A 123,833-nucleotide genomic window follows, 5' to 3' on the forward strand; every position below is an offset into this window, starting at 1 on the left:
AAAAATATGCGAAAGCGTATTTCATTCTATTGAAATTTTGTTTACACACCGGCCACATTCCACGCTAATTCCAACTTTCAATAGGCTGCTATTGTTTAATTAATTTCAGAGTTTTCCATTCCTTTGGAGCTGCCCAAAGGAATGAGAAACTCTGAAATTAATTAAACAATAGAACTGAGGTTAGGGAGATAAATTCTTAGAAAATTTTATCTGTTATTCTTCAAACTAATACATAGGAGAATTTAATAAAAGTGTCAGGTGTGCAATAAATTTCACATTATTCTTCCCCTATATTCTTAGGTGTAATGGGGCCTTAACACATTTCATAACCAATTACACCAGCCGTATGTTAATTTGGGAATTGATTTTCTTTTTTTTGCTATATTTCTTTTGCAAAAATTTATCACCTTACAAAGTACTGACGTCATTCGTTGTGGCACCTTGCATGTTGCAATATGCAAAGAAGAAAAATAAACTTTAGTCTCGAGAGATGTCGAATCTGAAACGCAACAGAGTGTTATAAACACCTGTCTGCCGAAAAACAGAAGCAGCCAGCAAAGCAATTTTTTAGAAATATGATATCTTTTCTTCTATGAGAGCACATGTTATGACCTTCAATTTTTAATGCAAATGATGTGTTCTGCTTTCTAGGAAACCTAGGAAATTCACTATTTGTATCCCTAAACTTATTTTGGCTTCATGGTGATGTGTTCTGAAATCTAGGAAAAACATTTTGCCAACATATACTTGTAATATTTTTTCCTACGAAACATGTGATCTGAAATTTTCTATGCATAAATTTTCTCCGATTATACCCCTGTCTCATTAAAAGATGTGTTCTGAAAACTTTCTAGAAAACAAATGCACGTTAAAGGTACCCTGAGTATCAGAGGTTTTTAAAGAATATCTAATCACTGTAGAAAGAATCAAAGATGAAGAGCAAATAATTATTACCTTATTAATGTCTAGCAGACTGTATCAGTATGCGGTTTACTATTTACGAATTCCCCAGAAACCTCCAAGTGTAATTGAAGTGAGTTTCTTTCGAAAGAAATCTTTTACATGATCCCCAAATGTATAACAGTAATTACTAAACTATTACTTTAATTGAATCGAAATAATAGACAGACTTTATGTTATGATTCTCTATCACTGACTCTTTTTAAAAAGCATTGATGATATTTTTTAGTTGTTTTTTCAACGACGGGAATAAAAATATCAACTTTGAACTTCATCCAAGATCTTGGATGGTCGTCATGGCTACTTTTGTCTTCGTTGATTGCGCGCTGAATAGAATCTCGATTCGTCGGCACAGCGTCGATATATGATTTCGACCTGTGCTTTTCACGGTACGTTAAAGGATCATGATTATCCCCCTGTCTCGTCAGAACACCTTAGCATTTCTAGCTGGTCAATTTATGAAACCTTAATCAGAACAGATCTAAATTTCTAGATGAAACATGAAAAAACTTTCAGAACGCCTTGGAAAAAAAGGTTGCCTCACTGGCTGCTTTCGGAAAAATAGAGATGAAAAATAGACCGATATATCTGTTTGACAGCTTTTTCAGCCGTGCCTTCACACCCGTGTCATTCAAATTACTTAATTACCCCCTTAAAATTATCCAAGCTTTCTTACACTTTTTTCACTAAATTAACAGAATCAGGGGTGGGGGAGTTTATAACAATATCTATATAATATGCCATCTAATCCTACAGTAGGTCATACTGAGATAAATTGAAATTCTATATCATTAGGCAGAGAATTTTTCCCTTAATTCAAAATTTTACGTCAAATCATTTCATTATTTGTTACTTATCTTTAAGTAATTGTGCCTTTCGGAAAGGACGACGGTTAAACTAACTTTTCTCACCGTTTATATTCTTATACCAATTTAAATACCTGATTACTTAATCCAATGTCCTTGTTTAATTAAACATCAATTATCAAGCTAAAAGTTCCAAATGGCTGTAGAATAAATGAAATTAAAAATCAAAGCCACCCGTAGCATTTCTTTAGTTGTTAATCCTAGGAAACTAAAAAACTAAAAAGGTGTCTATGGGATTTAATTTCTTACTGTTTTGGCTTTTCCTCAATTTATGATAACTAAAAAAATTGCAGTTAAGTTTACAATTTTCTATATTATTTCACAAAATTCATTGATGTAGCCAATTTGACTAGGTCGTGGGGTAGCCGTGTATTTCACAGACCAGAGCAAAAAAATTATGAAGAATCTAAATGGTAATTCTAATTGCATCCAGGTGGTAAAATTTGCTGAAAAAAATGTTCAAATTATTCATTTATGATGCATAAGACATCAAAGATTTAACTTATTTATCAAACGTAATTAAAGGAAATTCCGATGAAATTACCTTAATCCTAAGGTTACCATAGGTGAAAATGTAATTAACCTTCGAGAAGACATAACTTGACCTCCGCTTTTTATATGGACCGCATTGTTATGGACCTCAATATGGACCACCGTCAAAAATGGCAAATTGCATTCACAGCACCAAGCGGTCGAATTGTATCAGGGTTACTACATATACATATTAAAATTCATTATTTTATGACTTTAAATCAACCATTTAATCAATTTAAAATTAACTCGTTTTAACGCTATTCAAAAACTAAAAAGACTCCCTGTGTTTAAAGAATTTTGAATTTTTGGGTATGTATACACCCCTGTGTCAGTGACCCAGTCAGATCCACCCCGGTGGTTAACCTGGTGGAAAAATTACCAGAAATAACGTTGTTACTAAAAGAGGTAACGAGCGGTAACGAGTGGTAACGAGTGGTAACGATGTGGTAACGAGTGGTAACGAGGTGGTAACGAGTGGTAACGAGGTGGTAACGAGTGGTAACGATGTGGTAACGAGGTAACGAGTGGTAACCAGTTGAAAACGGTGGCCCTAAGTCAACCCAAATTTGAATTTCTCGATTCTGGTGTTTTTGCAACAGATGCTGATGGCTCTTGAGGTTCTGCAGCAGGACCTGGCAGATCTGGTGAATGTGCAGTAAAAATTGGACATTTAAGCGAATGTTATGGTGGAGTTGATGGATCTGGTGAATTTGATGGTAAAGCTGGTTGGTTGGGTGAATGAAATGGTGGAATTGATGGTTCTGGTGAATGTGAATCAAAGATTGATGGTTCTGGAGGTTCTGCATCAGGAATTGGTGATTCTGGTGAATGTGCATCAGAAGTTGGTGGTTCTGGTGAATGTTATGGTGGAGTTGATGATTCTGGTGAATAAAATGCTGGTGTTGATGGATCTGATGAATCCAATGGTGGAGTTAGTGGTTTTGGTGAATGTGCAGCAGGATTTGGTGGTTCTGGTGAATGTACAGTAGGAGTTGTTGATTCTGGTGAATGTGCAGCAGGAGTTGTTGATTCTGGTGAATGTGCAGCGGGAGCTGGTAATTCTGGTGAATGCAATGGTGGAGTTGGTGGTTCTAGTGAATGTACAGCAGGAGTTGGCGATTCTGGTGAATGTACAGCAGGAGTTGGTGATTCTGGTGAATGTGCAGCAGGAGTTGTTGGTTCTGGTGAATGTGCAGCAGGAGTTGGTGGTTTTGGTGAATGTGCAACATGAGTTGATGGTTCACGTGAATGTGATGGTAAAGTTGGTTATTTTAGTGAATGCAATGGTGGAGTTGATCGTTTTGGTGAATGTGCAGCAGGAGTTGGTGGTTCTGATTTGTGGGCCGCAGGAGTTTGTGGTTCTGGTGAATGTACAGCAGGAGTTGGTGGTTCTGGTGAATGTGTAGCAGGAGTTGATGGTTTTGGTGAATGTGCAGCAGGATTTGATGCTTGTGGTGAATGTGCAGCAGTAGTTGGTTATTCCGGTGAATGTGATGGTAAAGTTGGTTGTTTTGGTGAATACAATGGTGGAGTTGATGGTTTTGGTGAATGTGCATCAGGAGTTGATGCTTGTGGTGAATGCGATGGTAGAGTTGGTTGTTTTGGTGAATGCAATGGTGGAGTTGATGGTTCTGGTGAATGTAATGGTAAAGTTGGTTGTTTTGGTGAATGCAATGGTGGAGTTGGTGGTTCTGGTGAATGTGCAGCAGGAGTTGGTGGTTCTCATGAGTGTGATTGTAAAGTTGGTTGTTTTGGTGAATGTAATGGTGGAGTTGATGGTTTTGGTGAATGTGCAGCAGGAGTTGGTGATTCTGGTGAATGTACAGCAGGAGTTGGTGATTCTGGTGAATGTGCAGCAGGAGTTGGTGGTTTTGGTGAATGTGCAACATGAGTTGATGGTTCACGTGAATGTGATGGTAAAGTTGGTTATTTTAGTGAATGCAATGGGCCATCCATTTCACAAAAACGCCATTTTATGTTAGGGACGTATGTACTAAATGTCAAATCTAGTCCGATTTACACTGTTTTATAAGAACAATTTTATAAGAACAATGAGGTTCAAAATCGCCAAGAAATAATAACAATTTTAGAGTTAAGTTCAAGTTATGTTTTTTCCCTGGTCAAAAAGTTTCAAGTAGATTTTGCTTTTCAAAAGAATGCACAATCAATGTCAGTGTGTCAGCGGCAAATAGGTCAGCGGCAAAAAGGTCAGCGACAAATAGTCAGCGGCATAAAGGTCAGCGGAAAATACTTTGAGTAGAGTAATATTTTTAACGTATGAAGAGCGCTTAATAACTAATTGTGGTATAAAAAGGGAATTTCCCAGAAAAGGGAATTTCCCAGAAAAGGGAATTTCCTTAGATTATTCATTAACTCTCCAGGGATAAGAAAAAGACAAACTGAGATTTCAAGTTTAATTTAAATTTTTAACATTTCAAATTAACTCCGGAAAAATCTTTATGATGATGATAAAACAATAGAGAGACCATCAAGATAAGAATGCTACCGGGACACCATTTAAGCGGAAGTAAAATACTGAAAAATGCGCGCAAAATTATGAGATGTTTGTCCAACTATCCTTAGGCGTGAAGCTATGAATGCCATCCTCGGTCGCTTTAGGCTCCCTGCGGTGGCAATTACATGCGTAAGAAAAAACAACAAATGATTAACACTTCCGAATATGGTCAAATCTCTCCCATAAAATTGGAAAAGATGCATTAGTCAAAAGAATAAATTAAGCACTTAATGTCATGTCTTTATTAATTGTTTGCCCGATTCGAAAGAATGTTCTCCTTTAAATCTAAATTAAGTTGAATGGCGACTCTGCAACATAAAATATGTTGAAACTACTAAAACTATTGGGCCGCCTAAACGCTACTTAGGCTTTCTTGTTCCACATTAATTTTATTNTTTAGTAATTTATTTTGATTTATTTTATCCCTAAGGTAATCGGTACCGCATTGTTTCGGATAAACTAACAGAGAACTTATTATTTTCTTTAACTAAAGCAACAAATTATGATTATTGGAGCATTTAAGGAAAATCGCTTACACACTTTCTTTTCAAATTTAAAAGATCTCTCCTCTTACGTTCCTCTTTCTAAAAGGTACACAAACCTACCACGTGTAACAATGGTAATAACGAAGGAAATATCAGGTCGAATTGCATAACTACCCGGACAAAAATGGTGTAGAGAAGATATTTTGCGCAGCAGAGGTCCAGGAACATACAGGATCACCAAATCCAAGCCCCAGGAACACCCTCAAATTCATAAGGAATGGACATGGTACTTTTTAATAAGTTATTAATGAAGATACATCCATAACGTTCTTATTTCTAAGACTTACAACCTTTATCCTTTTAAATTCACGATGAAAACTCAAATACAGGCTGAAACTGTTTTTATTTACATTTTTGAGCCTTATTATTCTCATAAAAATGTTCGAATAGAATGCGTGTCTTTCTTAGAAAATTAGAAAATCAAAAATTAAAAATCAGAAATTGAAGGGATTTCGAATCATTACAGTATGTTGCCTACGTACTTTTTAGTCGGACAAAATCAGTACCATGTGTGTGTGTCAGTGACATGGAAAGATAACCGAGTCCCATTTGGACAGTGTGCTTCCCAAGAACAGGCTCTCATCTCAGATAAATGCAATATTTGATTTAAAAATCAAAAATCAAGAATTGGTTTGAAATTTGATTTTTAATTGGTGAGGGATAATTGAAAATCAATTTTCTTCTGAAATTTGATTTGATTTTAAATCAAAAATCAAATGATACTTTCGGGTCACGGATTATGGTACTGGAAATTTCAGTTCATTTCTGGCAATAAACAAAACAAAAATTGAAATTTGCAATCAAGATTCAATTTTCAATGTTTTAGCTCGAAAATTGAAAATTGAATATTGCCATCGAAATTCAATTTTTTGACCAAAAATGTCGTCAAAAATTGAATGAACGAAACATCCACACACGGCGTTTTCGCGCACTTTCTGAAAGTAAATTTTTTGTTCAATTAATCATAACTTTTGATTTAATGAATCGAATTTAATAAATGACCCATCAAAATTTAAGTTTATCTTTCTTCTTTCCAATGAAATAGGAATAGTTCTTTTAAAATTTTTTTGATTTCGAGAAAACTATTTTCAAAGAGAGAAACTTTTTTGTGGCGCACCTGGTACATTATTTTTAACTGTCCTGATCATTTCTCATCCAAGAGTTTCGGATCAAATCAAATCATGGAGGTATAAGGAAACAGAAGAGGTATGCTATTGTAACCAAGCTCGCCCTACGATTAAAAAAAGTTACGATGTATGCATGCCCCCCGGGGGGGGGTAGTTTTTAGGCAAAATGGGTGCCGGGTATGTGCGGGCCATAAGGGTACCTTTTCTCATTCCTCAAAGGTCTCTCAAAGGGGTACAAATTCAAAAGTTAGTCTCTGAAAGGGTCCCAAAATCACGAAAATAAAAAAATTCTCTCTCAAAGGGTCACGCGATTTCCAAAAATTTTGACCAAAATTTGGTGAAAATCAAACAAAAATTTGGAAAAAATGGACCAAAATTTAGGAAAAAGTCTCTCAAAGGGTCCCAAAATCGCCAAAGTGAAAGTTTTGTCTCTCAAAGGGTCGAGGTCGATTTTCGATTTTCGGCTCGGACATACCCGTCACCTCGCAAACCTAGTACCCCCCGGATGCATGCTCATAATCTCATATATCGTGCATTTTTAATGAGCTCTTTTATCCATACTCTCGGGTACCTAAATAGCCCCCCCCCCCGCTGATTAGTTTTCGAAATTTTCCCACCCAGGACATTTTATTCCAACCCTCCTGCTTCTATTTTTGGGAAATGTGTTTAAAGTTCCCTCTTTGTCCTAATCTGCTGTATTAGCCTCCTTTTTCAAAATTTCCACCCCCTGACCTTTTTTTCCAACCCCCCTCCCCCGCTTTTCAATTTTTGAGATTTTTCCAACCTCCCCCCCCCCCCCCCCCGGAGAGGTACCCATACACGTATTTTTTATTCGCCACCTCAAATTGCCTGACTGGATGTGCTTACTTTTTAGCAATTTTTAGCCTAAAATGTTCTTAAATGCGCTCTTAATTTTTCAGACTACATTAAATTGACAATATCATGCAAAATAAAGAACAATATTTGACTCTCGATTTTAGAAAATCCATCTCTAAGTTCGGTTAAAACTGCTTGAAAAGAGGAAAAAATCGTAGTTTCTTGTCATTTTTTTCCAAACTGAGGCTGGGCATGTTCTTACGATGTTCTTACGAATTTCAGCCTGAATGTTCTTATAAACTGGGTTCTAATAAAAAAAACGTGTAGGTGAAATCTTATTGGCTCATTTAAGCTTTAGAAATTAGATTAGACGAGATTCATTGTTTCTGACACCAGTGTAAGAAAATATTTGGACTAAAAAAATGCCTGTAAACTTGGCAATCCTTCATCAAATGATAAGATTTTTCGATCAATGTTTTCTTTAAGGTGAACTCTATTGCTTGATACTTTCCTCCAAAATTCTCCAGCGACTTTATTTCTACAAATTGAATCTGAAATCGTGTGTGCTTATAAAGAACTTTTCATTTTCTGGCTTGAGAAAATATCTTTTCAAAACAAAATTGAACGGATAACAAAATGGGACATAACCTTGTTTCGTGACCAAAGTTTTATCTAATTTTTTGTATATTAAAAGGCTAGAATCGTGGTAGGTTCTCCCCCCCCCCTGGGGGCTAGTAGGGTTAAAATGAATTCTAAAGTATTATCCCACTGCTGCTCCTACCCTTGGTTGCTAAACTGGTTGCAGACATTCCCAATATCATGGTTACTTTGTGAACCAAAGAGAGGGAAAGGTTAGTGTGGATCAAGCTAATCATATTCAAATAAAAAAAATTCCTATAGAAAAAATATTCATGATTAAAAGAAAAACCCATTCTTATTAAAAAAAGTCAGAAAGTTTTAAAGTTTTAAAAAATTAATAGAAAAAATAAATCAAGAAAAGCCTAGGAAATCTAATAGTAACTAATGGGCGAAATTAATTATATAAAGTTTCGTAAAAAATTCTTGCCAAAGAAGATCATAGAGTAACGACCTAAAGAAAATTAATTTTTTCCAAAACGGCCTTATATTTTATTGCTTAACACCACATGCTTACAAAAAAGATGCATTAAACTTGCCATTACAAATAAATAGCAATAAAAATTAGTTCTTGCTAAAGTGCGGCTTCTCGCCCGAATGTACGACAAGTATTTAAGTGCCGTGAAATTGACAACTAACAAATTAAAACATTAGCAATTAAAATTAACACTAATTTTTCTGCTTTTTCAAGGACACCACGGTTGGTTTTTTAATCAATTAAAGAATTATTAATGGATGAACTTTTTCGGATACACTACACTTTCATCGCGCCATCTTTTGAATAAAGGTGCCATGAACGCAATGATAGAAAATAAATTTAACTTTTCATTTCGCAAAAATCAGCTCTCACTTAAATTCTTTAATCGTGAAAAGAGTTTTCCGTTAAATTGGTTCCCCTATGTTATATCATCAAAGAAAATGAAAGCGATGTTGATTTTTCTAAATACACTCAAATTTCTCAAAAGAGCTTAACAAAAAGATCCGTGCACAACACGTAAATATTTGTTAACAATCGATGCGTGTAGAACAGTTATGAGCTAAAGTCATTTCCATGTCATATTTTGTATACTGAAGCTTTGGATCAAGCTTTCTCACTGCTTCTTCATAGATTATTCCGTCCCTAGATGCCATTTTTGCTAATTTCGTTTGTATCGTTGTTCCTCTTGCCCTCCATGGCATATCACCATATTTGGCGTTAAGTGGAACAAACCATGAGGGCCCATAATGCACAAACATTCTCTCTTTGGCATCTTTATGGCAAGCCATTTTAGAGGCCTGTAAATAACACGTGCATAGATCCTTATGTGTTGGCAGCGGTTTGGTGAAAGCCATTTGGTTGACCATCCAATCATTGAAAACCATATTAAGTTTAGGACAACCAGGTACATCCCAATGTGTTTCAGCTTTAACACTTCCTATTGACCGATCTCCGTAAGGTCTTGGTGTAAGTTGATTTCCAATAAGTTTGATGAATTTCTCTGGAGGATAATCTACATAGACATCCATATCACCGTCGTGTGAAAGATACGTGCCGTTTCTGATGACTCCAAGTCGATCCTGATCGCGCGAAATAAATGATGCCTGATTGGTCAAGCAAACTCCATAATTCTTGATGCTTTCTTGAGCAACGTGTCCATGGCTTGGTACCTTGTCCAAAAGAACAATTAGGGCGCACATAATTTGGTGGCGGTTTTTGTTCTTTCCAAGTCAGTTTGCGATGTGGAAGCTCTCCAAAGTCTGTTTGTGGTTGTGCATGCCAGAATCTATTACAGAATAAATACACAAATTTCCGATGTATCTAGAGAAATCCAAAATTCAAAATAAGAACAGTGCGCCTATGATCCCGAAGAATACGAGTTTTATGCTTGAAACGAAGCAAGATATGACGTAGCCTAGACATTACCAGTTCTTAACATTTTGGCCATCGAAGCCTGTTCTTCTATAGTTTGTGTAAATCAACAACACAAGAATATTTTGGTTGGAATAAGAGTTATAGGATATTACCTGGTGCATCCTTCCTTGTATTGTTTTGGTGGGATTGCAGATAAATTGACTTTCATTTGGTGATGTAAAAACAACGGGAACCAAGATAATTTTTCATATTTCTTGTGAACATAGGACGGATAAGGACAGTCTGCTTTTTCTTTCCAATTGTCTTTGTACCATTGGACAGGTTTCAGTTGACTGTAAATCGCTTGGTGATCTTTATTGGTATCAGCCAACCATATGCTTTCGGATAGTGGTGGATGATAAACTTCAATGTCTTCTATGTCGACAGGATCTTCTTCGGACACTGTAAATGTCCCATAATCTACAAATCAATAAGAAGTCCATTAAAACACCCCTGTGTCACAGACCCGCTGGGACCCCAGCCCACTGGAAAATCTAGCAAAACTTTCGTCCCCGGTAGGAAAATACCCTGGAATTTCAGCCTTCTTAACTTTAAAATAATGCAGACTTGCCAATTTTTATAATGCAAGATCATTCTGTACATTTGAGTGAATTTCAAAAACGTTAAATTTAAACATTTTAGGCTCAAAATTGTCAAAAAATAAGCACATTCATTCAGGCTCCGCCCAAATTACGACGTTCTAATAAAAAAAAACTGAAAATTTTACCACTTACTTGTATAAAGTGCGACGCAACATATACAGAGGATCAAAAGAATCACATTAAAGCTACAAAACGAAGAATGCAGGTTTTATTACAAGAACAAACTATATAAGACCATAAGGCTTTGATGAAAAAAAATATTAAGAACGTTTTAAGACTTTATGGACTCGGGGGGGGGGGACACTCAAGGTAAATGACCTACCCTACGTGAGGCCCTTTAGGGTATATTACCCAAGCTTCTCAAAGTGCACTGTAAGGGTCGAAATTTGCAAAGATGAGAAAAATTGCACTCCAAGGGTGTAAAATTTCGAAAATCTGACCATATTTTGCCTGAAAATGGTCAAAGAATTTCAAGAAATGCAACATAGAGGTCAATTTTTCGCTCAAATTTTGCAAAATTTTCTCTGCATTGTAAGGGTCTGATTTCAAAGGCCTAATTATTGTCGTTTTTAAATCGATTGACCCCCCTCCCCTCGGACTCTAAAACAACCCCATTTTTCTGGAAAATGAACAAAAACACTCTCAAAATGCTGGAAATAAAAGCATATAAAAAGTGTCTCACAGGGGGGTTGTACTTTTACGGTGTGACGGGATTGGCCCTATTTTAGTACGGTATTACGGGATTTTACGAAAAACGAAACGGGAAAACGGTATTTTAAAATCAGACGGTGACGGTATTTAGCGTTATTTTTTGTAATTATGTCGATATTTGAACCTCTACGAACCGGTGTTACGATGTTATAATTTTTTTCAATTTTTCGGGATCCCGGGATTCAGCAAAAAATGAAAACGGTATTTTGAACCCATACAAACCCCCCCTCCCTTACAGGGGTACGAAAAACCATAAATTAGAAATTGAGTCTGTGACAAGGTCCCACAATCACCAAATATGAAAAATGAACTAGCTTTAAAGCAAAGTTACTTGAAATTAAACGTCGTCTTACCGTTTTGTTACCATTGTTATAACTTTTTTTGAATTTTCTTATGATTTTCTGTTCTCTAAAAGATAAAATATGATTGCATATTTTTTGCTATCGGGCATTGGGTTTCGCTTTCTGTTTTGATTTATGAGTACCTCTACAGAATCTCCCTTCAACTTGATTTCATCAAATATTTCAATCTGGGAGGGATAAATTGGTTTCTAGGCTATATTTCAAGCCCTACTGGACCATGTTTGAACTTTTGGATCCTGAAATCCTAAGGTCCTAAGTGTTAATTCTAGCGTTAAAACTTAGAGTTAAAATTTTACCCGTCCAACCTAATTTAGAGCGCTTCCAAATTGTTTGTGGTTATAAAATTTCATGGAAAATTTCCCATTTGTGTCAAGTATTTTGGAACTGATTGTAGTATTATGTCTATATCTCCTCAATTCGATTAAGGTTCCTATGGTTCCCGTCAAACTACCCTTACAAGCAAGTTTCTATAGCTCGAATCTCCAATACTCTTCCTAAAAAGTTAAGAATATCTATGATAAAATAAAAAAACACCATTCTTATAAAAGAAAACCGTGTAACTCGACCAAATCTTGAGTAATGAAAACTCCACTGTAATACAACTGCCGTTTCGGTTTAAGATTCCTCCACTTATTCTGGGATATCAATACATTTTTTTCTCGAGATAGCCGGCAGGAAATTAGAAAGGTTTTTTTCTAAATATACGAAAAATCTGATATTGACTTGACCGAAGCTCATTTTTTCAACTACCTTGAGTTGTGGTTTTTTCCGCTAGAAATATTGTAGTGGAATCCTTAGCCTGGATATCCAGCCCGTAGACCTTTTTCTTAATTTTGATATTTCTTATGTTTATAATTTTAGAACTTTGTCTAGCCTGGATATCCAGGCTGTAAACTATTTCACAGTCTAGTTTTTGATATTTTATGTTCTGGTTTACAGCCTGGTCTCCCTTGCAGTCCGCTTGCTTGCGCTCACTTCACTAAAACCGTAAGGACCAATCTACACGGCGTTGAGAAATTCTAAAGAAAAAATAGGATAGTTCTCCAGTTGCTAGTGAAGATAGGGCTTTCTGTTACATGAAAAAGTGAAAAAGAAGAAAACAGAGGCAAGTTCATTTTCCAAGAAAACATGGTTCGTCATGATAATGCATGCAAACTTTTTTATGGACTTTGGTGTAATCTTTGGATGTTTTAAATAGTTTTAGATCTTGTAAGACTGCTTTTTATTAATTTCTGTTTTGCTGCCCTGGGTTGGCTAGGAAACATGGGTTTGCACTTTCATTCTCTAGGGAGACCAAGCTCTATAATTTTAGAACTTTGTATGTTAAGTTAAATTTTGTTTTTTCTAAAATTTTGAGCTAGGATATCCTAACCTGAGATCAGATTGTGAATGTTTTCTGCACACCACGCTGAAGCTCTAAAGGGATGTGTGAAAACAAACAATCTGACGAATATGCAATCTCGAAATCGTAAGGACCGCGTTCGTCTAAAAGGACTGGGAATGACAACAAAGTTGCGCGATCGTGTTTATAAATAGGGCGCCGTATCAGTCTTTATTTTTCCGGTGCACAACAAGATTCTTGTTGTAGAATTTTCCGCGGGAGGACTATTTTCCTCAGATGTATAATTTTCAAGCGCCTTTAGAGGTTTACCGTGCGAGTAAGAAAATTATGAACATCTGTTATCAGGTTAGGATATCCAGGCTAAACTTTGTCTGGCTGAGGTAAAATTTATTTTTTCTAAAATTTTGAGCTTGAATATCCAGGCTATGGAATCCTAATCTTGGAAGTGGAATCTTACACCCAAACGATGGAACTTCATAAAAAACATTAAATTGTAATTATTAAACCAGTATTTCGTCCATATTTACGTTTCGGAACACCTTATCTACAATCCACAATCACAAGCAAATACGATCTAATAAATAAGCGTGTTTTTATGAAAAGTAGAAATTTCAATATTACAGAAGAGGAATGTAAAGAGATGGAAAAACAGCTTCTTGAAAACAATGGAAAAACAGCTCGCTATTATACCATGTCTCTTGCCCTTAAGGGAGCTTATGTCGAGTTAATAGGTTTCTTTGTTGTCGCTATAAAAAATCTGCATAATAAGCGTATTGTGACAAAATTCTTTTGTTTCAAGCCTGATTATGCGCAAGCTTTAAGGGCTTATATTTTGGGTACACTTCTCCTATACGAAAAGGTACCTATATCTTCTTGCTCAGAATTTCCTAGCGATTCTACTGCCCGGGGGGTACTAGGTTTGCGAGGTGACGGGTATGTCCGAGCCGAAAATCGAAAATCGACCCTTTGAGAGACAAAATTTTGGTGATTTTGGGACCCTTTGAGAGACTTTTTCCTAAATTTTGGTCATTTTTTCCAAATTTTGGTTTGATTTTCACCATATTTTGGTCCAAATTTTTGGAAATCGTGACCCTTTGAGAGAGAAATTTTTGATTTTCGTGATTTTGGGACCCTTTCAGAGACTAACTTGATTTGTACCCCTTTGAGAGACTTTTGAGGAATGAGAAAAGGTACCCTTATGGCTCGCACATACCCGGCACCCATTTTGCCTAAGTACCCCCCCCGGGTTTACTGATATAAGTGCACAAAAAAAAAAAAAAAAGGAAAAACAAATTTTCATTTTTATCGTCAAATCATGTAGAAACCGTCCGATTTGTATGGCGAGCCATTTCTGGGCTTTCAAAAATGACCTAATCAATGTTTTTACAGTAGAATTTCCAATAGGAGTGACCGTTGAACGTTGAACTTTGAGTAATCAGAAAAGCTGTTTTTGAATCTCTTTACATTTCTCTGATTACAGCCATCAATTAAAGGTCAGTCAGTTTTAATAGGTCCTAAAATTGATGTAGTTGAAAGTTTTTTTATAAGAACTAATTTTATAAGAGCAAAAGTCTACCAAGAATATTTTAAGGTCCAATTTCTTTTCTTCGGAATTTTCACAAAATGGTGTAAAATAAGAACATTATTTCAACTATTTTTGGGCCTAAAACTGAAAAAGCGGAGTACATCCGAAGGCTTTAAAGAATATAGATGTTCTTATAAAAGATGCTTGATGGTGGTTAAAAAGACAATCACAATGTGATTTAAAGCCCCAAGAGGCTAGAGATGAATCTTTAACCTTTCTCAAACAAAAAAAACGAAGCCTTAGGATTTGCACCGTATTTAGAATGACGGGTTAAATCTTATCCTATTTTTGTTTTTAGGCGACATATTTTTACTTTCAATCTGCCATTTGTATTAAAACCATGCAGGTCACGTATTTTGGTTGGGAAATAAGTGGCTTCATTGCAATGATGTTTCTGGTTTAACCGTCTTGCATTCCAGTATCAGAAAGCAGCGTTCTTGTTAAATTTAATGATCGAGCGCAGCTAAAGATTTTCCGACCCTGGGTTAACTTGGTAAGTTCAATGATTGAGTGAAGATTTCCAGACCCTGGGTTGACAATAGCGAGTTTATGTATTCGAGATAAATCGAGGAGGACGGTATAAAGCAAAGTTGACATGTCTCCAAATCACCGTCCACTTTGCTCGACGACGGTAAAAACACCAAAACTGTCGTCTGTTTAAGTGAGCAAAAGCGATATAGAGCCATACATCAACTATCGAATTTGTTTTGTATCGATTTCACTTACCGTCGCCCTCGATATCCTCCGATACATAAACTCGGTAATAATCATCTAGGTAGACCAAGCTTTAAACCACCCCCTTCTCACAGCCCCACTGGAAAAATTGTCCCCGGTGGAAAAATTGGCCAAAATATCGTCTGGAAAATCTTACTCTAATTTTTGTCCCCGCTGAAAATAATCAGATAAACCAATCCTCACTGCAAATTATTATACTATTTTGTTTCATCCCCACTGAATTTTTGGACTCCTGAGGGCCTATAAATTAACTTTGTTCGTCGTCCGTCCGGCCTCCCGTCCGTCTGTTTACCACTTTTCCTCGAGATTGGTCATTAGTTTTTTGGATTTTTGCACAAAGAGCAAAATGGCAATGCCAAATGTGACGGAGCCTGATTTTCGAAAAAAAAAATTTTCCGGCCGAAAATGCCGGAAATACGCCAGAAAAACCGGTTTTTTGACATTTTCTCGAGATTTCATCATTAGTTTTTTCTGATTTTTTGCTTAAAGATGCGTATTAACAATGCCCAAAACATGGCCGAGTCCGATTTTTGAGAAAAAATTTTTCCCGGCCGAAAATGCCGGAAATCACCGTTTTTCTGGATTTTCATTAGACTTTTTCCTTATAATTGGTTGTTTTTTCATTCAAAAACATTATTAATAGCAATGCCCACCATCAAGCATGTTTCAATTTTCAATAAAATTGATTTTTGAAGTCGAAACTATTAAAAAGTTGCCGGAACAACCTACTTTCGCGCCGGAAAGACAGTATTTCTTCAATTTCTCAAGCTGTACTTTATATCTTTTTATGAAATTTTGCACACTGATGCAAAATGACAATACCTAAAATGTGACGGAGCCCGATTTTCGAAAAACATTTTTTTCCGGCCGAAAATGCCGGAAATATACCGGAAAAACTGGTTTTTTGACATTTTCTCGAATTTTCATCTTCCGGAAATCGCCGTTTTTGCAGATTTTCATTGGGCTTTTTCCTAACATTTCTTTGTTTTTTCTCAAAAAAAAAAACATCATTGATAGCAATTCCCACCATCAATCATGATTCGATGGTCAATAAAACAGATTTTTTTATAAGAAACAAACGACTAATTTTAATAGATCGTCACTATTTGTGTTCTGAATGATTGTTTAATGGTCACGCTCACGTAGATATTAATTATGTGTTAAATGCATAACCAGGTAGGTACATAAAAGTATCACTTGTCTTGCTCAAAAACAATGAAATTCAAATCCCAAGTCATGAGCAAAATGGGAATATCAATCCCCATTGGTCTGTTATTTTTACCCCCACTTGCTGAAAAAATGACACCGGGTCTGTGAGAAATTAAATTTACAACCAAGACTGGAAACTTAAAAACAATTTATTGGATCTCATAAAAATGTATATTTCTTTCTTTAAAATAACTTCTTATCTCGATTCTGAAGTGACCCAAAGTAACATTCCTCCCAAACGTTTATGTACAGTGGACTCTCCCTAATTCGACCTCCCATAATTTGAACCTTTCTATAATTCGATTTAAATTCTCATACCTCCTCATATTTGTCGCTCACACAAATTATATTTCTCGTTCAAATTCTAAATAGCGAGAAAAAACTGTATCATATCTACATCTATATGTTCGCTTTATGTTCGCTTTATCCATTGAAAAACTCTCTCTCATATTATCATATTATCATATTATCATAAGCTTAAGTAAGAATAAAGCGATGCACCATGATTACAAAGCACGGTATTGAAAAACGTATTATAAATCTGATTTGCAAGTTTCCATGGTTACCTTTTGTTCTATTTTAAATTGAAAAGAAGCGTGGTTTAGCTTTTGCTGTGAGTATTCGTAATTTTTGTAAATTTTTTTATACACGTTTTTTTTATATAAAGAACACGTTTATAAGGGACTTGGGGGACTTGAGGCTTAAAATGGTCCAAAAAACTAGGTATTGTTAAGGAACTGCTCAGGCTGAGAATAACACAAGTCAAGTCAAAGAGAGTTAAACTTGAATTTGCACACATTTACAAAGCCTAAACACAAAGAAACATGGGCCCCGTCAACGGGGAGACCGGGGGGTCCATGGCTCCCCCACTTTTTGGTAGACCATGTCATACGTTTTTAAGAGTTACTATTTTAAGCTGGTTTGAGACCAAATCAGACCACAAAAACTATTATTCTCCCCAATTAGATATCGTTTTAAGGTGTTTTGAGGGTGTAAAGTGTGAAAAATTTTCTTCGTCGCCCAACCATGGTGGGTGACATTTTTTTCTCCAAAATGTTGGCCCCCTCACTCAAAATGGCTCGCCGGGGCCCATGAGAAAACAAAATGTTGACGAAACAGCGTTCAATAAACGCCTCTTTTTGCATTTTAGTCCATTGTTTTATTTATACATAAGTTACATACTTAGCAATTCCCATCTTAGCTGGTTAGTAAATAAGGAGCTGGATAAGGAACTTTGACGTTGAAATTCTCTCGAAGCTCGGAGCCAAGTTAAGGTTCCTTATAAAAAGAAAAACGTGTATCTTATCAATTTCTTTTTAGCTATAGAAATGAGGCTCAGAAAACACGAGTTAAAAAACACAAGTTAAAAAAAAAGCAAGTTACATCAAATGTGACGTCGTCAGCGGGGAATAATGACGTCACAAGTAGATGAATAAACTCGTCAAATTATGGTACATCTTAATTTGGAAGTAAAATTTTCACGAAAATTTGAATATGGGGCGTGGAGGATACAACAATTTTCAGTGATTTACCCCCCCCCCCCCGGACAAAGTGAAAAATTACCCCCAGACAAGCCTCTTTGTTAAACTTTATTTTTCATACTCAATGATGCAAAAGAGAATTTTCAGCATGAGAATTTTTCATTTTTCTTCAAAAAAAAAAAGTTTTCCTGAATATCAAATGAAACTGCCAAGATGGAGACGATAAGAGGTTTTGCGTGATCAAACGAGAACGATATTCTAGTACTTAGATTCCAGGCTTCGAGGAAAATCTTTTATCGAAAATTAGGGTCCCTGGTACTATTTTGAAAATGAAAAAGCATAGAAACCGTCATTTTTACCTGACAAATTTCACTTGAACAAGGAGGGAAGGTCACGATTCTTAAATCTGAATCACCAAGTTTTAATAATAGGCCAAAAATAGGCACATTAAAATATCTAAATTCTAGCATTTTTGACCAACTTGGTTTTATGAAAATTTAACTCGTCAATTTTAGGTGCGCCATAATTAAGAGTTTAAAGTCTGTTCACGATAAGTGTGCACTCTTTTTTCTTTTACCTATAACTTTTGAAGGAATTCTTCAATCTTTATAAATTTGGTATCGTTGGAGAGATATTTTTGAGTGAAACAATTTGAAATAGAAAAGTCTTTGAAAAAATTCTAAAAACGAAGGTGAAAATGAAGAAGAAAAAAATGAAGATCTTGTAGAGAAGTGCTATAACTTTCATTTTCACTGGAGAGATTCTTTGATCTTAGGAGATCATCACTGTGAAGAAATTTCACTAAAATATTTATTCAATATAAAGTTATGATACAAAGTTAATAAGTGAGTGACCCCAAAAAACAGCAGAAAACAGCAGAAAACAGCGTTTTTAGACGTCAATCAGCTTATAACTTTGCTTGATATCTTTTGACTGAATGATTATTTTCGAGAAATTTTTTCACAGTGATGATGTTCGATAACCAAGGATTCACTTCAGTGAAAATAATAGTTATAGCACCTTTCTACAAGATCTTCATTTTTTTCTTCTTCATTTTCAACTTCATTTTTAGAATTTGTTTAAAGATTTTTTTATTTCAAATTGATCCACTCACTAATATCTTTCCAATGATATCAAATTTATAAAGATTGAAGAATTCCTTCAAAAGTTATAGGTAAATGAAAAAAGAGTGCACACTTATCGTGAATAGACTTTAGTACTAATTACTGTTATACATTTGGGGAATCATGTAGAAAATTTCTTCTCAATTACACTTGGAGGTTTCTGGGGAGTTTGTTCATAGTAAACATGTATACTGATACAGGTCGTGTTCAGACCAAGGTTTAAAGCAATCAGGTCTACATGTTTCTTTTATATTCCTTTTGTATCTGACGGCACGCTCCTCATTAGTTAAACCAAAGTTTAAAAAGGAATCACCCTCTGGTTTAAAAAAAAAGTTTTTACGATTTCGTTACAGTTTTCTGAATAGACGAAATCAGAATTCGCAAGTGAAAAGCATGCTCCTTTTGTAAATGAAGAAAAAAGAACGTGAAATTTATGACTTAGAGACGCTCGGAGCATCTCTAGCAGTAATGGCTTCAATGAACATGAATTAGTGTTTTGCAGAGGGATTCCCTGAAATATTTTTTGTTTCAAAGTATCTCAAGAGAGAAGATGACATGATTTCAAGTTAGGAAAGGAGATTCCTCGAGATCGCCAATCGATGATGACAAAAGAAAAGTGATTATAATTGAATTCCCATATCAACAAAGTACTACTTAAACCTTAAACTTAAACTTTCAGGTCTGAACACGACCACAGTCTGCTAGACATTAATATGGTAATATTTTGCTCTTCATCTTTGATTCTTTACAGTGATTAGATTGACACATGTGCAATAAAATTTCTATACGTGGTCATCAGAGGTTGATATGTTCTTTGAAAACTCAACCTCTGATACTCAGGGTACGGGGAGAAAAAAAATATGTGCAGATTTTACAGAAATCGTGGTGGTTAACGGAAAGAAATAGTAGCGGTAGAGTTCTGTACTTCGAATGTCATGAAAATTGTAAAGAAAGTTGATTCTTTTTAATCATAATGACTGTTGTAAAAACAATTATTGTGCTGGTATATATTTTCTTACATTTTGTTAAACACACACAACAACCTTCTACTCAGAATTCACACTCGATACTTTTTTCTGGACACCCTGTATTTGCTCTTCAACCAAATCTGATTCATTCTACAGTGATTAGATTGGCACATGAACGGATAAATTTCTATACTTATTCGTCAGTGGTTAAGATGATCTTTATCAACCTCTAATACTCACAGTACGGGAAAAAGTATAGGTGCAGATTTTACAGAAATCGTGGTGGTTAACGGAAAGAAATAGTAGCAGTAGAGTTCTGTATTTCGAATAAAGTTTTTTAACTCTTTGAAGATCGAATAAGAGAGAGTGAACAGTGTGATTTATATATTTTCAACCCGACGAATACTTGCTTAAAATTGAAGATTGTAGAACATTAAGTTGAGCTAGAATCATTTCCATATCGTATTTTGTATACTGGATGCTACCATCAAGATCTCTCACTGCTTTTTCGTAAATTATTCCATCTGGAGATGTTAACTTTTTAAGTTTAGGTTGGATGTTTTTGCCTCGTGCTGCCCAAGGAAAATCAAGAAATTTTGCATGGAGAGGGACAAACCAAGAAGGTCCATATTGTGCATACATTCTTTCTATCGCGTCTTTATGGCAAGCTAATTTGGCAGAGTTCATATAACAAGTACACAGGCTATCGTGTGTTGGTCGTGGTTTTTCTTGCACCATTTGATCAACCATCCATTCATTAAAAACCATGTGGATTTCAGGACAACCTTTCACGTGCCAATGTGTTTCAGCTATAACGCTTTCTAAGGATCCATCTATATGAGGACGAGGATTAAGTTTATTTTCTAGTAATCGAATCAGTTTTTCTTGTGGTACATCTACAAAGACATCGACGTCCCATTCATCAGCCATAGAGAGGTAGGAGCTACCTCTGATCACTCCAAGCTCGGACCCAGACCGTATGAAGTAAATTACACCTAACTTATCTAACACAGTCCATAACTCTTGATGTTTCTTTGAACATCGGGTCCAAGGTCTGCGTTTTTGTCCAAAAGAGCAATTAGGACGCACGTGGTTGGGTTTCTGTTCTTTCCATGTAAACTTGCGATGTGGAAGGTCGCCAAAATCTGCTTCTGCATGCGCGTGCCACCATCTACGAATAGAGAGACAAAGTAAGTTTGTCAGTCAAAGACGTCAAATGGTAGGCTCCGTACATACCATATGATATGTACTAGTTAGCGCATGACTTCGAGTGCAATACGAGAAATATTGAGTATTGCACGAGAAGTCATGTGATAACTAATTTATTATTATTCAGTCTTTTCCTATATTTTTTTGGGTCGGCAATAAGTTATAATATAGGGGATGCACATGGTGTGTAAAACTCCTGTCCGAGAGGTACCCCTGTCTTTGTGTTTTTGAGTTTTGAAACTTGGTTAGTAAGTTTTATTTTCCCAAAATTTGGCGTAACTCTCGGACGGGAATTTTATACACGATGCTCATCCCCCAGATGAGATGGAGTTTTTATAAGATACTTTAATAATTGGCCATTTGAAGTAATAAGATTGACGCGTTCTTTAGAAAAAGTAACAAAATTGTTTTATTACTGGTTAACGACCAACCAAATCAAGTAAGGGCTTGTAAAAACTCAATCACGTCCCTTATTGTCTACATATATTTAAATCAATTTCAGGGATGCGCCTATTGGTAAACACAGAGGGGAAGATCAATTCTCCACAACTGTTACATTTAGACGGTATTGTTGCGTCAATCATATTCAAGCTGACCAGATCTGAGCTACAAGTAAATGGTATACAGTATACAGTGTGTCACGAAATAAGCGGAGAAATCTTTATATTAATAGAGGTACTGTGTATGTCATTTTGTCTGTGTGTCACTTTCGTTTTCGCAAGCAATGTTTTTTTTCTCGATAAGTTTGTTTTGATTGATACAATCATGGTCTTAATATTTGAGAACAAAGGGAAAATCCTACGAAATCTTATAACCACAAACGATTTGGAAGCGCTCTAAATTAGGTTGGAAGGGTAGAGTTTTAACTCTGAGTTTTAACGCTAGACGTAAGACTGGAGCTTAGGATCTAAGGATCCAAAAGTTCAAGAATGGTCTAATAGGGCTCAGAATATAGCTTGGAAGTCTATATACCCTATAAATTTATCAATTAGCCCGGGGGGGGCATTCAGGCAAATTGACCGACGGGTATGTGCGGCGGTTAAGGGTATGTTTTTTTAAATATCATAAATGCACTGTAAGGGTGGACTTTTGATAAATGCACTGTATGGGTGGAAATTTCAGCAAATCTAGGAAAAATTTCCATTTTTTGATAGAAAATCTTGATTTCTTTCCTCTAAAAGAGTTTAAAATTTGAAAAAGAATGCACTGTAACGGTATGAATTTCACCGGTTTTTTTCTGCACTGTAAGGGTGCGATTCTAAAAGCCAATTTTTTCGCCGCACATACCGTCATTTGGTAAACCCACTGCCCCCGGGCAATTAGCTCAAAAGCGACTTTTTCGCCCGAAATCCAAAATTCGAAAAACGAGGAAATAAGCTAAATTCTCAATAGATATTAAGTTTAAAAGAATGAAAGCCATAAATTGTCACACGAATTATGAGGATTTAACTTTATGTTAAAAATTTGTCCGCTTTTTTCGGGAGACTCAGTAATAGTACCTGGTACAGCTTTTTTTGAGTCGTTTTGGTATGGTTCGAGATAGATCGACTTTCATTTGGTGATGCAAATATAATGAAAACCATGATTGACTTTCAAGCTTCCGAAACACATATGATGGATAAGGACAATCGCCTTTCCAATTGTCTTTGTACCATTGGACGGGTTTCAGCTGACTGTAAATTGCTTGTTGATCTTTATTGGTATCAGCCAACGATCTGTTTTCGGATAGTGGTGGATGATAAACTTCAATGTCTTCGATGTCGTCAGGATCTTCTTCGGACACTGTAAATGTCCCATAATCTACAAATCGATGATTGTGGTCTTTGTTGATGATTTTGTATAAGATGTGAAAATTGATATTTAAAATAGGCCTGGGGGCAGTGGGTTCATCGAGTGACGGTATGTGCGGCGAAACAGGTTTTAGAATCGCACCCTTTCTTACAGTTTGTTCCCCTCAAAATTTTCAACTCGATTTTTGGGCAAAAATTTGGATTTTCTGTCGGTCAATTTTCCTGACTGCGTCCCCCCCCCGGGAGAATAGGATGTTAAAGTCCCCTTCCCTTCGCGACTCTTGTTGTTGACTCTTTGAGAAGTTGTCTAAATCATCTGAGATACAGGCAATGGTGAATGGAAAGGGGTTTGAAAATTTATGACGGCGAGTACCTTATCGGTCAAAACTTATTTGGCCTTAATTATTAGTCGGACCTAATTTTAGTCACCTCGTCAAAATTTAGTCGCTAAGGGCAGACTAATAAATCAGTTTTGGCCATTTCTAAATTTTTAGTCGGCCCAAATTTTAGTCGGCCCAAATTTTTAGTTGGCCCTAATTTTAGTCACCAAGCCAAAATTTAGTCACTTAGGACCGACTAAGTTTTGGCCGATAAGATATTCCTTTTAGTCATAATTTTTAGAAGGAATTATGAATCTCCGTCATAAATGTTGCAGATACCCAAACTCTATGATTCTGATATCACTCACGTAAGGTTGAATCACATCCATCAGTAAAAGTGGTGCAAGTAGATCTGGGTACGAGATTGGCAGAGGCCCGTGCAAAACTTGTTACGGAAAATACTAGACTAACATTATTTGATGAAATCCTTTTTCGTTAACCTAGTAAGAGTTCTTTAAACTGTTAAGATAAAATGAAAAAGCTAAATAAAAATAAGGCGATGGAAAATATCCTCTTTTAATAGGGGGTCGGCCACATAGTACGTACGCACTAAAATGTCGAAAATTGAGTACCCCCCCTATACGCAAAGCATACGCTTTTGAGAAGACCGGCACTACTTACGTGTATAAAACATCAACAATCCTGAAGCCAGAACAATCAACAGTATCGCATTGAAGCTAGAAAGAAGAGAAAAAAACAAAAAAATAGACCTTTCGTTCAACAAATAACATAGACTAGCAAACTAGTCTGTTAATTAATAAGAAACATTTTTTATAGGAATATCGATGTTTTATAAGAAACACTTCTTATAAATATCGATGTTTTATAAGAAACATTTTTTATAAGAATATCGATCTTCCCAGTTAGGGTCAGGGTTGGAGCCCGAAACAATAGCATAATTATACTAATTATGCTATTAATGATGTAATCTTTACTATACGAGATTTTTCATTGACCGCCCTCCAAAAGTTGGTGAGAGGCTGCTGATTAACAAGGTTTTTAGCCCTTGTCGCTGGCAAAATTTGTTCTTACGCTTACCTAACTCCTACGCTTCACTTTCCCAGCGTGATACCGTTCCAGCCCGACTGTCGTGCCAGTCTACAAATAACATGAAGAGAGATTCGAATGCGGCTTCCTTAATATGCCTTGAGATTTTTTACAATCAACTTTTCAGAATTAGATTAATGCTTGAAAGGAAACTTTTTACCTGTTTTTATTTGAAAGCCGCGCCATTTAGATGCTAGGTTTCATTGAACTTTTTGTATCTAGAAAATATTAATAGAAATTGTCATGTTCTTCTCGAATGAATTTTTGTGGTCCGGGAGTCACCTACGCAGGAGAGAACGCTGGGCCTTAAAAATCCCCTATGGGCACTGTATGGGTCGTAAAACACATCAATTTCATCCCTCTAAGAGATAAAAAGGAAAAGTTCTGAAAAGCTCACGTCTCTCAAAAAGCTTATTTTTGGGAAAGTCTCTTAGATTTCTCAAATATTCAGCGTTTCTCCTCCGTTTTCACCTAAAACTTTCTGATTTTCAAATATTGGGTGGCAACCACCGACGTCTGACAAACCTATAGTATCTCCAGGGGTTTCAAGCTCCGTGTCTACATTCTAGGTGGTGCCAAGCTCTACGTTTTGTATTTTAGCTTTTCCAAAAAATTGATAGTCTCTAATTGATACCCCTACGTCAGCAAAACTTGTTTTTTAAATAACTCCAGTTTGGCTAAAGATAGAAACATGAAATTTCGAAGTTGCACATCATTAAAAGGATCATTTTGCAAAAAAATAATTTTTGAAATTTTGCTGACATCAGCACTTTTTTTCAAAATTTCGTATTTTGCTGATTTCTGCTAATGACATTAAAATTTCGAAAATTTTTTGCAAAATGATCCTTTCAATGATATTCAACGTTGGTCCAAATTTCATGTTTCTACCATTAGCCAAACTGGAGTTATTTAAAAAACAAGTTTTGCTGACGTCAGCATTTTTTAGTTTTTGCGGTTTTTCGCAAAAATAAGGGCGTAAACAATTAGGTAACACCCCTAAAAGGAAACTACATCATGGTATCCTTCGTAGCAAATCATTGCTTTGCTCATTTTCTGCCGGCTAATGGTCTTCAAAAATTATGTTAATTTTCAGGTTATTGAGACATGCCATAACTTACCTGAGGAGCTAGTAGTTAAGAATGTAATTGCAAAAAGGACGCTATGAACTTTAAAAAGATGTTAATAATATGTTGCATTACCTTCTTTTTTCGGAATAATTTCCTTAATTAATGCATCAAAAGCTATGGCTGTTTTTCTATGAAAAATTGGGATGAATAATTGGTCAAAAAGCACAATTTTCAAGATTTTGAGACAAATAAGCTTTTAGAAAAATTTTCCGAAAATCCTTTTTTAGTTCGGTAAAAGATATACTCATCTACCGCAAAAAATGTTCAAAATGTTTTTTCTTTGCCGAAAATAAGCCTTTCAAAATTGAGATATTCTTCGTCGCAAAAGTCTTCATTTTCTTTTTCATCAAATTTTTTCATTGCGATTCTTAAATTTTCAGACTCTGCAACAAGGATAATTGGCCTAACAGAAAATATATAACATCTATCATGTATATCATGTATAACACTTCTACTTAGAAGTTTATATTTTGTACATGGCAAATATTAATATTATGGTCAGAGCCCTTGAAGTAGAAAAACAAAGCACGTCAAAGTTAGTGAGCTATTACCCCTTGAATGTTTTTCCAGTTATCTTGAAAATGAAACATGTTACTTCAAAACTATAGTACCACTATATTATACACCCCTGTGTCACAGACCCACTGGGACCCTGGCCCCACTGGAAAATTTGGCAAAAATTTCGTCCCCGGTGGGAAATACCCTGGAATTTCAGCCCACTTAGGAAAATGACTTTGATTTCATCCCCATTCGAATTTCAATGTTTAAAAATTGCGCACTCCAAAACCACCCCCAGTGGATTTATACTTGATTGTATATAATAGATCACACGGTACCGAGTACAATATGGATTTTTAGTCAAATATAGAAAACACTGAACGAGAAAAATACATCCAAAATTGTACCAAATCAAATCATCTAGGAGGCCCCCCCAGCGGTTGGCGTGATGGCGTGATGGAGGGTTTTTCGTGGCGTGATGGCGTGAAATTTGGAAAAAAACGGCGTGATGGCGTGAAAATGAAGTGCCGGCGTGACCGTGAAATCGAGCTTTTTTAGGCGTGATGGCGTGAAATTTGCAGTTCAGCGTGATCGTGAAAATTATATTTACTATTTGAATCGTAATTCTATGTCCATTTTAGCCAATTTAGAGGGTTTAAAATTAAAAATTTTCTTGCTCGGCCCCAACTATGGTGGGCCTCCTTTAGATCTTATTTTAGAATATAAAAGAAACGGTGCAAACAGTTTTATTCATCTGCCTTTTATCCTTATATAACTTCCAATTGTCTTTAGCGGTTGCTAGCTAGTCTTCAAAATGAAGTCGAATGTTATGAGTAGGGTTGGAAATTTCTCGGTTGCGCTTCCTCCGGAACTAACATTTTCCTCTCTTTCTTATATACTTATTCCAAGGATACTTTAAAAGCTAAAGCTAAAGACATCAGGTCCTTTATTTCAGGAAAATATATATTTGTAGCAAAGCCTCAAAGAGAAAGAAGCAACAGGTTTGTTATGAAGTGTAACTTTGAGCAGATTGGCATCAAAGGAATCCTGTGATGTTTACAGTCAGGAGTAATACCTTAAACAAGGCGTATACCTTGTTCAAGTAAGAATTCCAAATTTCTATTGTTTGATACTTCCTATTTAGGAAGTAGTGGGAATATTTTCCAAACTAGGAAAAAGGGCACTCTCTCGTCTATACCATTGGAAAGAGCACGAGAAACTGAATTCCCATGGTGATTTTTAGAAAATTCCACAGCCGGAATTGATCACAATCTTCAATTTTAAAACAACCTTAAAGTCTAGTCTACATGAAACGAAATCGGCTTTTTTAAAGGGTGTAGAAAGAGCTTTACACAAAAAATACAAAACAATTTAAAATGGTACCCGACGTTTTTTCAAGAAATCTTTAAAAATACCTTGAACAAGGTACCCCTACCTTAAACAAGGTATATACATGTACCTTGTTTAAGGTACATCCTAAACAAGGTATACACCTTGTTTAAGATATTATTAACTATTCTTCTTTGCTTCCTGTCTTCTTCCACTGAATTTATGGTTCCAAACCTAGTTCCAAAGATAAAACAAAGATGAAAAAAGATTCCGTCTGTAGATTTTGATAATTTTTTCACTACTTGGTCAATCTAGGACTCCTCTTTCCTTTGTGCTAAAATTCAACATGCCCTTTTTCCTTAACACATTTAAAATCTATGTTTTTTGAGGAAATCTTAAAAAATACCTTGAACAAGGTACCCCTACCTTAAACAAGGTATATACATGTACCTTGTTTAAGGTACATCCTAAACAAGGTATACGCCTTGTTTAAGGTATTACTCCTGACTGGTTTAAACCATATTAATAATAATAATAATAATAATAATAATAATAATGATATATTTCTGGCATTTCCAAAATTTACATTTGGCTCTTCACCTGAAAATTCTGTATATAATATATGTGCAATGTCTAGAAAAAATAACCTGGTAGTATACTGAAGAAAAATTGGGGCCGTATGCGGACAAGCAGATAGGGACGAAGCGGTGGGCTAGTATACGAATAAAATGATTAGGATTAAGAAGTATGAGGGGTGAAATGTGAATAGTGATGGAGCTAGACTAAAACCTAAACAAATCCGAGTATCTGAGTATGCTAGCTGAGGCCATCGCAATGTGTGCTATTATAAAAAATTAACGAATATATTTAAAAAAAAAAAAATACTAACATAATGTTATAAGCTAGACTAGACTAAGGTTCAAGTACTATTGGTGGCTAGAGGTAAAGTAAGCGACAAAAAAGATCTAAAAACTCGGTGAGATAGAATCACGACAGAGCGTAAGATAGAATGAGTAAAACTTGCATAGATTGCAACACCGAAGGCTGTGTAAAAGTGTACTGGACCTTGCAAAACACGACCAGTATTTTGACATAAATAAGTGAGCTATCAACTATCTAAATTAAATTAATTGAAAATAATTAAATCAAATGGAAAAAAAAAAAACTTCATAGAACTAGAATATAATAAAGTCATATATATGCACTGAAGAAAATACAGACTAAGTAAACCTAAGAACAGATGGGCTAAATCTAAAAATCAGAATGGAGACTAGGGAACCACGGCTACGAGTAGGGATATTAGAAGAATTGAGTCAGAATTAATTTAAAACTAAAATGGCGCGTGAAACAAATCGAGAATTAGACTAAAACTAGGTATAAGAAATAATATAACATAGAAAGCACCAGCTAGGAAATAGCGAGTAGCGACGCAGGGACTACAGTTGGTAGAAGAGGTACTACTGCAAGCTCCTAGCTAGGGCTTTGTCGAAAAAAAATTATATTATTTTGGAAAAAAGAGAGTAAATGAGGGCGATTGTAGCCATACTAAATTGAAAATTTCTCCCGTCGGCGCAAACTATGGTTGCGCCTTTTGAACAGTGAGGAATTAAACAGAGATCTTGCAAGAAAAAATGAGTGGGCTCGTCAATGGAAGATGTCTTTTAATCCTGATCCCACAAAACAAGCTGTGGAAGTTTACTTTTCCAAAAGGCTCTTTCCAGCTAATGCTCCTGTTTTATCTTTCAATAATACTGACATAAGAACTAGTGAATGTCAAAAGCATCTAGGTCTTATCTTGGATTCCAAACTCTCATTAAGTCACCATTTAGACGAAAAAATAAAAAAGGCCAACAAAGGTATTGGCCTCATCAACAGGCTTCGCAAACATGTACCAAGAAAATCTCTGCTTACTTTATACAAATCTTACATTAGACCACATTTAGACTATGGGGATATTATATACGACCATCCTGGAAATTCGACTTTTGTTCGTAAGCTTGAATCCATCCAATATAATGCCTGCCTTGCTATAACAGCCTGCTTTCGTGGAACGTCTCAAGAAAAACTTTATTCTGAACTTGGTCTTGAGAGTCTTGCTGATCGTCGATTTAGTAGGAGAATGATCTTCTTCTACAAAATTTTAAACAATTTAGCCCCCTCTTATTTACGTAACTACTTACCAGCAAGACTTGCGGCACCGGGTAATCTAAGAACAAGAAATCCTATTTATCAACTTAATTTTCGAACTGAGCATTTCCAGAATTCTTTTTATCCATACTGCATAACACAGTGGAATATTCTGGCTGGTCGTATAAGAGATATGCCTTCAGTATCTACCTTCAAAAAAGCAATCCTCGAGTTTCTAAGGCCCAAACCTTCTCCTGTTTTTGGAGCTCGTGACAACCAGGGTGTGATCCTTCTCAATCGTCTTCGAGTGGGTTGGTCTAAAAAGCAGGGTAGCCAATGGGGTAGCCAATTGGGCTAGGTTATGGGGTACCTCTTTTTGCCTAAACTTTTGAAATCTGAAACCTGTTTTCATGTGGAAATAACTATTACAACATCTTGTTAATGATTCCATGTAATAAAATTTAAGATTCCTTTCGAACTTCAGCCACAATAGCCTTTTTTCCAAAGGTACTGAACTTTGTTACTTCTCAAGAGACCTGGCGCCATTTTGTCTTCCTTCTTGGCTTTGTTTGAAAATTTACAGACCCGAATAAAAAATATATACAAAACAGTTTCTGATATTTTAGATTTAGATTTTATTTATGTTTTTAATTGTTATTTCTGTGAAGCTGTAATTCGATGATAATAGCTTTGGAATGGCCTTTGGGCCATATGATCTCTAATCTTGTCATATCTTAACAATCCTTTGTTATTGAATCTATTGTTTAATTTAAATCATGTTTAGATGTTTCAAACAATTAATTCCTTTCAAAATTTTTAAATATAGCAGCTTATAATAGGTACAAAAAGTCTTTTGAAATAGCTCTATTATAATAATGAAGCTCTATTTCTTACTCCTCGTGCATTAACACGTGGTAATTTATATCTTTGTTTATCTTTGGAATCATACATGATCAATCTAAGTATCAATCAGATTCATACTCCCTGGTCAGTAAAATGTGGTTCTATGCATTCATTTTCGGTATTTCTATTCTGGTCTGTAAAATATTTAGGTACCCCATAACCTAGCCCAATTGGCTACCCCAATTGGCTACCCTGCTTTTTAGACCAACCCTCTTCGAGTAGGATTTAGTCACCTCAATGAACATAAATTTAGACACGGTTTTCGTGACACCTTAGATCCATTTTGTGCGTGTAGAACAAATTCCATCGAAAACTCTCAACACTTTCTTTTGCACTGCTCTATTTACTATCAGGCAAGACATCTTTTGTTCAACAAACTTCTGAACCAAGACATAAATATTTATCTACTAAGCCCTCCTAATCTCTTCAACCTTTTGTTGTTCGGTGATCCAGAATTACCTTTCAACATAAATAACATAATAATTAATATTTTCATTGAATTTATTCTCGACTCTGAAAGGTTTAGTGGTGCCTTATTTTAGTTTGATGATCTTCTTACACAGCTCTATAATATTTTTTAATATTTGTGTTTATCCTTTTAGTGATGGTTTTCCCTTTAAGTTTTTAATTTTATTCAATACACGTTTTTTTTTATATAAGGAACACGTTTATAAGGAACTCGAGGCTGAAAATGGTCCAAAAAATAAGGAATTGTTTAGGAACTGCTCAGGCTGAGAATAAAAAAACAAGTTTTAAGGAACAGTAAGAGATGGTTATCCAAACTTAGCAGCTATGTAAATAAGGAACTCGATAAGGAACTTTGAGGCTGAAATTCTCTGTAAAAATAAGGAACTCCAGGCTCAGAGCAAAGTTAAGGTTCCTTATAAAAAAAAAAACGTGTAGCTTAGTACCCTTGGCGATATCACTTAGTGCCTTGCGTGGGGATGAGCTATTTATTTTTTCTGTGTTTGTTTTTGTAAGTAGTATATGTTCGTAAGTGTAATGTAGCTTCTCAAATCATATAAAAAAAAAAAAAAAAAAAAAATGGTTGCGCCTCCTCGTTCCTCTTTTGAAAACTATTCACACTAATTAACAATTAATGCCCATGGGTCCCGTCAACGGGGGACCCAGGGGGCATGGCCCCTCATGTTTTTACCAAAAAAAGCTACTTTTAAAAGATTTCCATTATTTTTACATGAATTATTTTTCAAATTGAATTGAAATGAGTCCAAAAGTAGCATTTTGAACCCTTAAAAATTCAAAAATTTTCTCCAGCCCTCAAGCTGGGGCCCTTTGATGTGACCACTGACCTTTATATACCCTGGACCAAGCTTCTCAATCTCAGCCAAGCAAAATCTTTGATCGGAGTTTTTTGAAAATTGGTACCCTAATGTCGGCACTACTCGATAGCGGTGTAAATGCATCGAGAGCGCTAGGTCTACTTTTCCTCAAATACTTTTGATGATGTAGCGGCGTTAGACGTTAACTTTTAGCATTGCAATGGCTTCTCCTTGGGTACCAATTCTAAAAAAACTCCAATCAAAGATGGCAGATATTACTTTGTCCAGGGTTATATAAAGGTCAGTGGATGTGACCCACCAGTTGTCAAACAATTTTTGATATGCATAAGTCAAGATTATGTCATTTTTCCTATCGGAAACACCCGTAAAAACTGGAATTTGACCCCTGTGTTTTACTAGAAATAGAAAAACAGAGGTCAAATTCCTTCCAGATTTTTCGGGTGTTTCCGATAGCAAAAATGATATAATCGTGACTTACGCGTATGAGAATGCCGAAAAACTGATTGACGACCAAGCACATACCGGCATAACGGCATTTTATCCATACCAATGGGTATATAACGTGGTATAAAACTGCATTTATCCAGAGAATATGAGCGTGAAAACTAATTTTCTAGGCGTAATGACGTGAAATTGGCGTGATGGCGTGAATTTTGGGTCCGCTGGGGGGGCCTCATTTATAGAGCATTTTTTAACTGTAAATTGCTAATTATCCCCCAGTTAGGCTCAATTATTTCACAAAAGTGCAATTTTATGCTCCACAGGTGTGTATTTCTTGATAAATCTAGGTTGAATCTCTATGGTTGAATCTTGATTCTAGCCTAAGAATTTCCTCTTAAAATTTAAGAAATGATGAAATGGAAAAACGCCATTCTTATAAACAAAGCGTGTAAGTGAATTAATTAGAAGGACGCCAATAAGAACATTTTAGACTCGGAATTGTCAAAAAAATAATCACATGCAGGCTCAGCCCATACTAAAAAATACAAAAAACAAAAACATGTAACTTATTTCTGACTAACCCGGTATCACCTTAAAGGGCTACATACACTACGCTATATTTTGTGTCAGGCAATATATTACTGAGTGCCGGCAACATATTATATTGAAAATGTGTCTCTAACATAAAGTGTGGTACTTAGTTGGTGTGTCGACTTTGGACACTAATTGAACAAATGGAGGGGTATCTTTTTTAGTGGCTTATAGAGAAAGAATTAAAAATAAAACTCCAGCATAGCAGTTAGGGTGCACAATTTTGTAACAGTAATTGGAAAAATGCAAATTTTCGCAATATTTTTATTTTCTATTTTTCATTTTACTTCACTGTTGAGTGTGATATTTTCATTTGAATTTTCTCAAGCGAACTGGGGAAGACTATCGCCATTTGGGTAAATTTAAAGTGATTTTTAAACTGTCATAAATAAAAAAAAATTAAAATTAACTGAGTGCCACTCCCAGTAAAATATATTGCCATTAAAAATAAACGGGGATCTTTAAAAACTCACGCCAACTGGGTTCATTCTATTATCAGCTCTTGGCAACGTTTCAACAATAAAGGATTGTCTACAGAAAGAAAATCCTTTTTTTATAATTTTGTTTCTGTCAATTATGGTCCACAAATCATATTGGTGAATATTGTTCGCCAATATATTTTGTAGTCTAAAGAGCCCCTGATACATTCGTGTAACATAGGTGTTACTACAAAAATAACATGGGATTCACTCCTTCGGTTTGCTTAATTCATGTCTGAATTATCTGCTTAGCATGCTACAGACCCGGTGGAACAACCGTAACTGAAGGCTCAAAATGAGAAAATTCGCTTAGAATTTGAGAAACGAATCTCATTTGCGCAAAAGTGGGGAGGGTTGAGTCTCCCCAGTCTCCTCGCTCCCGCCGGGCCTATGCTAGACTAGAACACCACAGAATATTTATTGAATAATAAAGAACCGTGAAAATATCATACCTGATTTTAAGAAGGCTTAGTTAACAATTGGGTTTGTGTCGTCTTCAAGATTGTGAAACCTAAACCAGAAAGAAAATACAGACAGAATTATTATAAAAGTAGAATAAACAATATTTTAATAATTTTACGCTTATCTTTTTTTCTTTTTTTTTTATGCAGTGTAAGCAAATTGTAGGAAACACGTTGATTTGATGTCACTTTAAGTCTTAAAATAAAACTTTACTTCGATTTAAAGTCTTAAGTAAAAATTTAACTGTATGTAAGAATATTTTAAGCAATCTCGGTGCTAGGCAAGCGAGACATTAAACCTTCATTCACACTTTGTAAATCTTTAGTTTTAAAATTGTTAAAAAATGACTCCAAAATATAGTTGAAAGAATCATGAATTCTAAAACCTTTACCATAATTATGAGCTTGAAATTTAGGAAAGTTGGTGAGCCACTCTTAGGCCACAAAAACGAAAAAAAATCTTTTTGTAAATTAGATTTTTGAGTTTTCAAATGTTATAAAAAAAATTGGATTCTCGAAATTAATTAGTAAACCAATGAATATATAAGCATAGAAAACGGTGCGAGTTTTCTCCAGGCGGTCAAACCCTTTTGCTGAAGCCATCCTCAATATAAACGACTTCTTGTCACCAGTCTTATGGTGGTAGCGTTGGGGGTAAAGCATAAAAATCTCGGACATTTATATTTCTCTCCTCGATTAATTCTAAATATTTGATTTGTGTAAAGTTTTCGTTTTGATAGTTTTTGATATTCTCTGATGTAAAACTTTTTATGTCCTTTTTCAAAATAACGTGTCCTTAATAATCGTGAAATCATAGTATAAGAAAGCCGCGGCTGGAATATGTACCGCATTGTCTTTTCAGTTAATTGCTGTTCCATCTCTGTCTCCGAGCTTTATAAGAACATCAAGATTGTCAGTTTATTATTGGTAGATAGTTTTTGAAATTTTTCTCTTATTTTCCTTCACAAGAAGATTTTGTATTTCTAGATATCTTTGAATCTGTACCCAATGAAACACTTTAACTGATTTTGGACATATTTTAGGGGTATTTTGTGGAAACGATAGTTTTTCGCCAAAATTAAAATTATAAGAACTATATTTAAGATAACAACTTTCCTGTCAGTTTGAATGAAAAATTTTGAAGGTGCTGGCTTGAAATCTTCACAGAATTACCTTGATGTACTATTTCATTGATTTCTAGAAAGATTTCACTGAAATATTGTGAAGGCATTTCGAGGCACCTTATTAATTTTTGAGTTCTTTCAGCCAAGCCATTTTGTGCTTGTTTAAATTTCTTATTGTTGATCTTTCCTGCACAATGATATTATAATGCAAGTGTATTATCAAGGGCATATCATTAATGTCTAAAACGCACTGCGAAGTAATTATTAACGACAAACCAATAAAATTTACTATTAAATATGCTAAATTACTGATTTCTTGATCAACAAATAGTCATCAAATACGACAGAGATAGAACAACAGAAATTCAGATGTTATCATTCCAGCCGCGGCTTTCTTATACTATGGTGAAATCAACCAAACTACCAATCAACCATAGTTCAGTTTCTGTGTAACTAAGTAGTACTCTACTACAATCTCTTACTGTTCTCGTTCTTTGGTGTAATGTAGCTTCCTCCTTTTGGATCTTTGATTCTTGCGAAGCGAGTTCTTCTGGTTCACCTTCAGTGTGACGAAGGGAAGTTAGATCTTTTTTCAATAAATATCAAATAAGCGTAACATAAATAACGTCAAATAACTTAGTAACTATGGCATGTAATTAACGATAGTCTCTGTTCAAGTCCTTCTCCTTCAAGTTCTCCTTTTCAAGTCCCTGATTTCTTTCCTTTTCTCACTCATAATCTCTCGCCCTATTCAGAGGTCTGAGCTCGAGGGCCTGAGCCCCACTCTATTGACGTCTATTCATTTTTCAGTTCATTAACATCGTGTTGGCTCAGTCCCAACCTCCTTTGCATTATTCATTATATCGTTTACTATTCATCATCATCAACCTCACAGAAGTAAGGAATTTGGCTTTTGAATTTTAATACATCTCATTAACTTATCATAAGTTATAATAAGTTATAATTACATTACATAAACCTTTCTTTTAAAATCGAAGCATCAGTCTGTGTAATTAAATTCTTTTCAAGATAGGTTTACTTTATGATATTTATAATAAGTTATAATTACATTACATAAACCTTTCTTTTAAAATCGAAGCATCAGTCTGTGTAATTAAATTCTTTTCAAGATAGGTTTACTTTATGATATTTATAATAAGTTATAATTACATTACATAAACCTTTCTTTTAAAATCGAAGCATCAGTCTGTGTAATTAAATTCTTTTCAAGATAGGTTTACTTTATGATAAGTTAATGAGAGGTATTAAAATTCGCAGAGACAATAGATTCCGTTTTAGACTCCCCCACTCTGTTCTAACAAACTCGTTGTTCGTAAGCTTTCATAAGAAACATCAAGTTTTAGTTGAAGCTTAAATATTCCTTTCTACTTTTAATTTTTATTTTACTCAAATCTGTAAATTTCGACAGCTCAACCATTCCAGGCTGTATGGCTTGTTCTTAATTTGTTCTTATTTTTGGTAAAGATAAGCCTCATTATTCTTATAAAAAAGAAAACGAACCTACAAAAACGGAAAATATGAAAGACTAAAAAAGAGCCATCAAATGCAATGAAAGGGAGTTTAATTCTGAGGACTTTCCATTCGGCATAAGAATATGTACATACAAGTATGTTAAATGAAAAGCTAATACATTTAGGGTCCATCTAAGTTGATTTATGCCTAGCATGGATGAAACGAAAGAGTCAAAAAGGCGATGGGAAAGCTAATCATGTTATTCATTAAGTAATGTTTTCTTAGGAAACAACCCGGTTTTTGCTTTTTTGTCAAGAACAATTTTATAAGAACTTCACGAGTCTGACAATTTGCCAAAACCTAAAAACAAAACAATGTGAGCCTTAGATTTCAAAATAACGTATAACGTAAAGTATTGATTCTAACAGTTTTTGATAGATTTTAAACCTATATTCATAGACACGGTAAAAAACATTTACACCTTAAATCTTCAAAAAAAATTAATAACAGCTCAAGTGTGGGCCAAAATTTACTGGGAAAAAACCAGGATGCTTCCGTAGAAATCATTACATTACGAATAGTGAGTATGAGTCTTGTAGCCTTACAGCTCAAAAATCGAGATTCTTAAATGAAGTTTTCAAATGAGTTGGGAGGAATATCGAGGGTGATTTATCATCGGAGACGAATATTTGGTGTCTGCAACAAAGATTTCATTTCGATGGACCAAAAACAAGAAAGTAGACAACTCAATTCGACCTTAACAAATATCTTTCCAACGATTGCGATATTTACCTTTATGGACATTATTTCTAAACGATGTGGTTCTTTCAAAAAAGACCGAAACATATAAAATCATGGTGATTATAACATATTCTTATGAAAAATCTGTTATACTGCCTGACTAATTAGTACGGTATGTACGAACAAATGCATTGATTAGTCTATTCTTTAATACGTATTTTTATTGTTTTTAATTCTTCTTTTATGGTACCTTATACATTAATTTCGAAGGCTTATCGAAAGATTACTTTAATTTCATCAATTTTTTTTAAGAACTTAAAATTTGCTTTATATTTCAATATGATTTAGGACACTATTGATAATTTTAACTGACCTATAATAAATTGTACTACAACTATTTAATGATAGTCTAGCAATCGATATAAAGGTTTTATTTTTACATAAGTGTTCCCGTTTCCTATCAGACACGTATTTCATATCAGGACAGTGTCTACCTATTGTATATTGTGCTGACATAAGCAAAAAGAATAATTATTTTCCTCTTTCTGACCAATCTTGCTCCACATCAATGTCAATCCAATGTGAAAAAGCTTGTGAATTAAATTGATGAGTAAGCAAACGTTATCACTCTTATTTATAGACAAAACTTTTAAGAAAAATCTTCATACTTTTTTGCCTTTTTTCTTAAGATTCAAGATGGAAGTCAATACTGCAGAAGCTTTATATTTCGTCGTTTTTTGTATATAGCGCTATTTTCGTCATAGAGTTTTATCATTCAAAACTTTTGATTCAAATTGTTTTTATGGTGACACACAAAATGAGCGTAGGTTTTAAAGAAGATAATGTCCACATATGTCCATACAAAATACTCATGACTTGCTATTTGTTCTACCCCTGTAACTTTAAAAGATTCATCCTTTCCCACAAAAAATTTTGCAACCTGACAGTTTTTATTATCATTACTTCAAACCTAAATGTTCTTCAAAAAATATGATTAGAGTTTTTGCCTTAATAGCCTCGCATTGAATAAGTGCGGTATATGGTCCATAAATGAATAAATTGCGAGGTCAAAGTTGTTCCAGAGATTTTTAACTGAAAGATCTTTTTGCAGTTAAATATTCGACAATTTTAGTTTAGTCGCTCAAACTATTATTTTAGGTCATATTATTTCTTTGAATTTGATAGGTTAGAATCATCAGGCTTGCATTTTTCCTGAATTAAATTGATATTTGATTGAAATTTTATCTTACCTTCGAATGTAAAACAAACGAGACAACTTTCCAGGTACCCACGTGTCACAGACACGGGGGACCCCCACCCTATTAGAAAATTTGATCAAAATTTCGTCCCCGGTGGGAAAAAGCCTTTTACTTCAGCCCCACTGTACAATCGAATTTGATTTAATCCCCATAAGTAATTCAAACTTTATCCTCATATTGGGCTATGTCATGAATATAAACTTATACCACAGTTTTTTTAATTGCGTCTTACTTGAAATTTAAATTGGCTCTGATTTCATTGAGCACTCTGCAGCATCAATCACAAACAAATCTTTGCATCTTACTTAGGAAGTATTCAAGCGGGAAGTTAATTGCAATGAAGTATAATGACCTTTTGGTAGCCACCACAGTTAGATTAATTAACAATTATCAAATCTCCTTTTAATGATCTGAAATTAATAACTTTTGATTATTGACAGTAGTGGCTGCGTTTAGACCAGCCTGGCATTTGTAATTGCTTGCAGTATTCTTTTGAATTCTATTGTTCCGCGCAATTGTTCGGTTTGTCAAATGCCTAATGATGCCAGCGTGTTGGCATTTCGTTGGCATTTGAAATGCCATTTTGAGCAAAGGAATCCCCTTTTCTGGCATTTCGAATCAAACAAAGGAACCAAAACAGAGAGAAAAAGTGACATTTTTGATTTTTTAAAGTATTTGACGTTTTTTATTCAGTTCTTTCTATAGATTGTAAAATTTGCAAGATTTGCCATAGCCTAGCCCTACGGCAAAAAGTTTCAGTCTTAATGACTGCAGTTTTTGAGAAATTCCATGTTTTTCATTGTTTGATCTGTCAAAGTTGAACTTGAGGGAATCACCTTTTCAGTAATGACTCTAAAAAGACGATTCCTTAAATGCCATGACAGAAAATACAATGGAAAAGCTATTAAAATTGAATCCCTCATGAGCAAATGCCAAATTACAAATGCCAGTTGGTCTAAACGCAGCCAGTGATAATATAACATCCATCTAGCAACTTAAGATTCATTCCAGACGGTTGCTAACTTCTTTTTATTGCAATGATGGCCATAAACCGAAAAGAAGATAGAACTAAAACTTTAAATGAGGCTATCGTAGCAACAAAATCATCTCAAGGAATTTTTTAAAGCAGTGGTCTTAAAAAGTGAATTTTCACTACAGCATAATAAATTTGATCGGTAGCCACCGTTATCAGAATTTTTTCTTTTAAATAAAGCGACTCGTCTGAAACTGATGTCAGCAAAATTTTAATGAAAGAGTCCTTTCAAATTTGTAAATAAAAGGAAGAAAAAAATCTTGCTCCACATTTTTCTTTATTCATTACAAAAGATTCTATTTATTTCAATCTGCTGATTCAACATACATTATAACTATGTAAAAAGTCAATGGCTTTAAGATGCTATTTTTAAAACTGGTTCTATGAGGCGGTCGAGGTTTTGAAGATGAGTGGGAGCTATTTTATGGAATTTACCAAAGTAACCAAAATAAACATTAATGAAAATGGTTGCCACTGGAAACAAAGCTGACTTCATCTTAGGTGAAATAACTTAATACCTTCAAAAGATGTTAATTAAGTTCTTTTGAACACAACAAATTAATCCAAGCTGCTTTATATAATCCGTAAGTATTTGCATCAACAAAGCTCTGCAAGAGAGAAAGGAAAATAGCTAATTCAAATTGCTTGATTAGTTTAAGAGCATGACTAACATAAAAATGTAAAATGGCGAGCCATAATTACATGTTTTTTTAGCCTAAAGATGTTCTTAACATGTTCTTATTCCCCCCGGGGGGGGTACTAGGGCAAGATTTTAAACAATTTAGCCCCCTCTTATTTACGTAACTACTTACCAGCAAGACTTGCGGCACCGGGTAATCTAAGAACAAGAAATCCTATTTATCAACTTAATATTCGAACTGAGCATTTCCGGAATATTCTTTTTATCCATACTGCATAACACACTGGAATATTCTGGCTGGTCGTATAAGAGATATGCCTTCAGTATCTACCTTCAAAAAAGCAATCCTCGAGTTTCTAAGGCCCAAACCTTCTCCTGTTTTTAATCGTCTCAATCGTCTTCGAGTAGGATTTAGTCACCTCAATGAACATAAATTTAGACACGGTTTTCGTGACACCTTAGATCCATTTTGTGCGTGTAGAACAAATTCCATCGAAAACTCTCAACACTTTCTTTTGCACTGCTCTATTTACTATCAGGCAAGACATCTTTTGTTCAACAAACTTCTGAACCAAGACATAAATGTTTATCCACTAAGCCCTCCTAATCTCTTCAACCTTTTGTTGTTCGGTGATCCAGAATTACCTTTCAACATAAATAACATAATAATTAATCTTTTCATAGAATTTATTCTCGACTCTGAAAGGTTTAGTGGTGCCTTATTTTAGTTTGATGATCTTCTTACACAGCTCTATAATATTTTTTAATATTTGTGTTTATCCTTTTAGTGATGGTTTTCCCTTTAAGTTTTTAATTTTATTCAATAGCTTAGTACCCTTGGCGATATCACTTAGTGCCTTGCGGGGGGATGAGCTATTTATTTTTTCTGTGTTTGTTTTTGTAAGTAGTATATGTTCGTAAGTGTAATGTAGCTTCTCAAATCATATAAAAAAAAAAAAAAAAAAAAAAAATGGTTGCGCCTCCTCGTTCCTCTTTTGAAAACTATTCACACTAATTCACAATTAATGCCCATGGTCCCGTCAACGGAACCCTTAAAAATTTTCTCGGTTGCCCAACCATGGTAGTCAATTTACTCAAATATACCTCAGCCCTCAAGCTGGGGCCCTTTGATGTGACCCACCAGTTGTCAAACAATTTTTGATATGCATAAGTCAAGATTATGTCATTTTTCCTATCGGAAACACCCGAAAAAACTGGAATTTGACCCCTGTGTTTTTTACTAGAAATAGAAAAACAGAGGTCAAATTCCTTCCAGATTTTTCGGGTGTTTTCGATAGCAAAAATGATATAATCGTGACTTACGCGTATGAGAATGCCGAAAAACTGATTGACGACCAAGCACATACCGGCATAACGGCATTTTATTCATACCAATGGGTATATAACGTGGTATAAAACTGCATTTATCCAGAGAATATGAGCGTGAAAACTAATTTTCTAGGCGTAATGACGTGAAATTGAGAAAAATTGGCGTGATCGTGAAAATCAAAATTTTCAGGCGTGATGGCGTGAAATCGAAAAGACATTGGCGTGATGGCGTGAATTTTGGGTCCGCTGGGGGGGCCTCATCTAGAAAAAAAGTTTCGAGTCGTACCACTTCTATAGAAAGAAAGTTCTTGTGTGTGTTTCACTAAATTTGCAATATTTATCAAAGCTTCTCTCTGTGTCATATTAATTGTCTTGAGACATCTTTTATGAATAACTTTAAAAAAAACAATTCTCAACTGTTAACTATTTTATCGTCAACTTAGTAAATAGACAATAGACAGCTCCATTGTCTTTTTCAATGTTTCGTTTTTTTCTCTTGCTGTTATCATGGATTTATTATAGAGACTCTGGATAAACATCGAATGAAACGGTGGAGAGCGAAGTATTGTATTTCCATTGTTTCAGAAAACAATCGATGTACAGGCTTTGTCCTCAAAGGACATCTGTCATGGCGGCTCGAAGGACTCTGATTTTGGAAAATGATTAATACTCTTATTTCTAAAAAAATCTCTAACTTTCTCTATTCGTACTTTTGCTGGCCAAAATTTTGAAAATAAATTCTAGAATACCAAACGAATACATTTATGAAATCTGGTGTGAGAACAAAATCATCAGAGGAGTAAAATCAAACAAAATGCTTATAATGACAGGAAATTTTGAATTGGGAATATCTCTCCAATATTTCTCCGAGAAGAGCTGACATTGACATATGTTAGACGTGACTCTAATAGCTTTACTGTGGTATGAAAATCTTTTGGTAGCACGTGGTGGCATGGTGGTTTATTTAAGGTTGAAGTTTGAAAATTTCTGGTGTCAATATTCAATTTCTTATACATAGCATGTTTTTGCATTATTCTCGCAATATAAAACGTCATAACGACATATCATTAGCAATTAACTAGCTGAGTTTGAATCTCAGAGGAAAGTTTAAAGTCTCTTTTGGGAATTGGATAAGTGCTATTTGATGAGGAACTGCAAAAAAATACTACTAAAAATCATTTAATGGTGGAAGGAGGGTGAACAATATTGTCATTACTGCGGGCAAGGCTTGTACATGAGAAATTGGCAAAAATCAGCTAGTTGTTTTCCAGTGTCTATAATAATTCCTTGCTGTTATTTTCTCTCTCCTTTATTTTGATCACTGCGATCTCGTTTTGAAAGTTCAAAATGTTCTTTTAACATAATCAATTTATCTTCTCTAATAGCCGTGAAAACGTTCTGTAAAATTTAGAAATTTGTTCAATTAAGTCAGAATTTCTTTCTAATTACATCTAGTTACAAAACCCTTTCCCTAATTGCCTAGGTTTAATGTTATCGACATAAAAAGGTTATCTTATTTTTATAATGTGACGATATCAATCTTTATCATGTGCTATTGACATAAATATTATCTCGCTATGTCGATATAAATTATCTTGTTATGGGGGGGGGGAGTTTGTAGGGGTTCGAAATACCGTTTTCCCGTCAAAATTTTTGCTGAATCCCGGAATCTCGAAAATTGAAAAAAATAATAACACTGTCACACCGGTTTGTACAGGTTCAAGATTTTAAAATACTGTTTTCCCGTCTTTTTTTTCGTCAAATCCCGTAATACTATAAAAGGGCCAATCCTGTCACACCATAAAAGTACAAACCATCCCTTTGTTAACATGTTAACCCATTAAGTGCCACGCACGGTCATTTTTTTCTAAGTTTTTTAAAGAAAATCGCTAGTTCAAAATTTAAAGGCTTAGATCTCCGGATCTAGAAGGAGTTAGAAGCTCGTTTATAGTCCGTTGGATAGCTGCACGGACCTGACTGAATGATAGAAAGGTGCCGAGTGGCAAAACTTCAAACTAATTCGCTGGAGGACAGAATCAAGTTAATCAGGGCCAAATTTGGAGGGTGTTGGATCACTTGTTGACCAAAAATGGTCAAAAAAAGGTCAAAATATTAAAAAAGTGGATTTTTGTCAAATTTTTTTAACTTTTTAGCTTAAAATCTCGCTGAAACGACTCACTTTTGATTTTTTTTGCTTGGCCATGAAGCCCAATCCAATTCCTACGAGTTAGACCAAAAATGACGATTTCTTACTCAAACTGGGCATTACAGGAGGGCTTCGCCCTCCTAGATAGCCTATGTCTGATATATATACGACATTGGCACTTAAAGGGTTAACATGTTATTACCCCCGATAAAGTGCTGTTTATAGCATGTCATATATGGGCCACGGTACGTAATTGATCATCAACAAAAAGACACACAATCTGAGTTAACAAATCACGGAACAAATTTTTTACGAAACTTGTTGCTGTTTTTTGTCACAGCAGCGAGCGAAGGAGGCATTCATAGCTTCACGCAAGATATATTGGGTTGTAACTTTTTGGGCGATTTTTTTTGTTGTTTTGTCAAAAAAAAGCAAAACAATGTAGAACTGTCCTTTAATATACTCTGGATAAATGGTAAATGCAAACTTGAATGTAGTCATATGCTTGGGTAGCACAGCTACTTACAATATATACTTTGTACTTTGCTGTTTATATATTCCCAAAACTGGAACGTCCTTCACTTTTTAAATTAGAACAAACAAACACTTTCAATTTGAAACAAACCAGACAAACACTATACCTGGAATTTGAGAATGTGAACTGGATTGGAATGAGCAATATCACCATGAAATTTGTGCATAAGCCACACTATAGATGTTTTGAGGGTGGGGACAGATTACACTGATATGAGGGCATTTTCACGCTGAATATATGGCATCCTGGCTGTGCACAAATTCCAGACTGGCAATTCTCATAGATAGATTAACGATTTTCTTACAAATTGGAGCAAAAGACGAGACGAGATGAGGAGAGGATAGTACTGTATATAACACTTATTGACGGTGTCTTTAACAACAAAACTTGTACAAAAAAGTGTTTTGTTGTATATGCTATTATTAAAATTCTGGACTTCCTGTCAATATTGTGATAATACACATATCCTCTATAATTAAGGAAGCAACCCCAGAAATATTTACTTGATGGCATGATTGAAGGTTTGAGCGTGATCGTGATTTGGCAAAATTTACGATTAAAAGATACGAGCGTGATGCATGATTTGACCCAATATATAATAGTCGAAATTGTGGGATAAGCTGCGATTTGGTTATTTTTCGTGAGTTGCGATCAATACTGAATTTTGGTTGAGCGTGATCGTGATTTGGCAAAACTTTGGAGTGTGATGCGTGATTTGACCCAATATATAATAGTCGAAACTGCGGGATGAGTTTCCATTTGGTTATTTTTCGTGAGTTGCGATCAACACTGAATTTTGGTTGAGCGTGATCGTGATTTGGCAAAACTTTGGAGTGTGATGCGTGATTTGACCCAATATATAATAGTCGAAACTGCGGGATGAGTTTCGATTTGGTTATTTTTCGTGAGTTGCGATCGACAATGAATATCGGTGCGATTCTGGTGATTTGGGTCATGCTTGAGAGGCCCTAATACACCCTTCTCGATATGCATAAATTTATTGTTGTCTTCGTTTTCAAACAGATTTCTATGAAATCATACATTTAAACCAATTTAAATTTCCAAAAGGCAAACATTAACTCTAAAACCATACTTTTCAAACAAGGTCCAACACCACGAAAAAATCTTCTTGCTTGACAATTCAAGTGAATCAAACGAGCTGATAGATGATGAGGCTACTATAGCTCAAACTTTTAATGATTATTTTGTAAATATCGCTTCTTATCTTGGCATAAGAACTTCAGAATCTAGTCTTCCTGGGAACACTGAAAATAATCCGCTCGAAAATCATCCTAGCGTCCTTCGCATCCTCGAATCTCAGTCTACGAACAAATCATTTTCGTTTAGTGAGGTTACCCCTGAAGATATCCAGCGAATAATGATTAAACTTAACCCTGGTAAATCCGTGAGCGGTCCTTTTTCAGTTAAGCTTGTTAAAATGGTCTCTGACTTATTATCAGAACCATTATCAAAACTAGTAAATCTTGCATTTAGCACTTCTCAATTCCCTCAAACTCTAAAAAAGGCGAGGGTCACTCCTGTCTTTAAAAAGGAAGACAAATTTCTGAAGAAAAATTATCGGCCAATTAGCGTACTACCAGTTTTTTCAAAAATTTATGAAAGAATTATGCATGACCAACTTTCATCTTACTTTGATGGCATTTTTGACTCAAGACTTTGTGGGTTCAGAGCTAAACACAGCACCCAGCATGCTCTAATCAAAATGATTGGTCAATGGCATCAAAGCTTGGATACGTCTGGTAAAGTTGGAGCAGTTTTAATGGACTTATCTAAAGCTTTCGATTGCATAGACCACAAACTTTTATTAGCTAAACTCAAAGCTTATGGACTCGATGCTAAAAGTCTTGGACTTCTCAAATGCTATCTGAGTAACCGCTATCAGAGAACAAAAATCGGCTCTGAATATAGTGAATGGTTGGAAATACATCTTGGTGTTCCACAGGGCTCTATACTCGGACCCCTTTTATTTAGCATTTTTTTGAATGACTTATTCTTTTTCATAGTCAAAACCAGCATTTGCAATTTTTCAGATGATAATACATTGCATTCTTGTGCTGAAACTCTTGCAGAGTTCATCTTAAATCTGGAGTTTGACTTAGAAATTATTCTAGATTGGTTCTCAAAAAACTACCTTGAAGCAAACCCTGGAAAATTTCAAATGTTGGTATTAGGAAATAATAAAAATATTATTGTAGAACTTTCGGTTGGACAATATGTAAAAATATCATCAACGGATTCTGTTGAGCTCTTAGGCATCACCATCGACAATAATCTATCATTTAGCACTCATATCAATTCTCTTTGCTCTAAGACTAAAAAGAGAATTTGGAGCTTAAACAGAATTCGAAACCTTCTTACATTTGACCAACGGAGATTAATTTTTAATGCTTATGTTATGTCTATATTTAATTACGCGCCGATCATTTGGATGTTCTGTAACAAGACTACATATGAGGAAATCACTAAAGTCCACAAGCGGGCTCTGAGAATATTACTTTGTGATTTCCAAGAAGACTATGAATCTCTGTTACAGAGCGCCAAGTGTAAAACGGTCCATGAAATTCATCTTCGCTTCTTACTTTGTGAGGTTTTCAAATCTGAGAAAAAATTAAATCCTGAATTCATGCAGCAGGTCTATAAATCAAAAACAATTAAGTTTGATTTGCGAAACAAAGTCTTGATGTCAATACCCAAGGCTACCTCCCATCGCTTCGGAACGCAATCCTTTTTATTTCGTGGAAGCTTACTTTGGAATCAAATTCCCGAAAATACTAAGCTTAAGCCTTCCATCGATTCATTTAAATCCTCACTTAATGAAATAAACCTAACAAATATTTGCCTTTGTAAAATATGTACCTAAAAATTTATAGTTTCACTTTATTATATAGTTTTATTGAAATTATCTTTTCATATAATCAAAGTCTTTGATATAATCATTTTTGTCAATAGTTGGTATAAATTAGTATTTAATTATAACTATGTAACACCAACGTTAAATAAATCGGAAAAAAAAAAAATAAAAAAAATAAAAAAATAAAAAAAATAAAAATAAAACAAAAGTACTTGAAATTCAAAATGTCTCATGAGGTGTAAACAAGACAATTATCATTGTGAATATGTAATTTTATAGCAATGAAATCTGTTTGAAAACGAGGACAACAATAAATTTATGCATCTCGAGACGAGTATATTTTGCAATTTTAAGATATTGACTCTTTTGTTAGAATTTGATATACTACTCTAAGGTTAACAACCCACTTCGTCCTGGCTTGGATGTCCCACTGACAACATTTCCCGCTACATTCAAGAGCAGCCACCGGCGGATTTTTCCAAGTATCTGTTCTTTTTTTCCAGGAGAAGAAATTTTATGAATAAATCTAAGAAACATATCCTAAAAGAACACCTATGAAAAATCCAGGAACAGCCTAGAAAATATCTGTTCAGAAAATCCAGGAGGACACATTCAAGAAAACTACATCTAATTTTCCGGGAATTTTCCAGCAATGTTATGAAGAACACATCAAATTTCCTGGAGACCTCTTTTTGTTCCAATAGTATAACCACCTTATCTCTAGAGAACGGCTATTATTTTCCAGGAGGGTCAAATTTCTGATAGAACAGATATACATTTTCCAGGGATCCATTTTTTTTTCGGAACAGATAAGTTTTTCCAGGGGTATCCTGGGCAGAAAACAGATAGTATTTTCCAGGAGAAAAAGACCTCAAGAACAGATATTTTGTATTTTCTAGCCGGTGGCTGCTCTTGTACATTGCCCACCATCTACAGCCACTTGTTGAACACCTACCTTCACACATATATGCTCACCATCCTTGATTCATTCGGTCCACTACCTTCCAATATCACCATGGTTACTGCAGATGTCATCTCGTTATATACTAACATACCTCATGGTGATGGACTAGAAGCCACCTCCCGACATTACAAACAATCCCCGCACCTGCTTCACTCAAATGCACCTTCCCCTTTTGCCATCAAAGTACTACTCGAATTCCCACTACATTCAAAACAATGGTACCAGCATGGGAGGACGATACGCACCCCAATATGCAAATTTATTCATGGCTGATGTTGAAGCAGCAATACTCATGGAGTTCCAACAATACATCCCACTCTGGAAACGTTTTATTGATGATGTATTTTTTCTTTTCATTGAGTCAGATGAAGACTTAAACCGTCTCAAACAATTCATGAACACAATCCACGACACAATAAAATTCACATTCGAACATTCCAAAGAAAGAATCAACTTCCTAGACCTCTCAATTTCTATCAAAATTAGGTTCCAATATAGAAATTTAAAAATTGCTCATTCGTGAAATTAATTCTCTGCGAAATTTCATCCTATTGAAATAACTACAATCCTGGCCAAAATATATTGAGAATTTAGCTTATTTCCTCGTTTTTCAAAATTTGGACTTCGTGCGAGAAAGTCGTTTTTGGGCTAATTGATAAATTTATTCGAGTATTTCGATTTGGGTGGGGTTAATTGACTTCCAGGCTATATTCTGAGCCCTGTTGGACCATTCTGGGACTTTTGGATCCTCAGATTCTAAGCTCCTGTCTTAAGTCTCATGTTAAAACTCAGAGTTAAAACTCTATTCGTCTAACCTAATTTAGAGCGCTTCCAAAATACTTGTGGTTATAAGATTTCGTGGGAATTTCCCTTTTGTCTCAAATATTATGGCCAGGATTGTAGCCATAACTTTCATTAAGGTGCCACCGCAGCAAAACGAACACATAGAGTTAAATTTGCGTTCAAAAGGAATGATCTTAGCCCTACAGTAATTTTTGTTAAGAGTGACCTCTCATCTAAGACAAAATTCTTTCAAATGCTAACAAATGTGTCAAGGGAGCGATTTACAGTCTACTTAGAGTGACACCCGTGCCTTGTCTTACATGTTTTTTATAAGAACAATTTCATAAGAATACGAGGCTGAAATTTGGCCAAAACCTAAAAACAAATTAAGAAGAATCTGAGAAATTACTGAGAAGTACAGGTTTCCATTTTCATTAATATTGACATTTAAGCCTGAAAAACTCATATAAAATTAAGAGCAGCCCAGCCAGAATCATATGACTTACTGGCTTTTCCTATAAAAAGCGTATATCTGAAGATACTGCTCTTCATGTTATTTTACTAATGTACACGTTTAGCAACATAACTGTTCGAATACTTTGAGTAGAGTAATATTTTTAACCTATGAAGAGCGCCTAATAACTACTTGTGGTATAAAAAGGGAATTTCCTTAGATTCATTAACTCTCCAGGGATAAGAAAAAGACAAACTGAGATTTCAAAATGAGTAATCAGATCAAAAAGACTCCGGTAAAGTCTTTTTGATGATGATAAAACAATAGAGAGACCGTAGTAAGATAAAAATGCTTCCGTTAAGCGGAACTAAAATACTGAAAAACGCGCAAACGCAAACGCAAAATTATGAGATGTTTACCCAACTTCCTTATGCGTGAAGCTATGAATGCCATCCTCGGTCACTTTAGGCTCCCTGCGGTAGCAATTAAGTTGAAAACGACAATTCAACCAAAAATACTTTTTGAATGATGCAGTTATTTATATTACTGTATTAAATGTAATTAATATTATGTACATGTAATTCATTTGAAATAACACTTATGAAATGATTTATGTCAAGGTTTCTTCACATTTTATTGACCACTTTATACCGGGACGCACTGTAAATACTTATTTTATTCATGAATTTTGAATTGAGGCTGTCTTTTTCACTTTATTTTGTGATCTGTTAGCTTAGTTTTGCTCATTTCTATTTTTGTCCTAATTAAGTTTATAGGGTTTTAGCATTCCAAACGTCATTCTTGTATAAAAAATAAAATTTCCTAAAAAGCACGCTAAATGTAAATGTGGTGGCATTTAATGACAGCTAAAGTTTGCCCCTATGAAAAGAAAGGTCGTGTTCACACTACAGACCTTCCTTAATAAAAATGTAGTTAGGAGAATCTTTTGTTGACTACAATACAGAACGTGCATTTAACAAAGAGTCGAACGCGTAGTATTGTAATTTTTAATCGATCTTCCTTAATTAAGAGTAGTAAGCTCTATTGTCTTAAGGGTAGGGTAGAGGCTTCCCTTATAACAAAAGATTTTATTAAGGAAGCATAAACAAAGAATGCGTGCAGTGAACAAAAAGTTTTACGATTTCATAAACGAATGAACTGAGGAAAAAATTAGAAATAGTGCAAACGGTGTTGTTGATGTGTAAGATGAATGCAGTGAGTAAAACCATTAGAACAAATATGTTTGCGGATTTCAAGTGATGTATGGATACCAATATCAACCAATCACAGGTGAAATCGAAACTCTCAATAAAAAATCAACCAATGAGAAGCCTTAAGCAAAATCAACAAGAAGCCTTAGCGGCGTGAAGGCCCAGCGTGTGATTTCGAGCTTCTGAGCAGATTGAATTAATAATTTAGATTTTTGTTACTTAGCCTGAGTCTTGTTCAGCCCCTGGTTGGTTTATGTTATGAACTTTCTGACGTTGTTGCGTGCATCTATCAAAGTCCAACCTGCTCTACGCCATCAAACGAAACTAACAACAACCTAAATGTGCTTCACTTTTTTTTGCTGGAGAAAGCGTTAAGTCATATCTAGCCCTTCCGGTTTTACAGATCTGTGGGCGGTAGCCCGGGGTCCACTTAGAGCTTTTTTATGGACTTTTTGGCGCTGATAAGTGGCCCGGTAGTATATGGTAATATGCTTTTGCCTAGGCGGACTGTAAAACAGTCCGCCAGATTTTAGTTGTTTTTGGAAGGTAAAAACAGTATGAAGCAATATTTTTATTTGAGAATAAGGGATTGCAAATCTGTTAATCGTGTTTGTTTCTTATTTTTGATTATATCTTTCAACTCCAAGTAGTTTTATTGTTATTTTGATTTTTAATTTTTTTTTTCAAAATGGCGACCTCGCCAAACGCTCCTAGTCTACTTCACTGGACTCAGCGTCATAAAAAATTATCAAAAAGCAAAGTTCAGCTAGAAGTAGACTCTAGTCTATGTGGGCGGCAACTATTTTGCAGCTCGAACCAGTGACGTCATTTAGTGTTCATCAATGAAGAGTAAGCTCGAAGGGCTAGAATCGCAGGCAAGAAAAAGTAGGATAGGAAATAGTGATTTCTTTGCTTTGAATAAGTAGGATATTTGAAAGCAAGCGAAAGTTTAAGTTTCAGTCTGTCATTTGTAGAAAAACCAGGCGCGTCGATCAAGCCGAAAAAGAGTAAATCTACCATATAAAAGCTCGCGCGAAAGATATCTTCCAACAATTTTTTAAGTCTCCAGGTTGCCACAAAGTTTTTGCCTCGTTTTCTTTAGCTCTAATTGTTTACAAATGATTTTTAAAATAGCCAGTTTCATAGCTTAGGGGTATAAGTTTCTATAAAGTCAAAAAAAAGGTAATGAGAAAAAGATTTGATGCGATACCAAATCAGTTCAAGGCATTTTCTTTTTAAAGAAATACAAACAAAGGTCAGAGACCATCAAATATCAAAAAGAAATATCATAAGAATATGTAGCTGTATAAATTTACATGATAAAAATTTCGGTTTTGGTGTTTTAAAATAAAGATACATACTTTCGGGTCCCTGATAAACGTACAGGGCCAAAAATGGAGGCATAAGAACCTTGTAGAATGATCTTTTCACTGAGTTTAGGGGGTGGACAATGGCTATTTTGCGTTCTTTTGGAGAGAAAATAAACTTCAATAGTCAAAGATGGATATTTAGCATCACAAACAAAAGTAGGCACTTGAAATAGAGCAAATATTTTGTAAAATAAGGGAACTGAGAGCATGTAATGTCATGTTAAAAATACTAAATATCAAAAGAATATAATTTGTACCCTAAAATATGAAGCTCGGTCAAATCGATGTATTCGTTAGTATAGCCAAGACCTCTGTATAGTTCATTGCCTAACCTTAGTATAATATCAAGATCAGACCTTTCCCAATCTCTTAGAAGATTTAAATGAGAGTATAATATCGCGGATGTAGACATATACATACATTGAGTACCTGCTTGGGGACCAAATATGTCTACGTTCCCTTGATTGTAAGATGCACGGACTACCTTGCGCAAATTGACAGGACCAGGATTAGTTTCAATATCACCATAGGTTATTAGAACTATGCTTAGATATAGCGTCGCAAATAAAAATGGGGCCGGTTTTAGAACCTGGGAAATGCCTTTGCTGGAAAAAGATGAGTTTAGAACTAGATGGCGATAAATGGAACGGAGGTCTAGTTGCCGGGTACCATTAAAATTGCCTATTGAAATACGGTAAGCCTCTATGGATATCATGATTTCTCACGAGGTGTCGAATGAGGAGTATAAGACGAATTAAAAAGACGTAAAATTGTTTTGTATATTTATTTCAAATATTCAGTGAGCTGAGTAAGTTTAGTTCAGTAAATTTTGATAGTGATAGATGCCGAGTAAGCTGATAGTGCCGATTGAGCTGATAGTGCCGATTAAGCTGATAATGCTGAGTATAACCCCTCACACAGAGTGAAGGGTGGTCTTGAAATCTGTAGAAAAAAAAAAAAAATTAGTAAGATGTATATTGTACGACATAAAGGTGATAGGGTGGACATCGAAAAATTCTTTTGTTCCTGTCGCAGCGTGTCTTATAAGTACCAGGCGGGCGGGTGGTCGGCAAAAATGACTTATCTGATATTCCAATGGCATATTGGCAGCCACCCACGCTGAAGCTTTTGAGGAGCGGACCTTCATTTTTATTGAATTTTGATTTCTCGGGTCTTTTTACAAACTTTCTAACCCGGCTTTTAGAGAAAAGAGTGACAAAAGTTGGGAACCAGAAACTTTTTTGATGTCCGCTGGGGCTGCTACCATTATTAACTTAGATTATTCTAGAAAAAAATTTGAATCATCATCTGTCACCCCTTATTGTACAAAAGATTTGACTTTTGATTTGGTTTTGAATACCTTAAGAGTATAAATTAATGCGGGGCTAATTAATGCGAATTTGGCCCAATTCGCATTATTAAATACCGCAAAACTTAATGGTTAAATATTTTGGTCATTCGCATTAATTCATACTCTTAAAAAAGGTTAATTTAAGACTTAAAATAGTCTTGGAGGAAAGAAGTTTTTCAGCTGCTATTGTTTTATAGCAAAATAATGGGCTATTCCATTTTTTAACCATTCACGGGTATTGACAAACTTTTCCAGGGAGGTCTGAGCCTTGATTTTCCAAGGGCCTTTTGGTTATTTTCAGATTTTCCAAGGGGGTTATTAAAGGTTTCCAGTTTCCAAACGCACAGTGTGCTCTACTGGCGATCTTAAGTGGAAGCTTTTCCACCAGAAGGTTACAAAATATGATGGACTTCTTGAGAAAACAGTTTTAATCAAACTATAAAGCTAAACTTTCGATTCATTAGCAACAGTATAATAACACATTTACATACCTTGCAGCTTGGATAATTCCAATAACAGTGATAGCTGATGAAAAGAATTACTGGTCGATCAGCAACAATATGGATATGATAAAATATTAATATGGATCAAATAACAGCAATCGTATGTAAATATTTATAAGTGGCAAAACGTGTCTGCAGTGTGAATTTTAGACTGATTCATCAGGATGTCCTAAAAGCACAAAGTCTTTGAAGAAACAAGTTCATTCCCAAACTTCTTCTTCATGTTTCCAAGGAAGGAGTCGAAGCGCCTGGTGTTGAAGTTGTAAATGTAAAGAGCGCGAAAGCTTACAAAATAGAAAAGAGAGTGCAAGGAGCAAACACAGCACGGATAGAAGTGAGAGGACAGAAAAACAGAACACGGCACGGACTGCGGACAGACAGGACAGGACAGACAGACACACGGAAAGTTCCTCTTGAAAGGCCCCTTCGCAAGCGCGCTGGGCCAATTACCGTGTTATAATAGATCTCGTGAACCTACAAAGAACTGTAATAAACCTAACCATCCATCATAAATCTCTTTGTTTAACTTTGATAGATTTAATTAGGTAAACTTTCCAGTGTGAACGCGCCCAAAAACTCGAATTTGGAACCTTAGTGAAAAATAATGGTGGTGATTTTCGAGATTAAAAAAAATATCGAAAAGAAACTTCACGATTGAGAAATTTAGAGTAATTAAAGTTCCATTAATTTAGACTGCAGTCGTTTATAATGCGTGTAATTTAGGCGTTATATGATAATACCATTATTGTTACGGGATTTAGTTTGTATAAACGACTGGAAGAATCCGGTGTTTCGGTCTTATAGAATCTCCGGCTAGCTACGCAGAAACTTAAGTAGAGAGAAAACAATTTATCAAGCAACAACAAACTCTTAAGGTGGTCGTTAACAAACTTTTTTAAAAAGTCCAAAAATTTTCAAAGTGGAATATCTCAAAAACTTTTTAATATATATTGTTGAAACTTTGTATGATGGTACTTCATTATTATGTTGTTCTAAAGATAGAAAAAATAATTAAAAATATCAAAGCCCCGTCATGACGTCATTTCTAAAAATAGATTCGAAAAACTCTTGGCAGAAAAATCTCAGCAACCAGAAGGAGTTAGCTTTTAATATTTGGCAGTTATGTTACCCTAGTGACCTTCTGTGATCTGAGTGAAAAAAATAATTGAAAAAAGTAAAATCAGGGGGTAAAAACCCAAAAAACTGTTTTTTATAATTATAAAATCAGCAAAACATTTTTCGAAAAATTTGTTTCATTCAGATCACACCTTCCTATGAGGGGAAGCTGTGTTGAAAATTTCAAGTTAATCGGACCATCCAATCCTGAGATTTTTCCGCCAAGAGATCAAAAACCCCCGGTTTTGCTGTTTTGCGTAAACTGACCTTAAAACTATTTATTGCTGTAAAAAGAGGAAAAAAAGCTTTCAATATGGGATTTTTGACAGATTTCAGTTGAACTTGATGCACTAATCCAATTTTCAATTAAAGAAAGAGAGTAAAACCATTTTTTTTCCATGTGTTAGCAAATTCAGTAACACAACTCACTGTAGAGTGCCGCCCGACTTTCGAACTTTGGACCCTTACCGGGACTAAAAAGGAGAAAACAAAGGAAAATGTTGGGAATTTTACGACCCTTAACTGGACAAATTTGACCAAATTTCGATCTTTCAGGGGGTAAAAAGTTGAAAATTTTCCTATTTTTCCGACCCTTACTTAGTGGGACTGAAATTTGATTTTGGAAGTCCAAAAAAGGTACCCTTAAGGGCGGCACATACCGTACCCTCCATTTGCCTAAGTACCCCCCCCCCGGGTTAGAATGTTCAGAGCAACCTTGACTTCTACTAAGAAGTCTTATTTCATCGGGCGAGCTTGAAACTTCTTTAGATACATTTTATAAAAGAAATCAAAAGACGACTATTTATCGACAAATCCAACTCCTGTTTTTCTTTATACCTCCGTGCTTGAGAAAAGTTACAAAGTTACAAAAACTGGATTGTTAAAAAGATCATAAGAAGCGTTCAAAGGAATATGACCAAATTTTTTGTTTTTGACTATAATTATCTTACTTTATGGGGGGGGGGGGGGTATTTAGAGCTACAAACCCCCTCGTCTAACATTCACAACGTCCATATAACGTTAGATAAACGTGGTGTGGATAAACGTTGAAACAACGTTGTGTGCCACCTGAGTAAAGGAACTCCCCATTTGAAAAAGGAAATTGAAATTATTTGAAATAAAACATCTTCTTCTCCTTATATAAAAACAATGAGGTTAAAAATATTAAAAATCTGTTCATCAATAAAATCACCTAAGGCGAGACCAACTTTATTATATTAGTTGTTTTACGGACCCGACCGAACTGAAATTCCAAAAATCTAAATATGGTACTATATCTTCATTTTCATTGCTTTACAGAATCCCAAATTTTCAAAAATTTGATAGTTTTTTTTAAGTTTTGAGAATATATATCAATTTTTCATTTTATCCATGAATTCGATCTTTTTGTGCTATTTTATTTTCTATTCCGCATTTTTGTCAAGAAGTTTTTGCTGTCTTATTAGGAGATTTTATAGGCGAAATTCTACTTTTATTTTTATTTTTTCGCCGACCGATCGACCCTTTTCTGGGTAGCTAGGTCCGTAAAACATTAGGCCTCGCCTAATCTTTATATATATATAGTATGATATATAAAAAAAATAAGCATTAAACACTACATTGCACCTTGATGAGTTCAAAATGTGATAGAATCTAATAAAAAAATAAAAAAAATTGGGCTCTATCCTAAAGGCCGGTATCCACTTTCGCGCGAAATAGGCAACAGTTTTTTTCAGATGAGATGGAGTTTTTATAAGATACTTTAATGATTGGTCATTTGATGTAATAAAAATGACACGTTCTTTAGAAAAAGTAACAAAATTGTTTTATTACTGGTTAACGACCAACCAAATCAAATAAGAGCTTGTAAAAACTCCATCTCGTCCCGTTTTTTTCTTAACCTTTTTTGCCTGAAGAAAAGATTACGTCATAAAAAAGTTTCGCGCGAATAAAAAAAATGTTGAAGGAAGTTCTACTTTTTTCATCCGTTACGTCAATTTCGACCAGTGGAATTGCTTCTTTTTTCAACCAACCAACATGTCGCGCGAAAGTGGAGACCGGCCTTAAATCTAATTATTTTCTATAAAATAAAGTCTCCTACTTGTTAGCCCAAATTAACATTTTCTCCCACCTTCTTCTCCCCCCTGGCGGTGTGTTTGTAGTGTTTGTTTGCGTTACCAAATACACGCTTTTTTTATAAAACACTATACTTTGGATGAGGGTCAAGTATTCTTAAGAAATTGCGGGTGAAATATTTTTAACGTATTCTTACTTTTTCTGACTTGACTTTTTTACAAACATGAGAAATGATCAATTTGAGAGTTGAATGAACATTTGGAGCTAAAATTACATTTCTGCCTCAAAGTTTAAATTCAAGTCTTATTATCATCACATTACATCATCTTAATAGAATAATCCAGGACTCAAACACCAGTGTCACTCAAAAGCGGCTCCTTGGCGCCATCAGGGCCCGTAATTACAACTTCAGGGGTCTTTAAACCTTTCTCTTTAACTAACACCTCCTTCTCATTTTCGCTACCATCTTGAAGAGAGTTTGTCATCTCTTCGTCTACCATTTTGATGACGTCATTACTCGGTCCATTCTCTTGCTCCTCGACGTCGTTGTCAGCCATAATAGAGTCATCAATCTTTGCACTCATAGCTTCTCTTGCTAAACTCTCCAGTCTTTTAGCCTCTACTTCACCGGTTTGGTCAACGAGTTTTCGCAAATGGCCATCAGATGTTTGTAACAGATTGTAGGGAAGATCGAACTCTACGATTTCACCTTCATCCATTACCTAAACAACAACAGAAAGAATGAGCATACATGATAAAACAATCCGTAACTCATTCTAGCTAGTCTAAACCGAAATATTCTTGAAAAGATCTCAACTTATTTCCAAAATGTCGCCATAACAACAAATTTATCCTAAAAAAATTCAAATCGGTCCCCCCCGGACAAATCATAAACTCTATTTTCAATACTTTTTTATGCTTTCATCATTGTTTTTACTAACTAATTTCATCGCACAAACTATCCAGTTTTTTAACTTTTTACGTCGATATTCAAATTTTTCAATCAATACTGTACATATGTACTGTTTAGTTTTTTAATGGAAGATAACTTTTAAAATATTGAAATCGAATTTGTCCATTTTCGTTCTATATTAATTTCAAAATTAGCAAAATATTATGATCGGAGTTTTTTTGAAATTGGTAACCGCAGAATGAGCGCTAGATCTAGTTTCGCTAATGATGTAGCGCCGTTTATCGTTAGGCAAAGTTTCAAACGCTATAATGGCTTCTTCGTGGGTACCACTTTCAAAAAAACTCCGATCAAAGATGGCGGATGTAGCTTGGTCCAGGGATATATAAAGGTTAGTGATCATAGCACATTTCTTACTTACCATGACCCGGTCGGAATCGATAATCGTGTTCAATCGATGAGCGATCGTTAATACAGTACAATCTTGGAATTTCATACGAATCGTTTCCTGAATCAACGAATCAGTTCTAAAAAACAGAACATTGTGGGGAAAATATTGTTAAATAGAATCTTGGGTATCAATTATTCCAGAAATCTGTATCCCCAGTTGAGGATGTGTGACTTCCAGGAAGTTCTAGAAAATAAAAAACCAGGGGGGGGGGCTTAGGTTTTCGAGTGTAAAAATGGTCAATAAAAGGAGCTTGAAAATCCAAAAATTCCAGGGGTCACCTTTTCCAAAAAGGACCTGGTACAAATTACTAATTTTTTTTGGAATAGCCTTGAAGGATGCTCATATTCTAAAAAACTTCAGGGAAATCCCAAAAATCCGTAAAATCCTTTTCGACTCGCAAACGTTTTCTTCTACTCAAATCAGAATATATAGATCTCTTACTCGAAATCAACATTGGCTGTAGCCTCATCAATAACCAAGATTTTGTTTCGTTTCAACAGAGCACGGGCTAAGCACAGTAATTGTCTTTCACCCACACTGAAGTTTGACCCTGATTCCGCAACTTCAGTTTCCAATTTGTTTGGAAGATCACCGACTGTCTCAGAGAGTTGAACCTAAAATAAACAAATGCACTTAAAGGATAAAAATCATAGGATTGGAAATTACTACTCTTAGGTGCCAAATAAACGGGGGGGGTTCGAATAAACGGGGTGGTTGGAAAAATTTTTCAAATTAAATAAACGGGGGGAACCTAATTACCGGGGGGGGGGGGTTGGAAAATGGACCTTAAAATAACCCTGAAAAGGGTCAAAATAGACTAGATTGAGGCTTTTTAGAGTAAAACAAGGAACTTTCCTTTTGGTAGCTGGGAAATTTTTCAAAAATTAATAAACGGGGGGGGGGGGGTCCTAATAAGGTCCGGGGGGGGTCTTGGAAAAAAATCGAAAAATTAACAAGCGGGCATTATTTGGCACCTAAGAATAAATATTTATGTGAGGTTGGAGAAATTTTTTTGCCTTTTAAACGCCATAACATTTCAAAAGAATATAAGCAAATTTCTCTTATTTTAAACGTGCGCAACGTCCTGAGCCCGTATTTTTCCAACTATTTGAAGGCCAAATTTCAGAAAAAATTAGAAATTCGTCTGCAGACTGCCCTAAAGACTTTGTGAAAGACAGACTTAGTAACATAGAGACAGACAGACAGACAAAAAGTCAGTCAGACAGACAGACAGACAGACAGACAGACAGACGGACAGACAGACAGACATTGTCACATTCTAGTTCAAATGAATTTAACAGAGACAGACAGACAGACTATTACTTCGTATTACTTCGTTTACAAAGGGCATTTATTAAATTTTCAGATCATTGTCAAGTGCAAGTTATCCTATCAGCCAAAACTTAGTCGGCCCTAAGTGACAAAATTTTGGCTTGGTGACTAAAATTAGGGCCGACTAAAAATTAGGGCCGACTAGGTTTTGGCCGATAAGTTAACTAACAATTTAGAAATAGAAAAACAGGAACACGATTTTTCGTGTATCAAGAATGTCAAGAGAGAGTTTAAGAATTTTATTTTTAAATGAGATACAAAGCACTTTGGCTTTAGAGTGTAGGAACTAATTTCGTTGTGGAAGTTAATTGGTACAGCGGCTGAGGCATTGTGCTTCAAGTGGGTTAGGGGTAGGGAACTAGTTTATCACCTAAGGATATTTTAGTGTATCAAAAATTCAAAGCTCTGATGATCTTTAGACGACATTAAAATCATATAAAGTAAGAAAGATAAGAAAAGAGGATTAACGCAGTGCACACTTCACACAAAGCTGATATTTTTCTTGTTAGTTTTGATGACTTAAAAAGATAAACGGAAAGTTCTTTTCGTCTTCTAAACTTGCAACAAGACTTTTAATCTTATTTTGACACAAACAAGCAACATGCTGAATGGACCTACCTGAGATAGATAGTCGGAGACATGTTGAATGAAGATGAAAATGTTCGAACGAAAAAGACGGAAAGATAACATCATAGCATAGAGATGCGTGAGCTTGAAAAACATGATGAAGCTTGTTTCACACTGGGCTTCCCGATGTTTTAGAGGTAAGAAGCCAAGCTAAGTTTTTAGCAGACAGAAAAACAATCCTTTCTTTCATGTTAAGATAATTCTAATGAAGATAAAATCTAATGAAGCAATTTCCACAAATCCAAATTTGGCCCATATTCGGCTACAACTTTTTCTTTCAAAAAATCTTGAAGTCTTACATTTTAAGGATTACAATTTCGCATCACTGTGTGAAAAATAAGGAAAAACTAAATAAGGATTTTTTTTCGAACATCGGGCTCCCTCAGATTTCAAACATTACTATTTTACATCACTGTGAAAAAAATCAGAAAAAAATACCATGGCAATCGCGAGAAATGCTCATTTTAAAAATGAAAAAACATGGGAATTTCCCCAAATAAGATTTTGACGGCCAAAAAAAAATTTCTGGAACAAACGGCTTAGAGAACCTTGCCCTTTATCTTTATGCAAGAAGTTAGAAAAACCCCAATTTTAGGCAGTTTTTATTTTGGTTTAAATTTGCCCAAAAAATATTTTTTTGAAAATCGTAACTTTTTGGGTACTGTCATTTTGCATCATTATGCAAGAAATCAGAAAAAAATAATGGGCCAATCCCGAGAAAAGCTGGTAACAGACGAACGGACGAACAACCAAAGGTTAAATTAAAGTACCTCCGAGGTAGGTTCAAAAAAGAATGGAAAGGGGATCGGCCCTATACTAGATATTTATCACCTTCAACTTGTGGAATTTCTTATGATCTGGGAATTATTGTAAAACCTCAATCTTTTACATGTTTTTTTTATAAGCATTGCACTTATAAGCATATCTAGGCTCAGATATGGGGAAAATTAAGCATATGGCAAGCATTACCTCGAGCCTACGAAAAATGTTTTTTTCCTGATTTTGGCTTGTTTTGGCTGGAATTTTATGGATTTTCAGTATTTCCCTAAATTTATGCTTTAGATTTAAGCATCCCCTCAAGCATTTTTCAACCTTATTTAAGCTTTTAACCTGTTTTCGGATTTTTGTATGCTTATAAAAAAAAACATGTATTGTAAAAATCTCAAAATAGCCCACTAAAACCAAGACTAAAAACACTTTTTTAGAGCACGAACTAAACAAAAGACAACGAAAGAACCGATTATCGTAAGAACAAAAACAAAAAAACGCCTTTTTTGAACCTCTCGAGTTGCAGCAATTGACAGTTTAACGAAAAAAGATTTCCAATAATGTGATAGAGAAGATTTATTAAATGATCTTTATCGTACGTCTTTTCGATAAGGATCTTTGAGGAATAGCCTGAAATGAGATTTAGAATGTTTATATTTACAAGAAAATCCGCGAGGATATACATCAATGTCTATTTCATATAATTCAATACTAAAGCTGAAGGTATTAGTCATAAAATAGTTATATTTATAGATTTACTAATAAGATTATAAATGTTGTAAGAAAACAGCTAGGGTAGGGCTTATAAGCTACATAAGCTTGTTTCAGTGGCTGATATCAGAGGTATAAAAACAAAGACTTCTGTAATTTCTTGAATAATGTGACTTTGATCGGACAGTTTGTGATTGGAAATCAAATCTACGGCTATCATAAAAATTTATTAAAGATTGCTAGTATATCTCACCAGATAGGTTTTAAGGAAGCTAACGATTCACTATCTACGGCCCTAAAACGCCCACCGAGTGCTTCTCATTGGTCCAGCTCTCGTAAGGAGTGAAGTTAGAGTTAAAGGAGTGAAGACGTGTAACTTTAACCTTAACGCACATATCAACGTAAGCTGTTGAATGATGGTGACAATGGTTCAATATGTGGTAATGATGTGTTTCATTCTTATATTTTTCCAATCGCTGATGTTTGTTACAAGCAGATCGCCAGTACAAGAAAGTGGAGCACAAGATCATATTTTAAAGCAATTTCTGATTATCGGCTTTTTTTCCGCATGTCCCGACGGCGACGGACGTCAGTCGAATTCGGACACCGACAACGAGTTTAATCTGAAGTCTCGACGTATGATCAGTGATTTTCGTGAAGAGCTGAGTAACATGATAGCTAACACTTTCATTCCTTATAGCGTTTGTAATAACACGGACACTTTGATCAAACTTCTAACAGAATTGTTTCTGGACCAAAAATATTTCTTTCCGCCAGTCAAGGGTATTGAAACAGGGAATACTACTCAGGCTGAGGAATCGAAAAGTGGGTCACTTTTGAATAGAACCCGTTCTCCTATTTATCGCAAACAAAACATTTTTCTCATAGTCGCTCACGTGACTGAAGAAATGACAAAAATCATACAAGACATTGTCAGCAGTCTTTATCCACTCATCGCTCGATTGTGTATCCCACAGGGATGCGACGAACGTTACCCAATTTTCATGCTAACGGATTACACTCTACAAGTGACGGATTTTTTAAACCGATTCGGTTTATATGACGTCACTTTTGTTAATGTTCAATCATCAAACAAAAGCAATGAACCCATAACACGGTATGAAGAATATTTTCAGAACACTTATGATCACTTGAAGAACACGAAGAAATATTGTCTCAAAAAGAAAACAATTAACTTACTTCTTGAATATGACAAAAATTTTATTGAGGAAAATTTTCAGGATTTCCCTGATATTTTCTTAAGCAACAAAATCATGCCTCTTCTAACGTCACCTGGAGTCGATAATTCCGTTGTTATTTTCTTTGGGGATTCTTACATAGATTCAACCCTGTTTGGACTTGCTTCTTTGTTCAAATACAAAAAGGAAATTAAACCCCTTAAAAATCGAACCATTATTTTTCAAGACATTAAAATGGAAGCGGCATATGGTGACAATTATAACGTGCTCGAGATGTTCTACAGACGGCGACAACATCTCCACGAATTGCAATCCCAAGATGAGCAACGCGTTATGATGTTAGATTATATACGCCGTCTTTTACGAATCTTAAGTTGGGATGCACTAAATCGCAATCCTGAAGACAGTATTCATAGTCTATTACCGCAAGTTTACAGCGAAAGTACAAATATCTTAAAACGCCAATATACGTTACCGCTTCTCAATTATATTTTCGAAGAGGTTTCAGTCAATACTAACGAAAGAACCAATCAGTACTTGGAAAATGTTTTCTTCCCTGAGCTTAAATGTCCGTCTACAAATTGTTTGCCTGGATTCCAACCGAAGTACGGTCTTGTGAATAGCCCCAATACATTACTCGACGAAGAACATCGCACAAGATGTGAGCTTTGTCCGGAAAATACAATAAAACTTGGTACGGGTGATGGATCTTGCACGCCTTGCACTGGTGTCCTCAGTATAGATAACGGCAAACGAACAGCTTGCGTTGACCCTTATACAAACAAACCGCTTCTGTTTGACGATGAACAACGTGTGATTTTATGTACTACGTCAGGACTAGGTTGTGTACTAGCTATATTTATGTTAATTTTGTTTGTGGTGAAACGCAATACACCGATAGTGCGTTCATCAGACAAATTCCTATCGTTCTTACATCTCGGAAGTATCTTTTCAATCTTCTTTTTCACCGTATGTCTCCATATAATACCATATCTCAACATTGAATTATGCATAGGACGAATTTTGATTCTAAGCATCCTCTACACTCTACACGTCTCCTGTCTCTATACTAAATCGCAGAAACTTGTCAAAGCTTTTGCTTCTAAAATCAAACTGAAAGCAACGGAAATTAAACGAACAATGGTACTCCAAACGTTTACAGTCTTTGTACTGTTAATATTGACCAATGGCTGTCTAGCTATAACTTCCTTACAAATTTCACCAAATATGGTTTCGTACACTGATGATCTATTTATGGTTAGATTCAACCATTGCAATACTCTGATTCATCAGTATATCCAGATTCTACTCTTAACCGTCTTCCAGCTGACGTGCTCCGTCCAAGCGTACCGTTGCCGTAAACTACCTGACATCATGAATGAAGCAATGTCGTTGTTCTACACTATCTTGATCACGTCGGTTTCCTTCAGCGTTAGTTTCCCGATTTCCTATTTCCGTCGTCTACACAGCGATAAGGAACTCCTAGGAGCCACTATCCTAACCATCAATTGTTATGTCACTCTATTTTTGATGTACGGTAGAAAATGTTACGTTATGTTGTTACGGCCAAGGCAGAACACAAGAAAGTACTTCAATGCGAAACGTATGAAACATGTTGGTGCTGGGAACGAGTACCGACGTAAACCTCAAGCTGAGAATTATTCTCCCAATGGCGGAACAGATGTCAAAGATGCAATGCCCGAGATCAAGCCGGGTGCACCACCCAAGATCAAGGAATCCGCCATTATGGTTGCAGTAGATGTGATGCAGCAATTCTCAATGTCACCCATCTCCGTTCCATCTCAAGCTCACGGGCGTTTAGGAGGCGTCTGTGAGAAGTATGCCCCAATGTTCAAGACACAGAGTGACCCTCTACCCAATGGGAACGAGTATCGCCGTAAACCTCTAGCTGAGAATTATTCTCTCAATGGTGGAACAGATGTCAAAGATGCAATGCCCGAGATCAAGCCGGGTGCACCACCCAAGATCAAGGAATCCGCCATTATAGTTGCAGTAGATGTGATACAGCAATTCTCAATGTCACCCATCTCCGTTCCATCTCAAGCTCACGGGCATTTAGGAGGCGTCTGTGAGAAGTATCACACAGTGTGACCCTCTAACCAATGGAAAAATTGACTAAGAAATGGTTCCCGTTAAAAAGAATACCCTGAAATTTGAACTCCATTGAAAAACTATACTAAACTAGAAATGAGGCTTAAGTTTGCGAGATTCCCTCTGAGTATTGACGCTCATTAAAAACAAAAGAATCAGACTGTGGTAAGATGCAATGTTTAGGGACATAAAAGAACTGATGAAATTTGTAAACAAACCGAATGCAGCGGGATACAAAATCAAAACAAATATGGCTGATTTTGATTGTTTCAATTGTTTTACAAGTTTGTTTTGGACAGATGGTTTTAATAGTTCTCTTTAATGACACGTGGTTCGCGCAATGTTTACATTTTACTACTTTTTTTTTTTTTTTTTTCATCAAACAAGATCGACTTCCCTAAAATAAAATAGGGTTCTTCTTTCTACAAATTAAAGGATAAAAACAGGATAAAAACTTTATGTCCCTTTAATCGTGAAAGTGAGTGATTTTGTGAATGATAGTTTTATGAGAGTTTCTGATGATTTCATTTGAAGCTAACCGTGTTGAGGACGGTTATTCAATAAAAGTTGGAGCTCGATTTACTCTGATGGCTCCCATTTTATATTCTTAAAACTGCAAAGAGACGAGATCGAAACATATTAATTATTAGAGAAGATATTTTGAGGGAAAGAATGCCAAGTTATTTTGTTAAATTTAGTGAGAATTAATTTTGGCGAATGACCAAAGAATTCAAATTAGTGGAAAGAGATTTTGGCATACCTTATCGGGGAAAACTTCGTCGGGGAAAAGTGACGTAATTTTGGCCAAGTGACGAATATTTTTCCCCGACGAAAATTTTCCCCGGCCTTAAGGGCTCTGACCATAGTCCAAAAATTGATTTTGGTATTTGAGCATAAAAGTTATATTTCAGGTTCCTTAACACTTTTTACAAAGAATCGCCTTTATAAATTGCTTTTTAATCGAATCCCTTAAGAGTAATTAAGAATTTAATTGCAAAAATGACGTTATGAACTTTAAAAAGATGTTAATAATATGTTTCATCACCCTCTTTTACAAAAAGTGCTAAGTTTTAATGGGTAATTAACTTTTTTGTTTCAAAATTTCTTTAAACTGTCCGCAAAGAATTGAACTATTTTAAATTTTGCGGAAAATTTTTCTAAAAAGATGTGTCAAAAGTTATGACTGTTTTTTAAGCAAAATCCAGATGAAAAATTGATGAAAAACCACCATTTTGAAGATTTCGAGACAAAGAAGCATTTACAAAAATTTTCCGCAAAAATCTTTATTGTTCGGTAAAAGATACACCATCTACTGCGAAAAATTTTTCAAAATGTTTTTTCTTCGCCGAAACTAAGCTCTTCAAAGTTGAAATACTCTTCCTCGCAAAAGTCTTCATTTTCTTCTTCATCAAATTTTTTCAATGCAATTTTTGAATTTTCAGATTCAGGAATAGTTTGTCTAACAGAAAATGTATAACATGCCATAGTTTTGTTGGCTACATCAGTCAGAAAACACATTTTAAACACGGCAATTATGAAAAATTCACTATGGTCAGAGCCCTTAATGCATTTACCAACTACCAGCAAGTGACGAATATTCTTCCCCGACGAAGTTTTCCCCGATAAGGTATTTGACAAATTTGTGAGGCAATTCGTCTAATTACCCGAAATTGTTCCCTGAGTAGGGTAGAGAAACTATTGACTTTATTGGTGATAAACTTCTTGGATAATTTCTTCAACTTGAAAAATGTTTATTTCATAGAATGATAATGAAAATGCAAATCGAATTAATTATCTCATTATTTTGCTGAAGACCCTATATAGACCGAAAAGCAAATTCCGGATGAGGGCCAACTGAAGTTTAACCGTTAATTCTTTAGATTCATGGGATGGTTAACATTTTAGCTGGATATTCAAGTTTTCTTGTAGTCTGAATCGCAGACCTCTACAAAACCACAGGTAGTATAGGTCTGCTTAATGATCTACCAACCGCTTTCCGGTTCGCAAAGGAAATCTTGGCGAGTAATTTGATTGACATTGATGTGCGCGCAAAAACGATCGTTTCGAACGTTTTCAATGGAATGTTTACATTTGAAATTCGAATCCCAGACCAGAAAAACAAAACAGAAAAAAGATAAAAAAACAATCTGATGCGCGCATTATGTACAGTCTGTAGATTTATTTTTGACTTTTACTTTTATAAGATATCTGGTCTGTAAATTTATCAAAACTTTTCCATCAGCTCTTCGGTCGAAGCTCAAAAAATACAAATATGAACACAAAAGTGAAAGAAAACAACCAGAAACACTCCAATCTCTTCAAAGAATTGAAGCTAAGTACCTGAAAAGATACAAAGGCCACACAGTATTAAAAAGTGAAATGCCAAAGCTGAAGAAAAGTTCTTTGTTTGTTTTAACATTTAAAGGCCCTTGTTGAAGGAACAACAACACTCCCTTTTGTAGAATCATAAAGAAGTAATGTCAGAAATATTCAATATGACCCCCAAAATGTACTGTATATACATAACTAGAATACCTTGAAATAATCTGCAACATATCTGTAGAACTGACAAAACAATTATCTGGAGCCAAAGTGATCAACGAATCCAGTGTGGTAAAAAATTATACACTCATGCAAGTCCAAATTAAAGCATCAAAATGTAGTTTTATGAAGCAAAATTTTGTTGGTGCACACAGAAGATACATCAGGGCACTTAAATTCAATAAATCTAATTTCTCATCTTTTACAAAATCTCCACATTAAACAAGAAAGGAGGAAGAAAAACAAGCAAACTTCCTTCCGCCTACTTTTTTTTCAAAATCCAAATATATTTTCCAATCTATGATTTGGTGCCTCACAGAAAATTTAAACATTACGTAATGTTATATTTGTAGACACTCGCCAGCTAAAAATGTCTTTAGCCGTATATCGGCTAAAGGCGGCAAATCTCTGGACAAAGGAAATATAGCTTATTAAGCATCCTCTATAAGGAGCACGAATCCGTTAGTGGATGCCAGCAGCCTAGTTTTCTTGCGTCTCGCTCAAAGCAGCTCAAAGCTTCATTGTAACCGCTATTATGATTCGTAATACCCGATAAATCCCACTTTTCGTCCCCAACATTTTTCTTATGTTGACGTAACATTTCTTATTTTCTAAAAATCAACTTATTATTAGAACTTTTCATTTGCTTAAAAACTGTTTTTAACATTTTGTTTTTAGGCGGAAAAAACCCTATTTTAATTTGGGAAAGCCGGTTCCTATCCTCATCAGTGAAGAGAGCTTTGTACAAACTACGTCACGAGAAACGTTTACCTCGTTTTCAAAATATTGCTATGGTAATTGATTCCAAGTAACACTTATAAAAGTAACACTTGAAGACTCTAGTTTAGGTATAAACTTATTTCTTTTTTTTATGATTTTTGTTGGCGAAAACGTCTAGAACATCCCAGACTTAGTCAAAAATTGCAAGAAAATGAATTAGCGAATCAGAAACTTCTCTATAGTTTATTAACCGTATTAATTATTCGTAAAATGTCCCTTTAAAAATGGCGCCTTTTGCATAAACAAAGATGGCGGTTCGACAAAAAACCGCGATAAAAAAGCTCAATTTCAAGCGTTTTAGAGCTGTTTTCTTCTTAAAAATACAGCCCTACAGCAATGTTTTTAATCTGAAAGTTTATATCGCTACTTTGACTGCAATCTTTACTGTTATGTTTTTATATTTCTTTGCATTTTACAGAACGTAGAATCTCTTAGAATCCCAGAGTAGCAGTGTGAGTGTCCAGGATGTCGATTTGTTACCTTGTCGTAAGGTAATTGGCCAACAATGGAAACAGCAAACAAACCATTAGCTCAGCGAGAGGAGAATACACTCTCCGTTCTCTTTCTATCCTTTTAAAAAATCAAGCGAAGCTCAAAATTTAAAGACTCTTTAGTGAAGCGTTTGGCAGACCTTTTATATCAACTAAACAGAAGTAAAAAATATATCACTCTCTCAATCACGAACTGAAAGGTTTGCAAGGATCAAAGAAGAGAGCTTGAAAGGGGACTTTGTTCTCAATCAACATGATTTTGCGAAATATTAATGATGGCATACTTCTTTATTTCAAAGCAGCTGGTCATACAAATTACTCTCATGAATTGATCATTCTTTTCTACCAAATTAAGCTAGGTTATAAAAATGATGCATATCGACTTATATGGGGCCGTTTCATCAATACCCGTGGACTCATCGGTCGAAACATAACTTATGATTTTTATATGGAGCATTTTAGTGGATATTTAAGTTTTTAATATCATTACGAGGAAATCTGAATGAAAAGAACACTACAAGGATTGCAAAAGCTTTAAATAACACAGGCAATTGTGAATAGCTTTGAGAAAGGTCTACTTATTGAATCAAGGATTTGATTTGAATGTTTTGATTTTGATATGTTTTACCGTGGTTACTCTTACTAAGATAAAAAAGCCGCGGCTAAATGAGATAATTGCGCATAATTGTTTAGTGAGTGAGTTCGCGGCTCCGATAATTATTACAAATATTTCACAGCTTTTTTCGACCAATCAGGTTCAACTCGCTATATTATAGCGAACGGAACGGTGGGAACTTCTGAAGACTCAAGGTGTTTAATCAAATTGGTAATTTTTCGAAAAAGAGTCAGTCAAAATAATTTATGAAAAGGTCTTTACACCTATCAACTCTTAGCAGCGCGGTCAGCTTTAAAGGGGTTTGGTAATTAATTTACAAGGAAATGACGTCAGATTTCTTTTTTTTGTCTTTAAGGATGAAAATGGAACGACTTCAGACATTCATACCCACAGATATCTTATATGAAACACTAGATAGAGCTGCTCTATCTTTTCCAAGCCAAGACAGGTGAAGCAAAATAGTACGCCATCTTTGCTGAAAGTGGGTCACAGTAGTAGCTTTGGTTTTTCGCTGTTGAAACTTTTTGACATAGCAATGCCTTCAAAATTTCAAGGATCACACAAGCGAAATTATGACGTCACTTCATTCAAGATGGCGGATTATTTTGCTTCAAATAGGGTAGGAAAAGCTCTATCTAGTGTTTTATAAAATATTTCTGTGGTCATATCTTCCTGGTGACCTCGAACCCAGTCTACTCACGTTTTAAATGTTAGATAGGTGTATTGTAGTAGATAAAATCCTGGAACCTACCTCTGTCAAAGCTTGCCATATTTGATCATCTGTGTACTTGGAGAAAGGGTCCAAATTTTTACGCAATGTACCATTGAACAAGACCGGATCCTGACGAATATGAAATAGTTTTTATAAGAATAAAATTATAAGAAGATAAGGCTTTGATGGCTAAAACATTGAGAACAAGTTCAAGAACATTTTAAGACCTTGTGGACCTTTAAAAGCCAAATTTCTTAGGAAAATGGTCAAAAATACCCATAAAATGGTGAGAATATAAACATGTTAAGAAAATTAGTTTTTAAAGAACATCCAAAAGCTTCAAAATTTTTTGGATGTTGTTATAAAAAACATTTAATGGTAAAGAATATCATAAATAATCATAATTTGATAAAAGCTTCCATGCAACACGATGATCACTACAGTTGACGCTCTCTAATTTGATTTTCATCGAATAAGGGAGCGTTTTGAATGGTAGAGCATCCTTTATGAGAGCGTCAACTGTACATACCACATTTCCCAGAATCAAGATTTAATAACTTTTATCCTATTCCAGACTCATAATGTACTCTTAGGTTTCAAATAAAATTCTTCGCCACGGCATGACGTCAGAACTGGGGTAGAACAGAACACTTACTAAAGATTAATTAAGTGTTTTCAGTAAACATAATCTTTTAGTGAGTTAAACCATAGTGTTTGTTTTACCCTCGAAATTATTAAATCTTATTGATTGAAAAAGATGTCACATGACTTTCCATGGCAAAGAATTCCAACTCATAATGCAAACAATAACTTTACACACCTGTGGGATAATAGAGAGTGAGCGTCGAAGATCTTTCAATTTTAATCGTGATATATCAACATCGTCGATGATAACACGCCCATCTGTAACGCCCATTCGGAACAACAAATTCAAAAGAGTGCTTTTACCAGCTCCCGTACGCCCAACAACTCCAATCTAGAAGCGTGGAATAAAACTTTATTTCGGTAAGAATACGGCGATGAAGGAATATTAGACTGTTAAACTTACTATCGGCTCTTTTTCTCTACCGTTGACGCTAGTCAGAAAATCAACCAATAGAACGAACAGCTTTATTTCAAGTCACGCGGTTTTACCTTTTCTCTACCGTTGACGCCAGTCAGAAAATCAACCAATAAAACATCTTTATTTCAAGTCACGCGGTTTTACCTTTTCTCTACCGTTGACGCTAGTCAGAAAATCAACCAACAGAACAGCTTTATTTCAAGTCACACGGCCTTACCTTTTCTCTACCGTTGACGCCAGTCAGAAAATCAACCATTAGAACAGTTTTATTTCAAGTCACGTGGCCTTACCTTATCTCTACCGTTGACGCCAGTCAGAAAATCAACCAATGGAACAGCTTTATTTCAAGTCACGTGGTTTACATTTTCTCTACCGTTGACGCAAGTCAGAAAATCAACCAATAAAACATCTTTATTTCAAGTCACGTGGTCTTACCTTTTCTCTACCGTTGACGCCAGTCAGAAAAACAACCAATAAAACAGCTTTATTTCAAGTCACGCGGTTTTACCTTTTCTCTACCGTTGACGCCAGTCAGAAAATCAACCAATGGAACAGCTTTATTTCAAGTCACGTGGTTTAAATTTTCTCTACCGTTGACGCAAGTCAGAAAATCAACCAATAAAACATCTTTATTTCAAGTCACGTGGTCTTACCTTTTCTCTACCGTTGACGCCAGTCAGAAAATCAACCAATAAAACAGTTTTATTTCAAGTCACATGGCCTTACCTTATCTCTACCGTTGACGCCAGTCAGAAAATCAACCAATAGAACATCTTTATTTCAAGTCACGTGGTCTTACCTTTTCTCTACCGTTGACGCCAGTCAGAAAATCAACCAATAAAACAGTTTTATTTCAAGTCACGTGGTCTTACCTTATCTCTACCGTTGACGCCAGTCAGAAAATCAACCAATAAAACAGCTTTATTTCAAGTCACGTGGTCTTACCTTATCTCTACCGTTGACGCCAGTCAGAAAATCAACCAATAGAACAGTTTTATTTCAAGTCACGTGGTCTTACCTTATCTCTACCGTTGACGCCAGTCAGAAAATCAACCAATAAAACAGCTTTATTTCAAGTCACATGGCCTTACCTTATCTCTACCGTTGACGCCAGTCAGAAAATCAACCAATAGAACATCTTTATTTCAAGTCACGTGGTCTTACCTTTTCTCTACCGTTGACGCCAGTCAGAAAATCAACCAATAGAACAGCTTTATTTTAAGTCACGTGGTCTTACCTTTTCTCTACCGTTGACGCCAGTCAGAAAATCAACCAATAGAACAGCTTTATTTCAAGTCACGCGGTTTTACCTTTTCTCTACCGTTGACGCCAGTCAAAAAATCAAACAATAGAACAGCTTTATTTCAAGTCACGTGGTCTTATCTTATCTCTACCGTTGACGCCATTCAGAAAATCAACCAATAGAACAGCTTTATTTCAAGTCACGTGGTCTTACCTTTTCTCTACCGTTGACGCCAGTCAGAAAATCAACCAATAGAACAGCTTTATTTCAAGTCACGCGGTTTTACCTCTTCTCTACCGTTGACGCCAGTCAGAAAATCAACCAATAGAACAGCTTTATTTCAAGTCACGTGGCCTTACCTTTTCTCTACCGTTGACGCCAGTCAGAAAATCAACCAATAGAACAGCTTTATTTCAAGTCACGTGGTCTTACCTTTTCTCTACCGTTGATAACAAAGGAGATTTTTTTCAACACATTATCCAAAGATTGGTGATAACGGAAGGATGTGTGCGATGCGGTAATCCGGCCTTTTTCCGGCCAATTTTTGTCGGCCTTCAAATCACCGTTGTCTGGTTCATTTTCAATGTCGGCATATTCCATTAATCGTTCTACTGACACCATCTAGAGAGAGAAAAATCTCGATTAAAAAAATCCAAATTGAATCTTGTTCATTGAGATTATGGGTGAATCTCTCTCAATTCGAAACCTCTGTAATTCAAATCTTTCTTTGTTCGACTCTTTCTGTAATTCGAACTGTTCTTTTATTCGAAGAAGATTTTTGGTCCATTGAAAATCGAATTAGACTTTCAGCTGCCGAGACGAATATTTTAGTTCGAATCATAGAAAGATTCGAATTAATAAAAGTTCGAATACGCTAGACTCTGATATTGTAATTGTAAAATGATGTTAAGTTTATTTCTACCAATATTAGTATGTTGAAGGTTAAATTTAGGATGAAATGTTCTGTATTCTTGAAGACTAAATATATCTGAAAAAGCAGGAGAGTTGTTCCCTGTTTGCGACTGGTTAAAGAAAGAGTACGCGCGTTAAAAGTGCTAAAAATAGAGAAAAATGTAAACGATAAAAAAAAAACAGAATAGGACAAAAACTTACAAGATTTTCAGCTTCAGCACTTTGTCGAACACAGAACTGGAATAAACCACTCAAAGTCAATGCGTATGTTATGCTGACACTGGCAATATTCGGGTCCATCTCTAGAATGTAAGAGAGGATATGATTATAGATCAGTACGTTTTATTTTGAAAAGAAAATATCTGTTAAGACAATGTTAAGGAGACTACTTGTAATTCGCACAATTTGTATATAACGATTTACGTGTTCAAGCTTCAGTTTGTTTGTTTTGAGTAACTTAAAACAAAGATTTTAGCGGAAAGAAAATTTTACCGCCAAAAATTACTTCTGTCGCCATTCGCTGAATCATATTCCCGTTAAATCCATTCTAGCCATTTCATTTTTTTTTAATTCGAAACGTTTTAGGCCTCAAAACAGGTTTTTTGCTTATGTAATGAAGGTTTTTTCTTTAAAATATCTTAGGGTCTTTCTAAATTTACACTTTTCGAAAATAAATAGACGACATATGAATTTGATTCCTACCTCCAGATAAATCAAGTAAAATAATGGGTGAGAATATTGCAACCATTGAATACACAAGTGAAATAAAATCCAATCTCATTCCGAACCACCGAACAGATGAAATGAACATCAGCCACGATTCCGCTTGGTAGTTTGTGCAATCATGGAAATCATTGGTTACCCGGTTTTGTAATCCAAACGCCCGGATAGTAGAGATACCGGACAATGTGGCCGACAGATGAGTGTAAAGTGGACTTCTAGCTAAAAGAGTAAGAGTATTAATCGACCGTAGTATGAAGGTAGAGCATCCAGCTACGATGCACAAGGTTGTTGGTTCGATGCCCAGCTGGGTCATACCAAAGATTCCCAAAATGGAACTTGATGCCTCTCTGATTGATGCTCAACAACTAAAGAGTCGGATCAAGGGTAAGTGGATAAATCCAGAGAAAGGAGTGGCGCCCTCCCCTACCTTTGGGTGGACAGCTATACGAAAAGGGAGCCTGCGGGTCGCCCTCGACTGCGGTCGCAAACTTACTGCTACTAAGAGTATTAAGGGAGATGAGATTTATTCGTTTCATTTATGCAATGTTAAACTATAACGTCATGCGTTTTCGGGACGAAAATCTGGATTTTATCAGGCTAGTGTACTAAACAGGGAGAGAGGAAAATTTGCTTACTTTCAGAGAAATCTGGAATTAAACTAGCAATAGCCGAGATTTTGGGAAAAAAAGTAAGTCTGTGACCACAGTCAGAGGCAACTTGAAGGCTCATCTTTCGATTGCTATCTTGATAAGGGAGGGCTCACTGGATTGATCAACTTACCCTTGATCCATCTCTTTAATTGCCGATGATCAAGCAGAGATACATCAAGTGCTAATTTGTAAACAAAATACGAAGTCTCTGATATAACCCGACATAGGATTTAACCCTCGACCTTGCAGACCGTGACCGAAAGCTCTGCCTTTGCACTAAGCAGAAGGTTCTCAGATTTAAAAAATAACGCTGGAAAATAAAAAATCAAAATCAGGAAATCGGGGAAACTTACCGACAGCATCGAGTCTTTTGACTTCACGGCCGGTATTCATACTAAACGTTCTCAGTTTATTTAAAAACAGAGGGAAATAAAACAAGCATTATCGGGAAATCGGGGAAACTTACCGACAGCATCGAGTCTTTTGACTTCACGGCCGGTATTCATACTAAACGTTCTCAGCTTATTTAAAAACAGAGGGAAATAAAACAAGCATTATCGGGAAATCGGGGAAACTTACCGACAGCATCGAGTCTTTTGACTTCACGGCCCACATTCATATTCAACGTTCTCAGTTTATTTAAAAACAGCGGGGAAATAAAAAGAACTCTATCGGGAAATCGGGGAAACTTACCGACAGCATCAAGTCTTTTGACTTCACGGCCGATATTCATATAATACGTTCTCAGTTTGACGAAAATCACAAAGAGAGGAATGACGATGATGAGAATGTAGGGAACACTGAAGCAATTGATTGTAACGATGGCCAATAAGAGTAATAAGATCTAGAGAAGGATATAAACGATAAGTAATTCTTCAGTCTTTTACAGTGCTTGATGCATAAGTAGGACGATGTCGGTCAGGAAGAAAAGACACTTTTTTATTCTGCTACTAGCAGTTTCATGCTTGAAGATTGTCACAAAAGTGGCTTGAAACTGCCAGTAGCAGAATAATTAAGTGTCTTTTCTTTCTGACTGATATAAAACAAACGATCAATTTATTTGTGGACAGGACAACCAGGGATATTCATTTCTTATACTGTCCTTTTTGCAATCATACCGTAGCTTTCTAATTCGATTTCCAAGGGGAATCTGATTTTCATCGAATAAGGGATGAGGCTGCGCACAAATTTGGGGTAGCCAAAAGTTACGTGAATTTACACAATTTCGTCACGGCAAAAAATTATTACTATGACGGTTTTGAAATGAGTCCCAGGCCAGGGCACCACTGGGTGATTTTATTTCCGGAAAGAAAACCTTTGTAATAAGGAAAAGTGCTTGGAAATTACCCTGCGCATCTCCAGAAAAATCTATTATCCTAGGCAAGTGATAGGGGCGGGTATGTGCCGCTTTTAAGTGTGCCTTTTTTTTTACCATGAAAGTCCCTGTGTAGGTTGGAAAGCTCGAAATTGATCTCAGTACCACCGAGGGTCGGAAAAAGGAGAGGTCAAAATTGGTCAAATTGGTAAAAATTTGTCCTACTCGTCATGTTACTCACTCTTAGTGCATCACACAGTATCCAAGGTAACTCTTCGTCTACAAGATGTGTATCCCGTGAAAAGCGATTCAAAATTTGACCTATGAATGAGACAAGTTGAATAATTTCAAAATTCCCGCAAAAGAATGGAACATGGAAACTCAGTTTTTTCATAAAAAGGCTTACTGAATCAATGAAAACCGCATACAAAACAAGGGAAAAATCCAGGAGGATGTTTAACTGCAAATTACAAGAAATACAAGGGATTACTTCGAAAAATTTCAAAAAATCAAGAGTAAATGTGTGGCCATTCCAAAATCCCGTCCTGATTATTTAGTATTTAAATTTATTACTGGAATCGGCCCATTTTGGTGTTTTTTCGTTGCTAGCGTAATTAGGGCCGGCGTAACGGATCTAAATCAAATTAGGGCTGCTCAGGCTAAAAACGGAAAAATTTGAACTTTGAGCCGGTGTTAAAAGGCCGGCGATACTTTAAGTCTCCCGAATAGACGCGGGGGGGGGGGGGTCCGAATAAGCAGGGGGTAGAAAAATCTTTTAAATTCTATTAAGCGGGGGGGGGGGGGTTGAAATAAGAGGGCGGGAGTAATTTGAAGACAGATTTTTTTTAATGATATCAATTTCAACAATAAAAAAGAAACTTTAACAAATGAACACGTAAAATAAGTGCCAATACTAACAAAAAGGAAAACTTTAACAAGTTTAAGGTTTATCTACACTGTAATGAAATATTGAATTATTCGAATCTAATTAGCGGGGGGGGGGGTCTTAATAAGAGCGGGGTGATGGATTTTTTTTCTCTTAACAATTAGCAGGGGGGGACGTCTATTCGGGAGACAAGAGTAAGTCAGGGCCGGCCGGCATGGTATTTTGATTTCTTACCAACCGGGTGCGTGTTGAAGAAATAGATGGGTGCTTTTAAAATGGAAGTAAACATTGCGTCATGTAGATGTCTGTTACATCTCACCATAGCATAAAAGAAATAAATGATTCTGACGATATCCAACAAGACAGCGAAAAGAACAATTGAACCAAAAATTATGATGTTGTAATCGGCGTTTTGTTGATAGTAAAACGGACTGGTGATCGTTTGGTTTGTGTTTCGCTCTTGTTCACTTCTTGCCCTATTTTTAAACGTGAACGACACTTTTTTAGAATCGATTAAAGGACATCATCTCCTACCATTATTGCTTACACAGCATTTTTAGACAAAAGAAAAAACAAATTTGTCTCCTTTTGACGCCACGCGAGCACACATTTTGAGAAATTATTATTATTATTCTGCTTTGTCAGCATAGAGGCGCGCCTAGAAATCTTACGAAAATTTTCTTCTCAAGACTATATGGTGAAATAAAAATCATTTGAATGCAAAAATTACAAGGTTCCACACATTAGTTAGGATTGAGCTAAAAAATACAATTTTGGTATGTATCACAAGAAAATATAATCACCATTGAGCCATATAGTAGTCAGTGAATGTCAAAACAACCTGAAATATAAATAAATTTAAATTACAACAAATTTGTTGACACCGCTTTAACTAAGGCCTAAGTAAAGAAGTAAAGAATTTATGTCTTCAAGCTTTAAAAACCAGTCCTTTTAGAAAAACCGTATTTGAGTGAGAAAATGTAAACAATTACATGTTAAACACATAATTTTAAATTAGAACAAACTTATATAAAAACACAAGGCTTCGATTGCCAAAGTATTAAACAAGTTAAAAAGACTTTAAGGCTTTTCAGATTATTTAGGAAATTACAAACAATACTCGTTAATATTTAAGGCTTATAAAAGTCAGGAAGTTATCCAAAGGCTTCCAAGATTTTGAATATACTTATAGAAAGAAAATTCCAATCTTTGAGGTTTATCTTCTCCGCAAAAATTTGATTTTGATAGAAAGAATGACAAACAATTGGAGCAAATGCTACCTACCTGACCTGAGACAAGAAATACAGGGAGCAGAAACGTAAGAAAACATCCGAGTCCTTTGTAGAAGTAATTTCTGACGACTTTGAAAGACAGCGAGCCTGACGCCATCGTTTCATCCTGGTTGTCTTGTTCTTTGAGAACATCTTCGATTTCGTTATTACTCTATAAAAAATGATATTTTGTTAAAATTTCAAACTACAGACTTCTTGTATTCTATTTTCTATTAGAGGAAATCATATCGAGAAATTATTATCGAGGAAAAAATTTCCCAAAGGTATTGAAATCTACTTTTTTCGGGATGGAAATTCAAATTTAAAACAGGTATGGCGCTCGAGTCTTTTAGAGGAATTGGTAAATTTATCTTAAATTTAGAAAATTATACTTAAATTTATTTGGCTAAAACTAAAAGCTCCGACGGGATCTTCAAAATCACTCATTAAATTAGACTATTATAGGATCGACGAGATTCAGTGAGATTTTCGATAATACATAAAGTTGCCCATAAGATTATAGGTATGAAATGCTTGATAGTAAAGTTCAAAGTGAATCAAAACCCCTACTTTGCTTTTTGAAAAAAAAGAGAACAAAAAGAGCTCGTTTTAGGCTTTTAGAATGATTTGTTAAATTTTCGAGCTTTTGAAGGTAAATCGACCAATCGAAAATAAGCATCTTACATATAACGACATTGCCGACATATTACCAACGACATCAAGATTCGACGTTAAGTGATCGGGTAGTGCTTTCAATTTGTTATTTAACTTCTGATCTTGGGAATCATCCACACCATCTTCTAAGAGGAGTTCTTTCTCGTCCAGCACTGTTGCAAGAAGCAAAATGTAAGAAATTTATTCCCAGTGACTTGCAAAAAACTTCACATATTTTCATTTACGTTTTAAGGCAAAGCCAATCTCCTAGAGTGCTTGGACTTTCGTTTCAATGCACCTCGGAGTTATTAACCCAAAATCAACACCCCCCCCCCCCCAAAAAAAAAAAAGAAGTGTCAATACTGCATGTACAAATTTATCAGATTGAGGTTAAGTCTTGCGACCACAGCCGATGGCTTCTCTTAAGATAGCTATTTACCCAATGGGCGCCACTTTTTCTCCCTACATTAACCATTTACGCTTGACCCTTTTCTTTAATTGCTGAGATGAGAGACAGCAAGAACAATTTTTGTGTTTTTTGGTACGGCCTGGCCAGGGGTTGAACCCACGCCGTCCGATTTCTTATCCATAAGTTAAGTAAGTACTAGTATGCGATCGCAGTCGACGGCAACCCGAAGGCTCCCTTTACTCTAGCTGTCTACCCGAAGGTAGGGGAGGGCGCCACTCCTTTCCATGGGTTTCTCCACTCACCCTTGATCCGTCTCTTTAATTGCTGAGCATCAACCAGAAGTACCATTTTAAGAATCTTTGGTATGACCCGGCGATCGAACCCACAACCTTGCGCACCGTAGTTGGATGCTCTACCTTCATGCTACGGCCACTATTATTATCCATAATGAAGTAAGAAGCTCACAACATGACTTGACGTCAAATGAAAAAAGTCACGGAATTACGAAAACACGTTGATTTGCCGGCATGTTTCCGGTTCTACATACCAGTTGTTGTTTTTTAGGACACATTGATCGTAGTACTAATGCATATCTTTGTACAAAAAACTTGGAAAAACTAATAAGAAAATCTCGAGAAAATTCCAAAAACCGCTTTTTCCAGGAAAATCTTAATGCCATCTTTTGAAGCGCCTAGCGCTAGCTTCATTCTGCCGTCCGAAATGCGGCGTAAAATTAAATGATTTCTTTACCGTTATCATCATCGTCATTTGATTCAAGAAACCCTTCACCACCACCGTCTTTGCCAATATTCTTAGATGGAGATGAACGGTCAACAACACTCTCTGTATCCATAATGGAACCAAGATCAATTCCCATGTTTTGAAAATCGTTCAGTGAACCTTCACAAACATTGCCCTGAAGTAATATAAAACACGCTTTGCAAAAATGATTATTATGTTATCCTTAAATATTACACTCATGAGCACTTTATAGAGTTTGTTGAGGAGCAAGTTGTGCTTCTCCGCTGATCACAAGCGATTATGCAAAGATCAATACTTGCTGCTACTCGCTTACATATGCGGAAAGATTATTTTTAACCCCGTAACTTAGAAATCTGTGATGAGATATCTTGTTTCCTTATTCATATTGGTCCATTCCATTTTATGACCATACAGGGGGGCTGGACAAAGATTTCCAGGGGGTAACCCGAGAAGAATTTCCAGGAGGTCTAAAGAAGTGTTTTTTATTCTTCCAGGGGGTAAAAAGTTATTTTTGTTCGTCCACCCTCACTCTTAGACATGAAAAGAATTCTTTTCCAAGAAATTTGTTTTCAATTAAAAAGGTTCGTCCACCCCCCCCCCTGTATGGAAGTTTTATGGAACAGCCCATTGTTATATTTTTAGAGAACAATTTCAGCCAGAATTCCTGTTTTGTTGGTGTGTTGTGCTGAACATTTGTTTGATCACAGTGCAGGAAATAAGGGCATATCCCTTTTTTTCAAGTACAAACGGCGATACACCATGTGTCACGAGGAACGGGTCAATTCATTGGTGGATTTAAGACAATAGAGCAAGTACGTCGGTAACATGCAAAGGAGTGCAACGTTCGTTAAAAGACAATGAAAAACCTCAATTAAAAATGTCAACTAAAGATAATGTTTGAGAGTATAAGTTCGCAACAGAAAGCGACCTTCATGATCAGTCAGATAGATAAAAGCAATTAATTAATTAAAGATGCAAAATAAAAGATTAAAAGTTGTTTTGAGCTATGACATCGCATTTTAATGTTCCTGTAAACAATAAAAAACAAGGAAGGTCAGCCCGAAATGCTAAGAAAGATTAGAAGATTAATACACCTTGTCGACCGTAGCCGCCAATTGCCGCGCGGGCATCTTTTATCCGTTATACCACCCTAAAACCGTCCCAGTCTTTTTTTCACACCTATAGACAATAGATAAACTTCTTGCCCGATAAACTTCAACGAGACGTAATGGCTCTGTTGTGTCGCGGGCAGAGGGTCAAAGGGTCAAAAGTAAGGGCGATTAGTTTCATATTCCAGAAGAGAAATCATCTCGCATCTCCAGCATTGGGATGAATATATTAAACGCGGTTTTGAATGTTTTAGCTAAACAACCAAGTCAGATTGTCACATTCGTCATATCCCGTTGTATGCGCAAAATGAAAGATCTGTTACATATTGGATTAGGTTTCAAGCCGTCTGCATCGGCTATTAGTATTTGGACATAATAGGTATTTATCACTTACATATTGCAAACACAAGATATCTGAAGCATTCTTAAGAAATTGAACTTGATGCGTCACCAGGATTACTAACTTGTCTTTTAAAAGCTTTTGAATGCAACTAAAAAAAGTAGAAAAAAAGCAATGTCTATGTTTAAAGGTCATTTAGTAGTCACAGACCTCTACAAAACATCAGGTAGTATAGAAACACCAGACCGTTAGTGGATACCAGCAGCCTAATCACTCAGTAGCATCCCTTTTTCGAACACGCGAAAAATACGAAAGCTTAATTTTTCGAAAAAAGGAGAAAATTCAAAACACTTTATATACGAAGTATTCCTAAAATCTTAACATTCCTAGTATTATCAGTCAAAACCAGTGACCTTTATTTATCCCTGGACCAAGTTACTCAATACCGACCAAGCAAAATATTATGATAGGAGTTTTTTTTCGAAATTGATACCCGCGGAGAGAGCGCTATATCTAGTTTCGCTTGTACACTGATGATGTAGCGCTGTTTGTCGTTAGGCAAAGTTTCAAACACTACAATGGCTTCATCTCGGGTACCAATTCCAAAAAAACTCCAATCAAAAAAGGCAGATATAGCTTGGTCCAGGGATATATAAAGGTCAGTGGTCAAAAGAAGGTTTTTCGCATGTGACGGAAAATGGATTTTACACAAAAAGTAAGCCAGAGATGAACTATGCAGAATTTTAAGACAGGAAAGCTTCTTTATATACTTCACTGACACAAAAATCCGTCTAAGAAGGAAGAAGCTTCATATACCTTATCGGGGAAAACTTCGTCGGGGAAAAGTGACGAAATTTTGGACAAGTGACGAATATTTTCCCCGACGAAAATTTTCCCCGGCCTTAATGCGTTTGCCAACTACCAGCAAGTGACGAATTTTTCCCCGACGAAAATTTTCCCCGACGGAAATTTTCCCCGACGAAAATTTTCCCCGATAAGGTACTTACTTTTCGAAAATATATCTTCCAACTTTGGTATCTACAGCGGAAAGTGGGTCGTCCAGATAATAGATATCTTTGTCACTGTAAACAGCTCTAAGAAGAAAAAGCACGATGAGCGTTGTCGACTAAATACAGTCGACTCTCGCTAATTCGAAGTCGAACGGGGAATCTTATTTGTTCGAATTACAGAGATATTCGTGACGGAAAATGGAAACAGGTTCGAATTATAGAAAGATTCGAATAGTCGATGTTATTATCGAATAAGCCATAGTTTAACTTAGCTTGAAATTACAGTTTAAATCTTCATAACTACAACTCGAAGGTATCCTTTACTCAAATAGTATTTTCAGGAGACTCCGCTGTATCGCATTTCATTCATTGCAACTCATTAAATCCAGTAACCTCAATTGTTGTTAAAAAAAGATAGCTACCTTATCGGGGAAAACTTCGTCGGGGAAAAGTGACGAAATTTTGGACAAGTGACGAATATTTTCCCCGACGAAAATTTTCCCCGGCCTTAATGCGTTTACCAACTACCAGGAAGTGACGAATTTTTCCCCGACGAAAATTTTCCCCGACGAAGTTTTCCCCGATAGCTATTTAGGATCAAAGGATAATGAGAAAAATCACGGCTGGAAAATAAAAGATGGTCATTTTTTTTATAACCATTATAGCTGGTCAAAACCATACTTGCTTCATTGGACTTTTCCAGAAAAAAAAGAGTATACCCAGCTGTTGAGGAGGTCCATCCCTCTGTGGCTGGAAATGCTGTAACCCCCTGGAAATTCCCCATGGAATTCCAGTTATTTTTGACAGATTTTTGTATCTCCCTATGGAATTCCACCACATATCAAGCCTTACCCCCTTGGAACGGAAATGGACCTCCTCAACAGGGGGTAAACGGTTTTTTTTCTGGAAAAGCCCATTCAATAATGTAAAAGTATTGGAAAATTCTAAGCCACACAGACCTTTGGTAAAACCAGTGGAATTCCCTCCTCAGCCTTCCCTGCCACTATGCTACCGGTCTGAACCTACAAATTATTTGCGGCAGAACATAAAACAGACGATTTTTAAGATGGTTTTTGTAGAAATCGGATCAAATATAAACGATAAAAGACTATATCAAACCTTGCTAACGCCACACGAGCTTTTTGACCACCACTTAAGGTCACTCCTTTTTCACCAACCAGAGTCAAATCACCGTGCTTGAAACGTCGTATATCCTGACGAAAAAAAAACCAAGCAAAGGTATATTCATTTGATACATAACAAGCGATACTTTTATGGACCTACCTGTTTATAAGACGAATAATGAAAGTTTAATGAAGGCAATGTAGCAAAAAAAACTGAATAATTTAAAATTTTGCAAATTGGTGCCAAAAATTTATTATCGAAAAATGAACTTTTTCATATTAATCACAATTTAATTTTACTTCTTTGTATAAAAAATCAGGAAAAACCAATAAACGGACTTTTCACAAGGTCCAAAAGACCCTATTTTTGGCCATTTTGCCCCCCCCAATTTTTCCGTCACATTTTGGTAATCACCATTTTGCACCTTTGTACCAAAAATCACAAAATTCCTATGATTCAATCCCGAGAAAAATTGGTAACAGACGAACGGACGGACGAACACAGGTTAATTTCTATAGGACCTCCAAATAGGTCCAAAAAGCCAAACAATGTGTTTTTAAACGATACTTCAAGTTGATTTCAAAATCTTCAACCAATTTTAAAAATATTTTGACATCATCTTCTAATCATCAGATGTTCTTAAGAATTTATTCAAATAAAAGAGGGATTTCGAATATAATACAAACAAATAAAAAATAAGGTTTTTAGTGTCATTTATGACCATCGATCTGTGTCCGCAACTTCTAAAAGCTCAGAAAACAACCTTAACGTTAAAGCGTATTAACCTTATCAAATCAATTAGCCATTTCCGTAGCTGAGAAGCTACATTACCTAATCCTATGGTCCTGTGGTAGGATTATTGTGGCAAGTCTTAACCATTGAGTTTTAAGCCCGAAGGGCCAGAGGCGAATCTTTAACCTTTCTCAGGCAAGAAAAAGTGAAGCCTTAAAATATGCGTCGTATCTTTGATGACGGATTGAATTTAGCGATTTCTTTGTTTTCGAGTGGTATTTTTTTTTAATCTAGCGGAAAGTTTTACTTTCAATCCGAATTTGTATAAAAACCACACGGGCCGCTCAAGGCCGCGCAACTTTGGTAGGATTTAGTGGCTTCAAATCCTACCAAGGAGATTCGATTCTAGCCCTTCGGGCTTATACTGCATTGGTCTTAACTCACTTGTGGCGAAGCAAACACGGCGCAACATTGGTGCCGAAGACCAGTGATTTATTCACACTGTGGTACTACATTTATAGATTAAAAATGGATAGAGAGCTAAGTTTGCTATGGTCACGAGCTGTATACAGTATAGAGGGATGGAAGACAAAGACACTTTCGGGAATCGAACCCGGGCCTCCGCTTGGCGACACAGTGATTAGACCACTGCACCAACGTGACCTTATCCTTAGACCAAGTTCACATGTTACTGTTCCGTTTCGTTCCGGTATGATTTTCGTTACGGATCGAGTGTGTTCATATTGGTTTCGGAACCTTTCGGAGCGAGGAAACGGAGCAGTTCCGTTCCGATGAAAAAAGTGGAGCGAAACCATTTCTATCTGTTTTGCTTTGTAGCGTCTTCTTTTTTGACGTTTCGAATTTTGACGTTCACACTTGTTTCGGAACCGTTTCGGAACGGAACCGTAACGTCTGAACATGGTCTTACTCTAAAATCATGTAACAAATCAAATCTTACAGTGTGCATTCCACAGGCTTTGATAACCGTTTGGTACCAGTCCTTCTTGTACTCTCTACCAAAGAGTATATTTTGCCGAACCGTTCCGGAAAATATCCACGGTTGTTGAGTTGTGAATGCAGTAGACCCTTGTACTTTGATTTCTCCTTTCTTGACGTGAAGTTCGTTCATTGCAGCCATCAAGAGTGAAGACTAAAAAGTATAAAAAGATTATTATTTATAATGACCTGTTATGGTGATATCAGCCCTTCCCATTGGGGAATGGGTCCTACTGCAAACTATGCAGGAGAGCATAAAGCTCGTCACAGGTTAAGGGGACGAGTGACACCACACACCACAATATCTTGTATATCACCCACACTCTTGTATCAGAGTATTGGTTGACCCGGGCGAGGGTGTGTTCATTTGCCAAGTGAACTGTACTACAGCGGGGATCGAACTCGGACCTCCCAGATGAGAATCCAGAGCGATGACCAACACACCACTACGCCTCAATGACACATGACTTGCAATTTATGTTTGTAATAAAATTTCAGCACCTCAAAAATCTTTCCAAAAAGGTTTTTCATAAAAACCACCATTCTAAGTTTTTTTTTTCCGTCGGTTTAAAGTGACGTCGTAAAATTCTAGTGGCCGTGCAGGTTTACAGTTTTAACGATTTCTAAAAGTCTACTTATCGATATCACTTAGGTCTTACCGGGACATGAGTTTTTTTGTCCAGTGTTTCGTATTATTTGTTTTATTATTCGTTACTGTATCTGTACTAGCCGTCCCGACGCCCGCCCCGACGTCGTCCAAGACGATTCTTTACCATGATGATTAAGCTCGCTTCGCTCGCAGTCATTATTGAAAATTAAATGTATTTCTTGCTTGTGAAGAATATGTCTTATCTTTCTTATTTCTTTAAAGAAAATGAACCACAATATTTTCTTGTTTGTTGAATGAAACAGTGATTTAAACATTTTCCAAGGAAAATTAGATAAAACCTATTTCTTTTATTGCGAAACAACCTAAAGAAAATTCATGTATTTTTCAAGGAAAATCGACCGATAAAATCTCTTGTATTTTCCAAGGAAAAAAATTACATAAGAAAGATAATTTTAATATGTTTCAAGAAAATTGTCAGAACATTTTTTTTGCTACTTTCACCAAGCTGATTTTGCAAGAAAGGTAAAAAATGGAGTTATTATGAGAGCAAATCGAATCGAAACTGACATTTTTTTAATGTAATAGTAAGGAAAGAAGATTCTTGGAGTACACATTATTTTTTTATAAGAGTATATTTTATAAGAAATTCATGATGAAAGTTACCAAAAAATTAAGAATATGCTAAGAATATCACCATCATGGAAGCCAATCGGTCAATATTTCATTCTGGTGTGTAAAATACCAATCAAGCAGATGGCCGAACCAAAATTTTGCCAATTATCTATCTCCCCCAGACGATTCAAGCAGTAAAAAAAAGGAAAATGCTTGAAAAGGGTTAATAGTATATTGATCACACCACAATGATTGAATGAACTCCATCATTTGAGCGCCTTACGGGCACTAACATTAAATTCATTATTTGGAACGAAAAAATCTTCAAAATAAACAATATCTTATCTACTCAAAAATAATGACATTTAAATGATTACTGACAAAACTGACAAAATTATTTACAAAATTGACGCCGCTAAAAACGAAATATTGTAATTCATTTTGTACGTTTGTTCTGCGTCATGAGAAATCCTCCATTATTCAAATGAAGTTGTACATTAATATCCGAAACGATATTTAAAGTTATTTATTATCACTTAATGTTATTTTCATTTCACCTTTTCGTGGATGCGATTCGACCGTGTCGATAATTGCTTTCGTCCAGAGTTTTAAAGATTTGTCTGTTAAGACATCCTCTGGATAAACGGTGATTAAGCTTTCAGAATAATCGATATCGTCAATGAAGCTGAACTTTAGAACCGGTAAATCTCGGTTCAAAATTGCCTGGTCGTGGATGAATTCAAAGCCAAGCTTTTGATACAAAGACGTCACTGATTCATTCATTTCAACTCCTTTCATCAACACAAAAAACTTTGTTGTACCATCGAGCTGCAATAATTTCTTCTTCAGAAAAACCATCAGTTGAAAAAGTGCATCTGTGTCTTCCTTAATGAAGGGAAGCGCATCACCAAAATATAATCTTTCCAGGTTTGATTGAAAATAAATAGTTAAATTTTGAATTGTCTTTGGAAAATGTGTGTCTGGTAGAAGCGTGTTTGAGTGATATTCAAATCGATCGAAGTTCGGATTTCTAAGTAATCCTAAAAGACTTTGGAAGCAAATGGAAACACCATTATGTTCTCGGTTAAGTTTGTCACCGACCATTCGCCTGTACCGAAAGTGATGATTTAGTCCGTTAGTGATAAGAATGAAACGATGAACTGGTAACCAGGCAAGCTCAGGAAAACGAACAATAAACTTTTCACTGCCGTAGCGCCTAAACAAACTCAAGCATCCGATGACAATAGAAACCTTTGGATTTTTGGAAAGCACCTTCAACTCCATATAAGAACGTAGCGTGTCGTATTCATGATATAAATAAAAGATGATTTCTCTTGAAGCATCTGTATTATCTATTTCATCGTAGAATTCGTCAACGAAACTGTACATCTCATCTCTTTTGATGGGTTGAAAATTGTGGGAAAGTTTCTCAAAGTCCGATCGAATATCTTCAACATCGTTGATCTGGATGAATTTACGGTTAGCCTGGTCGTACAGTCTTCCTTCGTAACATTGATCTCTTAAAACAGTTTTTATAACCGACACAAAGAAAGGGTATTCATATTTATCAAAATAGGAGCCATCAAACAAAATTTTCGCATCAGTAAAGACGGTCAGCCTTGTCTTTTGAAGACAATATGTTTCCCTCGCTTCTGTTTCTTTGATAACCAGTAACATTAACAAGATGAATATTCTCTTGGACCAAGCTAACCAACTCATTTTTGTTTCCTTTGCTTTATAGTTAATTCAATGAAAAAGTGAAAGTGACAGTCAATAAGAGACGATATCAAAGCTATGAATACTGAGTTGTGAGGTTGTTTGCAAAATAATCCCCGATCAAAATGATTTAGAAATAGGCACTTCAGTCACGTGACTAAAACCTCTCGCCGCGATTTAGTGGAAGCGCGATTTCAATGTTGAGACGGGGTTTTGGTTTTTTTAGAAAATGTATGCATTTTTAAATTGAAATTTCGCAAGGTCTCCTTCTAGCCTTTAAAAAAAACAATAACTGTATTCAGAGTAGACGATGCTATCGTCCGTTTATAGTAAATGCGAGTAAGAGTTAAGGCGTCAGGGCGGTTTACGGGAAAAAAGTGGCGGTAGAGTTTTGGAACAAAACGGACGATACCAATTTGGCGCACCTCAATATAAAAATCCTTGCCTGACTGACCTCTGAGACAGGTCAGCGGGTTTTCGAGATTTTCCGTTTCCGTTTTTTGTTCGAACTGAGTGCAAACAGTGCAAACAGCTAAACGTTTGAGAAAGATGGCTGATGAAATTTCACTCAGATTGTTTTTATGAGATTTATTTTCATGGTGGAGAACAATTATTTCTACTTTTATTAGTCTTTTTTATGCATGAATTTTTGTGTACAGTATATAAGTCTTTAGTGTGTCAGTAGGGATTAGATTCCTCAAGATTTGCTTTTGGAAAAATCTTTTTGAATATGAACAACAACCTGACTGACTTTCCCCTCAAGATTCCATTTTAATCAGGCAAGGTATGTTTTCCATTCTTTCCATTCCTTGAAATTTTCAGCTTGTGCTTTGATGTGGTTTATGAGCATGAGCAAGTAATTTTCACATATTCTCACTCTATTCTCAACTACTTTATACCTCAAACTACTTTTTGATTTTTGATTGAAAATACTTTCCTTCATGTACTATTTTTTCATGTTTGTTTCTAATCTATTTCCCTAAGTTTCTAGGAATAGAACCTTTTAGAACTGGTGTTACAAATTCTAATTCTTCTTATTTATTGGGCTGTTGGGTGTTCAGATAATACGCAAAGGCAAATCCACGGCTTTTTTCAGTTTTTTTCTTTTGCGCCAAATTGGTATCGTCTACACTGTAAACATCTCCGCCACTGCTTACTCCACCCGAATTTATCACGCCTCTCCTAAACTATTCCCTTTTTAGTGATCTTGTGTAGACGATAGGATCGTCTATATTCAGAGCCTTGATAATTGACTTAGTTTCTCCCGAGTGTGCTAAATTCATAATTTTCTTCAGTAAAATTCTACAGAGCTTTGAAAACCTTTTTTTGTCACAACTTTTTTCCAGCCACGTTTAATAAAAAGGCACACCCTGTTTATTATAGAACAGAAAATAAGGTTTCCAAAAACTATAAACACTTTATATTTAATGTATTGCTAACCTTGCGAAAAATCACTTTTGTGATTATCAAATTTCCAACGTTACCCCCGTCTCAAGAATCACTTTCGATTTTGCACGGGTTTTTTGATCCTACAGACGACAGCCAGAAGAGAGTAGACACATCCACATCAAAATTGTTGACAATCCTGTTAAAATTCTTTAAAAAGACCATAGAATTGGAAAAGGTGAGTTTGTTAAATGATTTTCTTTCAATCATAAAGCTTCTAAGAGAAATAAAAGAGTTACAGAGTCATTTTCTTTCCTGGCAAGTTGCTCTAAAGAAAGGCTTAACCCTTTTTATATGCTTTTTATGAGGCCTTGAAGTGATGCTGAAACTTTACACTCCCCACTCCCTTGGCCTTTGGTTATTTGCTGCATCAATTCTTCACTTTAGTCACACCAATAGATCTTTTCAGTAATGCCTCAACCATCTTAAACTAAGCACTCAACGACCGATACTTTTTTGAGGCTGGTTAATTAAATTGCAATCAATATTGGAATGACTAAACTACAGCTATGATAATGCTGGGATATCCTGAATCATGGGCAAAATAGTTGCTATCTTGCCCATCAATAAAGATTAGATGTATTAATACCCGGGGGGGGGGGGGTACTAGGGTTGGCGAATGAGGGGTATGTGTGGACGGGACCTCCGAAAACCGACAGACTGATTTTTGCTGAAAAAGTGACCCTTAGAGAGAGTTTTTGAGAATCCTGAATTTTCCGACCCTTAGAGAGACCAATTTAAAACTTTCTGATTTTTCCGACCCTTAGAGAGACTTTGAAAGGTGAAAAAAACCGACCCTTACCGTCCGCACATACCCATCATCCATTTTTGCCTAAGTACCCCCCCCCGGATTAATACCAACAATCAGTCAAGTGAAGTTAATCTAATATATTTTGAAGACCGTACCAAAAAAAGTTTGTTTATAACCACTCGACTTTACATGCGCGTTCAACTTCTTCGTGAATTGCCAGTATACGTTTGCATTATTTAAATAGTATTGATAGTGTAACACGCCATAGGCGCTGTGGTATAGTGGTCATTGACCTTAGTTGTCTCACTGGCAGTAGTAGTTCACTTGGCAAGTGAATGAACCTTTGCCCGGGTCAATCCATGCCATGTGAGGGGAATTGGATAGTCAGCTCAAGGTGCTGACAGGGCGCTAATTAAAAACGTCTATAGTTATGAAAATGGGCCTGAGAGCCTCCTGCGACTCAACCAAATAGAAAACAGAAATAGATACTATCGAAGTGGGATCGCCTGGAAGACTTTTGCTTGTGGATGCACAGCTAACACTGGTGACATAATTCAACATAACTATATCACTGTGCTGTGGGCTTTAAAATCTGTGACAGAGTAGCTTTGTAGAGTGCTACAGGATTTGGATCATCTGATTTGTCATTATTGCAATTACAGTATTTTGGATTATGTTGCCTCATAGGTGTTTTAATAGGACTGCACAAACCAAATCTGCTGTCAATAAATGTCAGAAAATTTCTTTTTTATACCTATTCAGGATTCCCAATTCAAGATGTTGACGTGAATGTGTGCATGTATGGGAACATTTTGAACAAGAACAAGAACAAGAGAATTGTATGGATTGGATGGTTTCCTGCACGTTTTCAATCAAAGTCTCAAAGATTCTTACTCAGAGCTGAATTATGACTGTTATGTAAAAACTTTTACCCAGGCCACGTTGGATATGTAGTCGAGATGAAGTTGTATGTTGTTCGATAAACATATGTATGGTTGCCAAAATAATTGACTCTTGATTTACTGTAACTGATACAGAACTTGACTGTTTATGTCATTCCTTGTTGTTTTAAATCTTATGATACAATAAGAATGGAAAGAGTAGTAGTATTTATTAGTAGGCTATGATTACGAAATTCTTTTGGAGACTACCTTTTAATTTAAGAATTTTGACAAGTATTTAACTTAGGCGATTACTGGAAAAATTATGAATAGTCAGGAATAGCAGGAATTTTAATTTAGCAATCAAAGGATATCTTTGGGCCAAAAATTGTGATTTAATAAGCAATAAAGCCTGTTTATAAGGCCTGACATAGCACAAGTTTGGGGGAATATATGAAATAAATCAACTTTGGCAGAGATTTTAATTAAATCCCCTAATAAAATTTTCAACAAAATTCCTTCCTTTAAGATACTTTTGTAATTTTGAGGATATATCTCAAGTAATGGTCAAATTTCATCCAAAAATTCCTTCTCTGGTTAATTTTTAATGATATAACAGGGTTAATTGTCTTACTGTGTCTTATGTTTTATGTTTTCAGGAGTTTGAACAAGTTCTTAGGGTGAAATTCTGTCAGATAATTTCGATCCTGTGAAATTTATTGGAATTATGTTGAGGATAATCTTTTTATATAATTTTGTTAATTTAAGAATTCCAATTTATTAAATAATATAAAATATAAGAAAATGGTGAAATTTCTTGCATGAATCAAAGTATGTATTGTTGTTCATATGAAATTAAATTGACAAACATTTAAATTTTGGCTGTTGTCAGCCGATATGTCTTATATAAAATCCTGATATACAGTGATTTCATCTATTTTCATCTATTATTCAAAATTTCCTGCTGAAAAAAACAAAAATTGTTCTTTATTCTTCAGTGCGTAAAACTTTGCAGTTTCAGAATCCATGTAAAATATTTAGTGCTAAATTTGATATAATACCATACATGTTTTTTTTTTTTATAAGCATACAAAAATCCGAAAACAGGCTCAGAAATGCTTAGGTCGAAAGCTTAATAAGGCTGAAAAATGCTTGAGGGGATGCTTAAATCTAAAGCATAAATTTAGGGAAATACTGAAAATCGGTAAAATTCCAGCCAAAAAAAGCCAAAATCAGGAAAAAAACATTTTTCGTAGGCTCAAGTAATGCTTGCCATATGCTTAATTTTTCCCCATATCTGAGCCTAGATATGCTTATAAGTGCAATGCTTATAAAAAAAAAACATGTAGAGGAAGAAATTTTGTAATGCAATGATTTATTCCGGCGAATGGCCGGGAGTGGAAATTGAATCCAAGTATATCACAAGTTATGGCGAAAAAACAGTTTTATGACGTCTCAGCAGCTCACTGTGACGTCATTAAATCAAGAAACTTAAATATCTTCCAACTGGAGCCACCTTTGGTCATAAAATTTTGAACATGAACTTGTGGAGCATTTGTAACACATTGAAACCAAAATTTTTAATTTTTTCTGCTGACGTCAGCAAAAATAAGCCAAATTCGAATTTTTGCAATAAAATGCTGACGTCATCATTTTTTTCCAAATTTTTTTTTTGAAAATTTTCTTTGTCTTAATATCTTTCAGTGTGCAAAATTTCAGCTTTATAATCAAAGTACATCGAAAGTTATTGCGAAAAAACGGTTTTATGACGTCATCAGGTGGCTCAAAATCAAAATTTCTTAATTTAGGGCCGAAAATTTGAAATTTTTGAAAAATTCTTTTTTGATACTACGAGTTACCATTTTTAGCACAGAAATTAATCAAAACGAGCATGAAAAAATAAAATCCTTACTTTTAATCGTGATTTTTAGTACCTTTTACCCCCGGATTTCTTCATTTTTTCGTTAGGTGTCTCTATAAAAAAGGTGTTAATTCTGGGATAAATTGAGTTTTTTCAAAAAAAAATTTTGAACCTATAGCATAATGATCAAAGATCACCTAGAAGAAAAAAAATCAGAATTATAGCCGAAACATTCCCAAAATAGAGTTTTTTTCTATTAAAAAATGTCCTTTTTTGGTCCACTTTTTGGAAGGCCCTCTACAGTAAAAGTTGGCTAATTTTTGCTCCAATCAGCTTCACAAAAAATCCAATAACTTTTTTTTCTATAAATGCTACATAGGTCAACGACCCCTCGTTAAAACGAGAAAAGATAGAGCTTTCCAAAGAACTCAGTTTGATAGGGGGATTTGAAAGTTTGAAAATCGGCCTAAAGTGCCTATTAGAAATGATAATGATGATTATGATTATTCCCAAGACTTTGACTAGTGTGGGCATTACCTCAAAGTAAAAATTTCAATCGATATCCTTATTGCTCTCGACTTTTCCCGGAAAAAAATTGAATACAGGTGGGTGGAAGATAATGACAATTTTTGGAAATCACCCCCCGGACATTGTGAATTTTGAACCCCTGCACAACAGATCTCACCCCCGGACAAGCATAAGTTGACCTCCACCCTCGAACATTAAAAATTTCCCCTAAACAGAGCAAGTTTACCCCCCATAACAAGGCAAGTTTTGCAGATTTTTCACTACCCCCGGGACAAAATATCTAATATATCTTCCATAAAAGATTTTCTGGAAGAGCTCAATGAACATAAACATTAACTTTGCTCTTCCTAAAACAGGTACAGACTTAATAATTAGATATCTAGAAACTTCGCCATTTTTTAAAGATTACATTTCAATACATAGATACCACTCAGAGAAAGAGTCTCATCTAAAACTGTTGGGGAAAACTAATTATTCTAGCGGAATCTTTTGGACTGAATTCAGGATCCAGATTTATTTATTTCCTAATTCCTTTTTATCCTTTAAAGAATCAAGGAAACAGCTTTTAAACTCATAATAAATGATAAATAAATAGTTATTTAACAAAAATCTTTTTCATTAAAAATAAATCACCACAAAAAAACTTTGAAAAACTCGCATACCAAAAGAGAATATAAAAACAGATGTTGGAGAGAGAAAGACCTTGCTATTGGAGCAATTTCTTTTGATTTTCTTTTGATTCGCAGGTCTTTGATGTTACCGCACTTTAAGATGTGTAGTGTACGCGATTTGGACCGGGCATGCCCGAGTTTTCAAGGTTTGTATTGAACATATGAGCGGATAGCCAAGTGGTTGAAAAAACCATTAGAGGAATAAAAATTTTCAAAATAATTCATAACTTTTCATTATATCATGCCTAAAATCCAAAACATAGCATATTTTGCGAGCATTGTATGGACTCGTAAGGTGATGACTGATATTCTTTTTGCCAAACAATTCAAACCAAAATTTGGAAACAAGGAGTACTGCAAGAAAAAGATAGAGTCCCACAAGAGAGAAATGAAGTTTTTATTAGGAAATGTATACATATATTTTCATTTGTTAAGATTTAAAATCCATATATTACTGTCAGTTTCACGCCTTGTGTGATCATCAGATAATATACTATAAATACTACAAATAAGATTTTCTCTCATAAGATGTATACACCATGCTAGAAATGGCAAACCGTTAGGTCAAAAAACATTGATTAGGCTCATGTTCAATGTTTTTCACTGACTGTCGGTAGCTTTAATTGACAATCAACAGTTTTATTGGACTGTCAATTACAGATTATTGACAAAAAATTTTTTCTATTGACTGTCAATCCATTTTCTTGAAAAGTAAAAGAATATATTGACCGTCAATATTTCTTTATTTACAGTCAATTTTTTGGATTGACTGCCAAGTACTCTTATTGACAATCAATATTTACATGTTGACAGTCAATTATTTTGATGACAGCTGGTTTTTTACATTGACAGTCAAGCTTGAAATTTAATGATTTCTTTAGTTTAAATTCCTCTTAAAAAATTCTTAAGAAGATACTCTTGCCTTGATGTCTTGCCTTACAATGATGTTAACTATTATATGTAAAAACTTTGTTTACAGTTTCTACAACTTGTAATTGTACTACATAAAGAATGAAAATAAATTTAGCCTTATTTACTGACTTTTATTTTTTTTGATCAACAAAACAGTTACTTACTTATTTCCCTTTATCTTGTTAAGCATATGCCTACCATCACAGCAGTAGTTTTTTTCAATTTTAGTTTGTTTATAAATTTTATCTCTACGCATGACATTCGAAACGTACTGATTGGTAGAATCAATTCCATAAACAATGAGCGAGCCAATCAAACAACAACAATGTTTCAATGTTTCTCAGAAAAAAAGAACGCTCCTTCGCAGTTGTTTCGAACTAAAATTTTGAACAAAACTCCATCCCAAGAAAGAAAATATTCTTACTAACTTTTTATGTTTTTTTTTTCTCGATTATAGTCCCGGGGGGGGGGGGCACTTAAGGTAAATGACCTACCAGACGTTCGGCCCTTAAGGGTAGTGCACTGTAAGGGTAGGAAATTACAAAACTGCACTGAACTGCACTGTAAGGGTCGGAAATTGTGATAAAAGGCCAATTTTTTGGTAAAATTGGCACAAAATTGGTCAATTTTGGAGGAAAAATTCCACATTTTCTTGGAAAATTGCAAAAATTTTCGCCCGTACGGGCGAGAAGTTTTGAAAAAGTGCACTGTAAGGGTATGATTTTTCATGGAAATTCACTGCACTGTAAGGGTCCGATTTTAGAAGCCAAATTTTGGGCCGAACGTATGGTCGTTTTCAGATCGAGTGCCCCCCCCCCCGGGATTATAGTATTTAGAGATCGCCCAAGTGAAACTCCCAGAAGGTAGAGATCGTTGTTTAGATAAAGGATTCTTGATCGAGGATGACTAAACACAGCCAAAACAACACAATTAACGAGGGTAAGATAGTTTCGATGTTAAAAAAAAAACTGCTACTATTCAGTTTTGAATCAAGTTAAATCTTTTTAGGCCTCTTTTCGTAAAAAAGATAATTCTGAATGTTATTATTCTAATTTAGCACGACCTTTAGCACGACCTTCAAAAGAAGTTCAGACAGAAGATTGTACAAGACACTGGGTGACGAGATTACAGGAACCCCAAGCATATCAGGTATCCCCTGAAAGTGGGAATACTTCCAGGTACCTGGCTTTTTTGGGTTCTTTTAGTTTTTAGGTCCCCCACTTTAAGTGGGGGGGGGGTGGACGCCATGTATTTTCGTTTTGGAAACAAATAATTTCTGTTACATAGATAGGCCTTGCAATCTGCATTGATGTAATTACAATTTTTTGTGATATATAAGAACTTCTAAATTTTTTCAAGCCTTTGAATGTTATTAACTTTTTTGAGTTTAAAGCCCAAAAATGTTCTTAACATGTTCTCAATTAGTCATTTTTGAATATTTTGTGAACATCTTTGTTTTTTTCAAGTCCGCAAAGCCTTAAAAAGTTCTTAAATCTTAACCTATCCTTTAAGATTTCTGTCATCGAAGCATCATGCTCTTATAGAGTTTGCTCTTATAAAAAAGTCGCCGCCCCCAAACATATTTTTTTCTGTCGGTTTAAAGTGACGTCGTAAAATTCTAGTGGCCGTGCAGGTTTACAGTTTCAACGATTCCTAAAAAGTCTACTTATCGATATCACTTAGGTCTTACCGGGACATGAGTTTTTTTGTCCAGTGTTTCGTATTATTTGTTCGTTACTGTATCTGTACTAGCCGTCCTGGCGTGGTCTAAGACGATTCTTTACCATATATAATCAAGCTCGCTTCGCTCGCTGTCATTATTGAAAATTAAATGTATTTCTTCCTTGTAAAGAATTGATTTCTTATTTCTTCAAGGAAAATGAACGACAATATTTTCTTGTTTATTGAATGGAACCGTGATTAAAACATTTTCCTGTATGTCCTGTATTTTCAAAGGAAAATTAGATAAAACACATTTCTTGCATTTGGTAATGGAAACAACCCAAGGCAAGTTCATCTATTTTCGAGGAAAATCGACCAATATAATCTCTTGTATTTTCCAAGGAAAAAATTACATGTATGATTTTAATATGTTTCAAGAAAATTGCCAGAAAATTTTTTTTGCTACTTTCACCAAGCTGATTTTGCAAGAAAGGTAAAAAATGGAGTTATAATGAGAGCAAATCGAATCGAAAACTGACAATAGTGACAAAAGATTCTTGGAGTACACGTTATTTTTTATAAGAGTATATTTTACAAAGAAAGTCATGAAGAAAGTTACCAAAAAATTAAGAATATGCTAAGAATATCATCATCATGGAACCCAATCGGTCAATATTTCAGTCTGGTGTGTAAAATACCAATGAGGCAGATGGCAGAACCAAAATTTTGCCAATTATCTATCTCCCCCAGACGCTTCAACCAGTAAAAAATAGGAAAATGCTTGAAGGGTTAATAGTATATTAATCACACCACAATGAATGAATGAACTCCATCATTTGAGCGCATTACGGGCACTAACATTAAATTCATTATTTGGAACAAAAAAATCTTCAAAAAAAACAATATATTTTATCTACTCATAAATCTACTAACGACATTTAAACGATTACTGACAAAACAAAATTATTTACAAAATTGACTGCGCAAAATACTGTACTCTTAGGTTCCAAATAAACGGGCCCCCCCGCTTGTTAATTTTTCGAAAATTTTCCAACCCCCCCGGACCTTATTAGGACCCCCCCGTTTATTAATCTTTAAGAATATTTTCAGCTGTCAAAGAGAAGGCCCCTTATTTTGCTCTAAATAGCCTGATTTTAGCCTATTTTTACCTTATTTTTGGGTTTCAGAAGTACAATTTCCAACCCCCCCGGCAATTAGGTCCCCCCCGTTTATTAAAATCTAGAAAATTTTCCAACCCCCCGTTATTCGAACCCCCCCGTTTATTTGGAACCTAAGAGTATTAAAGTCTTTATTTGGACGCCACAAGGCTCTTCGATAAACAGGACATTTTTATTGATACTATGATAGATACTATGGTATATGAGATTGTCTCTAATATAATACCAGAGAGGAGTCGCTTATAATACGTGTTATATACTAAATGTAATATGTAAGTGTAATAAATGTGTGATATGATAATAACATGATAGTTACGGGATATTATCGTGCACTTTTTTTGTAAGAACAATTTTATTGGATAAAATGACCCTCAAAATCGGCAAAAATAAGAACAATTTGAAAACAAAGCTAACACTGTCCGGAATAAATGAATTTAAAGCAAATAAAAAGGTCAAAGTAGTAGAAATTAGCCTCAACTTTGCCCTAAAATAAGAACAGGATAAGAACAATTTGAGTCTCAAATTACAAAAATGAAATAAGAGCAGCCGGAAACTTTCAACGGGAATTAAATGGTTCCTAGAACAGTAGGTTTTTCATCTAGATGTTTTTATAAGAATAAAAATTATATAAGAAAAGGCTTCGATGGCTAAAATCTTAAGAACATAGATATGAACATTTTATTACGAACTCTGAAAACACTCAATTTCATAGGAAATAACACAAATATTCACAATATGATTCAGAATGAGAACATTTAAAGAGCATTTTTAGGCAAAAGAAAACTGACAAAATTATTTACAAAATTGACTATGCTAAACGAAATACTGTAATTTATTTCATACGTTTGTTCTGCGTCATGAGAAATCCTCCATTATTCAAATGAAGTTGTACATTAATATCCAAAACGTTATTTAAAGTTTTTTTCAATAATCCTTGTTTGTTATTTTCATTTCACCTTTTTGTGGATGCGACTCAACCTTGTCGATAATCGCTTTCATCCAGAGTTTTAAAGATTTGTCTGTTAACAGATCCTCTGGATAAACGGTGATTAAGCTATCAGAATATCCGATATCTTCTATGAAGTCGTACTTTAAACCCGGTAAATCTCCGACCAAAATTGCCAGGTCTTGGACGACTTCAAAGCCAAGCTTTTGATACAAAGGCATCACTAATGCAGCATTGATTCCTCCTTCCATAAGGACGAAAAACTTTGTACCATCGAGTTGCAATAATTTCTTCTTCAGAAAAAACATCAGTTGAAAAAGTGCATCTGTGTCTTCCTTGATGAATGAATTACCCAGTGTGTTTTCCAAGTTTGATTGAAAATAAATAGTTAAATTTTGAATTGTCTTTGGGAAATGTGTGTCTGGTAGAAGCGTGTTTGAGTGATACTCAAATCGATTGAAGTTCGGATTTCTAAGCAGTCCTAAAAGACTTTGGAAGCAAATGGGAACACCATTATGTTCTCGGTGAAACTTGTCTAAAGCTTTAACTTTTAATTCGTCATTTTGCAAGTACCGTAAGGGAAGATTATATGCGATAGTGATAAGAATGAAACGATGAAATGGTAACCAGGCAAGCTCAGGAAAAGGAAAACTGCCGTAGCTTAAGAAAGTCAAGCATCCGATAATAATAGAAACCTTTGGATTTTTGGAAAGCACTTTCAACTCCATATAAGAACGTAGCGTGTTGTATTCTGCATATAAATAAAGGATGATTTCTCTTGAATCATTTGTATTATTTATTTCACCGTAGAATTCGTCAACGAAACTGTACATTTCATCTCTTTTGATGGGTTGAAAATTGTGGGAAAGTTTCTCGAAGTCCGATCGAATGTCTTCGACATCATTGATCTTGATGAATTTACGGTTAGCTTGGTCGTACAGTCTTCCTTCGTAACATTGATCTCGTAAAACAGTTTTTATAACCGACACAAGGAAATGGTATTCATATATATTACTATAATTGTCACCAAACAAATATTCCGCATCAGTAAAGACGGTTAGCCTTGTCTTTTGAAGACAATATGTTTCCCTCGCTTCTGTTTCTTTGATAACCAGTAACATTAATTGTATAAGGAGGAATATTTTCTTGGACCAAGCTAACCAACTCATTTTTGTTTCCTTTGCTTTATAGTTAATTCAATGAAAAAGTGAAAGTAACAATCAATAAGAGACGATATAAAAGCTGACAATACTGAGTTGTGAGGTCGTTTGCAAAATAATCCCCGATCAAAATGATTTAGAAATGATTATGATTATTAATAGAATGATCGTTTCCCGAATAAAATATAATTGAAAAGCCCTGCAATACTTTTCTGATAGGTGTCTTTGTAGGGAAATATTACGAAAAATGTTTGTCAGAGAAAATTGTTTAAGAAGTTTAGTACCCTAGACTATGACTAGCGTGGCCATTCCTCAAAGTAAAAATTTCAATCGATATTCTCCTTATTGCTCCTAGAATTTTTCCAGAGAAATGGGCTCTCCCGGAAAAAAATTGAATACATGGGGTGGATATAACAATTTTTGGAAATTTACCCCCCGGACATTGTGAATTTTGAACCCCCGGACAACAGATCACACCCCTGGACAATCATAAGTTGACTCCCACCCTCGAACAAATTTCCCCTAAACAGACAGGGGGGGGTCATGCAGTTATTATATAAACACTATGACAATTACTACCGTGGTGGTATATAAACCAAAATTTGGGAAAACAGTTACTCCACCAGTGGACTAACTGCAACATGGGTGGTGCCTAAGCCCAAAATTGTTGATTCTGGTAGGATATGGTGTACTAAGTGAGCACATTTTTCAATTTTTCACTTAAAATTTTAGGTTTTTAAAAGTTCTGGAAGCAAAAAAATTCAAAACATTTTTTTCAAAAGTCAAAAAACAATCACAAAATTTTTTCTTCAATCAAGGCATGAAAGATATTTTAACAAACTTGGAAAATGATTGAGATATTTAACTCTTGAACGGTCGTTAATAAGACATACCCAGTAAAATGGTATCAAAAATGAGGAATTCAGTGAAAAAATTGCCAAATTTGGCATTTTTGGGGGTGGTATACACCAATTTTGAGGGTAAGATCAGTTAGTACACTATGGAATAACTGCAAGGGTGGTGGTGTCTGTAGAGAATGTCCAAAATTGCAGTTACTCCACATAGTGTCAAGGAGTAACTGCAAGACCCCCCCCTGAAACAGAGCAAGTTTGCCCCCAAAACAAGGCACATTTTGCAGATTTTTCACTACCCCCGGGAGAAAATATCCAATATATCCTCAACAAAAAATTTCTAGAAGAGCTCAATGGACATAAACATTAACTTTGCTCTTCCTAAAATGGGTACTGACTTAATAATTAGTTATCTAAAAGCCTCGACATGGTTTAAAGATTACATTTCAATACATAGATACCACTCAGAGAAAGATTCTCATCTAAAACTGTTGGTGAAAACTAATTATTCTAGTGCAATCTTTTAAACTGAACGAATCGTTTCTTCCATGGTCTATATTCATTTAGATTTAGTCTGGAGATCCATACTCTCTAACCAAAACTTACACCACATAATAAAACGTTGAATAATCCCATCAGAAGCTACTCAGTGAGAGTATGGTATTTATGACCTCTCAGCTAATATTCATTCTGGATCTAGATTTATTTATTTATTTATTCCTTTTGATCCTTTAAGCTTAGTTTCCACTGTGTGATAACATGTGATAATGTGTGACAGGCAGCCTGTCTGGAACACACTATCACAAAATAAAATTCTATCTCATAGTGGAAACGTTTAAAAAGAGTTTTTATCACGCGTTATCACACTGTGACAACGTGTGATAGTGTGTTCTTGGATTGAAATGAATTTCAATCCAAGAACACGAAAATTGTGTGAGATAACGTGTGACAAGAAAGTTCAAAAGGCGCCCCGACACACCTGGTGTATTCTACGTCACATTTCTTTGTTATTTCAATTTTCCTTTGTTAAAAATATAATAGAAGAACATGGTCAAAAATACCCCCTGTTTTTGTGACATTTTGTATATGATATCTTTAACCAAAGGTTTTCAGGTGATATAATGTGGCTGACACTAAGTTTATATATTCCTCAAAAGGGGAAAAGATCGAATTTCAAAGTGCAGAAAAAACGGTTACAATATCTCTTCTAGATATCCCTAAATTTCACTCTAAATCAGGTGATTTTTTGTGGCTTACATTGTCATGTGGCTTACGTCAGTCACAATTTTTAGAAAACAATTGTGGCTTACCAGGTATGTCTAAAAAAAACAGCGAACATTTCAATGAAACGATAGAGAATTAAAATTTTTATTAATGGGTGATGGATCGTGGTTAAAACTCGACGTGAAAACACGTGGTTGACATTTCCAAGTAGTCAAGTGTAAATGGTTGTAAGCCACAAACCATCACCTAACAGAACTTTTCAAACTACTACAAGCCTAGGTTAAGCTTTGAACTTGAAGTGTGTAAATTTTCAGCTGTCAAAACAAATGTCAGCCACATTTATCACCTGAAGTGTAAAAAAATTGAAAAATTGTCAATTTTCAAATGTCACACTATTTTTGACCATGATCAGAAAGCAAATTCCATAGTTTGCTATCACAAATTTTCCCTCTTTCTACGAGCGGATATGACAGATGCGTTTCCACTAAACAAAATTTTATCTCAAGTTTTTTGTCACACACTATCACACACTATCACAAGTTATCACACAGTGGAAACCAAGCTTTAAGGAATCACAGAATCAAGAAAATACGTTTTAAATTCATAATAAATTAAAAATAATTAAAAATAAATCTCCACAAAAAAAATCGAAAAACTCTCATTCTTATACATAGGCCTTGCAATCTGCATTGACGTCATTACATCTTTTTAGTTATATCAGAACTAAATTTTTTGAGTTTAAAGCCTAAAAATGTTCTGAACATGTTCTCGATTTAGTCATTTTTTGAATATTTTGTGATTATGTTTTACGAGTATTTTTGTTTGTTTTAGAGCCCGCAAAGCCTTAAAATGTTCTTAACTTGTTCTTAAGATTTTGGCCATCAAAGCATCATGCTCGAATAGAGCTTGTTCTTATAAAAAAAACACGTATTTGATTTTCTTATTCATCAGATGGCGTCTATTGATATTATATACAAATATAAAGCTTTGACTGGCATAGCAACACGTACAACACGTTTTAGAAAAACAATCTTTACGTCTGTTAAAGAAGGAAAAGAAGGAGAACTAATAAACACCATCGCAGTTTTGTTGATTTTAAAGGCTTCTAAGGTGACCGGACGTTTCCCCAACGAACTTTTTTTCCTAGTAATAGCATCACCTGCATCGCATTTTACGTATGTAAAATTCAAAGAAATAGCATGGGTATGTTCATGTTATTGCATCTCCTCTAATGCTATCAGTGGCACATCAACCGAGGGGGAGAAGGGTGGGCGGCTGCGGTGGTGGTAGTGGTGGTGGTCGTCGCATCCAAACATAAAAATTGACCAAAATTGTCAAACTTTTCCCAATAGCATGTTAAGGGGTTGTAGTTTCTGTGACCTTTTTCTGGCTACTTTTTAAAGGCCTCATTTAAGCTTGGGATTTCTTAGACCAAAGTTTTCGCCTGCTGCACCAAGATTACAAAGAAAACTGTCTGCGTCATGAAATTTTATGTTTTCTCCTTCAACGTTTTGCGATCTTATTCTCGTTAACTTTGACTTTTCACCAATGCCTTTTTTTAAGGTATTTGGGATTGCTTCGAGCAACGATTTACCCCTACGGCGCATAAGTTACGAGAAAAGATTTTCTCCAATAATTTTCCCCCAAAAAAGGTCAAAATTCTCGTCCCCCGAAACGAAAACTCGTGGCTACGTCTCTGTGCAAAGCTTTATAGCATGAGTATATTATTACATCTCTGGTTGTCAAAGTTCCAACGAAAAAAGTGAAATACTTTACAAACCTTCCCTGAACCAACTGGACCAACCACCATAACAAGACAGTTCTATGGATAAAATAAAAGAATAAATAAAAGTGACTTTAGAAGCATTTTATTCCTATAGCTTACCGATCGTTGGTGTTGATTTCATAAATTACAAACAATGCTATAATATAGACAGGAGAACCGTCTGGTATTTTTTTATAATCGGATGTATACAGGACGGGTATGACCTGTGAGGCACAATTCTGCCTCAAAAAATTTACAGTAGGATATTCGAATTTTGCGCTGTCCTCACTTACTAAAACAAAAAACAAATTTCGGAAGTTGCGCTTTCTCTAAGAAAGTGTGACCAATAAAAGAATAACAAAATTTGATTGGCTATGTTTTCAACCGTTATTAGGATCTGGGAAGTTCAAACTCTCTGCCCATACCATGCTATATATTTCGCCATCAGTATATAGAATAAGAAATCATAGCGTGGATCTCCAGGATCTCGTGGATCTCTATATAGCGCCAAAAAAGGCTCTCTGATAACATTTTCAAAAATTAACAAGACGACTCAGAGTCGAAAATTTCACACAGTGTTCGATTGTTCATACATGAAATCATACTAAGGTAGGTAGGCAGTACTAGAGGGTAGGAGAATGTAAGGTCAGACCAGAGAAAACTGGCTATAAACAGAGAATAAAGTTACCCTTAGAGAGACACAGGCGAACAAGTGGCTCTCAGAGAACATTTTCAAGAAATTTTCTAACTTTCTATAGAAAACGAGCAACGTTTACAAATGCTTGGTTACGCCTACCTAGTACTTGCAGACTGGAATCATTAAACAAAACGCTAGATTTTGTCTTAGCGAGTGAGTCCATCTTTTGAATATTCGAGAATGTTCTAGAAGTTTCTAACACCGTGCCAACTACTTTCGTTTTCAAAATTTTATTCTGCACCGACTACGAAAGCCTATCTAATAAACGAGGGGGCGCTCCTAAATATGGTACGGGAGTTAGAAAAAATCGACCAATCAACAAACGTGGAGGGCAGGGCGTTTGTCAGACATATGTACTTTAGAGTAGAAAATACTAATCATGCTTACATTTGGGCTAAAAGTTAAGTAAACAGAGTTGTGTACAGGCAAAACTTTCCAGGACCAAATAAAATGGGTATAAAATAGACATAATACTGATATTTGACAGATGACGATAATAAATTTTAAAATTTGTATACCTCTCGATCACACTTTAAATCGACACTTTGGAGGATCGGGTCAGCAGCATTCTATAAATGCAAGTGGAAAGGAAAATTTCATACCAACGTAAAACAGAAACAGTGGCCGTATTCACTGGACTCAGCGTCATCAAAAATTATTAGAAAGCTAAGTTCAGCCAGAAGTAGACTTTAGAAAATTTTTAAAAAGGAGGCTATGTAGTACAGCAGAATTAGGGCAAAAGAGGGAGCTTTCAAAAACATTTTCCCAAAAATTATTAAGCGGGGGGGATAGAATAAGAATGTCCTGGGTGCTGGAAAATTTTTGAAAAAATAATTAGCGGGGGAACGCTTAAGTACCGAGAGTATAGCGTACCACGGTGAATCTGAAAATACTCGTACAAATTTGAGTTGAAAATAATTATGACGTATGAGACGTCGAGCGCTATTTGCTGTACAGGGTGTCCCTAAAAAAGGTATCGAGTTCGAACATGATTCTGAGTAGAAGGTTGATGCGTGGGTTTAGCAAAATGTAAGAAAATATATATCAACACAATAATTGTTTTTACAACAGTCATTATGATTAAAAAGAATTAACTTTCTTTACAATTTTCATGGCGTTAAAAGTTATTGAGAATTGAGTTAGTATATGTAATCGTCAGCCGTGCAAAATTACTCGAATCTGATTGGTTTAGAGGAGTGCGATTAATCGTTAATTGCACTATTACCACTTTTTGCACTCTTCGGCGGGGGGACACTTTTGTCCCCTTATTCTTTTCTCTCCCAAGTCCTGTGTCAGAGACTTTTTTTTACTATATAATAAAAAACAAAGACATTTATTTTCTTCAATATAAAAAAGAACAAATATATTTTACGTTACAATAGCTTCTTTTAATTGAAAACAAAGAAAAATTACACTGCAATGTTTTCTTTTTAAACAAAAGAAAAAAAGGAGGTTTTCGAATGTTTACTGACGATTACCTCGGAATCGTATGTTTTGTCGTGCAATTAACGATTAATCACTCGTAACAAAGGAGAAAGTACCGTAATTTGCACTCGTCCTTCGGACTCGTGCAAATTACTATTTTCTCCTTTGTTACTCGTGATTAATCGTTAATTGCACTCCAAACCATACGATTACTAGTACTAATCACATGATAACGAGTGCAATTCGAGAATAATTGCACCAGTGATTTTTTAGTTATTAATTTTCCGAGTCGGAAGGACGATGAAAATTTGAAACAAAAAAATCACGAGTGCAATTTCCGAATTGTACGAGTTATTATGTGATTACGAGCTAATCGCACAATGGGTTTCATAACTTTTTCCCAGTTAGAAAAGTAAATTCAAGAAATTTCACTGAAAGTTTTATATTTTTCTTTTCTCTCTATGTTTTTTTTATTGTTGTTTATAGATTTTCTTTCTCACGAAGTGAATTTCAAATGCAATTAAAACGTTCGATGAAAAAAAAAAGTAAGAAAAAACATTAAAATCAATTTTGTAAACATTGGCGCTGCATCGAAGAGTGTGATTAACGATTAATTGCTCTCTACAGGATGAAATTAACGATTAATTGCTCTCTTTGAAGACGCACCAAATAAGAAAAAATAACTCATCGTGCGATTATTCATAAAAGATGTCTCATGACAATTAATTTGACACAGAGAGAAACTTAGTTTAGGTATAAACTTATTTCTTTTTTTATGATTTTTGTTAGCGAAAACTAAGAGAAACTTTGATAAACATTGCAAATTTCGTGAAACACACATAAGAACTTTCTTTTTATAGAAGTGGTACGACTCGATACTTTTTTTCGGGACACCCTGTATAAGTTTTCACAAATCTGGACACACTGGTGATTTGGTGATTATTCGAAGAAGTTACCTTATCCCATGAAGCTGTAACATTTTTGAAATGGACTATATTTTCTTCAGACCCATGTTTTTGATCATCTGATGATGATGATGTCGATTGTTGGGATGTTTCCTCGCTCGACATTTCATCATACATCAAGATATTCTGTGAAAAAGAATTGTTCCATTGTTATAGTTTCCTGCCCTGTCCTCCCCCCCCCCCTTCTGCTGGGGCGGGATTTTTCTTTAAAAAATTCCAAAAGGGGGACAGACAAATTTGGATGCTAAAAATAGCTTTATTCTCCCACTGCAGAATAAATTCAAAGACTTGCCCATCTGTTAGAAGCCTTTTTCACTTAACTGCAAAACAGAAGGAAAGTGTAGTGCAGGCTATTACAAACCGTACACGACCACTTAATCCTTTCCACGAAAAATTTATTATTATTATATATTATTTTTTCAAATCTTAATGAATTCTGTTTGAGATAGAAAGAAACGACGCCTGGTTGCGGCTTTAATTTGAAATCTAAAACCTGTATAGCTTTAGTAAACCAGTAAGACTTTTTTCGGCGACGGTATTAGTTTAGTTAGTTAAGAACCATAACGTTTTTCCGTCTTAATCTCATCATCGAAAAGTCTAAGAGAAGAAATTTTCACTAAATGTTCAGCAAAATTCCGGACTAATTCTTTACAATTTCAGTGACTTTCTATCATGGTTAAGTTATTAGAGATTATTTATATTTATTTATTAAATAGCAACACCTCTCTCACCAGCACTCTATCGCAGTGGTCGGTTTAAAAATCTCAAATGAGAAAAGACAAAGACAACAGACCCTCTACGGCAATGAATTTTGAAATTAGCTTTAGATATTGGGTCTGTGTACAGACAACACTCCATAGCGAATTTAATATCATCTAATTAATCTTCTAATTATTTTAGCATTTCGGATTGTGGGCTGACCTTCCAGCGCAGCTGGTTTATTACTCTTGTAATCCAGTCGTTAGGCTCCTGCCGTTCATTAAAAATAACTGACGCTCGATTGGTACTTTAATTGATGGTCATGTCTTGGCTGATACCCCTAGTCCTGGTCTCATGGAAAAATATCTTAAGGAGCGACATGACTGCAAAAGCCGCTTAAATATATTGACATTTTTGGTTATTTTAACACTTTTCAGAATTTTAAAAAGCTCGGGCAAGAATTGAGATTTCAGTACTTCCTCTATGTTTCATTTGATTTCATTTGAGTTACGTGGCACAAAAATTTTTAAAAAATGACAAAATTAAGAACATTTTAAGAACATTTATTATAGACTTAAAAACTCAAAAAGTTAAAGAACATTTCGGAAGGTTTCAAAGATTTTAAATAGATGTCCTTATAAAAAAAATGCCAGTATTACGGTGATTGTAGATCGTCTCATTATTACAAAGAAAAAGTATATCACTTTTACCTGTATTCTATGACAAGCCACTTTCATTTCATTAAGACATTGTATACCAGTAGGGAACATGAAACAGATCTCGAAACGGCTGGCAAATAATAAAGAAATGGTTTGAAACACGGACGAAAGCGTCAACTGGCCACCTGATGATGAAAAAAAAAGAAAGAATGTTATACTGCTACTCTGAATACCGGCCCGGTGAAGTGCAGTTTTTTTCATAAGAATCATCCAACATCTTTTTTGAAGCCTTAGTATAAAGTAAAGTAACTTTTTTGTTCATTTTGAAATAGCTTTTGGTCTAATGAAACTATATTTAATAAAAATGACACATCAAAATTTAACTTTCAATGGAAAAGGATTCATTCTTTTTTTTAATTTTTCAAGAATTTCAAAATTCATAAAACTAGAGATAACTCACTTGAAAGTTTTTTTGTGGCGCACACAGTTTTAACATTTCAGATTAATTAAAACCCAGTATATCACTTTCAACAAATCAACTCTTCTATAAAAGTAGGTGAATCTCAGAAGACAATTTGATTGGTTTGATTTGAAATTTTGAAAGACAATGCATTGTTGTGTTGTACACGTTTTCTTTTATAAGAACAAACTAAATGAGGAAATAAGGCTTCGATGGCATACAGAACAACTTAAGGACATTTTTAGGCTTTGCGGACTCATACACCCGATTTTTAGGGAAATGGGCAAAAAATGCTCTAAAAATGGTGAAAACAGAACATATTAAGAACTTTTTTTAGACTTAAAACTCAAAAAGTTAAGAACATCCAAAGGCTTCAAAAATGTTGTATGCTCTTATAAAATAAAACTTGTATATCCATGAATTATTACCTAAGCCATAAAAGGTTGCAAAGATAACAAAACCAATGATGTAAGGGCTTGATGAATAAAAAGCATAGTTGATCCCGCGGACAACCAATGCTGTAAATATGGAGCTCGTCTCTTTCCTAGTGCAAAGAAGAGAAGATATAATATTGTAAGGTGAATAACAGAATAAATACTTTTGATTTTTTTTTTTGCATTTTATGACGTTATGAGTTTCTGATATAGAAATGAAGATCATATATAACCATTCTTTAAGAAGGTATTTTCATCTTCTTCATCTATTTTCAATCTTCATTTTTCCGATCTTTTTGATTTTTTCCTTTTTGGTAATATTCCAGCCACTCAACTGTTTATCTTTTCAACAAGCACAAAAACCGCTATCTAATTCGAATTCTATCAAAAACTATAAGCTTATTTTGTCTCCACTGCAATTTATATTGAGATAAAAGCAGGTGTCAGCCGAGGGTTGACATTACTGTTCAAGGATAGAAATTAACAGCGATCAATTTGAAGTTACTTTTGTAACATGCTTTATCTGCATGTCTTTACTCTATAATTATATGATAATAACTCTAATTTTTTTGCTGCCATAGGTTTGATATTAAATATAATTCGGCATTCTAGTCACATACTTTTATTCCCATCGGAGTCATTTAAGACAAAAAAGTAGTTGAGCTCCAGCATCTGGATTACATTTTTTGAGTCTGTTTGTCGAGTTCAGTGAAAGAAGAAAAATGTCAAGTCTCACTTTCGGACATCATTGATGAGTTGAGCATATGAATCTTCCCATGTATACATCTTTGTGACTTGCATGGATGTGATAATTTCATTCATTGTGCTCACTCTCTTGTCTGTATTCTTCACAACTTTAAATCTAAAGAAAGAATTGGATAGAATGCGATACTGTAAAAGAACTGTCTTTGAGTGGGCATAGGAGAAAGCGAAAAGAGCACGGGACGGTCACATTTAAAAGGATTGGCACAGGGGGGATCAGTACTAAAATCTGGGACACCATGTCGTTTAGTGACGTCGTGGTATACCTAAGAAACTTAAAAATCATTTCAGTACCGTGGGTGCAAAACTATCAAAAAAGGTGGTAACCAGACAAAAATATTAGACTTTTTTTTAGTATATTCATTGGTACTTGGGCATAGAGGAAACTGTATTTTTCCTATTGTAATTGCATATTGCAAAGACAGTATTGTATAGCAATGCTGTTAGTCTGTCACCTACCTCATTTTGGCGAAGAACTTGCCAGCCACAATTTGAAGTGGGATGAAAATCACCAGCAAGGCTATCCCAGTCAACGCAGCAACACCAAATTGGTTGATCAAGATGACACTGACCACTACCAATGATACTGGAGCCAGTGGAATAAAGGGTAAAATCTTGATGGACTAGATTGATAAAGTAATAGAGAAGATTAAATAATACGGAGGAGATTTTCCATAAATTTCAGTCTCCCTATAATAAATTTTCGAAAGATATTGAGATTTTTTGGGTATTATTAACGTTTTCCAGAATTTTTAGAACTCCTCCTGAGAAAAACTTCTTAAGTTAAAACTCGATACATACCTGTATATATAAAGTTAGCAAGTTTTGGAGCACTTAAAGATCATTTGTGGTTTTTTAAAGCCAGTGGAATAAAGGGTAAAATCTTGATGAACTAGATTGAGTTAAAGTAATGGAGAAGAACATGAGCATTGAGGAGGAGATCTTCCATAAATTTAAAACTCGGTCTATATTGAGATTTTTGAGTATTTTTACGTTTTTCAAAAGCAGTCACGTGGTTTTCTCACGATGTGTCTCTGTCAATTTTTTTGTTCAGATTATAATTGTGCATGTCTGTGCCAAGTTTCATGTTTTTTTCACAAACTGAAGTATTATTGTGATAAGCCACTGGACTATACCAATGATTATTCATTTAAATGAAATTTAATTTTATTTGTTTTTATGGCGTTATTCTTACATATTCTTACATACCTCTTGAATTTTCCTTGTGTCAGTGGTGACCAGAGTGACCACGTGTCCAGTCGATAAGGTACCCAGTGATCCAGTGCTCAACTTTAAGGCCTAAAAATCAATAGTTTTTATTATAATTTTTCAAATATGTTTTTACCATTCTCCAGTCTTATAAACAAACAGCAACTCGACTAGAGACCTGATTCCTTTTTAGAATTCAATTCACACCCACTTAATCATTACATTGTAGTTTTATGTTTTAATTGAGGAAATTGCTTAAAAAGTTGACATCAGAGGTAAATCCATTTTGCCTAGAAAAGGAAGCTATGATTACCACGTACGTACAAGTGTCAGGATATACTTTAATGGGATAAATTTTCGCAGGGATTAAATTTTGCAGATTTTGTGAATTTGGGTGTCATCCGCAAAATTAACTCCCAATGGAAATTTGGTCATGAGCTCAACCATGGAATTTGATCCCCCCAAAGTTATCCCATTAAAGTTCACCTTTGCAATCTCTTCTAAAATAAGCCACTCTTAAAAAATGTATTGCTTGTTTTGAAGAACAAGGAAAATTCACATTATTGTTAATATTATTATTATTTTGTGAGGTCATGGCAGTGTTACATCTTATGAAACAAGGGCTAGACAGGAATTTGTGAGTTCTAGAATCATTGCCTTTTTTAATTGCAAATCTTCGAAATACCTTCTGGTAAATGAGACCAAGGATACCAGTCTTGATATTGTTCCCTACAACTTCTGATCGGTAGAAAAACTGGTGATGACATAGCCATTGGCCTAACATACCAAAAGCTAAAGCTGTGGCCCAATAGTAACCTTCTGTGGTTGAACCAGTTAAGATAGCTTCCACAACAAACTTTAGGAAAAATGTTGATGCAATCCTTAGTGATGTCTGTGAAGGGAAAAATAAATACTTTTTTTAAATTAAGAACAAAAAGAGGGATCGAAGACTACCCTAAAATGTATCATTTCATTTTGAACAGGTCAGAATTGTAGGAAGGTTTAAATGTAAACAGTGCCTAACTATCTTGTCATTTCCACAACCTTGGATAGTGGATTCTTAAAAAATTTTGATTTACCGGGTGACCCACGAAAAAGTTCAGACGTTTCCCGACATCTTGAGGTCGAAAAAATGTCCCAAGGTGCTTGGAGTTTTGATATCTAGAAAGTAGATATCCTAACTTAAAATTTGAGCTATCACTTTTTAAATTTGACCAACTTGTTCTTTACTTATGAGCTTATAAAGTCAAAATTCAATTTTCGGAAAGTGTAAAAAACACGTAAAAAAGAGGTATTAAATTTATGCAATCAATTAGAAAATCACTTACAAATTGACTTATTTAACGAGTTTTATGACATTAATAATTAATAAAAACACCTTTAAAAGTAATTTTTGTTTAAAACAAGACTAGTTTTTATAAAAATTGGCGCTTTTGTAGATTTTTCAGATTTTTTTCAAAAACTGTATATCAAAAACGCCTAAAAATACCAAATTTGATACCCCTTTTTTACGTGTTTTTTACACTTCCCGAAAAGTGAATTTTGACTTTAAAAGCTCGTAAGTAGAGAACAAATTGGTCAAATTAAAAAGTGATAGCTCAAATTTTAAGTTAGGATATCTACTTTCTAAATATCTAAACTCCAAGCACTTTGGGACATTTGTTCGGCCTCAAGACGTCGAGAAACGTCTGAACTTTTTCGTGGGTCACCCGGTATATTTTTCTCAACTTTCTATAATTTGATGCCAACTTTAAATTCTGAAATATAATCCTTCATTCCAAAAAAAAAAACTTTCTATAACCTGAATCTTTTGTTATAACGACATTGAATTTATCGTAGATTTCTAATAAAATTAGTTTCAAATATGAATAAAAATTACTACGTACTGAAAAAGTCATTAACATGAGAGGAAACAGCAACTTTGGTACCAAAAATCGGAATACGGCAGACAAAAAGTTTGGTTTTTTATTTCTTTCTTGTTTCTGTTGAATTTCATTGCTCCATAATCTAAATAAAAAGAAGTGAGATAGACACATAATCAAGAAAAACATAATAATATGAAAAAAGCAAGACTCAGGTATAATACAAATATTATCAATATTAACTTAACTCTCGTTTGCAATGGGGCATTCAAAAGTTAGCGCTATTTAGGCCAAAAAAAAAAGTAGTTTTGTTTCCGGAAATGCGGGTGACGAAAAAAAATCTCACCCGGGCGGCCGGAAAATATTTTTTTTTTCAATTTTCCTAGAAAAACTCTAATTGACGTGTACGAAAAAATAATCCAGGTTCGATGTCTCTTTACTTGAAAAAACGAAATTTTAAGAAGAAGCTGTACTCTAAGGTAATTCTATTCACAACAACATAAAACAGGAAAGTAGAAAACATTTGTGACAGAAGATTTTCTTTTTCAAAACACAAGTGACATACGTAAATCTTTGAATACAATCGTTAAATGGATTGTAAAATCGTAAAATGGAAAATAAACTCTTTATAAATCTTTGAATAAAATTGTTAAATGGATCGTAAAATCGTAAAATGGAAAATAAACTCTTTATGTATCTTTTTTATTGCGACGAGCTCGCTGTTTTTTTTTTATTTGCGGCCGGGTGAGATATATTTTTTTCCAAAAAAAAGTTCACCCGGCCGATTTACTTTTTTTTTTGGCCTTATCACTGTGTTACTATGAATTTTTCTTGGATCTATTGTTTAAAAAAACCCTGCCGCCGCCGGTGATATACGAATACCGGCGGAAACCCGCAGAATACCGCAAACCGGCGGCGGCGGCGGTAAAATATTCTAATGAAAAATGTTGATTACTGACGGGTTGCCGCAAAACACCGCGAAACCCGGCGGCGGCGGTAAATTATTCTAATGAAAATTGCTATTAATTTTAGACAAGTCCTGACGAATGAGAAGTACCGCCGGGTTTCCACCGGGCTTCCGCCGGGCTACGCGGTAAATAGATTGATATCTGTGCCTAAATGCACTTTTTGGGGAGGAGGGGGTTAATCAAAAATTGGAACAAAAACACACTGGGGAGGGAGGTCAAATCTGGGAAAATCAGAGATCTAATTTTGAAAATGAAAGTACTGGGAGGTTAGTTTGAACACCACACGCCGATTGCCTGGTTAGGGGTATGAAAATAGGTCCTGAATCATAAGGACATAAGGCAAACTCTTTGAATGTTCTGAACAACCAGGTCAGATCACCGCATTCGTCATCCCTCTAGAGCATCAGAGCATTTACGAGCATGAATCTGGTAATGTCACCCAAATAGGTGAAAAATTTAGAAAAAATAAAGTTTTGAATTTCACTTATATTCCTGGATAATCTTTTTATTAATGACTTCAATTTTCAGAAAACATAAATATCACAATCAAACTGGCTTGGTCCAGAAATTTGACCTAGAGTAGTTATAATCAGACAAATTTGGCAAAAAACTCTTTGTTGTTTACACTATATTTGAGATAAAATATGCTAATCTAATACTTGTCTTAGATTTCAGTCCATGGCTAATATATTAAGCTGCATTGAAAAGCAATTTTTACAGTCCAGTATGTTATATTTTTCAAATCCAGACGAAAATCTAAAATACTAAAAAATATTCCCATAAAGTTTGACTTCATGAAAAGAAAACTGGCTAAGATCAGGTAACTTCATTCTAGATTTGAAGGACTCATTATAAGCTTTCAAAAAAACCAAAAGTTTGCTATATTTCAGTTGATCAATAAAAAATTAGAAAATGAAACCTTGTTGGTTGCGGACATAACTTTTTGTCAAATTTACTTTAAAATCAGCAATAAACATTAAACTGAGTAATTATTTGGCTTTTAATACTTTGCTGTACTTGAACCGAAACTTAATCATTGAAATTTGTTGTCTTGAAAGGTCTTTGTAACTATAATTTTCTGAAAATTGAAGATTTATCTGTAAAATAGAATCCAATCATATATCACTTTTTGTCATAATCTAATTTTAAAAGTTAAATTTTGAGCTTGACATTTTAACTGTTGTACATCTTCATAATCAGTAAATATGATTTTTCCTTGAAAAGCCACTCAACCTTTTCAATAGAAAGGGTTAAATGGGTAATAATGCTATGTTGCGGACATAACTTTTTTTCTTCCAGGGTAGAACCATAGAACATTTTACATCATTTATTTAAAATTTTGGAGTGTCTTTTTCTGTTTCCAAAATTTAAGGCAGTGCCGTAGGAAGCATTTTCATATTGGGGGGGCTGAAGTTTAGTGACACCGCGAGGGCCAACCATGGTTTGGCCTGAGGGGGAACATTTTTAAAATTTGAGCTCTAGATTGCTTGAAAATGCACTCAATTGTCACAATTATGACAAATTAAAAAAGATAAACTTTGCATTTTGCAAAATAACCATTTTTGAAAAAATTATTGGGGGGCATAGCCCCCCCCTTGCCCCCCCCCCAGTTGCTACGGCACTGTAAGGAATATTTGAGACTAAATCAATATAAAACCAAAAGATTTGGTTTGGTTTGATTTCAGTTATTACATGTTTTTCTTCATGAAAAGAACAAAAGAAGACTCAACAATGATATTAAAACTTTCTAATATTTCTAATAGAAGAACAACCCTAGAGGACACAAAAAATTGAAAAAAGCAAGTAAATGCATGGTACTTACAAATGTATCTCTTAGTATTGTCAAGGTGTTAGCATAACTGCTTAAAAGGGTTAAAAATCTGATAAATACTTTAAATAGTTATGTCCGCAACATACAATTTGCTACAGAATATGTGACTCTGTTTTGAACTATTGGAGCAATTCTAACTAGTTTGTAAGTGAATGTGTAGTAGATTATGTTGTGTGAACACTACACAATGAATTTAATATGCAAATTAATGCATGATTTATTCTTTATTCAAGCTCACAGATTCAGAACCATCATTTTTTCTGTTAAAATTTTCATTTTGGACCTTAACTTGACATCAGAGTATTTGTTTTCTATTTCGAATAGCCTAAGCATTACTTCCATATAATAAAACATCATGCCAGCTTGCAAATACACTTAATCAACAACATTTTAGACAAAATAGTTATGTCCGCAACATGAAATACATATGAAAGAAGTAAATAAACTGGAAATCTTGCCAATGGAAAATTATGAAACTTTTTTCTGGTTGTAACCAACTTAAAATGACCTTAGATGCAATAATTTGTCAAAGAAACCTAAAATTGGTGTTTGGAGGTTGAGAAAACTTCATGATTTGTTGCGGACATGACTTTTTGTTGCGGACATAACTGATTTTTGGAGAAACTGTTTTGTTTCACTGTCTCCCAACAAATAGCCTTTGAGACTTCAAATTTGTATAAAATGAACCCAAATGTAACCCTTGACATAGAAAAAATGATTCCGCTGAGTAAGGATAACTCCTTGAAAAATTTAAAGGATTAAATATTGTGCAGAAATAACTCAAAGATGTGAACGGAAACAAGACGCTGTTCACTTCAAAATAATTTTTCGCGTTGACCAAGACTGGCGTTTTTTTGCAACTTGCTCTAGTTTCCCATTATCTGGGAAGGATTTAAAATGTAAAAACCAGTGAGCAAAAGCAATTTTTTTCTGTGTCAAATCTGCGCGGACATAACTTTGTGAACGGAAATAGTTATGTCCGCAACATTTTTGATTTTATTTGCCAAGAAAACTTTTTTTTCCGGTTCTTACTGTGTTTTTCATTTTTCATATCCTCTGGCTGTGAGAACAACAAAAACCAAGCTGAAAAAGCATGTTGTTGATAATTATTATACAATGATGTTGATCATTTTTTTAAAAACCTTATTTTCCGTTTGCATTTTGAAAGAAAGCCCCCTATAGGAAAATTTGAGTACCTGTTATATCAGAAAAAGTTACTGTTTAAGCTTGCCCATATCAAGATTGACCAGAAACAATAAGATTTGATATGACTATATACCTATAGAGATTTCACCAAAGCCTCAAAGTAGGAAAATTAATAAATCCAAAAGTGGGCCACATTACCAGATTCATGCTCTTTAGTTAATTATAAACAAGCTAGTAAGAGCTTACCTTTTAAAAACATCAACCATTGTTTGACTAGAATATTCTTCTGGTATTTTATAGATGTCATTTTTTGTAAGTTTTCTTTGATTGCCCACAGTAAAAGTCTCATTGTGATACCTAAAAAGAAAATAGTTTAAAAATTCTTGCAATTTTTTGCAATTTTTACTGACATGAAAAGAAAATAAGACATTGGGTATGATGCATCTTTGGTCCAAATTTTCTTTCAAAGATTGAAAATATACTTTATTAAAGTTCATCATGATTAAAAAGTTGTATGATGTTATTACATCATAAATTTTCCCAAATTACTGTACTAGTTTATTTTTAACTATGCCACAAGCTAGATTCTGAAACTCAAAGGTAAACTTAACAACTTAAAAGATCAATATATCTATATCTTGGGTTTAGGGACTTTAAGAGATTTAGATAAGCCCTCACCAACCCTGGTAGTCCTTGTATCCATTTCCTTCATAATAATAGTTGTTTGGGAAAACGCAACGGTCTTTTTTGAGGTTACACTTTTAAGTGATTAGATTTAAGTACCACCCACTAAGGCTAAACAATTTTTCAAAGAAAACACAGAATTTTGAGGTTGCTCCAAACTAAGGAGGCTATACCGTAAGTTGGTCTAATGTTGACAGATTAATGTCAAATAATGTGTAAAAGGAATAATAGGAAAGTCAGAATCGCTGATTGAAACTTATTATCTTTGTTTAACGTACAGAGAGGAAAATATCTTTTGTCTATCAGTGATTACAACCTTCCTATTATTCTCATCTCTAAGGAAGGGTTTTGAAATTGGAAGACGGATGTCGACATTAGAGCAACTTATTAGGGCTGCAATCACAAATATCTTTATTTCGCATTGCCCGACCCCTGAAAAACGCCCCTCAGGAACCCCCTCAGCAATAGTAATTGCATACCAGAGTCTTATTATTTTTAACTGTATATATTTCATGAAAAAAAACAAAAATGTAAATAAAAAGATTTATTTAGGATATACCGTCAACTGCTCTAACTTGGGACGATTGGTCGAAACATGGGACTGGTTGATATCTGGTTTGTATTTTCACTTACTGTTAAAATCTCTTTGACAACAAATTTGTTTTGATAGCTCCACCAAGTTTATCAATCATACTTCTTCGTTCCTCTTAGAGGACACTCACGTGTGTTCCACTACAGATTTTTTTCATATTTCGATTTAAAAGCCTACTGTGTGCGAAAGAGAAATCATGTATTTTTCAATACGCTGTTCATTAAATCAAATGAGACTTTGGAGGTTCAGAGAAATGTTGGCCGAATTGCCATCCCATGTTTTGTCAGATAGTCCCAAGTTAGAGCAGTTGACGGTATAGGATACTTTTAAAACTTTATTACTTTGTTATTATATTTTATTTTATTTTACTTAAAACTTTTAATTTTTTTTTTAGGTTGCACCATTTGTAATTAGGTTTCTAATCTTGGTGTCCCTTCCTTCGGGTAAATATATGTTTTAAATTGTATTGAATGGAATTAAAGACCCAGCGAGGACGCAAAATGAAGATGCTTGTGATTGCCACCTAGTCAAAAACTCAATCTTGGATTTTTGAGGTTCTAAAATCGAGGCTACCTTTTCTAAACTCAACATCTTTACTATTACAGATCAGATTATAATAAAATTAAAATAATTAAATTAAAAAAAAACACCCCCCTGCCCTGTTTGCTGAATCTGATCATCTGATGTGTGTTTGGGCTGTACCTGTCCTGCATCAGAACATTTAATTTCCTGGCACCAGATAAAAACAGGAGTACTCTTAACACTGGATTAGATTAGTACGATTATAGCTATATAAAAAGTAGATGATATGGAATTGAATTTAAAATTGAGGAAAACGGTACCGTGAAGTCAGGTAACTTGCATTGTTCATTCATTTCATTTTGCTGCTTCTTTGATTGGTCACTTTTAGTCATTTGATGGCTATGCAAGTTTGTCCCATGTAAGTTACAGAAGTTACCCGACTTCACCACAACGGTAGGTATAAGAAGAGTCCCTGAATATCAACTGAAGAATAAATGAAAACCTCACCAAAAGAACCATCTTGATAATGCGCCAGGAAATTTCTTGAATTCTTTCCTTGAGTTATCTCTGAGAATCTCCATTTTGTATGACTCCTTCTCCTGAAATAGTTCTGTTCTAAACTATCCCATTCTCGACCATGTGATGTAATTTTCAAATTTCCTATCTTTCAAAGTAAGTAAAACGGGTTAGTATTGAGTTTCGATCGGATTAAGCTACGTCTTAAACTCGGCTTCATAGATTGTAAAACGTACCGGGGAAATATAAACAAACTTTCCCGCGCTTTTTTAATTTTTTCTATGGTGAGAATAGGAATAGGGATATGGCGAATGAGGCAAAGAGTACAGTACCAAAGACTAATGTTGTATGAAAGCATGATGAAATCGGATGAGAATAGATTGGGGAAAATTGTGACACAAGGCCAAAACAAGCCGTATATATATAAAAGTTGCGAAGCGATCCAGAGCCTCCTCGATTCGCAAGTTGCAAGCAAGAAATTTAAGACATACAAACACTCCCTCTCTATAAAAATGACATCTGTAGATTCTCTCATTGATGAAAAATGAAGCTTCAACCGTTCTATTTGTCATTTTCTAGAATAAATAGCAAAAAGTTTAAAGAAACAACAATATAAGAAAAGTAAGATGAAAACACTACAGTAACACATTCAGGGCATTTTGAATTTAAAAAAATAAAAAACAAACTGTACCCTTATAATCATAAAGGTTGGTGAGTCCAGTCAGAACACAGATTTGATCTGTAGCGTCACGCTTCACCTTCACAAAAAATTTCATAATTAAAAAAAAAGTCATTTTGCATTATCATAATATACTAATAATGTTAAAAAAAGGAAAAAACTTTCAAAACAGGACAAAGCAATTTCATATTCATAATTTCCAACAGATTGCAAGGAGGGAAAAAAATCTTATGGGAAACATTTTTGTAATCTGAAAGAATGCCCTTCAAAGGGAAAAAAATGTATGTGGAAGAAAACTTCAAGTCGACAACAAAAGTTTCCCATACTCTTGGGTACCTAATACCGTAAGTTGGTCTAATATCGACATGCCATAAAAAGGGTGTCGGAATTAGAGGAGGGATGTTGACATTAGACCAAGTTACGGTAGCCGGGGGGTGGGGCTGCAAATAAATTTTTCCAAAATTCTCCGACCCCCCCTCGCTTATTAAATTTTGAAATTTCTTCCAACCCCCCTGCACCCTACTTATTCCAAACCCCCGACTAACCGAGAGTATTAGACAAACGTGTCGAAGAAAATTTCCAAATTAACAGCTTTCCACATTCAAAACACAATTATATACCGTGAGATGGGGTAACTTGCATCAGTGGAGGCTAACATGCATAGCCCTCAAATAAATGACCTGACTGGTCATTAAAACACAAAGTTAAATCAAAACAAATTTGTAAGGTATATGAACAAAAAGGAGAAAAGAGACTGTTTTAATCTAACGTTTCCAGTCCATCTAAAAAGAACGACAAATATCTATTAAAAATCAACAAAAAAGAACAACAAACCCTAACTAATCAAAGAACAACATATTTTGCCATTCACAACCCCGACCGAAAGTGACTGTACCACCCCTACAGATTCATTCATCATTTTTTGTAACAGGAATTAACTACATATGGTTTAAAAGAACGCAAAATTATGCATGCGAATAAGTCTCTATTTGGGTGAGCTGGAAAGATTAGATGAACTAACTCATAAACAACAAAGGTTTTTCAAAGTTTTTATAGTTGACGACAAAAGGCATGTCAAAGAAGGTTCAAAAGTTCACGGCAAAAGTTAAGAAAATTTTCAAGTATGTTGACAACAAAACTTTTCCACATTCAAAATTCATAAAGAACATTTCAAAGTAAGTTCTGCAGAAGCTGGGTTCTGGGTTCACCTCGATTCAGCCGGTTTACCAGATGAGTTCATCTCGGTTCACCTTTTTCTAATTTATGTTTTCACTTGCCAGTTAAGTCAATGTTGTAGAAGAAGAAGAACTTAGATTTAAATCATAAATTTGGTACAGCAAATATATTAGACATTCTTGAGCATCAAACTGTTGAAAGTGACTGTGATCATAATCCGGCCCAAGACAAAAAGAAGGAATCAAATGGTATGTTTCAATCGGTGCATTTGACATAGCGATAAACAATTCTCTAATCATTAACTTTCCTGAGTTACCACAGTTAATGTCAAAATTATAAACAAAAAAGTCACGAAAACTTTCGACAGAATATAAAGCTTGAATAACAGAATTTTGGCCCAAATTTTTTGGCCCCTAGTGGAAAAAGTCTTGATTGTCCTGACATTTTGACGAACTTGATGAGAGAAATATAGAAATAGTGGATATTTAGGACTGTTCTGTTTTAGTCGGACGTCAAATTTTTTATTTAAAAAGTGTCGGTGTTGATATTTCTTAATCAGATCAGATAGTCCAGTTACAGACAGACAGGATACTGGGAAATTTAACTCTTGTGTCAAGAAAAATTTCTCTCAAGTGAAAAGAAAACTATGACTGTAAAAGGTGGAGTGCAATTTCCTTCCCACTGCTAAAAGTGAGGAAAAAGTCAACAAATATATACTTCCCTGTTGGTGCACAAAGTTATGTGTTGTGTTTTGTTGAATCCAAAATGTTATGGTGGATAAAACTGATTATATGATTTTTCCAAATGATAATCGCCACAGCAGAAGAGCAATAAATTCACTAAACTGGTAGCTAGTTGGTAGAGATTTCCAAAAGCTTCCAGGTCGATAAAATTCTTCCAGTAAATATTCTTCGAATAAAAAATTCACAAAATGGTTTCGATAAATAAAAATAAAAAGATCAAAACCATAACAACGAAAATATCAACCAATCAGTTGTCTGATAGTACAAAAATATCAACCAATCAGCTGTCTCATGGGTGAAGGAAGAGATACAAAATATACGGAAACGACGAAATGTCTCTTTTGGAAAAAAGCCCTAACTCGGACAATTTCGGTGCCGTAAAGATCAACTTTATTAACGAAACCATCTACCAAACCGAGATTGATACCTATATTTGGAAGAGAAACACAACCTTGAACGAAATACTTATCTACATTTAACAGATGGGAACTAAATTTTCATTTTCCTTCTGCGCTCCCCTGGTATATAGAGTTTAAAGGTACGCACACACTATAGCAAAAACTGCTTCGCTCATACTTATTCGCTTCGCAAAAATTCGTAGAGATTGATCAGGCAGGAGAGATGACAACAGAGGCATGGAAAAAGATGATCAAATTGAATATGAAGGAAGGAATTGAGATAGAATGGGAAGAAAATCAGAAAGGAAAAAGGAAAACCAGACACCAAATTGGCCAACAATTTGAGAGAAAGAAGCTGGATAGACAATAAATAAGAAGGAAGTTAGAAATGGTGGATATTGAAATAATTTCGGTAAAGGAAGAATATGTGAATGTGGTGAGAAAGAAACAACGGAACACCTATTCACATGCCTAAACAATGAAGATCTGGAAGCTGAGTGGGTCAGAGAGACTCGTGATTTAAAAAAGATAAGAAAAGTAAATAAATTTATAGATGGAAAAATAGAGCAGAGAAAGGAACAAGAATAAAGGAAAAAGAAAAGGAATCGGAAAAGTCCTGCATCACAAGTGGATGCTTGTTTTAACCAACAAAGTGGACGACGCTTCAGATACAGATACAGATTAGATTTCTGTAAAGCCCAAACAAAGGACTAGATCCCCGGGGGAGGGGGTATGGGGGATGGGTACTTAAGCAAAAATGGGTGATGGATATGTGTGGACGGTAAGGGTCGGTTTTTTCACTTTAAGGGTTGGAAAAATCACTTTAGTCTCTCTATAATCAAAGACTTTGCTCTAAGGGTCGGAAAATTCTGGATTTTTAGGAAATTTTTTGATTTCCAGAAAAAAATTGTAATAAAGTCTCTCTAAGGGTATGACTTTTTTTCAAAAATCAGAAAACAAATTGTAATAAGGATATTTCAATTTGGCTCAGGTTTATAGACCTCCAGGCTATATTATGAGCCTTATTCGACCATTTTTGAACATTTGGATCCTCACATCCTAAGGTCCTAAGAATCATGTTAAAACTCAGAGTTAAAAATCTACCCTTCCAAGCTACTTTGGAGCACTTACAAATCGATTGTGGTTTCAAACTTCTCAATGGATTTCAATTTTTTCTCAAATATTACGACCATGATTGTAGATGCGAAGGGCTAGGAGGAGAAGAAAGTGCCTACTTCACAACACTAACGAATAACGACAAATTTCCAGAAGAATGACAATAGGTTCAAAGTCAAAACATTGGTTTGGTTGACCACGATTATAATACCTCCCAGTTCCTCACAAATTCAACAAATCATTTCTGCCCCTCTGGCCATTCCAAATGGATGATGTGGTATTAATTAATTTATAGCTACTGCTGAACTGAGTTTCAAATTCCTCCAATTTTTCTCTCGATTTGTAACATGTATTTCTTTAGATGGACCAAATGAATAAGTATACGATCAGTATTCCATTTTCTAAAGTAAAACAT

General features: G+C 35.1%; 4 protein-coding genes across 5 annotated transcripts; 1 reads left to right on the forward strand and 3 right to left on the reverse strand.

Annotated features, from left to right (window-relative positions):
- Positions 1–2,801: 2,801 nt before the first annotated feature.
- LOC136816070 (uncharacterized PE-PGRS family protein PE_PGRS44-like) lies at positions 2,802–4,251 on the forward strand. Its single transcript, XM_067072503.1, has 2 exons — positions 2,802–2,806; positions 3,636–4,251. Exons 1-2 carry the CDS (start codon positions 2,802–2,804, stop codon positions 4,249–4,251), a joined length of 621 nt encoding a protein of 206 aa, XP_066928604.1.
- Positions 4,252–9,311: 5,060 nt separating this feature from the next.
- On the reverse strand, positions 9,312–11,617 carry LOC136816044 (uncharacterized). Its single transcript, XM_067072475.1, has 4 exons — positions 11,557–11,617; positions 10,625–10,677; positions 10,004–10,310; positions 9,312–9,762 (listed from the first exon to the last, which is right to left on the reverse strand). The coding sequence occupies exons 1-4, from the start codon at positions 11,568–11,570 to the stop codon at positions 9,507–9,509; spliced, it is 630 nt and encodes a 209-aa protein (XP_066928576.1). The 5' UTR covers positions 11,571–11,617; the 3' UTR covers positions 9,312–9,506.
- An 8,678-nt stretch (positions 11,618–20,295) lies between these two features.
- Positions 20,296–35,606, reverse strand: LOC136816046 (uncharacterized). 2 transcript variants are annotated; one of them, XM_067072476.1, is made up of 6 exons: positions 35,299–35,606; positions 33,684–33,742; positions 24,596–24,653; positions 24,010–24,065; positions 22,718–23,018; positions 20,296–21,180 (listed from the first exon to the last, which is right to left on the reverse strand). In XM_067072476.1, the coding sequence occupies exons 3-6, from the start codon at positions 24,619–24,621 to the stop codon at positions 20,400–20,402; spliced, it is 1,164 nt and encodes a 387-aa protein (XP_066928577.1). In that variant the 5' UTR covers positions 24,622–24,653; positions 33,684–33,742; positions 35,299–35,606; the 3' UTR covers positions 20,296–20,399. The 2 variants fall into 2 exon arrangements, with proteins under 2 accessions (XP_066928577.1, XP_066928578.1); XM_067072477.1 differs by lacking the exons at positions 33,684–33,742; positions 35,299–35,606 and adding an exon at positions 24,907–24,957.
- Positions 35,607–56,822: 21,216 nt separating this feature from the next.
- Positions 56,823–119,457, reverse strand: LOC136816047 (ATP-binding cassette sub-family C member 4-like). The gene is made up of 31 exons (XM_067072478.1): positions 119,298–119,457; positions 117,239–117,349; positions 113,072–113,192; positions 111,871–112,077; positions 111,186–111,275; positions 110,436–110,599; positions 109,951–110,076; positions 109,209–109,324; positions 108,372–108,505; positions 106,954–107,088; positions 105,091–105,141; positions 103,891–103,932; positions 85,064–85,255; positions 83,368–83,462; positions 82,246–82,332; positions 81,293–81,389; positions 79,778–79,943; positions 78,649–78,791; positions 77,978–78,136; positions 77,497–77,534; positions 76,928–77,169; positions 76,049–76,128; positions 75,186–75,336; positions 73,822–74,061; positions 73,321–73,421; positions 72,640–72,828; positions 70,722–70,877; positions 69,941–70,030; positions 58,454–58,626; positions 57,983–58,088; positions 56,823–57,373 (listed from the first exon to the last, which is right to left on the reverse strand). The coding sequence occupies exons 1-31, from the start codon at positions 119,369–119,371 to the stop codon at positions 56,999–57,001; spliced, it is 4,251 nt and encodes a 1,416-aa protein (XP_066928579.1). The 5' UTR covers positions 119,372–119,457; the 3' UTR covers positions 56,823–56,998.
- Between the last annotated feature and the right edge of the window lie 4,376 nt (positions 119,458–123,833).

Source organism: Clytia hemisphaerica, unplaced genomic scaffold, assembly GCF_902728285.1.
Source record: "Clytia hemisphaerica strain Z4C2 unplaced genomic scaffold, Clytia hemisphaerica genome assembly, whole genome shotgun sequence".
Classification (NCBI taxonomy): Eukaryota; Metazoa; Cnidaria; class Hydrozoa; order Leptothecata; family Clytiidae; genus Clytia; species Clytia hemisphaerica.

Coding starts and splice junctions, on each gene's coding strand:
- LOC136816044 (XM_067072475.1), bottom strand. Junction 10,311..10,624: donor TTGCGTCGCACTTTATACAA/GTAAGTGGTAAA, acceptor ATTGATTTGTAG/ATTATGGGACATTTACAGTG. Junction 9,763..10,003: donor TACAAGGAAGGATGCACCAG/GTAATATCCTAT, acceptor ATTCTGTAATAG/ATTCTGGCATGCACAACCAC.
- LOC136816046 (XM_067072476.1), bottom strand. CDS start 24,621: ATGGCGCGGCTTTCAAATAAAAACAG. Junction 23,019..24,009: donor ATTGTTGATGTTTTATACAC/GTAAGTAGTGCC, acceptor ATCGATTTGTAG/ATTATGGGACATTTACAGTG. Junction 21,181..22,717: donor CTCAAAAAAAGCTGTACCAG/GTACTATTACTG, acceptor CTCTATTCGTAG/ATGGTGGCACGCGCATGCAG.
- LOC136816047 (XM_067072478.1), bottom strand. CDS start 119,371: ATGGAGATTCTCAGAGATAACTCAAGGAAAGAATTCAAGAAATTTCCT. Junction 72,829..73,320: donor GTGCTGAAGCTGAAAATCTT/GTAAGTTTTTGT, acceptor TTCTCTCTCTAG/ATGGTGTCAGTAGAACGATT. Junction 58,627..69,940: donor TATGGCAAGCTTTGACAGAG/GTAGGTTCCAGG, acceptor TGTTTATTTTAG/GTTCAACTCTCTGAGACAGT.